Source organism: Chelmon rostratus, chromosome 19, assembly GCF_017976325.1.
Source record: "Chelmon rostratus isolate fCheRos1 chromosome 19, fCheRos1.pri, whole genome shotgun sequence".
NCBI classification, from domain to species: Eukaryota; Metazoa; Chordata; class Actinopteri; order Chaetodontiformes; family Chaetodontidae; genus Chelmon; species Chelmon rostratus.
In genome coordinates this window covers 18,441,073-18,585,251 of record NC_055676.1, presented here as the reverse complement: position 1 = coordinate 18,585,251, position 144,179 = coordinate 18,441,073, and the positions used below count along the sequence as shown (strand labels likewise).

At 42.0% G+C, this 144,179-nt stretch overlaps 1 protein-coding gene across 2 annotated transcripts; it reads left to right on the top strand.

The window, feature by feature from the left end:
- Positions 1–34,197: 34,197 nt before the first annotated feature.
- lamc3 (laminin, gamma 3) lies at positions 34,198–134,629 on the top strand. 2 transcript variants are annotated; one of them, XM_041960364.1, is made up of 28 exons: positions 34,198–34,618; positions 42,538–42,842; positions 58,962–59,092; positions 61,557–61,723; positions 75,259–75,447; positions 76,522–76,639; positions 81,095–81,193; positions 81,994–82,130; positions 82,927–83,046; positions 91,640–91,838; positions 102,776–102,885; positions 106,258–106,485; positions 118,562–118,750; positions 119,525–119,770; positions 120,786–120,939; positions 121,034–121,176; positions 121,357–121,535; positions 123,922–124,102; positions 125,183–125,427; positions 126,451–126,527; positions 126,865–126,999; positions 129,589–129,808; positions 130,263–130,409; positions 131,039–131,141; positions 131,767–131,969; positions 132,438–132,578; positions 132,692–132,791; positions 133,315–134,629. In XM_041960364.1, exons 1-28 carry the CDS (start codon positions 34,231–34,233, stop codon positions 133,575–133,577), a joined length of 4,917 nt encoding a protein of 1,638 aa, XP_041816298.1. In that variant the 5' UTR covers positions 34,198–34,230; the 3' UTR covers positions 133,578–134,629. The 2 variants fall into 2 exon arrangements, with proteins under 2 accessions (XP_041816298.1, XP_041816297.1); XM_041960363.1 differs by having other exon boundaries at positions 129,589–129,832.
- Positions 134,630–144,179: the final 9,550 nt, after the last annotated feature.

Here is a 144,179-nt window from a genome sequence, read left to right as displayed (position 1 = left end):
AGACTGAAGGAAAACATATCTAATATCAAACCTCAGTGAGAGGCTGGTAGCCTTCAGAAACATCGTAAATCCTAATATTTTCTGATGTTGCCGGCGAGGCTATGGGAGCCGTGTTGCCAAACTGCAGAAAGCGCCATCTATTGAATAGCTGGCGAGATGGATGATGAGAATTACGAACATGTGCTTAACTCCCAAGCTAGCTCTGTTAAGAAGTCTGCACCCAGACAATGTTCCAGCAGACATGCACACGTACAGTAGATAAGACAGTCCCCTCTGATGTGTTGTGCAGTTTTATGTAAAACACGAGCATTCAGCTGTCCTTCACACATCCCCTTATAATTGACTCAATTAGCAATCCTCACTGTCCCAATTCTCAAGCCCGGGGACTGGTGGGAAATATGTTCAAGTTATTCCATCTAAACCTTTGCCCGCCTACAAAGGCAGACTGCCTGAAAACTGCCAAGAAATTAGTCCCAGTGCTGCGATCAAACTACAGCTCAGCTGGAGAGAATAAGTGGAGATCCAACAGTCTTGTCATGTTCTATTTTATACTCCTCTACCCTCCTCTTCTCTCACTTGGTTTTAAAGTGCACCATGCCTGTAGCTGTCTCAAGCAATGCCTCATTATCAAGTGCGTCCCCAATCTCCATCTCCACTGTCAGTGTATTCATCACACAGCGGGTCCTATCGCCTGTTAGCAGGAATGCACGTTTGGAGAAACGTGGCTCAAATTCTGTTTTCCTGTTAAATAGCTTATTACTGAAGAGCAGAAAAGTAGACAAACTTGAACACCGTAGTAACAAACAGAGATGGGAGGAGCTCATAAAATCCACCCCAAAAATCAAATATTTAAAGGATATAATTATTGAGAGAATTTTAAGTGCGTGTGATATTTGCATTAAATACATACCAGGTAAATTTCGCCTACAGGCAAGCCAGTTCAGACTGCCTTGAAATAAAGCCCATCTGAGTAATGCTGAGTAAAAATGAACAGGGAAGTTTATTCTCATATCATTCTCCAGATGGGAAAATACGATAGAGCAGTAAGTACTGTTTAATCCCTTATACCAGCTACATTAGCTGCCTTTAGCCTGTGCATCAAGACATATGGCTTTTCTTAAGTCCCATACGAAGAATGTCATCCGTAATAACAAGTACCATCAACTCACAGAGCAAAGTATGTAATAGTGAACATATAGTAGAAAAACTTTCAATTAATTAAAAGTTTCAGTGAGGTTGTAGCTGAGTTGTGGGACTTCAAAAAGTAGTTTGTTTGGACACACTCCTTTGATCCTTCTCGCATTAAATAAAAAAAATGGTGCTCCAGTAATGCCAAAAGTAATTGTGAGGTATTCCTCAGTGAGTCACCCAGTTTTTATTAATCATATAGGCATGTCGTTTCAAAAGTGTCTTTTCTGGTGCAAATAAAGGAGTAATGAACTTGTTTCAGCACCATGGATAGCGACACGGAGGAGGACTGGGTTTCAGCACCATGGAGAGAGACAGAGAGCTGGTTTTAATGTGTTCATGCTGAATACGTGGGTTGAATGCAAGTAGCATGAAAGAAAAGAAGGAATCATTTATGTGGTAAGTTTTACTAGCAGTGGAAGAGGTCACAGAGGCTTTAGTTTTTGTGAATTTGATCACTCTGACAAAAGAGACGCAGGTATGCATGTGCTTTCGTGTAGTGCTTCATACTGTGTGTGTGTGTATATATAGCACTTATGTTCCGGGAAACGTATTTCTGGCCACATTTAGCCGACAGATAACTGTGGCCAGTATGACTGTCTAGATTATTGTTGATTTCAATGGCCTTTACTTTGTTTGTTTTGATGTATCGCAGCTTTGGCCATTAGCAGTGGCCATGGGGAGTCAGTGAGGGATGCAGTGTCATGTCTAAAAGTGACTTTAGTGCACACCCTCTCTAGAATCTGCCATATGATATTCATTCCTCACAATGGCTACTCAATAGTCCAGCGCTGCATCTTTTTAACATGTCCTGCAAATTAAATAGTCCATCGCTGGCCTTCAGAAAGAGACTTATAAGCACTTCAAGTCACTATTAACGGGGTGATGTTGCCGTTTCAAAAATAAGATCAGATCCTCCTCCTCAGAGCCTCCTGGACGTCTTCCTGGGAGGTGTTCCAGACATGCCCCACCGGGAAGAGGCCCCCGGCAAGACCCAGGACACGCTGGAGGGACTATGTCGCTCAGCTGGCCTGGGAACGCCTTCCGTCCTCCCGGAAGAGCTGGAGGAAGTATCTGGGGAGAGGGAGTCTGGGTGTCCCCAGCGGCTTAGACTGCTGCCCCCGCGACCCGGCCCCGGATAAGCGGAAGAAAATGGATGGATGGATGGATGTTTTATTTATGTTTTGTTGGTTGTAATTCCTATGTCCTGTTGAGTTCTTTATCATTTGGATGTAGACAAATGTCTGTTTTGGGGCATTTGCAGAAATGAGGGACGCTCTCTCTGTTCTTCAGAGGACAGTGTCACCTGTTTGACTGTGCCAGGTTAAAAAAAAGCCTTGAAAGACTGTTGTATTTGAATGCATCTAATTCATTTGGATTTAACTAATTAAAAGTGTTTGTGTAAACTCTCTAAAATGTGAAAAAAGAGCACTATGAAAAGCAGGCCTGTTGGTGCCTCGTGACAGGTGGGAGTTAACGCTACTTTCTAATGACAGTGTCCTTAAGTGCTGAAATGCACCGAGCATCACAAATTTGAATATAAATGAAAATGTAAGTGAAGTGATTGAAAACACCATTAGCAATTTAGCTGTGTTCATAGGGAGCTGGGGGTCAGGGCTCACTGTTAGAAACAAGTCATTTGTTCATCGCTCCATGGCAGAGGCTGAGCGAGAAGCAGCGGCAACCAAGCTCTCCCTTTCAACTTGTGAGCGATGGGCTGTTGACTCAGTGAGGGAGTGAGTCAGTTGGTTTAGTAGGCGTGTAATATTTAGCTGCAGGCTAACCTTTAGAGTGCACTAAAACTCAACTGTGGCTTGTGAACATGTTTCGAGAAGACTTAAATTACAACCAAACAAGCCGTCACATATGAGTAATTTTGCTCAAAAGCTGACTAATTCATTCTTTGCATTCATCCACCCAAGTCAATTATTTTGCTCAATCCAAAGACTTGTTCTATCTCACAGAAAATGATAATAGAAAGAAGAGTGATTTCGCCGGTTTGAGCTCACCTAACAATCCTGATCACATAAAGCTAATCGTAATCAAGCACATTCAATCAACGGGGCAGATTACATGTGTTTGCCATAAGTGGAGGAGAACAAAACTGCATGTAAGTATGTATGTTATTTTAAAGGATGGGAAAAAAGGTATATTATTGTGTTCTTTGTTCTAAGTTTTCATAATGAATGACTTTGTGACCAATTTGGTCAGTTTATCTCAAGCTAATGTTTGCACATACTGTATGTTCTTAGTTATGTGGGGGATTTTTGTGGTTTGAAGAATCCAAGACAGTTCTCTCCTATGGGAGCCAATAAAGTGACCTTAACTTTAACCTTTCAGATAATGAGGACCATCCACATAACTTTTTCCAAACACAGCGTTTCCTCCTGCTGCTGACGACTCTCAACTTACAGGAACTACTGTGTATGATGCGTTCGCCACATTTTGCACACAGAAGCTAACTAGCTTTGAAGTAGAGTCTGACTTAGCTTGACTTCCTCCAGTCCAAATCATTTCAGAATCTGATTTATGTTGCTCTGAAAAGCTTTCCACTGTCTACTTAAACTCTCTTAAACAGCATTTTTAAGAATCTAGCCTGCCTTTCAAACATATCACTTCCATAGCCCTGATTGTGATATGAAAACTAAATCCTAGTGCATAGTGTGACCGAACTGCAGGAGAATATAAACAATAGCGGATCTCTCAGGTATTGTTGTTAATTTGACTAAACCCTACATCATAGATCTCATTGTCTCCTTTAGGTTACTTTGTATTTTGTGTTTTTTACATATTACAGTATTTTGTCTAAATTTTAATAGGTACAGAAAGTTTTGGAATTGACCCAGCCGACAGCCAGAGCTGCAATGGCTGCAATGTAATTCCGCTGCAATTGTGCCCATCAAAGTACGTACACTAAAAGTGTTGTTTTGGCCACTCACAGGTTCAGATTGTTATTCTAAGTGTCTGACAATATTATGGAAAGGGTTAAAGAGTAAGATTCTTTTTTTTATTTAACCAGAAACAGCCACGATAGCACTCTCCTCAAAGCCACCAAACTCCATTGACAAAAATAGTACTTTTACCTCGCAGAACATGGGAATTGCTGGTCTGTCATTATCTTGCTTGATTATTTGGCTTCAGTGTTTTAAAGGTTGAGTTCAGACCCAAACGAGCATGTTCAAGACAGTAGTAGACCGTTGTGTTGATCCATCCTCATTTAAATTCCATTTAGTTTGTATAGTTGTGCACTGAAGTTCATCATCTGTAATCTTTAAAATCTGCCCTTATGCAGATGACACCCATTTATATGAGTGACAGTCTTCGTAACTGGATCTCTGGCATTAACTAATAAATGTTAAAATTTCCACTCGCTAAAAATTTATTTCATCATCACTGACATCATTTGGCTTTGACTTCGATGAACTATTAAACAGTGTTCACTGTGAACTGTTTATTTTTGTTTAATTCAGTAAAATGGTAAAGCTAAGGATCGCACAGAGCAAATTAAACCTGATTCAATACAACGTGAATTTATATTTTTAAAAATGGCTGTGAAAATTGCTTTTTTTGTCGCTTGTTTTATACTGCACCATAATGCATTTTGTAAAAACTATGCATCATCAAGCAGATTAATCAAGCATTTGTTTGAGACACATAATACAATAGTAAAATTAAATCACTAAAAGGCATTTGCTTCATTCATCTTTTAATGAATGGCATATTAGGCTTCTTTTTATGATACTTTAATGTCGCTCCTTTCCAGAAATCAATAGTCCTTTTATGATTCATGTGTGGTCATATCAAAGAATTGTATGATCTGCACAGAAAGTCAATGTGTCTTGCACGGCTGCCTTTGCAGCAATGCTCCTGAATGTGAATATGCTCAAATCAAAGGTTATAAACATGCATCACCACATGGCTCCTTATCTCTCAACAGGGAATAGCTTAAGCCTAAGATGAAACATTGCTCTTATGCATCAGGATCTGGGAGCAATATGATGTAAGTCCATAGTCACAGTCTTTTTGGCCTGTGTGTCACTCATCTTGTTTTTGTAGTTGAATTTGGTTGTTTAAAGAACTTGGTTTATTTCTTATTCAGCTGTCTCAGTATGCCACTGGCAGTGTTTTCAAAGACTAATAAACTTCCTTATCACACTCTTGTACCAGACTGTGTACAACTCATATTTAGTTGCTGCAGCCACCCTGCCTGACCTGCATGTTTATACTTTCAGTTGTAACTACTACTTTATGTCATATTCTTGTTTCAACCCTAGATTTGCAATGCAAATCATGATGAAGACATCGAAAAAAAAGAGCAAAGAGAGAGGAAGCACTGGAATCCACTGTAAAGGCTACTACATACCATACCAAGTTGAAGTGGCCAGGTTTAAGTTGAACAAAAGGTGATGTGATGTATGTCTGTAAACCAATTTGAATCCGAAAAAGACAATATTCCTACCAAACTGCTTACATGGGTAATGAAAATTATTATGCCACTACTATTCCCATTTACATGCAGCCATGCGTACACAGTTAACGAACATAGCCTCCCTCTTTTATTCATTCAACCACCTTCTTAAAAGGGTCAGCTGTATGTGTACAGATTCAAAAACCTGTTGATATCCAAGTCTTGCATGATGTTTACAGGGAGGTGTGTTTCTCCTGCGCATGGATCTCTACCCCAGCCTTGCAAACTGATGGCTAGACACAGCACAGAGCTGAGGGTAAACAGGCAGGAGGCTGTGTGTCACAACTGTGGTAAAAAAACCCCAAATGCAGATACATATTCAAATGCACAAAGAATGCTCCTAAAAACCAACGTCTTAATCAAAATACGCTCTATTCTGAACATATATCACAATATGCAGTTTACATGATCTGTATTAAATTCAGAATATTCATATCTGGAGTAATAGTGAAATATCAATGTGCCTGCAAACATGGTCACTGTCAATCAAATCCTATCAAGCCCCGATACAAATACTCACATATTCAATATCTGAATCATTTACAGCATTAGGTGTGGCTATATCAGAGAGTGGGAGGGTTTTGCAATTCTTACCTTGACTGTCGGCATGCAGCGCCGCTACCTCCGCTACTGTGTTGTGCTGTAGATCACATGAGTGTGTTTTAAAAGCTTTAAAGTCACTTGTAATTGGTTTTGTGCTCTACAGTTGTTTTAAAGGGGTGCTCCACTGATTTTACAGAAAAAGGTCTGTTTACTCATTTGGTTTGTCTGAAACACTTGTATGATGTTGTTTATGGCTCTGGGTGTAGCTTTCTCCATGACAAAATAACCCTGGTGTCATTCGGGTTATCTAATGTTGGGTTTGTGACAATCTGCATTACTGGGAATAAAGAGCTTGAAATATCAAAGCATTTACCTGTCTAATGATAAACATATTGGTGTTATATATATGGGAAATGTAGTATTTAATGTTTTGGGACTAAATATCAGAATATCTTGTCTCACAAGTTCACCAACCTTTTCTGCAAGTGTGATCCTAAATTGCTGGACTCTTTAAATATCCCTCTTCCAACACAGAGTCCAGTGAAAGTGATTTATTTCTGATGAATGGAAGTGAGAAATAGCTTTGACATGTTTATTGAAATTTGTCATCAGGGAGTCACAATGGTAGGCCTTAGTTCTTGTTTACCGTAGTTTAAGTAGCTGTCAGCATTTGCTTTCATTTCCATCATGATTTCTAAAACTCAAAGAAAATAAAGCACCAGGGAACATCATTTTGCATCCTGCTGCTATCCTTCGCCTTTTTGTTTATCCACCGATGATTTATAGGTCTTGATAATAGCAGGTATGAACACCGTTGTAGGAAGCGAAAAACAATGGGGGCAGTTGACTGCAGGTTTTTAATTAGATTCCATTAGCCAAGTAATTGCATCAGGAATGCTCATAATGAACTCTAATTACTTGTGGAGGTCTAAATGAGAAAATCAGTGGCGGGCAGTGGTGGGTAAGGGAGAGTTCAGGCATGCCGCAGGTGACTCTCCTTGGGGAAATTCATGTGACAAATGACTCAATATTCATGTTCACTTATCCGAACTCTAACAATGACAAGACTCTGCACAACCGTGTAGTATTGTTCTGCTATTCTCCTTGTTTAAATTACCTGTCTTTTCTGTGATTTTGCTTGGATCTCATTTGTTTGAAATAGCAATCCGCGGCGTTCTACTGTTTGCTCCCTTCATATATTGTCAATCATCTCGGCTTCCATGTATCTCTGCCTATAGCCCGAGGCTAAATGCCCTGCAGTGTTCCCAGGTTGGCCGGCTCCTTCCATCTCCTCAGGCTCTATGTCTTTGTGTACTTTCAGCCTTGTTATGCTGTCAGACCAGGAGATTAGTCATTCAGTCAGGCTGAAGAGGAGTCGCTGTGCAGATAAGGCCTGTGCTGAAGGAGCTCCTTCTCCACGCTGCTCCATATGTCGGCTGAGATTGGCTCCCTGCTTATCGACGCAGGACATTTGCATCTCTCCAACTGTTTTCCCCCGTTCTCTCTATCTCTTTGCACTCTCCCTCAAACTCGCCCTATCTCTTAGTTCCTCCCTCAACTATCAGACTGACATACGTATTTCCTTCCTCTCTCCAGCTGCTTCTCATTCTGCTCCCATCCGGCTATCTTCAACAATTGCTCTGTCAAATCCTGCTTTTATCTAGCATTAGGGGTTGCAGATATAAATGAATGTTCTCTTTATTTGCTGCCAGTGCAGCAAATTATATCTGTTTTATATTCAGAAATTCAAAAGACAGAGTGAAAATTGTTGAGCCTGCAGCCATGCTTGGCACCCCTCTGTGTATTATAGGCAGCCATTTTTGCCTAAGTGACTGCTCAGCATGCTTCAGTTATGGATGAGAGAGTAGACTGACAGATGAAAGTGACAGAAAACACATGTGCACCTTGCATGGAAACAAACATTTCAAACACTAGAAAACAGGAGGACATTTTGAAAGTATTGCTCGAAAGGCATTTTTCTGCTCCTCTGTTAGCGTCTGTACTCACACAGGCATGTGCCAGCATCTGCGCCCCGTCATCTTATCTGTAACAGAACAAAAGGGCTACAAGCTGCGCTCAGCGATTGAGGATTAAGCATAGAGTAACATCCGCTGATGTGCTACTATCAAACCACCATGATGGAGGTGGGAGCTTTCGCGCAATCACTTTTAGTTTTTTAGATTTTGTCAGCATCCACGTATGGGATGATAGTTTCCAGCAGCATGGGCGCGGGCGACTAGCTCATTTTGTTTGCTAATGAAAAAAAAAAAAAAAAGGTGGCTCCAGTCAGAGGAACATAAATTAGATGGCTTTTACTGTTGATCATAAATAGCCGGTTGATAGCAGACGTGTCTCTATGATCCCACACCAAATGAAGCCATCTTGCCAATGAAAGGGAGCGGAAGCCACAGCCAACAGTTATGTCTGTTCACATCTAATGCTCACCCACTCAAGGATATTCATTAAGCTTACATTCTGGCAAAGCGAGCATTACCTATAAATATGAAACAACAGTGACAGTGAAAATGTGCTTTTATTCTTTAAAACATCCATAATGGACGATTTTAATATGTGTATCAAGTACCTGTGGGATGTACATGGAAACAGGTTGGACTTCCTGGATTAGGATGGATGTCAAGCTGTAAGCAAATGACCCCCAGAGGCTACACTATACTTGGCTTTAACCCTAAAATTCTCACTCCAGGGACACAACAACACGTGTGAAGTCCATTCCGCTCCTTTCTTTTCCTTCTCACATTCCTCTTAGACCTCCTCCCTACGTTCTAGCCCTCCCTCTCTCTCCCTCCTGGGCCCTGTGGCATGAAATATGATGCGGTGTGCAGAGAAAGGCCCAAACAGCGCAATTTATCAGAGTTAGAGACGTGCAGGAGTAAGGCTCGGAGAGAGCAGCCTAAACAGCCTCCTGAATGGACCCAACTATGAAAGGTAATCAGTGGTAGCACCATATCATTTTTGTCTGTTATACTGCATCTCAAAATAACAAATAAAAAACATGCAGGGGTGCATGTAGAAAGAACACAGACACATGTGGGCATAAATCCAGACCTATTTACCATCAATTTCTCCCATTGACCACCGCTTTCTCTCTCACACACTCACTCCTTCTTTATCTCTTCATCTCCCTGTGATTCCTTCTTTACTGTCCCTGTCCTGTCTCCAGAACCATTTCTGTCTTCCCCTCTGAGTCCCTGTCCCTCTGATCTTTATTCCCCTAGCAGCATCCGTCTGTGCCACCAGTCCAGAATACACACACACAAAAAAAACACCAGTCTGCCGAAACAAATTTAAGTAGCCTAAAGACCAAGTGTTTTACCAAAACCCTGTGTGCTTTAATGCTCTTATGTAAGAAACGTATATGTTCTCTCCACTCTCACCAAAATAAGCCTCTAGCAAATATGAGTTGTTAGTTAAACTGGATTGTTTGTTTCAGTCCAGCCTCTTTGCATAACCCCTCTGTGCCTTTTATGACGAATACGATACAGAGTATTTGGGCGCAGTTGCCATGAATGACTGAAGGACAAAGGGGTGGAGACACAATGACACAATGAAGTATAAAAAAACTGAGAGTTTGCAGCCATTCTAGTGGCTGTGTGAGGCTGTATTATTGCACGGTGGTGCTTTGAGGTGACGCAAATGCCAGCATGATAGCATGCTCACAGTGATAATGCTAACATGCTTAGGTGCGGCAGGTAATATCACTGTCTCTATCTCTGTTTAGCATGTTAGCGTTAGTTCAATAGTAGACAAAGGTGGAGCACCGCGAAAGCAGGTCACATTTTATTGAAAGATCATTGCTGACGTGTTTCAGGCCTTGCTCAGAGAATAAATAGTGCGAATACGCCCGACTGGAACACACACTCGCTGCCTGTCACAGGCACGGCCGTGCCCCATCATATTCCCTTGTGTTTCCGTGTGTTTCCCTTTTCCCCTGTGTTCCCCTGTCTGTCTGTGGGTGCTTCCTCTCTAACACTCCTGGCTCCTGGCTCCTTGCTCAGCCTGCCATTAATCAGCTCATCACATTCTCTAGTATACCTGCCCCGGCTCTTCTCCCACTCGTCCGCAGATCGTTGTCACAGCTACAGTGGATCATCATTTATCCGCCTGCCTGTCCGCTAACTCCAGTCTGCCTACGCAATCTACCCTCGCTCCTCTGCCTTCACCAGCCATCTATCCTCTCCGTCCCTCCTTGTCCCTGCAAGTCCAGCAAGAAATTTAGCTAATCTCAGTTTGCCTCCTGTGTCTGCGTCCTGCACCTGGGTCCACCCAGTGACTCTGCCTTTGTTTGGGAATGTCATCCGTTTTGCAGTTATTTGGTCACAAACTGAAATTTGGACCTGATGTTGGCACTAGATGAAAAGACAGGAGATGACCAAAGTTATTGGGATTAAGCCTCGAACCACCATGAACATCTGCATCAAATGTCATGGCAATGCATCCAAAAAATGTTGAGAATATTCAGTCTGGACCAAAGTTGTGGGCCAACTGACCTATCAACACTGCCCTGGTAAATATAGTCATATTATCAAATCTCGACAGAGTTTTTTTTTTTTTTTTTTTTTCCGTGGACTTGAGTTTATAAACGTGTTTCAACTTGGAAGCTCAAATTCTGACACTGGTGTTAGCTGTGACGGTGGCGTGAAACATGGCTGCACCTCTTCTGCCTCTGATGTCGTGCAAGAGGACACATGTCCACACTTCTACTAGCCTGCGGCTCGCTTTTTTTCATTATGTGTTGGACACACCATGCATACATACATACGTACATACATACGTGTGTGCATGTTGTTACCACAGCAACAAACACAGATTCAGCTTGATTGCTTGCAAATTAAACTGCGGACAGGCAGTCCTAAAGGTCAAATTTGAAAAACAAATTGGATTTGCCAATAGCCAGTGGACATGGTAATTTGTCTAATATTCATGATACAACGTATAAATCACGTGACTACTGCAGTCAGCTGATGTAAAATGTTTATGTCATGTAAAGAAATTAGATCTCTTTGATCTCAAAATTGTACTTCACATCTAATTGTACCATTGCTTCGGTGCTGACATGCAATTAACGGCTAGCATGTGATTTTGAAGTGTTGCAGCAAGATCTTATAGTCTAGAATAGTGAGTCTGTGGTCTGGAGCGTTATATCTGCACCAAGTGATAAATTCCTCATCAGCAACACTCACAGCCTTGTTGTAAACAAGACAAATTACCTGGTAATCCAAAATATTATCACCCATTTAACTTAATGGTACATCCCTGTTAATTGTGTTGTATTTACCATAATATCTTATTCATGTCTGACTAATCATTTTGGGGCTCTCCTCACAATCAGTGCTGACAATATTAGAAAGTGTTCACTGGCCCTGCATTCCCTGCAACATGTCAGTGGGAAACGTTTCATGTGTGAACTCTATCCAAACATATTCATCCATCAAAGTCCTTTGAGGTGGAAAGGCACAATCACCAAAAGGGCACTTCTGTATGGATTTTGTGCTGTTGTGGAAGGAAACTGCCTAATGAATCTCAATGACTTGCAATTACAGCTTCTGTACTTACATGCCAGAATCCGCCGAGCATGACGGGGAGAGAGGCAAGCTGCTGTTACTGCAGTGGGACTCCTTCCCCAGGTGCTGCGCTGTGCTGTGTTGTGTAGAGAGGCTGTTATTGATTCCACTGGAAACAGCTTCTTTATTAAAACCCGCATCCCAACCATCTGCTGGAAGGATCCAAGAGGTATCTGTGCAAACTACATTAAAATGTAATCGCCAGCGTCGGTCCAAAGTGACTACACTTACCCTGTGAATACAACATGTATTATTCATGCATGCATGTTATAATGGCTGTCATGTTGACCTTTGGATTACTAGCTCCTTGATCACTTTATGTGACATTGAAAATATGATTCAGCTTTACACATTTCCCTTGACCTTATATAGCACTGAATGTATGAAGGATGTTTATGGCCAACACAAACAAATGTGGCATGCTGCTTTCATACACTCGACACCTTGTTTTTGTTGTGCTGTAGAAGCATGTCCGGGTGGAATATTCATGGCCTAACTACGTGGTGATTTAAACATCCAGGCAGAAAGTGTGTGTGACAGTATTCACACTATTTAATCTCTGAGCAAGGCCTGAAACGCACCAGCAGTGATCTTTCAATAAAATGTGATGCCCTACAGGCGCCGATTGCTTTCACGGTGCTCCACCTTTGTCTCCTATTGAACAAATGCTAACATGCTAAACTGAGATAGAGACAGTGGTATGACCTGCTGAACATAAGCATAACTTATGTTCAAAGATAAACCGGATATTGGATGGGTGTAAATAAGGTTTGGCGTTTATGGCACAGCTTCAGTCGGCACCTGGACTAACTACTTGTTGTGCCATCACTATCGAGAACACATGCTCTTACATCAAAGAACATCATCCTACTGATCCTACAGTTTTTTGCTCATTAATGGCCACCATGACTTGACATTAATAATGAGGTTATCATCTGACTGGGGCTTTCAGTGGGCCGACACTCCCTTGCAAAATCACAGCAACTGTATTTCACCTTAAAGATATATGGACCTATGATGAGGTAGACACATTAAATTGGTATGTTGCCATGGACACGAAGCCAAGTTGCCTTAAATGAAACAGCTGCAAGCAAAGCTGGGGGCACAGCAAGAATGCTTTAACCATACCTCAGTACAGAAGTAAGGAAAATTTGAATTTTGCATAATTTTCAAACACCTTTATACGTAATTAACTGTTTGCACAATGACCTCCACTGATTTAATTTAAGTTCAGTCACTGAAGTCAACATTATGAACTACTAAGTTTATGTCATTCATCTATTTGATTATATCAAAGAATCTCTCCTGTAGATTTCAGATTAAAAAATACAGGTGTGATGCATCTGATCAAAAACAAAAAGAAGATGTTGCTTCATCACAAGCGGCCTGTCTGTAGTGGAAACACTGCACTGTACAGTTTCATGATAGGCCTACAAAGCACTGTGGGAGTTTATATCATCATAGTGTAAGACTTAAACTTAAATGGCCTGTTCAAATCTCATCATATCAACATGTAGTTTGCTAAATGCCATTAAAATGGTGTTTAAAGTTGGAAAATGAAGGTCTGTTTTTCACATCTTGGTATTCGCTGCCTAGTTTAGTCACGACAGTGAGTCGATGCAGACTAGGGGGACAGCCGAGGATAACTTGCGCAGTCACAATGCACGGCTAATCATGATTCAAAACACACACTTGACAAATGGTCCAGCTGCTATGTTGGAGGTTTGGGGACGTATTTCCCATGCACACGGCATGTTATTCATCATATATTCCTAGCTGGTATGCCGCACTGCCAAATCACATTTTGCCATCTGCACTGTGTATAAGCAGAGTTGTGACAGACATGAATAAGCTCTGATGGGATACTTTGTACCCAGTACATGTCATTATCTTCCAACCGCCTCCTCCTTTCCTGACCTCCCTCTTTTCTTGTAACCCTGAAACAGAGTTGGCTCTGTGTATCTGACGTGTATCAATGCCATTCCACTCTCAGGTGTTTTCAGTTGGATAAGCTCTGCTGTGCAAATAAACCCACACCTGGGCATGTAAACTTGAAGTTGCTTGTGTTATTGAACAGTGGACCTGCTGCTACATCATTAGATTGGTGTTCCTGTCTGAAATTTCCCTGCTCTATAGTGCAAACTTGATCTAGCCTTCGTTCACACATGGAACACAGGATGAGTTATGAACATGGGGTTTCAAAACACTGAAGTCTGCACAGTTAGCACTGCTGCCTTAGAAAAAGAAAGGTTCTGTGTTTTAATGTGCCGGCCGGCTGGGACCTTTCTGTGTGGAGTTTGCATGACCTGCACCTGCACAGGTTTCCTCTCACAGTCCAAAGAAACGCAGGCGATTTTAAATTGTCCAAAGGTGTGAAGGTGAGCATGAATGGTTGTCTGTCTCCATGAGTCAGGCCTGTGATTGACTGGCAACCTGTCCAGTATGTGCCCCGCCTCTCATCCAACGTCGGCTGGGAATGGCTCCAGCTCCCCTGCAACCCTCAACAATCAGCGGGTATGGCTAATGGATGGATGGTTTCAAAACACAATTTTCTAAGGCATGTTTAGTTTAAAGTGGAATAAGTGATTATGGCATTCCTGTCAAAGCTATGCAGTTTGAGTTAAATAAGCTTAGAGGCGGGGATGAGTGGACCAGAGACATAGGAGGGGTTTAGTGGGATGGAAATACAGTGAAAGTTGGTGAAATGACTGTAAAGGTCAGAAGGAGAAGCACGGGGAATGAGAACAAAAGTGAATGAGAGAAAAAAAATAGAAGAAAGGGAAGAATGTTCACCAGGATCTGCACTGGCACAGCAGCAGCTGCCACTAGACTTGTGCCACCCCCCACAGCTCCGCAGCTGAGCCCAATGAGGAATAATGAGCTTTAGAAATCCACAAAGGTCACACGCTGCAAGGATCTCCCTCCTCAATCCGGCCCAATCAGAAATGCCACCACCAGAGCTCAAAAAGCAAATTCTATAGTTTGGAGACGGGGGTGAAAAAAAAAACCTAAAGAAGGAGATAAGCAGAGGCAAGCACTCCAAAGAAGATCCTCACCTTTATCTGACAACCTGGGAGCAGAGGAGCAGTGGGGGGGCTTCAGTGGGAAATGAGAGGAACGAATTGAAGAGGGAAGGAAGAAAGGAGGGGAGGAAAGGAAAACATTAAGGATGACACAGGGATGCTGTGTACAGAACTGAAGGCAGAGATTGGTGAACTGAGACAGGGAGACCTTGGTGGTGGAGCAGAAGGAGATGATAGTATGGGATCATTAGAGGGGGAGCAGAGCAAGAATGAAAATATGGTACAAAGCTTTCTTCTGTGAAAGAGACCAATATCAGTGACGACACATGGAGCTTTTTTAATCCTGGCGAAGTGCGCTGTCCTTCAAATGCTTTACCCACTTGAGATCGGGAGGGAGAAACAGAGCGGGAGGAGCGAATACATTATCTTTTTCCAGCAATATATCGTTCGGGAACATATGGCATTTAATTGTGTCACTTGAACTTTACAACAGTTGAACTATTCAGTACTGTAATAATGCACTACGTTCCAAAGCCCCAGCAAGCATTTAATGTAGGCTACAGTGCTGTTTCTGCCCAACTGTGAACGTCCATGTGACCCGCATTCAAATTGCATCTAATGTGCTTGAGTCCACATGGTCTGCATTTAAATACAGGATACCTTGGGTGCCATTGGAATGCAGACCACGTGGAAAAGTTGCACACGTTTTGCATGTTAAGGCCAATTTAAAGCTTTTAAGAGCTTGGATGTAAGAACATGAATAAAAAGTATGGAATGGAGGACAAATTCACTTAACACCACTCATGCTATCAGCTGAATTTAATCTTAAATTAATAGTTAGGCATTTTGGGAAGTCTGCTAGATGGGATCAATACCTAGAAGGCGGCATCTAGCTTGCCGTAAAGAGTGGAAACAGGGGAAGATGGCAGACCTGGCTCTGTCCAAAGCTGAAAAACATCTGCATTCCAGCGCATCAAGCTCAGTAATACTGCTAACTACTAACTTTTGATGGAGCAATGCTAACTGCATCCCAATGCTTCTAGTTTTCCTGCTAAGCTGAGCTAATTTCCTGCTGTTTCTGGCCTCATATTTACCATACAAGTATGAGAGTGTTGGTCTTCTCACCTAACACGCAATAAGAAAGCAAATGTGTGTCCCAAAAGAGCTAAAACAAATAATATGCTACCATTTCATTACCATGGGTTGGTAGCCATGTTCACCTGATTTAGCATGGGGACGTCATTAGGGTTATAAAGGGGCGCCAAATATTAAATGAATATGATGCCAAACCTTTTAAAAACTCATGAAGAGCTATAAACAGAGCAAAGAGAATACAGCTAGTGTAGATATCACCTGACGCATGATTCTACAATGGCATGACTTGATTTCTCACCTGGCATTTATTAGGAGGAAGAGTTAGGGAGAACTCCAAAACGTCTAGAACAGCCGCCATGTTTGAAAACTGGAGGCAAAGAGCAGTTACGGCCCAGTCAGCGGTGCATTTGTCCAGTGAAGTGTAGTAAGGGTCTATTGTTGATAACTGAACTGCAGGAGGAAGATGTCAATTATCTTATTGTGCTGCTTATATTTGAGATGTTTGTCTCAAGCTAAGCCATCCATGGCGCTGCCAAACCGCAGTGAGGGAAGGAAAAATTGTGGATGGTTTTCCCAGATTGCTTCTATACTCACTCACCAGGCCTCCAACACATCTTTATACTTCTTATACTACACAAGTAGATTAAGAAATGCACAATATAGGTGTTCCCCATTGTAGCGAGTTTATTTCTACATGCATAGGATAAGCCCATGTGTTACAAAAACAGAACAGATAATTGTTATTTTCCTTCAATAAACTTTGGCTAAAATTTCACTGAGTAAATTGCATTTCATTCAGTATGCTACATCTATGGGGAATCCAATGAAGTTCACCTATAATAGCTTGTTTGCATACGACTTTACATATGATTTTCAGCATAGGAAGCAGTATAACACAGACTCAACGAACAAACACTTGTTAAACTGGGGTTAACGGTTTCACAGTTGAACGTAAGTAACTTATCCTGCAATGCATGCCAATGACTTCTCCATCTTGTTCCGTGATGATCCACGTCTTTAGTGCCGTTTTGGCAGACCTTTGCGAGTGGTTAACCAAATAAGCAACAGTAATGTAAACATCAAAATTCAGCTGAACGTTTGTTGCGAGGTTAATCCACAGGAGAATAAAATCTACTCACCTTGGTGCCGAGGTCGTGGACCCAATCGCTAACAAAAAAGTTGTATGCCTCCATACTTGTGTATGATTTCATTTGGTTTCTAGAATAGAACGACGTCTGAATAGAACCAGATAGTTGTTTAAATTGCTCCTCTTCATAACATTACAGTCACACCCAACAAATGTTCAGATTTTCTCTTCATACCTTTCTCTTGTATTTTTACCTAAACTTGCACAGTGAAAACTTTCCTCCATCTCATCCAGTGGGGTTTTCACTTCCTGCCATCCATCTGAATTTAACGTGTCATCAGCATCATGTGACTGCAAACAACCTATTGCCACCAATGCCACATTACTTTCAAAATGTAATGTACTACTGGTTACTTTAATTTGAAAATAATGTCACTTAAAGTATTACTGCCTGTGTGGAGTAATGTGCTACTGATCACACTAACTTTGTGTTACTTTCACCAAAATGACCATTATATTTGGCTATATGTCAGTCGTATTGTACCCGTTTTTCCTACGTGCACATCTCACGTGACAGATGTTCACACACATTTGAATCATCTTAATCTATGCAGCTCTGCGTGTGGGTCTCACAGGCGTAACCGCGGCCTGAGGCGTTTATTTACGCTTCAAGTACACGTGAGGTTGATGCCCATTAAAAAGGAACTGAATAAATATATTTATCTACGTTTTGCAGCCTAGGTGGAGCAGAGTGTGCTGCACTCTGGACAGAGCCAGCCAGCCACACACACGTACACACACATAAACACACAAGCACCTCTTTTGCTCCAAGTGACAGCCCACGTTTCCCATCATGCTGTGCTGGACTGAGTACTTTGAACATCATTGTTGATATTGGTAATTGTCATTTCTGTGTTGGTTTATAGTTTTAACCATTGGTGATGTGGCTGTTGTGTTTCTTCAGCAATCTTGTTTAGGATCTTGCCTACTGAGTGGAATATTATTAAAGGGTTGACACAGATGGCTGCAGAGTGCTTTATGGCGTTTTGTGATATGGAAAATGTAATAATGTTACCAATATATTGTTAGAACGTCATTATATTACTTTGCTAGTGATGACCACAAATCTTACAAACAAATAAACCAGATGAAATTAAACAATATAATGCTCACATGTTGTTATATCGCCACAAAGAATTTCCATTGCTGGAATTTTCTAAGTACAATAAAAACAGTTGAAGCTGAGCGAGGTGGGATGAAGATGAGACCTGTTCTGTCTTTGTATCTGATGTCTAGCATGACGTCAGCATTAGATAAGTGTAAATTTGTCATCCTGTTCGCTGTGTCCATTTAAGCGGCTGCTTTACTCTTGAATTCTGATTCAGCTTGCTTCAAGTGCCTCTGCTCCTCTGCCACCTCCTGAGAATGATGTACCTGCTCATCAGCTGACTCATCATGTACGTAGTTTGAGCGAGTCGAAGTCGGCGTGACTATCCTAGTCTCATGGTGGGAATGTGCAGCAAGATGTTGAGAACAGCTGTTGAATTATCAAACAGCTCATTCTACAATAAATAAATGCATACACACATTCAGCATTTTTTGTTGTTTAATGAGACACCTTTCCAGACTTGTGCTCTTAAATTAAGGCAAAAATAAGTCGGCAAATAATACTGAAACAATGGCTAGAAATTAAATGGATGTTTACATCTTTACTGTTTAAAGCTTCACCCTCAGCCCTTGAAACGCAGCGGCGTCTCACTACGCAACAATCAGTAAAACAGTGATTTCTTAGCATTGTGTTTGGCATTGAGGGCTGCCTACAACACCTTGTGAAGTTGAGAGAACTTAAGTCAAGGCCTAAAGGCAAGGGCTGTCTCAGCAGGCATTTCTATACCAAAACAAACAATTCATTCAGTCAGCATGGAGAGGAGCCACTGACATTCAAATGCAAGTCAGATAAACAAAATATTTTTGACAATATAAGGACAAACTCTTCTTAACCTGCTTCTATAATTGCAAATAAGCAAAATGCAAACAACTTTTTTGGAGGGCTGTGCGATGATGGTTTTCCTCTTCATCATGTCATGGTAAATTCTCTGGTAAAGACTGATAAAGACTCTTGCTTCTCCCAAGTGAGGAAGATTCTCATCCTAACTTTCCATATCGTAATTTAGCTATTTTGGTTTATTCTGTACGCATGGCGTCTATTGCATGTCTTCCTTAAACCTGACTTGAGCTGACAAGAGGACAAGGGAAGGATTTCTGTCCAGAGGAGACATGAGAGTCATTAATGAAGGTTATGTCCATCTTTTGTAACAGCGGTGGTGGCGAGTGAGGACACTGTTGCTGAGAAGTGCAGCACTGACCAACACGTGAGAAACAGCGAGATGAGAGGCAGGCTCACCATTCATGAATATGGTACAATACCAGGAGGCATCCCTGGAGCATGCCATGAGCACCATTCCCCTTCACACTGTCCCTTTATTTCCTGTCATTTTTCTACTGTGGACTAGGCAGAAAAATGAAAATACCCCTCAGGATGTGGTACAGGACCACCTGATTGGGCCTCCAGTGCATCGTCCGTCCTGGATCCCTTGGGCGTAGAAAAATTAATCGATCAATCACAGTCTTTCCACAGAAACATTCGGGGTGTGTTAACCAGGGTCAGGGTTCTTAGCATGCAATATTTGGAGGCAAATATAATATACACACAAAATACATAATTTACATAGAGGTTACGCCCCAAATGATAGAAAAGGTGAGAGTGTACAACCTAAATAGTTAGAAAGAGACTGATGAAGTGAAGGAAAGGGGAGCACAGAGGGGCGGAATAATAATGAATTTCTGGAGATGGCCAAGTGTGAGGATGCACACTGATATATGCTGAGGCATGTACTGTCCTTAGCGCAGGATGACTTTTTCCTATGGTACACTGCAGCATCCCTAATGATTCAAACTCCAGAAGTGCTTAGATCATCACAAGTGTGCTTTTACACAACACACTCATCCAAAGTTTGCAACAGCTAAAATCACCCACAACACCCACAGACTACATGAGTCGACACAATACTGACATACAGGTTTAAAAAAAGCTTGAGTTCACCTCGGAAATGTCAGTATGTGTATACAGTGAAAGATCTCAGCAAAAAATCTGAGATATTGTTTTTATTTTTAACTTGTTTTACAAATTGCTTTACATTTACCTCCAGTATGTCTGAGGCAGAAAGAAGACAGTGAGGACTGGAAATATAATCTAAAAACTATATTTGGTAAAAGCTTTTAAAAAGTGTACTTCTAAGAGATGTCACTAAATTCTCCTTAAATGTATTAAAAATAAATATACTAGTGGTATTTCAAAGTAATAATAAAAAGGGTACTTTTAGATGGTCAACTAAATTACAAATACTTATAGTGGTAATAAAGTACATTTATGTAAAGCATGTTTATTTTCAAGTCCTTTGTTGTACACTGTTGATATGTTTAATGAAAATGTACTTTAATTTCACTTAATTCGAAGTATATTTAAGTATATTTCCAACACATTGGTCATTTAAAGCACTTTTACTGAAGTGTGTTTTGAATTCTCGTGAATCCTGATTTTCTCTGGTGGACTTCAGTACATTTGCAAAAAAGTTGTGCAAATTTGGCAACTATTTACACTCAAGTATTACTCAAGGACTTCAATACTTGAAGGTGACTATAATAGCACAAAGTGTACTTAGTATATTCTTTAAAAATGTTACACTTAGCTGTAGTGTAGTGTAGCTGCACCTGGCATCATTTTCTGAGCACACATAAAAACACACAAATGTTTGGGTTAGAGATAATTTCACCTCATTCAGACTGGAGTCAAATTATAAAACCACCACAGTGTGTCATTGTAAGAACACTATGTGCCACCAGAGCAGCTTCAATGGACCTTGACACAGATTCTGCGACTCTAAAGGCTGGATGAACACAGACCTTCAACTGGGGTGAGAAATGCTGACTATTAAACCAGCTCTTTGCCAGCGGGGCTGCACCAGAGAGTTTTTCTTAATCAAACAGTTTATTGTAATTCTGGGAGGCAGCTATGCTTGTTTAGAGATCTCAGAGGTCATCACAGAGCATTTGTGTATTATGTTTCAGTGTTGACTGCCAAGTTAAAGGTTCCTCTTGTCAATATATATATATATATATATATATATATATATATATATATATATATATATATATTTTTTTTTTTTTTTTTTTTTTTTTTTTTTTTTTTAAGCTTTGTGTATGCTGGTCTCCTTGAGATTAAGATCTATTTTGCATGAGAGACCTGAAAACAGATAACACATTTGTACTTTATGGGTAAGCTATTCATTATGACATTTTGTGGTTGCCAGCTTATCTGTTTATGGGGCTGAGCTGCATCAATCAGATCACCAGCGATGGCATAGAAAGGAGTCAGAGAATCAAAGGTTTGAGCTTTTTACACATTAAGTATTTCTGGGCTGTAGATCAAGTTTTGAGTTAATTAGGCCATCAAAGACAGACTGTAAGCCAGGAAAGGTCTGTTTTGCTGTTAAGTCCAAATCATTGAGGGTGGTATCATTGGCATAAAAATGAGTATTACAGTGCTAGATTGAAAAATAAAGATTAAATAGCAAAGGACCCAACTTTGATCCCTGAGGGACACCTGTGTCTTTTTTGGTCTTTGTCATCATAAGGAAATCTTGCTCATTACAGTTAAATAGAATTTGTTTTTATTATAGACTTTTATTTTTTCTGGCATTTCTGCATTTCTGACACAAACTCCAGTGGTGCGATTGCTGGACCACAGATTGGAATGACATCTGTTGTTTTGGATTCAGCAGCATGTTTCATATTCGGTCATCTTGGTTTCCATATCAGCTGCGATAGGTTTATTTATATAAAAACCGGCCTCTTTAATCTTGTATGAGATGCCAGAGAACCAATTAGGTTAAGGTCACCAGTGAAAAGCAGCTCAGAGATGCATATGTTACCATGCCATAAAATCCTAATCTCCTTCAGAGAATCACTAATTGCAGAGTTGCGAAGGGGTTAATTCCAACAGCAGCGATGTGAGCATCACATGCATCCACTTAAGTAGACATGCAATAAAGCTGTTCTTTGCATAAATCGATACACCACATGCTTTGCCTTTCCTGTCACATATGAACAGGGTATAGCTAGTTACATCTCGAGCTGGAACATGGCCATTTGACCAGATTTCCGTGGGAATTAAAATATCTTGGGCAGTTGCACTTGTGTACGCTTCTATTTTTTCAGGTTGTACATGCATTTAAAAGTCATGTTCAATCCCCTGGACTGCCTTAGTGTTGGTATTTATTTTTCTTTTAGCATCATCAACACCACCACAGATTGCAGGGTGAAGTCAAGTGCATTATACGGAAGAGGTGACTGCATAAAGTATGAACTCAATAACATAATAATAACATTTCTGCCATGAGTTCTCAAAGTCGAAGTACAACACATAAGCAACTCACAGAATCACTTAATTCTCACTGTGATCGTGTCATTTTATTTACTGTGCTGTCAAAATTACTTTAACAAGGGTGTAACAACTTCTATTTTTATGCACATAAAGGTTTGTGTTGCTGTACATTTCTGTCATGGAAATACAGTAAAGGTGGAAATATGCTCAAGCTAATGTGGGAACTGTGCAGGAGGGACTGATTATTGAAATTGATATAGTTTTATTTCAGTTAAATGCAGAGTGAGTTATTTGTCGCAAACAGAAAATTACACATTAAGTACGCATCTGCACGCTCCAATAAACATACACATTCGTTTGACTGCAAAATGAGAGAATAGACGTGTGTATTGTGATTACACCAGCATGCAGGAACATCTGCATGCATTATCACCTTGGAGCTATTCATCACGCCCGTGGCACTTCCAAAATACACTGTGTTTGTAACACAGCCGACGCAAACTCGCCGCACACATAAGCGCAAGCGCACATGCTCTCTCATTAAGCAGGGAGGGAAGAGAGGAGAGACTGGGGAGTTGCCCAAACCGAACCCTGTCAGGTCAACCATGCAGAACATATTTTCAGGAGGAAGGAGCAGGAAAAAATGGGACAGTTGTGCGAAGAAAAGAGGAAAATTAGCGAGCGGACGCCATGGCTCTTAGCCTCGGGAGTGATCACAGCCGCCACACTGAGATAAGCCTTGGAGAGGTCAATAAGGAAAACCATTAGCTGACAAATGACCACCACTATAATGCCATTATGAAGTAGGCCCACAGAAATCAGAGGGTGCAGATCAACACATGAAAAGGAATAACAACAGCCTGGACATTAAGACTAATGCTTCCCAGTGATAATCCCTTATTTCGAACTTTGAAGTGATCATTAAGTTGCACCACTCAGATGTAAATGGGACATTTCAGTCATTTCAGTACTTTATGCTTTAAGCTCTAATCCTGCATACTGTTCAGGCTCAGAGCTCAGGCAGTCTCACTTACAGGGGGGTTGGCCGTTTGGATAAGGCCAGTGCCGGGCAAAACTACCTCCTCCTCTCACTTTTTGTCTATTCATCTCTGGCTTGTGCCATAATGAAACCTGCAGAGACGCACAGAACGCTGAAAAAATAACCTAGGATAGGCCTGGAGAGATCTTCACATTATTCAGGGCACCTCTGTGGCCTTGTTTACACATACACACACCCCCCCCTCTTCCGTGATAGCCCTGATGTTGGATTAATGTTGTCATTTGGACCTATTGTTCACATCCCTTCCGCCCATTCTTCTCCATCCATACTGTCCCCTTGTGTTGCAGTTTCCTCTGTAGCCTCTAGCCTTTCGCCATCCCCATTGCCTCCCAGCCTGCTTCCTTTCCTCCCTCCACTGACTTGTAAATGAGCAGTGCACCCAATGGATATATCACTAACTCCATTAAGCAGAAACTGTTAGCCTTAAGGTGCAGCCTGGTGTGTGCGAGTATGTGTGTTTGTGCGCACATGTGTGTGCATGCGTGCTGCGTGTGCATACAGCGAGAGATGGGGGAAAAAAAGGGCAAAGAATGGAGGTATGGACTGTGCAGCGTTGTGTGTGGCTGCAGTCATGAACCACTGAGGTCAAATTTGCAAAGATTGAACATAAGCACCTGCATTCCCATTTTCCATCCATCTAAGGTGGAACAGCTATTAAATTAATGACCTGGTCTCACAGCCTGCATGTGCATGAGCCTGTATGTGCGTAAATAATGCATGCGGGTAGGTAGGAGGCCAAACAAGAACCTCAAATAATGTAAATTATCACATGAAAGATGAGCAGGGATAAAAGAAGACCAGACAGAGGTAAGCCCACTTGAACAAATCCGCAACATATGATCTATAGAACGCTTTAGAAAAGCCCTAGATGTAAATTTTTAAGCTTGAATGAATCATATTTGTTTGTCATAATAGACGCACTGCATTAGTTATGGGTGTGTGACTGGATGATAATCAGTTTCTGCTCTGTCTCCTTGGGATTCCTCGTACATATGGCCTGTAGACGCATCGACAATATGAATCCGCTGCAAGACTATGAAAGTTTCCACCATTCCCTCGTCTATTCCTCCATGCATCGCCGATCAATATTAGTGCCACCACCTTACTTGTTATCTCAGTGGTGGAGTCTGGGCTGATGGAGGAAGCGCTCCATCAAGTGTGCAACGTGGAAGTGTTACATTAATTGGATGAACTGGGATCATTGGATTTATATGCTTTAGAGAGATGGTGTGTGGGTTGTGTTCATGGACTGCAGTGTGACGTGATTGGCTGAATTGAATGCTGTAAGGAAAGTGGAGAGGAGTTGTAATAATCTGACATTATTATTGTGTTTGTGGCCGCACCTCCCGGCCCAGCCGAAGGGTCCCTCCTCTTCGCTGGGTGCATCCTTGCCAGAAAGACATCTGAAGTCTTGAACATCTCTGATTCTTTAAAAAATGGATGATCTTGAATGGAGCTTGTGTCCAGCAGTTAAACCTTGAACAATAATTTTGCACATACTATATTCTGGATTTTACAAATAAGGGAGAAAGAGGAGGCCTATTAGTTCCTTAACGAGGTGAATTAACTTTTTTTGTTGTTCCAATTATTATTCCAAGCAGAATGTTGTTATGTGGCATAAATAACGTCTGGAGGGGATCGTTAAACGATGGAATCGCAAATAAAGCACTTAACTATCATTTTCCCCTTCACCCCATCCTCTCTTTTGCTCTACTCCTCCCGTTTACCCCCTCCATGGTTGGCTACTTCGTTGGAAAGTAGCACAGTGGTCGAGAGGGAGCGGAGAAAATAAAGAAAATGGAAAATGAGCTTAGGGATGCCACATAAAAGTTGTTTGTCTCCTTCCCTAAACCTGTGGGGCCCCACTGTCAGTCACACGAATGGGAGGGCAGAACATCGCTTCCACTTACAAGCCAACTCAAGCACAAAGCAGCTATGTCCAATTATGGGAGGCACAAATTAAAAGTGCAAATTGCAGTGTAAAAATCTCAGAGTCAAATTTAAATGTAAAACTTGAAAGCAGGGTGCGTGGAGCATTCTAATGAAGCCATTGAAGGGGATTAATATGCTGGGTAATTGCTGGATCTATTCTTTCTCTCTAAAGCCCTTTTTTAATCAACAGTCAACTAATTACTAAACCCAGGAATGTTATGAGCAAAAAAATGTCGGTTTCAAGGAGGTGGGTGGACAGAGAAAATACGGCCCTCCCTGCTGTCCATTAAAAGAAAAAAGCATTTCAGATATTACAATAACAGAAGGAATCTCTGAAGGATTCAGGGGTGAGGCGGCAAATTCTGCGCCTTTGACAGCAGCTTAACAACGGCTCATACACAATAAATATCTACAATCCCCGGTTTGTTACAGGGGCTCTGTCCGGCTCTGGGCCCCATAAATCAGCGAACAGATTTCTCACCTCCATGGCACCCCTGTGCAAAAGTGTCATATAGCCATGTTTGCAGGTCTCCTGAAACTTTGCAACAGTTTTGGAGAGCAGTTCGATCTGTTTATTCTGCTGCTCAGCTCCCAGTGCGGTAATGGCAAATTCACGTTACATCAGCCGGGGGAAGCTGACAAATCACCCTGGATGGAAGATACAGTGTGAGCTAATATAGAGCAAAGTGGGGAGAGTTATATTGGGCATCTAGAGAGTTAAGGGGCATCATTTCACACTGACGATGCACTTTCCAACATTCGGATGGCTGCAACATGTTCCTGTTAATAACTTCTGTAATTAAAAGAAAAAAAATATCCCGCTTAATGAAAGAGTCAAAGGTAAAAGAAAAAATGAGTGAATCAAAACCTCAGTAAAGAAGTGAAATTCCCGATGAGCAGTGCATCCAGTGACCAGGCTTAAAATTCTGCCCACTGTTCCACTAATGGAGGGTTTGCAGTCAGAGGTTTAAGCTTTATACAGCTCATTAAATGCATTCAGCGGTAGACAAGCACTGCTCGAGTCAGAAAGGGCAGGAAATTTACAGACACACAAAATAAATACGACGTGTGTGCTCAAAACGACTTACAATTTATTTCGAAGGTTTTTTTCATTCGATAGAACAAGGACAGAGAAATATGGAACAGTGAAATACAAAAATATTCATTGTGGTCGTGGTTTCTGAACACTGCTTCTCCAGCTTTACCTCGCTGCCTGCTCAACGACTGTCCTCATTGTGTTTCTATCTACTTCAACCTATCACCTGGTCAGCCACCTGCCGACACACCTGCTCCCCATTACAAGTGTCGGGCAGGAAACCCACTCGGCGGTTAGCGCTGTACGTTTCTGCGAACCACGGATGTGTTAAAACTTTAGGTTTATTTTTGTTCGGGTTATTTTTTGGCACCAAAACCACTTGTCAGGGTTAGGAAAAGACGTTTTTCTTAATATACCCAATTTAGTCACCATGAACACGCTGCCACGCCACCATCGTCCACTAATCCTCCTGGCGAGAAAACTCGGCTCACGTAGCTCATGTAGCAGTAATCTGAACGCCATCACTTTGATACCTATTATAGAAACATTTATCACCATTTATCAAAATCCTGGCGCAAAAGCAGAGGAGTCAGGCTTCACGTTGTTGAAGAAGCAGAGTGTGAACGGGATTATTAACTGTAATGTGTGTGACTGCGCAGTGTTAGAAAACAAACTGGATTGAGTGACAGTTTATGAGGGGATCATCAGGAAAAGTTGTATTTGCGTCACAAATTGCTGAAGTCGCAAACGTAATGGGTGGAAAATGTTCATTATCCCAAGAGGGAAGCTTAGAGAGCATAATTATTCATTAGTGTATAGCGATCTTGTCTGAGCTCTGGATTTTAATAAGGCGCTGGATGGTTTTGCACTGAAACTGCAGGAGGAAATGCATGTTTTAAAGTGAACCAGCTCTCACTGCTACTGCATGTTTAAGGCCGCGTATTAACCGTCGCTAACATTCGTCAGCCTCCGCGGTCAACGCTTTGCTGTTTTGATGTGCATTTAGAGTTTCAGTATGAGTCTCCGTGACTGCTGACAGAGACGCCAAATGATGGCTCCAGATCAAAAATGCATCACATTATTATCATTTAAAGGGGGGGGGGGGGGGGGGGGGGGGGGGTCGAACAGGTGTGCAGAATCCATTTTCACGACCGTGTGTGGTTGGAGAATAATACTTAAATTCTCTCATTTAGCCGGTGTGAAACTTCGCATGTCATCTAAAGTATGGCTTTGCACTAATGTAACACAGCTGGCATGTAAGTGTGTGGCATATTTAGAGGGAACAGCGGGATTCTCATACATGCTGATGTCATGAATATAATATCCAGAATGAGCCGCTTTCGTTCTCTTCGTGTGCAGCAGGAAAGCAGCAGGGACTTGCTGACGTTTCTTTTGCCTGTTGACGGTTTGTGACACTCACAGTTCACTTCTCACCACTGTAGAGCTTTATGTAGTCTGTGTTGGCATTACTATTGCTACTATAGTTGCCTTTTCTCACTGGAATTCAATGTGTCGTGTTAGCAAGCCACGGCTGACTGTGTATCAGTGGCCTGTGGTGAAAAACTTTTGGAAATGCAAGGATGCGTGCCACATTTAATTTAAATAGTTATTTCCTGGTCTCCAACAGGCGGCTTTAAATACTGAAAGATATCATGACATTGTGGCGATGAGTTTTCTGCCCACCTGCTGCACATGCATCCTCGGCTGTGTCTACATGCAGGCTCCCCAGGCAGCCTTCTTCATTTTGATGTTGCTCTATGTATCTTTAATCCTGTTTTTCCTGCATATGCTTGCGACTCATCCCGCTGCCTGTACATTACAGACTTCCTGGTTTAATCATTGGCCGAGATGGATTGTTTTTACACCTCTCTCTCTCCCTCATGAGTGTCGAGCTCGGCACTTTTCCTGGTATACGTAACAACGGCGGTGTGAAACCTTTTCACTTAAATCAGCGCAGAGCTTTGAGTAGCACCACTCTGTAAGCTGATCCAAGCGCCGCTCATCCCAACACACCCGGAGGATCACCAGCATCACCACCTGTCACATCCAAAAAGCAAATAAAACATGTCATGTCAACACTTTAAGACTCGCGCTGCAGTCGCAGCTCTTTAAATAGCAGTGACTGCACCGTTATCAAGTCTCAGTGATAATCGTCCATTTTTAGCATTTCTTAGCTTTGCCCACACTTGTTTACTTGGCTCGCAGCTGGGCTTTTTCAAAGTCACATCATATCACAAGCAGCAGCAGTGGCGTGGACTTCTCATTGTGACAGCTTGAAAGCTTTCCTGTGTTTTACTCACTGGAACGCCCACATCAAAAATCATTTTTACACACAAATTTCTCCGTATGAAATGAAATCTAACTGAACCAGATTTCTTTTTTTTTATTATTATTATTTGGCTGAGCGTGAACATGACAGATTAAGGTGACTGTGTTTTTTGATTCCCTGTACTCATAGACATCCATTATTCTTTATGCCAAAACAACATCTTTCTTATAATTAATGCCCATTCATCCATCGGCTTTAGCCATTAACTTATTAGTTCTTCTCTGACACCCTTGTGTGAACAGGTGGTTTTAGGTGTTGGACATACACTTCCCTGCTAATGATGTAATGCTTCATTTGGCAAGCTGTGCTGGAAGAGGGTCTAGACCCGTAGTTACAGATGATTAGTCATTTTTAATCTGAATAAACATCAGGTCATTGTTGAAAGTTGGTGACTCTAGACTCCTGCTATCATCACACTTGGTCATGTCATGAAATGACAGGCCTGATGGTGCTGTATATTCATGCTTGTGGTAATAGATAATCAGCATGGTAGCTGCAATGAGACCCTCTTTTTAGCCCATTATCACATTTCCTTTTAACTACACCCATCGCCCAGTAGTGGGTTGCACTCACCAAGGTGCCCCATTAAGCAGCCCATAACTTTAAACCCCTCTGCATTCTGCGAGGCAGAATTAGAAACCAGATCATGCATCTGCTGTTCTCCTGTACCTCTCCATTCTGATGGCACTATGGTGTTCCTCCAGTGTGGTTGTCTGCTACCCCTTGGTGGGCCCCCCTGACCTTGGTTTTGCTGTTTTGGTGGATTTGGTACTCTGTTGAATTAAGAAAAGATGTTTCTCTAATGGTAAATAGTTGAGTGTGTTGGATTTGCTGCAGACTGCTCTGCCGGTCTGAGTTTAAAGGATAACCGGCAATTCCGCTGATTTTATTCATCCTGTCTTCAAATGTTGACAGCGGAGATATTTTTTGTTGCTCGTCTTACTGAGTAAAATCTTGTTTCCTGACAAATTCAGACCCGTGGCGTGAGCTCTCCTTGGTGCCGGAGCGATGATGTTGTTGCCATTTTGCAGATTACTGTGTGGATTATTGCCTCGCATGTCCTCAAGGTTCCCTGTGGTAAACTAGTCATAAAGGCCAGGGCTGAGTGTGGTGATCTTGATGTGGGTGTTTTATGAATATTCTGCCTACCCTGTTCAGCCTCTGCAGCAGCACCTCTGACTGGCAGACAAACCTCTTTCCCATTATCTGGAGAGACTGACACGTCCATATTGCATAATACTGCACTGATATCATTATTGAGTAGCTACAAAAGAACATGTGTTTTTATACATATATGACTAGCAGTGTAGTGCTGGGTGTGACCAAAACATCATACAGTATAAACGCAGTTGTTATACATGAATGTAATACAGTTTTGTCAGGCCAGAGAAGACTTTCATAAAGGTGTGTGATGCCAGGAAATTTTTGTGACGATGTGGCGGTTGTGCAGCGCTCATTAGTTTGTCAGATAACGCGTTCCCTGCGGGGATATGGCAGCCGCCTCCTGCATTGCTAAGTGAAGCGCTGACAGCTGTGACATCAAATCACTGTTTGAGAGCGTAACTCATCGCTGCGACATTGTGTCATCATAAAAAGGAGGCCATACCTGCTAGTCTCTGCGCAACGCGCTTCACATCGTGACAGCCAGATGCACCAATCTGCAGCATGAAAGGGGTAGGTGGCAGGTGGAGGCTAAAGGATCTGTGGCGTTGAGAGAAGAGGAGACGAGAGTGAGAGGCAAGAAGCACAGGGAAAAGGGGAAGAGTGTGGGAGGGCAGAGTGGCATTTGAGGTATTACATGGTGCTGGTGGAGAAAGACATGAGTGGAAAGGGAAAATAAAGGGCCTAAAAGTGCACTGGCACAAGCGGGAGGGGTTAAAGCAGAGAAAACAGATGGATGAGAGAAAATCTGCCTGACGTTTGAACAGACTGATAATAATCTCATTTAAAACAAGCACTTCTAGTCACTTTCGGTTGCAAAAAGGGTGGAACCAGCATATCGTGACAGTCAAACACTTTGTCTTCTTGCCGGCTGAGGAGCTGGCTTTACTCTGGTGAACACACATTTTATTTCCTTAAATGCCCTAAACAGAGACGCATCAGTTTACATTGCGGTGTTCTAAAGCCATGAACTTCTTGGCAATGCAACTTATTCAGAAAAAGTGCAACCACATGTACACAAGATGCATGTTCCTGCATTCATGCCCTACAGCCTGAATCTGACATTTAACTTTCAAAGAGAAGCAGTTTGTATGAAGCCAGCAGAGGGATTCTGACAAGCTGAGTCTCATGCTCCGTGTGTGTGGTCCATCTTCTTTCCCTGCGTCACAGGAGGAAGGCGTGTGGTTGACTTGTCTGGATGGCAACAACACAGCAGGGGGTCCCAGGCAATAGTATACCCTTGGGTGCTTTGCAGACTTTCCCCCCAGTTTCAGTGGGCCCCACGCTGAGCTCATTCAGCCGTCTCAAATACTGGCCAAAGTTTTGAAGTCAAGAATATGACTCCTTCTATCGACTGAATGGTGTTTTTTTTTTTTTTTTTGGCTCCCCAGCTTGCTGGATGTGTCGCAGGTAAAGTCAAAATCATTATTCTCCGCAGATGAATTTGCAGTATCATCCTGATTCCACAGACCCGGGCAGGCAAACTCATCTGCAGTTGCCCTCCGGAAAAACTGCCTTTCTGGTTTCTTCTTTATAATAACATTTCCCCACATCTTCCTTCCTTGCTCGATGCATGCGGTTCTCTATTTCCACGCCGTTCAAGCGTGTTGCTGTCTCATGCAACAGTTTTGTGCTCACATTAGAGGTGGTGCAATAATGAACCTGCTTGATGAATAATGTTTGCAGAGGCATTAGATTCTTCATCATAATGGCTGATCCACATACAGCCAAACAGATTTGAAGCCAGGCCTGCTCTCATCCAAAGCCAGCAGAGGATTTCACTGCAAATTGATGCAGTCCCTTTTACAATGTCCCTGCCTGAGTACTGATAGAGCCTTAATAAATCAAGGCAATCACAAGGAGATATGGGGAAGACTTTGCCGTAAATCCCACTGGGATCATAAACGTACAGCATCTAAATGCGTCTGTCCACAGTACCTGTCTCTCTCGGCTTCACGCTATCTGTCTATTACTTTCTTTTGTTGTTCTTCCTTTTCTCCGTCTACTTCATTTCAAACACCCCCGTGTCGACATAGATTCTGTCATTATTTAAATTGTACAAGTGCTGATTTGCGCTGTCACTTTAAATGTTGGTTTGACGATCGTGACAATTTTTTAATGAAATTCGACAACAGAGAAATCACTCATAGAAAGAAGAGCAGAATGCAAAGCAAGCTCTCAACAGCCACTTGTCGGACTTGTCACTTGTCGGACTCGTCATTCCACTTTGACACTGTAGTTGGCGCTACACTCGGCTTGCAGAGCAAGCACACAGCAGGAAGCCCCCTGGAAAATTTAATCAAGTTGACCCAAAACCCAATCAAGTTGAAATAAACAGGGTGCATACCTTGTTTTGACTCTGCACAGCGCTAAGTGTTCAAATAAACATGGATATAAAAATGGATGATCACCAGGTGAATCACAGTGTTACACAGACCAGGACTCCGTCATCAGCGAGGAGCTGTGACGAGGAGCAGTGGCCACGGTCACATTGCCCTTTTCACAAAAGCCTCACAAAAGTAATTGTGGAGGCTTGCACTGGTGCCCATGAGAGCATCAGCTGGCACTAAAAACACGAAGTGGCTGAACTCCACTCGGTTTCTCAGGCTCAGGACTACTTTCCACTGAAATCTGCTGGAATATTTAACACGCTTGCATGCCCACCTGTGAAATATGTGTTCGAGAGTAGTAAATGTTCTGGACACTGTATCAAACCTCACATGGAATCAAGAAAGTAATGGAGGGTATGCACGTCATCCTATTCTTTATTTGAAAAATGGAGACTGCACTAATTTTGTCGAAGGCACAGATGCTTCAATACTTTTTTGATGCCACATGTTTAAAATGATTAGTTATGCACTGATAGTATCTAAAGTACCGAAGCTCTGAAAAGAACAGATCTACAATCAGATTTTCAGCCCAAGGCTGCACGAAGGGAAGAGCGAGGAAGAAAATCAACTGGTCCTCAACCGTGACTATTAATGTTATTACGCGTGTGTTGGCATGTGTTGGACTTGTTCTGTACCACCTATGTTTGTGCGTAGAACATTCTGCATATATATTTAATATACCGGTAAATGGAAAGATAGCAAGACGTGACAGCATCATTATCAAAGCCACAATACACATAGAAACAACAAATGAAAAAAAATGAGAAAAGAAAAAAGAAAGTAAAGACAAAGGTAACGGTAGCACATGATATCATATGATGGACAGCCTTAAATGAAATTAGAGCCAATGCAATTACTAATGCAAAGCGAAGACGACAAAGTTCCAGCCCCCAAATCTGCATAATACATTTTCATTATTTAACATATGCATATACATTTTAATTAAGTCTTGCACACTAATTCTGTACATATAAAGTAGTTTTTAAGACAAAATGTAAGAAAAAAATGTTGTGTTGGTGACTTGTAATAGTTTCCCTGCTTTTTAAGGACGCGATGATGGTTAAGTGGAATCAAGCGCTGGTGGATGGCTTACAGGACCCCAAGCAGTCACGATGAACTACAAACCACTTCTCACTTATCATGATAGCTGAGCCTTGAGCGAATCCATCTGAAAAGGCTGCGCAGCTCTTTCACTCTGTTCACACTATTTTTATAAATAAATTGTCCCTTTAGGTCACAGAACTCCCCCCGAGCAACATCCCTTTATGGAGATGACCCGAGCCTGCTGAAATATTCCCGACAGCTTTAGCACCTCTTGTCTTCTACTGTGAATCACTCGAGTCAGCATGTTCCAGAGCATCCTGCCAAGTACATTTATCACCACGTATTGATGATATTGTGTGTTCCTGTAAGGAGTGAACGCAGGTGCTTTGGTACTCACCATCTTGATAGCCAGAGGCGTAGCAACGTCACTCTGCGTCGCTGAAAAATATTACACATTGTGTGTCTCCTGTCAAATTACAATCTTTTACCCGAGTCTGCCTTCCATCTACAGCTGAAGGTGGTGCCGTTCTTGGGTTGACCAGCAGGTGGAGAAGTTTTCATGGACTTCTTCTACCCTCCAGCCCCCACCCCTGTCCCTCCTCTGCCTGTCTCATGCTGCCCCTGATGAGAGGAGTTCCTGCACAAACTTCATTCCACTCCACTGAGAGAGAACATATGTTCAGAGAGACACAGAGAGTCAAACAAAGCTCTCAGCCTGGACTCCCTTTTTTTTGGTGTTGGATTACTTCTCTCAAGTCGGGGTCTTCATGCCTTTTTCATGCGCCTTTGTGTCAGAGTATATACGTGTTTGTGTCTGAAGTGTGAATGTGATTGCAACAGCTTGTAGACATGGATGCATCCTTTCCTGTGAGCTCTCCTCTCCTGGCCCTTCTGCTCTCTCTGCACCTCCACTGCCGCCTCTTCGTTTGGGCCGCAATGGACTCCTGCTATGACGAGGAGGGCGCCCCAAGCCGTTGCATGCCCAAGTTTGAGAACGTTGCCTTCAATCGCACCGTGGTGGCATCAAATTCGTGCGGGTCCCCGCCTGAGGACTACTGCATGCAGACGGGCTCCACGCGCTCATGCCACCACTGTGACGCGTCAGACCCAGACCTGAGCCACAACGCCAGCCTCCTGACAGACTTCCACAGGAGTGAGGAGAACACGTGGTGGCAGAGCCAGTCCATGTATTATGGTATCCAGCACCCCAATTCTGTCAACCTCACCCTCCACCTGGGTAAGAGCACAGCAGCACATCCTCAGCTCAGTCTGACCCCAGAATTCTTTGGTTCGACTTTCCTCGACTCGTGTGGAGGAGGGTGGAGGGATCTAGGTCAAGCATGCATGTGCTCACAGTTCATTTACTCTCTCTGTTCTTATAACGTTGTGCGTAATGTCCCGTTTTATTTCAAAGTGCTTGAAAGCCTACGTGAGCTGCGTTTGTTGTGTCCAGAAATAGAAAATGAATATCAGAAACAGATTGCATGCAGATGGTTTCCTGTGTTAAGAGGCTTGTAATGGGACTTCATATTAGTTTCCCTCGCACCAGTTGAGTTTAAGAGTCGTTCCTTTCCTGCCCAACAAACTCTCCTGACTTTGTGTACTGGCAGTCTGTTGATGTGCAAATCTTTAACACAAACCAGCTGTGCTCAACAACACGTGATTTGTATTATTCAGCCGCAGCTCTGAGCTGTCTTAATAAAACACACTTTTGGCTCAGACACGGCTTAGACTTGGAGTGTCTGCGAGCGCGTAGCCACAAGGGCATGTCTGAGAATTCTGGACGGATTTAAAGTGGATGAGGAGGACACGCAGTTGCATCTGACGTGCCTGGATAGCAACTGAGTGATGGCCCAGTGCTGGCCCACGTTCGCTCTCATTCAACCCACATACCGCCATGGAGTATTGGTGATGAACCTGAATCTGGCTGTCAAAATGCAGTCACAACTCAAGCTGATGAGGCTTTTTGTTTTGTTTTGTTTTTTGTAGGGTACGATTTTGGCTAGAATTCAGCCACAACACACAGCCTTCACAGGCACACATCTGTAGTATGATTTAGGCTTAGAGCAACAATCTTTACTGAACCATTTTAGCTTGAAATTAACATTTTCACATTATATCACATTACAATTCAGACACGATTGTACTTGTGCTACAACAAACACAATCCATTTAATATGTTAATAGAATTTCCAGGTAATAAGCAGCTGATAACCTGCAGAAAAGCCCCAAGTTTGGCAGGAATAAGAGGACTAACTGAAGTTAGCCAGCCATTTACATAAAATGCATTTGGAATTCAAAAGATACACTTGCTTTTCAGGGAGGTAGCTTCCATTAACCCCCCAGCCAGAGTCATTTTTGCATGGCCAGGAACTTGGTCAGGAGGTCTACTGTCACTTGAAATCATGCAAATTTTCCCTTCATGAAAGTTTTCACAAAACTTTTGAAGAGAATTCCCACAGAAGTGCATTTTAAGTTAAATGTAGCCTTGTATTTTTTTTAAATGTGGTAAAACACGTATAGTTAACACAGCTACTCGAAATATCTAAACATCCTGTCGTGGCTGTATAAGTTTAAACCGGAAACGTTTCAGAAAAAGTGCACCAACTGAGAAAGCTGTGTTTGCCTTTTGTATCTGCAGTTGTTTTGATTGATGCCTCTGACGACACAACAGAAAGCACAAGTGCATTGCTGAGAAAATTAAGATTTTGATGGTGCAAGTGTGTGAGAAGGAGCGTGTTATGATTTGGGGAGAAGAAGTGGATTCATAATAACAGAATCTTGGGGCTTTTTGTGAAAGGAGCCAGACTCTTTAAAACAGATTATTGTTGTTTGCAGAAATTATGCAAACGTCATGTTCCTCCAGCGTGAAGTGGATTATTTCACAGTAGTTCAGTTTGGATGCTTTTGGATTCTTTTGTTTGACACTTGAAAAGCTTGACAAACAATTTTTTTTTGTGTGCAAGTTAAACATGTGGGTCAGCTGTCCTTTAGTTAGGATAAGGATGGATTTAAGATGGGTTAAAGGCTGGTTATAGTAAGATCAGGTAAGATAACTGTTTTGGGTTGTGGTTTAGCTTCAGTAAAATGTGAAAACCATCAACGTAATTGACTGTTTTAACGGATTCAATTTGTGCTGGACTTGGAATTGAACCTGGCTTTTCAGGATTACCTCCTTCACGCACTCTTTTCCTTTGGGAAAAATGCATTTGACTCGCTCTTTGTACACTGTGTGCATATTTGCATTTGCAGACGTTCCTCATTTCACAAAATTTTATGAGACCAGCTCGAGCCATTAGCATCATTATCCCATTACCATGCTATGGAAAGCTGCTGAAATAAGTAACAGACCACATTTGTCACTTTAACTGAATTAAACTGTGACGATTAATGTTACAAAGCATTAATACAAATCTTTGTATGAAATTACCTTTCCGGCTTCCATTTATTTCAGGAGCTGTGTTTGAATGTGTGTGTGTGTGTGTGTGTGTGTGTGTGTGTGTGTGCTGGTGTATTACTCACGTTGTGGAGACATAAATCTGTTTGCACGGTCACATTTCGGGGACTCACCTTCCTTATTGGGACAAAATACAAGTCCCCATTATGTAAATCATTAAATTTTAGGTTGAAGACTTGAGTTAGGGATGAATGTGATGTGATGAATTTCCTGTCTTGTTTAATCAGTCCTCTCTTTGGCTTTGCTCCCCTCTGGTTCTGCAAATGACAGACAGCACAATATCCATATAGTGAATACACTGCCAACTCAAGAGAAGTCACCAGTGACTTTCCTTTAATGTGGTTGAGGCGGGGTGCTAACAACCCAAAACAAGTTGATTACACAGCCAACAATTACTCCTCCATTTAATTTTGAAGGCAGAAGCAAAATACACTTAAATGAGAAGAGCGATGTCACTCTTCTATCTGTCCGTTGAATATGAAGCTGTTTTGTTTTGCATAAAGGCTAGAAAGGGTTTATTTGCTTTGTCTTCTGAAGTCTTGACACCATCATATGGTCGTCAGGTACAGCTGAGCTTCCAGGAAGTCACTGCTCCTGATCAAGACACTTTTTTTTGTCCTGATTTAACAGGCAGTAGTGATTACTACCAATATAATTCTAACTCTTTCCAAAAAAAAAGTGCATTTCCCGAAATGTTATATTCCTAAGTCTTAAAAAATAAATTGAACTGTGTGTATTCAAAATAAAGCTGTGCCAAGCTGTGTTTTGAGAAATTTTTACCCACAGTAATGGTAAAATTTGTATGCTAAATAGTTCAGGTAATCCATCACACAATACGTTCACACACCGGAGGAAAACTTAAATTTTCCCACAGGTGTGAACATGAGTGAGAATCTGTTACCCTAGGTTAGAACGGTGATCTGTCTGCGTTGTGTTCTCATTTTCTCCGCTGTGTGCTGCCGCAGACACCTGCCTTCACTGCTCTGTACAGGACGAGTGGATAAAAATGGGTGGATAGAATTTCTGTGGACTCTCTCCAGCTACAACTAGTAAGAGTGCAAGACGCAGGTCTCATATACAGCTAAATTTTAGACTTGAATCGTTCATTAGGCTGATTTACTGCTTGTCTAATTGCAGTGCAATAACTATTTATGGCCACTTGGTGGCAGTCAAAACAAACTGTAGACACAACTGTTAACTTGATACAGCTTGTTAGCAACTTCTTAGCAAACATTTGCCTATGTATACATCCAGCAGCCACACAGCAACATTATCACTCATTTGGAGTTGTGTCTCAGGCCACCTGTGAAATGTAAGTCCAATATTCACCCTCCTTGTAGCTCTGGTTTAGGTCCCCAACAACTTTTGAGGGAAATATCTGGCACTTTAGCTGCTAAATGCTAACGCTAGTTGCTAGCTCACGCGTTTAGCCGTTTTCAGGGCTTTTAGCTGGAGCAGCTGACTAAAAACAACATGTTTTAAAGATTGTAGCAAGCACAGCAGCGCTTAGGGGAACTTCAGAGCTGAGTGACAATTCTCTGTGGGTTTGTCACTATGAGTTATTCAATCCATAGTTATCATGAAAATATTGATTACAGCCGCTCCAGCTAGAATTACCTTCACTATATCTGCGTGTGTTTGGACTTTCTGCAATCAGTCCGTGAAGATCTGTTCAAAACTAGAAATTTCCTTGACAGGTCAGATTCCCTCCCTCCTCCTCCTGTAGGTGGAGAAGTGGGTGCCCCCCCCCCCCCATCAAAAAGCTTTGCTTCAAAGGAACAAGATGCAGGGACAAAACGATGACAGGAGTTGAAAATGCCAGCGCTTTGACAGTTGCATCTCGTGCTCTGAAAGCAAGAAGCGCCTCCGTCAAATGGACGATATCGATTTCCAATATCAAGTAGATGTCTGGCTGTGTTTTGAGGCTTTGTTGTTTTTAATCTCCGGCTATTTCGTTTCCTTGGCAAAGTTGCCAGCGCTGCTCCTGCTGCAGAGGCATGCGCTGTGTTGTCTGGAGGGTTTGTTATTCTTCAAACAAACCCAACACCCACAAGTCTGTCTCCGACAGACTAAATTGACCTTTGCCCCCCCTTCTGCACGTCTGCCAAACATGTGTGTTTCGATATCAGATGCCTTTAGATTATTCCAGCATTATTAAAAGATGTGATTTCATTTTCATCATGCAGAATTGATGTGGATATTCCTACATTTTGCATGAGTGGCGTCTTTTTGTTCCATATGAAAGCTCTGTGATCCATCTGGGCTGCTGGTGGGGGGTGTCCTCCACGTCACTGTTTTCTTTTGCCTCTCCAAACAAAACAAGCTCTCTCTGAAGGAAGTACAGGCAAATGCTTGGATGATAAACACAGCGGTAGGCTGCAGGGGCGCATACTGCAGCCAGGTCAGAGTGGGTCTGCGGAAGAGTAGAGAGAAATGGGGGAGTTGGGCTGCTTCAAGGGGAGTAAACAAAACATAATGAGGAAGAAGAAGAGGGGAGAAAGAAAAAAAAAAACGCTCAGCGGTTTGCTGGTAAGGAATTGGGGTCAGGTTTTTCCCACAAGAAACACACAAACACACACATTGTAGCAGCACACATTGATGTCTGCAGCTGGTTCTCATTCAGAGCCGTCAAAGAAAAGCAACATCCTGTCTAAGATGTAAAACAATTCTAAAAGTCTGTCGCAGTTGGCGTGGCGCTCTCACAGCCAGATTATTGGCGCGCATATGAGACACAATTCCCTTCTTCCATTCTGTCTCATTTGTAAACTTTGAGACTCAGCATGAACAGAAGATAAATCCACTCATCTGTGTATTTGCTGATCACAAAAATCTCAGCTTGGAGTAAATAGATTGTAAATATTGAGTCTTCGGTACTTGTCGTGAGTTTAGCCTCAGCCTGTCTCAGTCCGGGCGGACGAGGGCAGCTGTGTTAAGTTGAAACAAATGGCAGAGAGCAGGTCAGACGGCGTTCGTCTGCGGCTCCCAGCCTTTACTCTTTAAGTGGTCCAAATAGCCATTTTAATGGTGTCTGTACACAACATGAACAGCTGTGGTTGGATTTGTGATGCCACACGATTCTGTATCAGCCATTCACACCACGCTGTTTTACTGGGTTTCAGAGCTTGTCTTTATTTTCAGTGCTCGAAGACGTGGGAACAAGAGGAGGCGTCTGCTTCAGACGGTTCTGTGAAATAAAATAAATGTGTGAATTCTGTCATAAGGAGGAAAACTCCTTCCAACGTGAAGAGGTTAGGAAAATCTGTTTCCAGTGTTGACATGTGTGCACCATTGTTTCCTTTGTTTATATCTGGTGATTGTGTGCAATGGTGGACATAAGCAAAATAGTGCCGGTGCAAACCTTGCAAACAGCGCTTTTTGCATGCTTGCACATAAATGGACTCTTCCATTTTATTTAGTCAGAATGCATTATGGAGGTCAAGTAGGTGTTGCCAACGTGCCTAGTTTTGCATGAGACCTGGTTGCAAATTAGCAGTCAGACCTCTAGTGGCAATAATACCTTTTTTCAGGCTTCTGATTGACTGCCTGTTGATTTGACATGCTCTGCACAGCACATCAGTCGTGGGTTTGCATTTCCATATGGACGAAGTTTTAAAAAAATATCTGCGTAAGTGTGGATTAGGCATGGGCCTTTCCAGGATGCCCCTTTCATACCCAGTCATGATACTATCACCTGCTACCAATCAATCTGTTTACCTGTGTTCCAAGCAGGTGTTTCTGGAGCATTACACAACTTTCCCAGTCTTTTGTTGCTCCTGTTCGGAATAAGCAGATATTTACAAAAATCTATGAAGCTGATGAGGTCAAACATTAAATAAATTGTTGTACTCTTTTAGATGAGTGTGTGTCAGAGAAGATTAGTAAACTCTCACATTCTGTTTTGTTTATGTTTTCCACAGCGTCCCAGCTTTTTTGGAGTCAGGGTTGGATAAAGTACACGCTCCTGAATCACGAATCATTAAACATTATGCATAAAAGCATACAAATATCGTTCGCAATTAGTCTGCACTTCATCACAGGGGATACACAACAAATGTTTCATCTTCTACCTCTTTTATTCTCATGCCTCAGTCCCCACAGGGCTGAGCTCACCTCATGCAGGGAGTAAATGAAAAGCTAAATGATCTTACTTCTCCTAAAGGAAAGATACCATTAGAGATTGCTGCAGAGACAAGAGACAGAGATGCTTAGTTCTGACTTGGCAGGGGAAAGCAACAGATGTCATTATTCCTGTACCAGTGGATGGCATCTCTCTATGAATGTGCAGAGCGGCTGAGACTTAGCATCTAATGATGTAGAAAAAAATCCCCATGAGTGCAATGAAGAGGCCTGTTAAGAGAGTTTCTCCATGTTGCTTCTCACTCTGGTCTCAATGTGACTTCAGTTTGTGTCTGCCCAGTTAATCCCCCGTAAAGCTGCACAACATTTGGCAGATTCTTAATGTGTATTCAGGAAGTATGACTCTGCAAGTGTCCCAGATATGTCTCCAAGATTATTGTTTGAAGTGTCCACGCTGAGTAAACAATGGAAGGAAGTGACACCACTCAATCAAAAAGAAACGCTGATTCTCTGTTTGCGTTGAGATTGGGGGAGATGTCAGCTTTCTTACAAAACCAAATAAGAACAAGGACTGTGTTGTAAATTAATGACTTCCTCTCTCCAGTTTTCCTCTCTGGAAGCGTTGTGAAGAATGTCTATTAATTCAAGTCATCCGACCGCATGCAAAAAAGATGCCCAGATGCATTCTTTCCTAAGTTTCCGTCCCGTTTTATTAAACATGTACCTGAGAGACTCATCCCTGCGCTTATTATGCACCTTCAGAAATTACTTTTCAGACATTTCCTCAGTTACAATGCAACACCAATTACAGCGCGACCTAGTCAAATCTGCTAAATCCCCCAACACCAACTCAAATGGAAATCTGGGTATATCTCAGAGATGTCGAGATTCAGCTCTGAAACTCGTTTTCCTTTTTCACAGATTGAAGTGGAATCACTGCTTTAGGGGGAAAAAAAGACTGTCTTCTCTTTTTCTCTGTTCCTCCCCATACCCCCAAATAACCGATGTAGCACTTATACTTCACCTCAATATACCATTCACTCAATGACATGTTAAATTCTGTGCCATACTCATCCCCCGTGACGCTCGTTAGTGTTTTGCATGTGTGACCTATCACTTCTCCATTGATTAGATTGGTTGCTTTCTTGTCACACCTGAAATGTTGCATCAGACTATCACCAGTCATTCATTAATGTAAGCACTTTTCCCTTCCCTTCTGAGATTTTGCACTCATTGCACCATTCTGTCCTACAGTTAATATGGGAAAAAATACATTTTTGTCTCTTTCCCTCTGACCTATGTTTCACTTCTGGGGCCCATTATGATCTGGATAATGAGAAAATAATCCTGGGTATTCTTCTACTCCTGCAGGAATGACATTCATTTACCCTGCGTGGAGGCGCAGGAAATTAAGCCTATCCCACATTGTTTTCCTTCTTTCTATAATGCAATTATGTGCATTCTTTTTTTCTTTGCTCCTGGGCCCTAAACTATCACCCCCCAGTATTTGTCTCTTACATAACCACCCCTGATCTAGCTGTGTAACTTCAATGGAACCAGTTCTAATGGAAGCAGTTCTTTCAGTGATTCTATTCAAAGCTAATCATACTTATTTTCCACAGGGAAGGCGTTCGAGATAACCTATATACGGCTGAAATTCTACACCAGCCGGCCGGAGAGCTTCGCCATCTACAAGCGCACGGAGCAAGACGGGCCGTGGTTGCCCTACCAGTATTACAGCGCCTCTTGCCGGAAGACCTATGGGAAGGATGCTAAGGCTTTCATTCGCCCAGGAGATGACGAGAGGGCTGCTCTATGTACAGATGAGTTCAGTGATATCTCTCCCCTCACCGGAGGAAACGTGGCTTTCTCCACCCTGGAGGGACGGCCCAGTGCATACAACTTTGACCAAAGCGTGGTGTTGCAGGTGAGGCCATTTTTCAGAGTGTATTCTGTATATATATTATGGCTATGATTCTTTTTTTTTCACATGTTTTGGTCGATATAGCTAGCATTGGCTGCACTTTCATCTGTTACCACTCCTTGACATGTCTTCTAATAATAACATTTTACAGATTGACTGTAGCGAAGTAAAAAAAACAAGAAAAACATTTAACAGTTTGATTTTTTTAATGCATTAAATTTTTGAAATCCTGATGATCATCCATAATGGATGTTAGATCCTGCTCGTGTTCACCTTTCCAATAGTTTTTTCCAACAACTTTGTGGAAGAGGAATGTGTCTCAGTTTGCGGACAACTAAAAGGGTTATCATTTACCTCTAGACACAACAGCTGCTCTCATCATACAGATCACATGATGTGATCTGTGCCTTGAATCAAACGTTTTTACTGCACATGTTGCTCCTGGACACCTCAAGCGTAGACTGGATCATCAAACACTTTCAGTCAACACTTTTACCCAAACAAACAAACCGCAGCTGCGCACATCTACATGCATGCCTTCAAGTCTTTTCGACGGCATGCTGAAGGGAACCTAATGTTATGTTTAGCTCTGATTAGCATTGATGAAGATGTGAGAGAGGGCTGTGTTGAATTAATGGCAGCCTCTTGAGAGGGAGGCTGGGAGGGGTGGGCACAGTAAAGCGTGTCTAAAAATGAGTAAATAAAGCACGTAATGCAGCCTGTCCCTTTTCTGTGACAGAGTATGCATCCGTGCATCTGTCCATGCATGTGCTCTGCATTGCTACTTCCGTGAAACACTTCTCTCATTATTTATTACTGCAAATCTTAGCAGTCGTGTATGTAGATCAGTGGCTATGTCTGCCATAAGGGAAATTCTATGCAATAGTATTTCCAGGTCTAAGCGTTGTTTATGTATTTTATAGACATATACAATAGAAATGACCTTTAAAGAAGATATTACAGGACCTTCTACTGAAGCAGGATATATCATGATGATACAATAATATTTCAGTTTCTAAAGAGATTAAACATGTGTACATGCAGCCAGAAATATGTAGTAGATCAGGAAATGAATTGTCCAACTTCAAACAGAAGTGGTGTGCGAATCAGGCAAATCTCTATCCAAAATGGCAATTTGCACTGAATACAGCTGTCCGGCACACTCTCAATCAGATGCAGAAATCTGCAGCAGCATTTATTCTGAGATCGTTGCTGATATTTGATTTTCTTTGGTTCAAGCCTAAAATCGGCGTGTTCAGACAGAATGTGAATTCTAGAGGCAGTATGATTGCATACAAAGTCGGCGGAAAAGTCACCCGGGTCGGCACGAATTGATTGAGTCGGATCTGCTTGAGCTGAAAATGTTTCAAATGGATCTGCCTCACGAATGTACAGAGATGAGAGGAAAATGGAGAGAGACTGAAGGGCAATGAGAGAGACCTGGAGCTTCTGGTGAGTTCTGAGGTCAATCAGAGGCTAAGCTCAACACAAACACACGGGCAAAAATGCACTTTGCTCTCTGTCTGAATGTACCATGTGGTGGCGTCATCATCCAACCACATGTCTTAGAAATTATATTTACACGCTACTAATTTGCCAAATACATTTCGAAGGAAAGGTTATTGCTACTTGGATTAGGTAAGGAACTTGCAGCCTTCTTGTGCCACACAAACTCTTCTAGGGATGTGGTTCAGGAGGATAGTGGGCTTACTAAGTGCCAGACTTGTGCCAGATGCAAACCCTGTCTGTGTTGTCAGATACTGAGTCCTGCATGTGATTAGGTTTGGGCAACAAAGGCATGTTGGGTAAGATGAGAGAAAGATCCTGATTTCAGTTAACTATTGATGAAGTAAAGACATCCTGTCGTGCTTCAAGTCACTGTGGAGTTTCTCAGTATTTAACCTGGAGCACGATCCTCACGAACCTCAACCATATGCTTTGAGTGCTTAAACATTACAAGCAGATATTGTTTTGCTATTATAATGTAGGAAAAATAAATAAAATATGTGTTAAATTAACGTTTTTGTACTCTAATTAAAAAAAAATCCTCATTGTGCTTTTGAAATATGTATTTCAAATGACGTTTTGTTTCTCACAAAAGTATTTGCTTTTGCAAAGAAGTAGCAAAAATATAAAAGTATTTTCCAGCAGACAGGGTCGCATTATTCCATTATTGCCTGCTTATTGGAAGAACTAAACTGTTGCCATGTTGCCATCACTAAAAGCAGAGGACATAGCAATAATACAGTAAAACTATGTAAATGACCCCAGCAGGAGCACTATGAATAAACCTCATTTAAAGTCTGAATTATCGTTTCTTATTAAAAGTCCCACCACCTCCCCAGTAGCCTGATTCACAGGATGTGGACAACATATACGTAGACCATCCACTGTTTGTTTGTATCTAGCATTTTGCTGCACTGTCCTTACACCATGTGCATGTTGCTATTTTTATTCTATCTCTGCAACAACAGTGGAGAACATTCCTGCCATGTAGGGGACATACATCTTCAATAATAATCTCCAGGGACTATATGCCGCAATGATCAGTCCACAGTCATCGCCCCTCATGCCGTGAGCAAAATGCTCCTCAAGACAATAATAATGATAACGCACTCATCTGTCGGACCTCTCTCCTGAAATGTGAAGAAAAGAGTTATGGCAGTGCAAGACTACCACCCCTCTAAAGGAGGCTGTCCTCCTCCACATCATTAAATAAAAAGAGTAAGGGTGTCTTTATGTGGAGGCTATGCAGTGTAACCCTGCATAACCATAACCCGCTCCCAAAGAAAGAAGCCACCTTCCAAAATGTAATAAAGTAACGATGAGGGAATTTTTGGAGGATGTGTGTTGCTCAGCCTGACAGTACATTTGCAGTTTACTGTATATAACTGTTATAAATCAATTTAAAGATGATTTAGCCATAGCACCCGAATCCCAGCATTTCTCTCTCCTGACGTTTTGAAACTCAGCTGTGAAATATGGTGTGCTTCAAATCTCCGAATGCAGCGTTCAGTGGAAAGCTGCTGAAGCAAACTGGAGCCTGACTCTGGGATGAGAAATTGCTGGTGTATTTGAATGTTGTTTTTTTTTTATTCATTCCCTTAAACAAATTAGATTTGCTATATGAATAAAAGCTGTAGCATTTACAGGTTTGATTTGAAATAGAATTATGACATTAAGACTAAACACTACTTGAATTTTACAGAAATATGTAGCGTTTGCTGAGTCTAATAGTTGATGTAGCTGATGAGGATGTTTAATTTGTACTCTTGAACCCACCTAAGGTGTGTGAATTTCAAAACGAAAAAAACAACTCAGCTAAGAAACCCTCAGGGCTACATATGGAATCTCTGCCGGCACACATACCTTAACCCCCCCCCCCCCCCCCCCCCCCTCACCCCAACACACATGCCTTCTATGCCGGATGCTGTCTCCTCATAAAACCTCCCCTCTCATCACCCCCTTTGAACGTGTGACATCTCTGCAACCTCCTACCGAGTAGAAAGAGGCTTGCCTTCCTCAAGAGTGATCCCATTTTAAACAGGGAGAAGACGGAGGACGGACAGCAGCGGTGAAGTTGCGTCAGCTCTCAAGCATATGCTAAGCTTCACTGAGCAGCAGGATAAAGACATTTTCCCCTCATCTCTGCTGTGTGCGTCTACAACAAGTGAAAAAAAAAAGTGCATTTCATTTCTATTGGATTATCTTTAGCGTTGCTATGGGTTGGGCACATTGTGTGGCAGGCTGCTGTCAGAGAGGCGACATACGGCTGCATGAAAGAGGAATCAGCACGCAGGATTTGACTCCTGACCTGAAAGCCCAGAAATTCTATTCTTATCGGTCTTGCTAGGACAATAAGGAAAGGAGAATGAATAATAAGAACACATTTCTGTGGCTTAGCAGTAGCCACTTAACACACAGGCAAAAAAAAAAAAAAAAAAAAAAACTCTCTGGAAGTTTCCACAGGCACAAGGATCTGTTAGTGCTGCTTTTTTTTTTTTTTTTTTGCATGAGAGCAGTTTTAAAATGCTAACAAGAAAAGGTAGCTGCAGCCTGGTTTTCTAGTTCAGAGATTATTCAACTGTCCTCTCTTGATTAATCCCTTCACCCTCTAACACTGTACTATTTTGGCCTCTCTATCTATCTCTTATATAATTCTGGACTCTGGCAAGCTGGGACAATAGCAAGATGAAGTCTAGGTTTGTAGGACATGCAGGATTGAGCCTGGTCTCCTTAAATTTTGTGAAGTAAGCATTATGTTTTCAGTCGGAAATACAGGCTCCATGCATGAACAGAGCGAGAAATACTTCTTCTCACCATGAAAGGATTATGTGGGATTAAGGAATTAAGGGACTAAGGATTATACGAAGGAGGCATTGGTAGAAACAGGTAGTTTGAGAGTCAACAATAGCGTGATAGGAAGGAAAAAGCATCGTCGTCAGGGTGGTGGACACTTGCCTTAATCTCTCATGACCAGGGTTCAGTTACAAGTCATGGAATAAAAAGACAAAAATATTTTACCTTTTACTTTTTTGAAATTTTAGTTAAACCTAACCCTTTTTTTTCTTTCGGTCAGAAATGTTGCCCGACCCTAGACTTGGTTGCCTATTAACCCCAACTCAAAGTGAAATTGGGTCGGGCGCATTGTGTGGCAGGCTGAGAACGAACAAACGGACAAACAGCTCCAGTTTGTTCATTTTTCCACAGGCAAAATGTTCAATTTGTGCTGCTGTCACATAATTCAGTGGAGGTGGCGTATAATTCGTGTGTGTCCACAACACGTTGAATTCATCCAATTACATTCTGTACACAGGAAGGTGTGAAACAAGAAAAGGACATTTTTAGTTTTAGGCATCTTGAGCAGTTAGTTAAACAGTCTCATTATGAGGTTAAATCACTTTGTGAGTTGCAGGGTTTTTTGCTGTAACGTTTCACCATGCCATGAAACAAAGCAAAAAGCACCTTGTTATTGACTATAATACAATATAATATAATGTAATTTATTAGTATTATTATAGTATATACTAATAGCTGTTAAATCAAATGAGCAAATAATGAAAATATTTTAGCCATACTGTGTTTCTTCCAGGGATGGCAGTGTCAGTTGGTCAATCTGCCATTTTGCTCCAGGCTGAAATATTTCAACAACTAGTGAAAGGATTGGTGCAGCATTTCAGTGCACAGTCATAAAATTTAGTTCAGACATACATGTCCTACTAAGGAAGAACTGTATTCAGTGAACTTTTCCTCTAGCGCCATCATCAGGTTAAGAGTTAAGTCATATACTTTTGGTTTTGACCAAATACCTTCAACATTGCCATCATCCTCAGCGGTGCTTCTGTGTAGTCAGTCAAGTCAGAGTCTCGAGGATTTTAATCCTGGTTGATTTGGCGACACCTGTAGTTACTGGTGTATGGCAGCAACTATGGTTTATACTACAGGTCCCAGAATTGTGGGGGCAGCAAAGCAAACTATTGTGGTATTAACAAAGAACTGAGGCAATCATTGGCCTTTTTCCAACATTGTTTGAGCACCTGTGATCTGATTTTATGGTGCACACTGCATGAGTCTGCAGACAGCAGGGCACAGTGGAGCTGAAAGGAGTGTGTTACCTTGCTGAGAAGTTGAAGTTGGTTTGCAGCCTGTCGCCTGCAGCTCTTCATTTAACAGCTCACTGTGCCTGCTCCTTCTTGTTCCATTACTCCTGCAATATTTCAAACTGAACCGCTGTCAAAAAATGCCTAAAATGACGAATGTCTTGTTTCGTAGATGCATTTTTGATGAGCGATTGAATTTCTCCGACTGCATAATAAAAGTCAACTCGTACCTTGCCACTTAAAGTTGTCCAGTTTACATTAGCAGTAACTTAATGTAGCATTTTTGCTGCGAATGTTGAGGCCAACATCCAGTTGATAATACTGCAAATATATAAATATTGCAATACCTTTATGGATGGGTCATAGGCTCAATCCCCATTGTGTTAACTCATTCAGCAATAGATAGTGACAGACATTTATTTTGATGAGTTTGTAATGGTGAGCATGTAAGCATGTTGATGTTAGCATTTAGCTCAAAGACTCACTGTGCCTCCGTACAGCCTTGTGCATGGGACACATAGATCCTGCAAATATTATATATTATTTTCATAGGAATACGGTTCATGTTGACTCCAGCACTGCATATAATGGAGCAAAAAACAATTATTTCACTAAAATCATGTTTGAGTTCCGATTTGAATCACACAAAAAGCTTGTTCATGACAATCAAATGATTTCTATAATATTTCTGTCTCATCTTAAAGGCAGAGTGAGTAGGATTTTCCTTTAAAAAAACAATGTATGGACTCAAACAAAAAGATTCCTCTCAGTCATCGCTTATGCCCCAGGTGTGTGGCAGTGTCTGTATCAGCCTGTATTTTCTTATTGTGCTGTGCTCCAGATGTAAAAATGTAGCAACCAGTTTCCAGATCGTAAGCATGCATCGTTGAGCTGGCGAGGAGGGGCCAACTTTGAATGTACTGTTTACAACCGAGCAATCCTTCTCACTCTGCCTTTAAAACCCGTTGAACCTTTGATAGACTTCAGTGACTTCAGATAGGAGTTTTCAGTGGATCTAAAAACACGTCCCTTATTGAAACACACCACCTCTCCTTGTTCTGGCAGAGGCGCAATGGTGTTCCAGTAAACACCCCTATGACTCAGTCTATTGAACTGGCCTTGTTTTTTACACTTCAAAGGACTCATCCAAAGAGTCTTCATTCAGTTTGTTTATCTAGGAGAGTTTGATTCCCAGATGTGTCCATCCACAGCTCCAGCTCCAGCTCTCTCCTTGTCCAGGTCAGCAGCATCACAGCTTTCACTCTGAATGGGGAACAGCAACAGGTGCTTTTGATTTTAGCGGCTGTTCGTCCGTCAGCATATCTGTGATAACTCCTGGTGTTCTGTGTATGTGGGACCACTGTGACCAGCTGGATGGAAAAATCAATCAATTAATGCATTAGTCAGTGTGTGGGAAAAGCCCAGCAGTATTCAGTCTTGGCAAAAAAGAGAACTAGTTTGCATGCACATGTCAGTCAGCAGCTAATTCAATCTCCTTCTATAGGCATTAGTTCTTTGAAAGACTTAATTTAGCATTAATCATCACGTAATATTTTCTCTCCCAGGACATCAAATCTTTCCTGAGGTAAAAGTTTAAATTACTACCATAAAGTGTTGAATAATTTATTTTCTGCGCACAAAGTAATTAAGATCACTATCAAAAGTCCCTTTCAGATTTTATATATTCGGAAGTGAAAGCTGCTGTTACACATAAAATAACCATGTGGAGAAAAAAAATGCTTCCAGTTTTCAACATCATTCAATTATATTACTCGCACATGAAGGAATGTATTATCGCATGAATCCTTGATGTATCCACCGCAATTGCAACCAACTCTCACCTCGCCCCATGCTTTCCAAGCGTGTAGTAGAAGCTTCGGTGGCTGCGAAAGGCGCTCTCCAGAGTCAGTGTTCGGTTTGTCTGTTTTGGCCTACTGTAGGATGCAACATGGCGGACTCAGTGGACTCAGTCTCAGTCTCCCTCTGTAGATATAAAGAGCTCATTCTGGGGCAGGGGTGGAAAAACTTTTTCCCTTTCAAGGGCCATTTGAATTCTTATAACGTCCTTTAACTTTTGTCCTTGTCACAATGTGGAAGAAATCTTAAATTATTTTTCGTAACAGCAGGAATTATTGTAATTTCTCTTAACCTGTTAAACGTTTACATGTTGGTGAGGCCACATAAAGAAAGGCACAAGGGAGGACATGTGATCAGTATGGAAGCCTTAGTTACATTAAAACCTGACTACTAATGGTGTTGCTGGCTGTACTTCAGTATGCTTTGGATCGACCCACTGATTATAAAGCTGTGGGGGATCAATATAAGCCAAGAATACATAGATTGCGAGGCAAATCTCTCCACAGACCTGCCAAACACCCTCTCTCCTTCACTCCACCTCTCTCTCTCTCTCTCTCTGTCTCTCTCTGTCTGTGCCTTTCTCTTAAACAACAAGATGAGACGACCCGTAATTGACTGTGATCTGTGTCCCATTAGAATAAAAAGGCGGATCAATTGCACCATTTCTTTCATTAAATCTCTCATTCCCCCTCCGTTTTAAAGGTTGATGGGACAGATGGGTGTAGCGAGCGAAGACAAAAACACATCAGCCATCCTCTTTGATGCAAAAACAAAGCTGGTGGATTGCAAGAGAGTAGTCTTTTCCACACAGTGAATCATCAAAAATGATGGTGAGGCATGCTCTTCTTTAATGGCGACAGACTGGTTCCCGTTTGAGCTACAAATACTCTAAAAATAAGAAAAGAGGCAACTCAGTAGAAGGGTCAGGCTTGAGGGCAGCACACAAAAGTGTAATTCCCACAACAGTGCTGTTTATTGAATGCAAGACAAAGGAGAGGGCAACAGGGAGGGAGGTACATGCAAGGATATAATAGCACCTTGTTATAAACAATAAAAACAACCCCTTACACAAATCCCTCTGTAGTGCAAATAGTGAATACTTTATTTCACTAGCATAATCATACCAGTGTCAATACTGCTTTCCAGGCAGACATGGTTACATATTTTAGAAATAATGAACCAGTTAAAACATATCAAACAGTTGGTAGTCTGTTGATCGAGTGCACTGGTGTCCAGATTTTCGTTTCCATTCGAAAGCCCCTAGGCTAGTTTGTTCCCTTGAAGTTCTGTCCAGTTGAGTCTAGATAGTGTCATCATAACCCTGCAGGCTGCTCTGGGATGCAGCATTTTTAGCTGCAGGGATTCCCTGCAGGTGCCACCCCTCCAGAGTCTTTGCTGAGAACATTAGTGGCCTGGTGGGAAAGCCCACCGAAACGATTCTGTCAGGCAGGGGGGGCCGATGTGACACACAGATTTAAAGACCACTGTCAGTAGTGCTACTCTAATTCTGTCCACTATGGTGTCAACACCAGCTGTTTGCAGACGTTTGTAATTCTCTTTTTCTGCAGCACCACCTGCAGGTCAAATTTTCCCTTTTTAACATCTAGATGGAAATTAGCACAACATTTAACACAAGCATTAGCGGCTCTGTGACTTCCTCCAGTGCTGCCATTCATTCAGCCTCAGCTGTATTTAGTGTTAATGAGACTTAGTGACCAGGCTCAGCTGTAAATGTTACCTGCTTCACATCAGCATGTTAGCATTGTCATTGTCAAAATGTTAGTATGCAGTATGTTTACGCACTTTTGTACAGCCTCACAGAGCGGCTAGCATGGCTGTGGACTCTTAGCCTTGTTAAATTTGTATGTATGCATGTATAAATAATGCCAAGAAAACGCAGCGTGCTACTTTAATTATGTCACATTCTCAATAGTTTTTCTAAATCCTGTTATTATGTTTGAACACATATCAAGTGCACATCTGTTGCCATCTATGAGTCTGGCAGTCTTGCTTAATAGCACTTTGGCAGCAAACATGCTCCCTGAAGAAGTCCTTCATCTTCAGATGCCTCTTCATTAAGTCAAACCTTCTGTGAATATGATTATATGGCCATATACTGGTTACATTGGCCAACAGGGAGGTTTTGGCTTGGCTAATAAGATGTGAGGGAAACAAATGGACCTTTTTGAGCCAATGAGCCACATTTGATGACCTCAACGTGTTGCTGTTATCAGTCGACCTTTTCTCATGTCGTATTGATGTAAACAGAGCAGCCAATAATATCCTGCGGTTAGGTGTCTCAGATGGAATGCTTTAATTCCCCAGAATGCAAACCCTTGAAAAGCCAATGCACAAGCGGAGAAATTGGAAGGAAAAATCAGTATAGTGATTGTAATCACCGACCAGCTTCAGTGCATACACATCTATGAAACAAGCCTCAGTCTCTGAACTGGTGAATGCCATTGCTCAGGCAGAATGTGTTTTTCATAAAGTTGATGTTATCAGAGTAAATCCCCCAAGCAGCTTTTTTTTCAGCATTGTTTGTAGCAATATTGCATTTATGTAGACATGAGCAGTGATCCAGCTAATGCAGTAAAATCAAACCCCAGAGGTACAAAGGAGGCCATAGCATAACATATTTTGTCCGTCTGACTGACTAACGGACTGTTTTTATGCCAGACCATCGGAACGCTTTGACCAGTTTACAGGGGATGCATTTTCAGTTCAAACATCAGCATCAGCAAATAGTCTTGAATAAGCGTTGTAGTTGCACATACAGTTTATTAAATCTGGACTGTAAAAAAGCCACGTCTCTGACAAACATATGTTTTCTAAATGCTTCAGTAGCAGATAACAGTGTGAGCGTATCACTTAAGGAATTTTTAATCAAATCATTTTTCAAGTGGCTTTTCATGCAGGGATGTGACGGCTGGGCATTTGCGTCAGGGGTTAAAGCCGCGCTCTCTCAACAGAGCGTAAAATGATGCCTGTTCCTCTCCGTGGCATGTCAGTGTGCCATTCTCTCTGCATATGGCTCATAGAGAGCCATGCATATTTCATGAGACTTAAAACAGGAATTGCATCCTGCCTGTTTTATTAGCATTTTAATCCCTTTGCAGATTCGCCGGTTGTGCCTCATGCATGTGAGGAGCAAGTACTTTCAATATAGACACTTCACATGCTTCATCTGCTGCTTTTAAAAAATATCTCCTTGTCATATTGAGAGGTCACAGCAAAATTGCGCTGAAAAAAAGTAGTGACAGCTAAGTGCGCAGGTGTTTTGTCATGTATATGTCATCTGCATAAATATAGTGTTCTGTGTTCTAGCAATCTAATGTGTTGGTTTTTTTTCATTTGCTAAATTATCTTCATTTGGAATAAACAACACTCACCTTGTAACACGCCATTTAGATGTTTTCTCCAAAGTAATGGCTTACTTCAAAGGGGGCTCTGTTGTCAAGTTTGTAAAGCGCTCTTTTTTCAATAATCACGCAGAAGATGAAAGCTGCCGCATGAATTCAAATTTAATTTGTTCAGTCATCTACTAAAACGGGTTGTCTGTCTCCCCTGCCACCAGTCCATCCTCTCTCTCTCCCCCTCTCTCTCTAAAAAGCTGTGTGGCAAATTGGGAGCTCCAGCATTGAATGACAATGAGTAAAAGGGGAAAAATACATATTGAGGGCACAGTGAACTTAAGCAATTAAATTAAAAAGTTATTAACTTTGGAATGAGGGACACTGCTCTCTTTCCCGTCAGTGCCTGCAGCCAGGGGCCTCAGAGTTCAAGGAAACACTCTGAAACAGAGAGGAGAGGGGGCGAAGTGGAGGAGACAGACATGCAGAGGGAAAAAACGCTGGAGAAAGAGAGATTTTAGAGGTGAGGGTGAAGGTTATAAGCACCTGAGTAGAGATGTTCTCTAAAACTGTGTTTGATATCGCTAAAAAAAGTTGCTGTGCGGCCTGATGCATGTTAATGTGCATGTGTATTGTCTTATTGTCCTAAGCAAAAGACTGGCTCATTGCCACTCTGGCCTATCCCTAAGTCAGCATCATTGTAGCACTTTCAGCCCAAATTCCAAGGGAGTGAGAATCAAAGTTAATTAAGCTTTTGCTGTGGTTTGCACAAATAATAAGTAATGGGCTGACTACTAATTAACCCTAAGAAACTGCTTCCTTTCAGCGCAGTAAGTGATATTTGAAACTATGTCTGCTTTTCCTTATACAATTAGCACTGTTTTGCCAAGCATAACTAATAACTCTTCCATATGATGATGGTCTCATACTCTGTGATGAATGGAAGAGAGTATTTGCTTTGCTTTGGTGGGTAAGAATTTTGAAATGCTAACAATGCATTTAAAAACATGTTAGCGTCAGTGTGTGCGTTAAAGCACGAGAGCTGGATGGTGGACCCAACAGCAATGCAGTGCCACTGTCCAGAATGGCCCCTCTTTAGTAAAAAAGAACAACTACATAACAACTAAAAGGCAACTTGTAAGAGATTCAGAGTTTTATGTCTCTAACTAGTACACAGTTGCACTTGTGATGTAATAAATATGAATTTATGAAAAATATTGAGATGATTCTCTCAGTGTGCAAGGCAAAACCCGGCAAATCATGCTGATATCTCAACAACTTTTTGATGGATTGGCATGAAATATAAATATCTCCACATCTACATAAAACACATTTGCGCATTCATATTCCCCGAAGGATGAATCGCAACAATTCCAGTTTGTTCAATACTTCGGCTTATGACTAAGTACTTGAAAAACGAAGGACATTCCCATCAGTTTTCATTTCAGTTAGCATGCTAATGGTAGCATTTAGCTCACAGCACTGCTGCATCTGAGTACAACCTCACAGAGCCAGTAGCATGGCTGTAGGCGCTAATTCTTGTTCCTATTACTAAAAAGAAGTGATTCTAGTATTGAGCCTGTCATGTCGTCATGCAACACTTTGTGGAGCCATTCCTTCATCACAGTGTTTAAATCTTTAGTCCACTGGCATTAATCTTTTAGGTGCAAACTTGTTAGAAAGAAATCTATTACATTTATGTAGCCTTTGTGTAATTCCTTCACTGATTGAACACCTCACTTCTTGTGCTTGGGGCATTTATTATCATTATGGGGCCATTAGAGGGTTCATTTCTCTATATTTCAAGTGATAATCTGCCACTAGACAAGCACAGACTGGATGAAAGGTAGAAATGGTGTTCTGACCACTTGTTTCTAAGTTAAACCATAATCTATTTTCTCTCCATTCTCTCAACCTCACTGCCCCTCATTTCACCATGTGTTACCTTGCAGCCAAGTTTCCGATCTCCAACGCCACAGCCCCTCTCATAAACAGTGGGTGAATATCATGGCATTTCCAGGTAGTGTAAAATTCTGTTGTCTGTTTTTCCTGGCAACTGCAGTGCATCAGGGTCAGCGTCGTCCCAACCCCATTAGCCAGCAGAGCCATGTCAAGTAGGGGCAAAGTCGATAAGCGAGGGCCGGAACAATAGTGTGCCAGCCAACTGCACTCAATTCTGCAACACTGTACGTTTACTACAAAATAGCAGCTGCATAGCAGCTCTTCAATAGGCTTCTAAAGATACAGAACTGTCTGGAAATCCTGAAGTGCACTCCAACTTGCAGGAGTGCAGAGATAGAGCTAGCACTGGGAGACAAAGGACAATGGAGAGACAAGGTATCAGGTGAAGTGAGGGTGCATTTTAGGTAAGAACACTTAAGGTGGGATGAGTTAGAATTGCAGAAAAGACACAATTTCACTGAAAGGGAGTCACCAGTCAGTCTAATAAAAGTTTTGCCTTCTCTCTTTTAAAAGACCTGTTAATTGGAGATTTTTATGGGCTGTGCAGCTAATTGCACCTGCTGAGTACACCGCGCTCCGCTCGGGAAGGTCTTATTTGAATTTATTGACTGAGCTAACCCTGGGGTGGCACTGAAGTCCAGTAGTCGTGCTGTCACCACCCATGCAAGGGTTAAAACCAATCAGGAACACATGTGTAGCTTATTCACACCAGATGTTCCAATAAGGGGCTGTGACCTCTTGACATGTCTCTTCGAACTGCAGGCACGGACCACGCAGGTGGTCTAGATCCCAAGACCCTCTCCTTTGAAACAAGGGGATGGCGGTCACACTGACAGAGCAAGAAAGCCCCTCAGAAGCAGCTCCTTTACAGATAACTTAGTTCTAAACTTTTACTGCAGTGCCCAGGCTATTCTAAGCTGACAGAGGTCACATTAGGTACCTGTGAGGAGAGCCTCAGAGGGCTCGGTGGTGTCATTTCATGCTACTAACCAATTAAGCCACTTTCTTCACATGCTGAACAGAGACTAATGCTTAACTGCATTGTTTTAAATGTTAACAACTATAAAGCTGAAGAATAGGAATGATTTTGCAATGCTAATTAGATTCAGATTCATTGTGGTGAGGTACTATAGCTCACAGGACTATACCAGCTGCTTTCATGCTTTTTAGTCTGTGACATAAAAATCCTGTAAACTTTTTTTTTTGTTTTTAGACTGACTTGAGAGCTGCTGTTCAGTTGTTTATGTTCCTTTCTCTGCAGTATGTAAATCAACTTGCAGACATTTATAACTTATAGATAATGAAAGTAGACTGCTTCAGATGTTAGCATTGCACAATAATGCAGTTGTCAGCTGGGACTGTTTTGAAAATGTCCTGTATTGTTGTGTTCTGTTATGCTGCGACGATGTCACGACGAGGATGTCAGAGTAGGCTGCGAAACCTTATTATGGATAGAAACAACTAAATTTACGTCAGCCATGTTTGTTTATTGCAATGGCGTATCCCTCAGTGCTCTGTTCATTTTCAGAATGATCCCTGCTTTCAGCTGCATGTTAACAGCTATGACCTTTACATAAACAAAACTATTTGTATTTGTTGATATGATCTATTGTCTTTTTTTTTTTTTACATCTTTACAAGCTGACCTCCACCATATAGTGACGTGAAGCCAATGGCTGCCTGCAGATAGAAAACTAAAACAAGACTATTGTTGAAAGGAAAGGAAAGGAAGCACGTTTTGGCCTTGTTAAGTTTGACCGGGGGATCATATTCGTGTTACTGCGAATAAGCAAGATCAAACTGCATGTTTATTCGCCCCAAACAGCCACAACCCCTGTGCATTAACTGTTTTCTATTTCTCTCCAGTCCCTCTTCTACCCTTACCCTTCTCCTCTGTGTACGTTCATGGGGTAAAGTACATTTCCCACCCAGTCAGCCATCAACATGGACAGAGAGACTGATTACAAGCACCCAACAGTGGAGATCGAAACGTAGGCGGCTCGCTGCTGCCGACAGGTTGAGAAACGAGTGCGAAGATGAATCCACTTTTTAATCCTAAAAGTTTAAAAAGATCAACTTTGGGCTTAACAGTGGTGCTTTTAGCTAAATATCAATGTCGGTATGCCAACCTTTTCACAATGCAACGCTAATGTGCTGATGTTAAGTAAGTATAATGTTCACCATGTCAAGGGAAAAGTCAAGGGTCACCAAAATCATGAGGATCAAGGTATCTGTCAGGGGATCATCCTCTGTGGAACATGAAATTTCCACCATCTAGAGCTACAACACTAGATAGATATGGAATGGTATATATAGTTTGTTTTACACAACAATAAAAGGATTCAAGGGTAAAATATACATGATTTGTACTAAACAAGCTGAAATAGGGTAAACTCACATCCAGTCCAGTGCTATTTGATGGGCTTTAGCACTACAAAGACAAACTGGAGCACTTGAGAAAAACATGAATGAATGAACTCATCCCACGTTTTCAGTCTGGGGCCCATCCGCTCCAATCGTCTTCTCTCCCATTGCCACACTTCAAAGACACCTCTGGGGAGAAGCTTCAAAACATACAGCATTACAGGCTTTTTCAGGACTGCCACAGAGTCCCAGCCAAGAAACAGACAGAAACTTTTTCTCCAGCTATTTGTTCTAAAGTTGGCCCTGTTCACTGTTAAGAGATTCCTCATGTCATTTGTACTCGCTTTACCTGGCCTCGCTTTTATCTTCCACCCCACTATTGCACTTCCCGTTTACTTTTCCTCTGTCTGTGTTATCCCTCTTCGCTTTTTTCTCCCACTCTTGCTTCATCCTGTCTTTACCTTTGCAGTGGGCTCAAACAGAGGAGCTTAAATCATATCAGGGATGGGAGCTTTACCACGTCCCATCCATTATACTGAAGTAGTGCTCCAGTGTTGTCTCTTTCCTCATGTTTTTTTTCATATTTTAGCTTTTGTCTCCATTAATCCCCTTCTTTCTTCACCACTCTTTCTGACCTTAACTCACTTTCCTACACCGTACTCATTATCTCCGCATTACATCTGCTTTCTCCCCTGCCGTTACACCATCATCCTTGTCCCCAAACCCAACTCTCCATTCAAACTTCTTTATTTCTTTTCTGTCTTGTGTACCCTTGCTCCTCTTGCCTCTCTTAACTAAAGTTCTTCTTCTTCTCACTCCCCGTCTGCTTCATTGTGCCTCAAAAGAATGACACCAGCCGACACACTGCCCCCCTCTGGTTCTCTTTCATTCCACTTTTATTGAAGTGGGTAGCCTCAAAAGGTGTTTTCTAACATCTCTCTCACCCTGTTGGTCCTTTCTTCTCCCCTGCCTTTTTCTCTTTTCCAGGAATGGGTGACAGCCACTGACCTGCTCATCTCTTTGGACAGGCTTAACACCTTTGGAGACGAGTTCTTCAAGGACACTAAAGTGTTGCGCTCATACTTCTATGCCATCTCGGATTTCTCTGTGGGTGGCAGGTAAGAGACACCTGAAAATGTGCCATGCAGGACACCCTGCTTAGCCTTATTTATTTTTTTTTTTTCTGAAGTGTTGAGAATTAGTCACTTTAGAGTTTAGCCTTGAGCTTTGTCCTGTGAAACTCTGAATAAAATCTCAAAGACACTTAAATAATTTCCAGCTTCCAGCCATCTCAAACATAATGCAACACAAACCCTGTTTCCTACAAAATGCATTTATATAATGCTAATTATAATACTAATACTTTGCCAAATATTTTTTTTGATGAAAGACAATTGCTGCCTGAGGAGGTAGGGGTGGGTGGTTCGGCATCCAGAGCACAGATTTTGGCACATGAGCCCGGAGTTCAAGTGCTACATCTCACATATTGGTGGAAATAGGCTTGTAAAATAATTGGTTAAGGTCAGGGGAAGATCATGGTTCTGGTTAAATATTGAAAATTCAGCATGTACCCTCTGATGCTTCAAGGTAGCTTTGACGTTTTCAGTATTTCAGCAGTGCCTCAATCTTTTTCAGATACATTCAGTATGAATTTGGAGACATGCTTAAAATAAAATTTCCTGCTTGTGAGGTTGAAAAATAATTTTCCTGGCAGTACAACCTTTCCTTCGTAATCGTAATTGAATATGCAAACATGTCATATATGAACATAATTTTTAGGAGGCAAGACCTAATAGTAACAGGGAAACAGTTTGTGTGCAAAGCAAGACAGGCAAGCTGAATCTTAATCTGGACAGCTGTTTGCAAAACGGATGAAGAAACACCTTGCTGGCTGTCAAGTTGCCATCAGATGAGAATAAACCGAGATAATCCTACATCCTCCCTCCACTTCTTTTGGTTTATTACTCAAAGTAATGAGAGAGGACATGGCGCCACAGACCAGGCTGCACCTTGGCACTGCAGATAGAAGTGGACGATTAAGTAGTTGGGATGAAGCCTTCAGAAGGAATATAAATTTGATCTGACACCTGTCATAAACACTTAGGATCACTGCAGCGGCATGACAAATTACCCACCAATGCCACAGCACTTGGGGGAAGAGACCCGCATGACAACATGTTAGCCTTGTACCAGTGCTCTCTGTACACATGCCTTTACACCTCAGTGCTACACCTCACCTCACGCCAGTCCTGCTCGCAGATGCCTTAAAAGATGCGTCGTGATTCATACAGAATATCACTGCAAGCATAACCAAATGTGGACTGCAAGTAAAACGAATGCGCTGGTAACAATTCACATACATGAAAAAGTTCTGTTTCGTCAAGTCAGGTTTATTAAGATAGCACGTTTCATATGTCAGGCTTAGACTCAATCCGTTTCAAAATAAAAGCATAAAAACAACATAGGAATAAATGCCAAAAATGCTTGCTGCATTTGCTGTTCATGTGGTAGAGAATAATAATTAGTAAGACCATAAAGGCTAAAGGCACCATCATCTAATTTATAATTTATTCTCTGTATAGTGAGGAGATCTTTACTTGATGAAATCAGGGATGTGTCCGGTTCAGTGAGCGTGTCATCGACGTAGGAAGGCCATTCATAGATTTAAATAAGAAGTATTTTAAAATCAGTTCTTTGTTTTACTGGGAGTCAGTGAATAAAAGTCTGGAGAGTTTATGCATCGACATACGCTGCCTGCACAGCTCAGGTGTTCTCCCTCATAACACATTCAGTTAGAATTATCACCGAGCAGCTCGGGTCTTCTCTAGCAGGAAGATGTGGTGTGCGGATTGGAGGCACTTTGGACTCACTGGGTTGTTGTTGTCTCAGCGACAACTGAAATAAGTGGGTCTGAGCCTCAGGCAAGCATGCGTCTGGATCCGGGACAGCTGGCTAAATTTGACAGAGCCTGCCACTCAGCGACAAGTCCCTGTCCCCTATCACAGCCACTCGACAAAACCCGACAACACTGCCAGGAAACATTACACACAGCAAGCCGTAGCTGCCACTGCGCTTCAGAGGAAATTATATGTTTTCCGAATGCAGGGAGAAAGGAAATTAGTAGATATTAACTTGTTGTGAAAATGGGCTTAATAATTCCCGTTTATCTCATGATTACTTGCTTATCTAGTTTTTAGAAGTTACACAACATACAATATTTTGAAGACGGTGTGCACACAAAAAGGTAGAAAGCAAATATAGGCTTGGATGTAGGTAAACACCAGACAGAGTGAGTGTATTAGCACTGAGTGCACAGTTGAATAGTGCACTTGCTGAAGGGGAATGAAAACCCAACATCATCTCAAGCCGTGTTTATACCCGTGACAGATAATAGGAAGTGACAGCTCCTTACGGTGGAAACACCTTCTCACTTTCCTCTCTCCTCTGCCTTCTCCTCCATTCACAGTGTGCATACGTATGTCTCCGCTTGAGTCAGCAAGGAGAAGCCGAAAGAGAGAGAGAGTGTGTAGAAAAACTTGTACGTGCATCTTTTACATAGCTATCTGTCTGTGTTCCCCTCAGATGTAAGTGTAACGGTCACGCCAGCGAGTGCTTTGAGGGGGATCGCGGGAGTTTGGTTTGTGCCTGCCAACATCACACAGTGGGAGATGACTGCCAGAGATGTCACCCTTTTTACCAAGATAGACCCTGGGCCAGGGCCACCTGGGACTCCGCCAATGAGTGTTTAAGTGAGTAGCCTGCGTCTGGGCCCCTGTCACAAACCCACGGGGTGCAGCCTACTGCAAAATCCACAGGGCGGTGTTGAATCCAAGTGACAAGCTCAGGTCATCGGTGAACCTTGCATCAATCTCCGATATATCTCGAGGTTTTGATTTCCTCTCGTGCAGTGTTGGCATTTGCCGCGTGAGCAAGCAGATGCTACACTCCATCACCTCGAGAAAAAAAGGGTACAGTCTGACAATCAGTATGGCAATCAAGTGTTCATAGAAATAGAACTTCATTGAGTCTCATTATGATGTAAATGGTGTGGTATTTTATTATGTTGAGCCCAGCTTCATACAGCTTTTGACTATTTGTCTGCCACTATATCTCCGTTATCGCATTTCCAGCAAGAACAAACACTAATGAAATTAATTTTGAGACTGCATTACAGCGAATCATGATTTAAAAATGGCTGCATTGCGAGTCTATAAGATGTGGCTCCTTGGAAGATATGTGCATATTTAAATCAGCTTCTGTTTTATATGGATATTTGCATTGTTCGTTTGCACGTATGTTTGCAGGCGCCCCCCAACCATCAGAGTTTCTGTATGTATGAATAGGCATGAGTATTTTGGCTCATCGCAGTGTGCACTTTTACTGAATGCTGTCGAGGATGAATTGTAATTGGCTGAGGGATAAGAACATAAAGGAGAGTGGCTCACAAATTGTATTTGTTTTTGCTGAATTCTATTAAGCAGCAAACTTGTTTTAATTACTCTTACTCTTGGTTCCAAGCAGATGGCTCCTTAAATAGAGTACTGCACCCAACTTAATCAATGCAGTATATTAATAAATAAACACGGCATATAAAAGAGACGCAGAATGTGGCAGCATAATAATGAATGCTCAGTGTAATTGCACATCTCTATCGGGCAGAAAACTCATTTTGCCTCAGTTAGCCCCACCAACCTTTAATATTTCTGTGTCAAGCTACCGTCGTATTCTTTCCATGTTTGGGCAAAACATTTTAACAAAGGACGCGGTTTTATCAGCCGGTGATTATGATCAGAAAATTTGCATCGAGGAAATTAAATATTGCAAATATACCAAGTGGTAAAATCTAAACTAAATGAAAACCTTGTCATAAATGTGTCAGAATTAAACAGTAGAAATCAAGCTGTTTTTTTGTTTCAATACAAAATAAGTTCATAATAAGTCTTGTTTTATTACAAGTCGATTTCAACATGAGGGGTCAAATCCCAAGGAGATTTAGCATTACTGATGTGTTTTAGACAGTTTGCTAAATCGGCTAACATGAAAGGCTAGTAGTAAACCACAAAACAAATGAAAAAACAAATATAAAATGATTTACTATACAACAAAAGAGGTAGGGAAAAATGTGTCTTCAGGTTTTTTTCCTGAGAGGTGAAACAATGTCAACATGGTCCCACCCCTCCACGTGGTAGGTATAGGAGACACATCTTCATTCTAACGAATACAAGCTGAGCTATCACAGATCTAAGGTGTGCAACATTTGTGGCTTGAGAGGGCTGACACCCTTACTTACACCAGATAACACGTTGGGGGAGCAGCTGCAGCAGCATCATTTGCAGCGTGCGACTGCTTTGGCTGCGTGTAATTTTAGACTACTCTGGAATAAGGTGAAAGGGATGAGGTGCATTTTCAGAATATATAAAGCAGGCCTAATCGGACAGAAGTAGCACGACCTTCGGCTTTGCAGGAACTGAGAGAAAAAACAAACACAAACTCATGTATGAGGTTGTTTTTAGAGCATGCATTCCCTTGCTGAACTTCAACAGCTTTGATATGCTAGTTAATACTCTAGCTACCTGTTTGGACATAGAATGATGTGCATGTTTGTGATGATTTAGTTGTGACCTGGAAAAATCCATAAAAAGCATAAAGAATTACCAGCAGGCAGGTCTCGTGTTTCACATGCCTTGTGTATTAGATCTGCAACCAAGCAGCTGAAGACCATTCTTTTTTTGTTTGTTTGCACCTGCATTCACTGGGGAAATATCAGTGTTACAAGACTGCCCCCCCCCCCCCAAGAAAAATGACGCCATCAGTCTTTTCAGCAAGTGCCCCAAAACGTTTACGTCCAAGTGGGAAAGCTCTCTAGTAACTATGATGAAGCGTAACCACAATCGTTCCATAACCTTAACGACTTGATTGTCAGTCCATATCATAAGGCTGATTGCTGTAATTGCTATATTTATGTATGTATTTATGTATATTTGGTCATTGAATGTCACTGACATAATGGTAGCACAGTCATATGAAGAACATGTCTTGTAAAATATCTTCACGCCATAAAAACATCAGTATCATACCATAATTGTCTATTAACACACACATGCTCACACACAAAGACACCCATCTTCTTCACCTTGGAATGGATATTCCCTGCATGTAATAGCAGTAATATAATAGCATGTCTATCGTGATTATCTAGGCTGGTGCTTAGCTGGGACCAATAACCTCCTGGAGTCTCTGCTGGTTGCCCGTCAACTGGTCTGGATTAAGAATTAATCCATAATACATAGCTCCCGCTCAACTGGCAATTTATTGTTTTAGCATTTCAGTTTTTGTGTTGATTAAAGAAACCAGAAACATGTTAGTAAATGAGCTTTCGGGGTGCTGGTAGGCACTTTTTGTTACTTCTGGACAGAACTAGTTAATTACTTCCCCTCATTTCCAGTCTTTGTGCCAAGGTAAATTACTGCGGGCGATAGCTTCATATTTAGCATCCATACCTGAGAGTCGATCAATATTCTCATCTAACCCCCAGCAAGGAAGCAAATGATGTTCCCAAAAGGTTGATGTTTCCTTTTAATAAATGGGTATGTAAAGCTAATTTGCATATTTTTACACCTTGAGTAGTTTGGATATATTTTTTCTCTCACATACCAATGCAATGCACAGAAAAGGTCAAATGATACATTATGGTATATGTCATATACCAGAGTCATATTAGTTATATTGGCAGGTCTTGATGTACTCAAGCACAGTACATCAGCAACAAGCTGACACAAAACAACAGCAGAACCTGACCTGCAATGATTCACTCATGCAAATAAGAGGAAGCACCTAATTCACAAACACTTTGCAACATCAACTCTAATTATTGTGGCAGGAAAAAAGACGTCTTGAAAGGTGGCGGAGTGAAAACACGTTGGCTATTTACAATGAATGCTATCACTGCTGATAGAAGCCGGCAATTTCCAACACATCTGGCAAAAATGTCAAGTGTCTTCTTCAGGCAATATTTTAGCAAATAATCTTTTAGCGGGGAGAATAAACTATAACAGACTCATGACCTTTTGGGGCTTAGAAAACCATAGAACCAGAGAATAAGACAATAATTAAGATAAAATGTGAACTTCACAAAATAAACACAAAGTGACATAGAGTTAATAAACTACTTGTTTTCTGCATTGGTGTCTTTTGCCTCTTTACCTCTTCAACTATAAATCCTCTTTATCATGCTCTTTTGGCACCCCGTGCAGTAAATCTGACTGCGAGCATTTGAAACGTACTACTCAAATTTGTTGTTATCTCTCCATTTCGAATAATTAACTTGCACCCTCACACATACAGGCATCCTGGAAAATCCAATTACACTGCACAGTTCTCAAAATGTGTGTTTATCTCAGTCAGTGCAGTGCGAGTGTTATGTGCACATGTATGCAAATTGTATGAATCAAGCATCACATTTCTCAAAAGCTCTGAATGTCAGGAAACGATAAAATAAAGCAGTGTTTGGTGAATGACTACATCATCAACAATGCCTGAAATAGCAGTGAACAAGTACACTAATTCAAACATGTTAAAGTAGCCCCACTGGTGACCCATGATGGAGTGTGTCAGTATAATGTTGTGGTCAATTAGGCAAATTTGCATAGTACTCCCACATACAATGACACAGTAGCAACCTGCTTCAAAGATACAGTATGGTTCCATATTCATGTGCTAAATACCACCTGGCAGCAACAGTTCCTTACTATTTTCTAACATTAATATATTTGCCATAGCATGAGGGTCTTTGATTACTAGACTGTCTCTAGATAAGCTTATGAGTGGCTGTTGGATAACAAAACAGGAAGTGCTTGTGTTTTTCAGATAAAGTGTCCCTAATATTTTACTCGCAATTGCTCTTGTTGTTATTTAAGATATTTATTAGGAGGACCGCTGCCAATTTAGAGCTTCTTTCAAGGAGCAAAAGGCAGAAAAGCAGTGACAATCATGTGTGATTATTGGAGCGATCTTTGCTATGGCTATTGTGTGAACAGCCGCAGTAGGTGGTAAATGGAATCTTTTGGGGGACTTGTTATGCGAGCGTTTCAGTGTTTTGTGAGCATGTTCCCTGTTTTTATTTGTAATTTCACCATCAGTCCAGATTGTTTATCAAAGCTTGATATTGGACTGCTGATTTTTTTTTTTTTTTTGCTCCCTGTGCTGTTTGCTTTTTGCTTTTAAAATAGGTGCAGCAAAATGTGCGAAGGGTTGTGTGTTGTGTGTATGTATCGGGGGTGCAATGAGATGTCATCCTCATTAAGATTCTCCCCCTCTGAGAATGAAATCATTTAAAGCCCGAGCAGGTTCCTGTGGGTCTTCATAATTTCCTTTGTTTGTTTGATGTAGTCCCCGGCGTCGCCTGAGGCTGTTCCAGTAGGTAGACTCTCTAAATCCTTTCTTGGCACTGATTTAAGGTCGAAGGCTGCGGTTGGGTGACTGTGATCATTGTCATTGACGATCATTGTGATCATCTTGAATATCAATGATACGGTTCATAATACTGTGGACACATCAGATACTTATCATCTAACCCTCTTGATAGTACTTCTGCTCAGAAATATTATGGACAGATAAGTTAATCTAAGCCTAAAATTGAATTTCCTCATATATTTTTCTTGCACTTACTTTGTGAACTCATACTCTACATAGGAATTTAGGACCATGGTTGGCCATTGTCAGCTCGGACATGACATGGAAAATCCTAATTTGGAGTTTCATTCCTTTTACATATTTGCTGAAAATGTACAAAATAAGTGTGGCAACATTCACATACAAGTAGTAAGAAGTACAAAGAATCTAGAATACTAGCTGAATTGCAGAGGAAGCGCTTTTAATGATTCTGAACAGAAATGTTATGCTGGATAAGAAAAAGGAAAGAAAATTTAAAGAATAAACCTCACAATGAGAGTTGAAGGAGTTATCGAATTCAGGGGAAAATGTTTTAAAATAGCATGCAACCTGCTTTTATTCTTTTTATTAGTTTCAAAGATTTTAAGTACAATTTGAATTTATTAAGAAAAAACTAATTTTGCTAGATGTAAAATGACATCACAACAGAGTTCATGGTTTTTGTGTTGCAGGATCATCAGTGAATATCAGTGAAACTGATCACCTCAGCACTGATCATAGAGCCTGACAAACTTTTGGAATAGTCAGTTGTGATGCAAGACTATTTACCACTTTATTGCTATAACCAGATCAGTACGCACAATTAGCTAATTATGCACTTTGAACTAACAAGGGCCTTTCATTCTTTTTCAATGAAAAAGAGAGGTTTTTTTTTCTTTAACATTTTCCTCCTGTTGCTTTTACAGTTGGTGCAGTTTCAGGCTCCTTACTCCTTTACTCCTCATGTTGATCTTCCTGGAATGTGCTGCCTATGACATATGAAATTTCCTGTTTCCTTCCCAAAGTGTAAATTGCCACCTGTCGACATCTTTCCACTTAATTTCCTGCTGAGTCCTTTCCGCATCAGCGGCCACATGCTCGCATCCACACGATATGCAATACAGCTGCACCCCACAGTAGTGGACTGTAGTCAAGTGTCATGTAAAACTCAACTACCTGTAGGCCACAGGAAGTCAGGACAGTAAGTGCACTGTCGGGGATAAGGGCTCTATCTATTGAGTAGGGTCAATCGCCCAATTCGATACTATGCCGATACTTGGCAATTGCCGATTGTATTGCGATTCTTCAAGTATTGCGGTTCAATATTAGTTTATTGAGATTATTGTTGTTCGCTTTTTTAACACTGGACCACAGGAGAAAGTTGAATCCATGCACTTCTAGAGACTGTATATTGTGAGTCATATTTCAAAAAACAATACACATCACGTCAGTCAGTCAGTCTTTGTGGGTTTTACTTCAGCAGCATCGTTGCTATATTGCACTTCAAAATGGTAAATAAAATCCCTTTTCTGCTAAATTTAGCTCCATCAATAATAATGAAATAAGATGTTCGGCCAAAATTAACGGAGCCCCTGTAAAGGAAGTGAATCTTTTATTGTGCATAATCAATGATACAAATGCTAAATGGACAGCAATTACCTGAGCAGACAAAGCATTCTGTAATTTATCTCTCATTCACCAGGCCACCAAGGGAACCGCCAGTCCTATGATCAATGAACAACCCACTGTACACCCTGTGCCACAGCTAGCCTTCTGTCTTTTAATGTGAACATATAACAGGCATTTTGGTGAATGACGTAGCTAAATGTGTGTTGGAGTTTCTATAATACACAGTGGCAACTGCAGGGAGTTGTGTTTGGTAGAGGAAAGTGACAAATTGGGCAAAAGCATAAAAAAAAGGTTTATACTCTATAAAAAGTCCTAGTTAAAGTAACGCTCAGTGTGACTAACACATTGTTCCTAGATACAGTAAGAGCAGCAGCTAATGATCAGACTCAACAAACCACTCTCTTACTTTTCACTCTGTCAACTCACAGCAGTGAAACATCTGAAAAATCTTCCGGTACATGTGGCCTTAAATGAATTGACAGAACGATTACTGTATCGTGACCTACACCATAACTGTGATATGGAAATACATGTACCGTGACAGAAGATTTTGGCCATATTGCCCACCCCCAGGTGTGTCAATCGTGCACTGTGTGGCCAGATCTCCTGCTCACCATAGAAAATGAATAGGATCCATTGACTTGACATAGGTCAATGGATCTACTGTGTCTGCCCCTTTACTGTTGTGCACAGTCTACAGTATGGAGGACCATAACTGCTAAAATAATTAAATGCACAAGTGTAGGCATTAATTTGTGTGACAGAGCTGAGATTTTTCATAAGAGTCTCAAGTCTGTATGATGAGTAGTAAGGTAGATCCAGCAGCCAGTTAGCTTAGCTTAAGCAAAGGGCAACAACTAGCCTGGCTTTGCCCAATGCAATAGCACCTCTAAAACAAAGTAATTAACACATTACTATGTATATTTCTTTGTTTAACTCCTACACAAATTGAAATATAAAACAACAAATTGTGGTTGGTTATGTGCCGGTGTGGAGTCATGCTAGCCTTCCCCCTGCTTTCAGTACTAATGCTAAGCTAGCTGTCCTGTGGCTCTAGCTTCATATTTCCAAAAATGTCAAACTATTCCTTTAGGGGAAGTCAACAACAAAATGAATTTAATATAAATCTCACGTATGATTCTTTGCTGTATTAAAGCTAATATATATATATCCCAATTTGTGTGCAGCACAGGCTCTCATTATGCACAATTTTGGCAGCACAGAGGCAGTTATAGAAGATATAGGAAGAATCACAACATTTTGAGGGTTAAACACTTATTCTGGTGTGGTAAACAGTGCCGATGCACAATGAACAGTGCTGCTTTTATCAGAATTTCTCATCACAGCCTAAGCACAACGGTAACAGGCAGAGTAGTGTGTGGGTTAGGTAGAGGTCTGATTTGTTTCTAACAGTACACTAAAGGTCGTACAGATATGTATGAAGCATGATCCCTCATGGACTGGGTTCTTATCACTGCTGGTGTTCTCCTCTCTTGGCTCGTCCGACATCTCATTTGTCCAGCAAATTAGATGTAAAAATGAGAGATTACTGTGCCTGCAGGGATTGCGGTCCCTCTCTGCAATGCATTCTGCAACAATGCAAAGAAATTATTCATATAAAGGGCAAAAGACAATAGGGTGGTGAATTGCATCACCTCTCATGCAGGTGAGGTGAGGGGCCAAACCTCTTTTAACCTCTCAAAACCATGCCTTTCTACTGAAAGACAGCTGAGTCACCGTGCACTAAATGTCATAATGCAATCAGGAAAAGCTTGTGTGTCGCAGACATTTTTTTTTTTCATTCTAACTAGTTTCATTGAAAACTAAATTTCCATGATTCCAATCTTAGCAAAATAAAACATTTATTGTCTGGTCTCAATATTCCATATGGCTTCCATTTTGTTGTTAATTCATCCTTTCACTATTTTACATATTCTTTTCATGTATGACATGTTATTTGGTGCAAAGTAAAATCTTTAATCCAACATCTTATAACACTCAGATTGATGCTGATGGGAGCTAACCACCATTTTGATCATCAAATAGATGATGCCAATAATAAGTTTGAAACCAACCTTGATATTACTACTGCTTCTATACCTTATTGCAAAGACAGTTTATTCTGGGCTGTGAGGGGCTGAGTGCTGTTAAAAGCACTAGAGATCCAGGAGAACATCCATGCATATATGGGAGTGATATAATATTATAGAGTCCGAGGAAGCCCTCAGCAGGAGTCTGAAGTGCTGCAGGACCAGCGTTGGGTTAGTGCCCTGAAGACACTTCGCATTCACTTACATTAACATTGTACAGCATCTGTAGAGACGAGTGCTTCAGATTTCTAGTTCATGATGGAGGCCTTTCTTTGCCTTCGGTTTCCTGACTCACTGACTACTGTCGAACAAACCTCATTTATTGCACAATACAATATAAAATATATTTTTGAGCGTTTGTACCAGACTGCTGTCACAGCTTGTCACCAATAGCACCAACCACACCTACAAGAAATGACATAACTAATGCCAAAAATGTTATGAGAGAAATGTAATTGCTTCCTGCATTATGTCCTTTGGCAACAGTAGTTCGAGTGGAGGAAGTGGCACCTTTTTGTACCACACAGGAGTAGGTCTGTGGGGATTGAGGGCATACAAGGCACAGGACTTTGATGTGCTTCAAAAGTGACTTCAGTGACTTTTTCTATATGTAACCCACACTACAATATTTCCTTTAGCCAAGTGCTGTGGGTGCCTAAACACAATCATGAAAACTTTTAATCATGCTTTAGCTGCTGCAAGCAGATATTGTACTGCAAGAACTGATATCATTGGAATAAAAAATGGAATACACTGTCAGTGAACATTGTGCTGCTGCATTCAGCATTAACATTTCGCATCTTGGCAGTTATGTTCGTTTAAAATGATTCCTTATGTTAAATTGGGGGGAAAAAAAGCATGATTCCGGTGGCATTGTGTTTCTCTCCAAATGTATTTGCTGTTGCAAATTAGCAGGATATAAACATAATTTCTTGGAGACAGGGTTGTTAACACAACTACTGGAAATAAAACTGCAGTTCCATACAGATCCCACTTAAGCCATACCAGACCTTGTGTAAAGCTCTGTGCTTACGTCACATTTCAGTTTTTCTTTACTTGTTTACTTGAGCATATAATGCATCTACAAAAGCATGTCCCTGTGTAATTCAGACCGAACCCTGCAGTGTTATATTCTAAAGCAGGGGTCGGCAACCTTTTTGATATTAAGGGACGTTTTTTAGTTTTCCTGTTGATTAACGTGCCATATCAACATTAATTTTATATATGGCTCCAGATCAAAATTTAATCTCCAGTGGATCTGTAAAATATTCATCCACATCGGCAACATGCATAGCAACATTTTAAAAAAGAACTTTTTTCTCCCATAATTATATATGAGAGCATTATACAAGAAGGCTGCCATCCTTATGAAAACATCCACATCTGAGCTTCAGCAATAAAGTTAACAAATAGCTTTGTCCCCCACCACCGCCACCATCAACCCCCCCCCCCCCCCCCCCCCCCCCCCCACACACTTCCCACTTCATCATACCGCTTTCAATGACATTCAGTCATTTACAGAGTGTTGCAGTGTCAAAAAGGGAGAATTAAGTGTACAAACAGAAATATGAGCACAGTCCAAGAATTCTGCATTCCTAATGAAATCCACATCAACATCTGAAATGAAAACAAACAAAGAGGACAGAGAGCTGCAGTATGCAAAGCCATGTTTGCTGTTCTCTAACTTTTTCTGCCATTTCTTTGATGCGTTGTTCAACATTTCCGGCTGAGATGGAAATAACTTTCATTTTCTTTCATTCTTCATTTTATTGTCTCTTTTTTGGTAAGTTAATGAACAAAACCTCTGAGCTACAGAGGAAAGCCCCCTTAGTATATTCTCCATCAGTGGATGGCTTTCCATGTTTCACACTGCAGTGAGTGACTTTGAGGGTGTTTGCTTGCTTCTCGTACCTGGACACAACATGTTTGATGGGTTCAACCTCGTCTGCCTCATACTTGTTGTTTGGTCTCAAAATGGCGCTTGGAAATAACATTTTCAATACATAAAATGCACATAGCACGATCCCTCTGCAACGCAAAACCCCGTTCTGTTGTCCATTAGGGCTGGAATGCCTGAACATTTACTTCAGCCTTCTTAGCTCGCAGGCCTGAAGTCGCCTGCCGAGCCCGCTCTGGCAGCATTACGTTTTCCCAGTCTGCAAATAAGGACACGAGTACTATCCAATCAAAAGCAGACGACAGCGGGTGTTGGCGGAATTCAAACTGCACACTGATCTAAAGTGTTTCTTTATAATCCTGTAGATCTTTCGTCCAGAAATGTATGAGGCAAAGAGTTTGATGAAGTGGCTCCATCAGACACAGGAAGAAGTCCTTTGTGCCCTATTGTGTTCATAATGAGTGTAGAGCTGCCCCCTTACTTGTATGGAGCCTCCTCATGCTCACACACACAGGCTCATGGTCCCCGGGACAGAATTTGAAAAAAGAGGAGGTTGTGGGCGGGCAGACCTAAATGTGGTCAAGATGGTCAAACTGTGCAAAGCTGTGTAGAGGTCTTTGTGTTAAACCTGCTGAAAAACAGCTTGAAGTGATTTGCTCTGCCATCCTGTATGTGTGCACTGCTTGTAGCGATCTTCATCCCACAAACACCACCTTCAAGCTGTAATGCTACACTCACTGTTCACTGCTTATTATTACGGATTTAAATTATTTGATGACTTTTCATTCAACATAGGAAGGTGGAGGTTGAGGTCGACAAGGCCGGTATGGCATCAGCATTTTAAAGGTATTTAATGTTCATTACTACAGTCTATTTTTCAGTGCAGATAACCATCCGAAATACCCTACCCCACAAAAAAAAGAGTAAAAACAAAAGCTGAGTGAAAAACAGGTAGCGGAAAAGGAGCAGCAAGTAATTAAATCATTAACAAATATACTTTTGAACTTGCTGGGAGGGATGGGAAGCCAGATGTTCACTTTGCCCTGAAGCTCATCACAGGATGGAGAACCATAATTAAACAAACAAATTTTCCTCACTTCAGTTCACACATGAAGTTGCTCTTGATATGACTTATTGATAGACCTGATGATGAACGGATAGTAAACCTAGTATGATAATAATAAAACGGTGTGCTAGCATTAATAAAAAGGATGTTTGAGGATAGTCTGGGAGTATCAAACATCCTCCCAGCATGCAAACATAAATTATGGATTGCATCGCATTTTATTAAATGTTGTCAGAGTCGATATGAATTCGTACCGCTACAGGAAATGCAACAGAGGCTCAGGCTGTCGTTGACATCACTGCCACCCGGCTATCTGCTAGCCTGGCCAGCAGTGGCAGCACCACTGGCTTGTATGATGAAGATAGAGTAGATGGGAGCTGACAAGTAGAGCCGGCTAGACGTATTTGTGCTCTACTTGTCCACCGGTGCCAGTCGGCACTGAGTCACGTTGCGGCGTCTTTCTATGTGGAGTGTCAGTTTTTGTCAGATTCTGTTGCCCCATGAGCAGAGGGATTGCAGATGTAATAACAAGGGAGTCAGCATGTAACAAACGATACATGTTGTGATTAAAAGGCCACTCCCGGCAGTGCAACAGCGACTGGTTCCTACAGTGTCTTTTCATTCCTCCCATGAAGGCGCACCAATCAATTTTTTTATCTTAATAATGGGTCAAATTCCCATGTACGATGAGAAAAGAGTAGCTCCACAGAGACTCCACAGTTCCCCTCAGCTCAAGGGAGCAGATCTCAATACAACTTAAAAGGGGACCACAGACAGGGTTAACAGGGTTAAAAAAAAAAGGCCAGGCGTGCTACAGTGTTCAAACAAATACACTCTCGGGATATTACTGGACGCTTTTCAGGTATGATCAATGTAACACACTACATGCGTTAATATACCTGGGAGGCTAGATGTAACATCTAAACACAGTGTTGTGAGAGAGATCGGTCTAGAAATCCGCAAATAAATTAATGTAAGGGAAACACGGACTTAAAAAATCAGTGATGACTTGAGACGTGACTTGAAACAGTAAAAACGTGATCAACTGGGAAAAATTGAATGCTCAGCCCAATTTATGGAAAACTCTTTATCCATCAGGGAGAGAGACGAAGCCCATCGTTACCTCCATGCATAGCCGCTGAAGCAGTCCACTGTAAAATGCCTTGTGCACGATGTGGCCCACCACTCTTCTCAAAGTGAATGAATTTAGCCAGTAACCACGGTGTTTTGAGGAAACTGAATGAGGTTTGTGGTGGCAGACACCTGAAGATGCACTAACGTAACATGCTGTTGCTAGCTGGCTAATGAATCTCAGCTCTGTGCCACCATAAGCAGGGCTTGACAGATGACCGGGAATGTGATCTAAGGGTTAAAAAGGCGGTTTTCATTCCATTTCGACTTCAGTGCGGGTTAACCAGGAAAAGTTGACCAGCTTGACAACATTATTTGTCACAAATATGAGAGGAGCCTTGGATTGAACGTGGGCTTTGCTGAGATTGTGTGAACCCTCATTCATTCATAATAATTCCATGAAGGTAACATGAGTTAAAGCCAAATGAAACATGGAGCTCCATTAAAATCTCTTTCAAGTTTATCACCTCCAATCTCAGATTTGTACCATGTTAGGTTTCAAAGCAACTGGTGATCATTTTTTATCTTTGAAATAACACTGCTGAGACTCCTTATTAACAGGAAGGAATAATCATATGGTTATTGCCAGCACCACGGAGAGCTTGATTCATAATAAAATGGGCAATTTCACCTAAATCCCCCCTCAGGGTAACTGGTAAACTAAGGAGGGATTTGATGTGAGGGGTATGAGAGCTGTGATGGTGCGTTATCAGTTGAGTAATTTGCTCTTGTATAAACATGAATTACTGTTATCTAAGTGCCCCCTGACAGCCGATTGGCTCCTCATTAGGCCTGTGTGAAATGAGATTAGCAACGAGCCTCTAAATTATGATCCAATCCCAGAACACATAATCTCTCACACATGTATCCCCTCTGTCTCTTTGCTCCATCTATTTCTGTCGTCTCTCTTTTTACCTTCTTGCCTCCTCTGCCTATTGCTACCCCTGTGGCTGCTGTTTCCTCGTTCTTCACGTCTCGCCTCACTTGACCCCTTGCTCTTTCTCTTTTTCTTTTTTTTGCATTCTTCCCCCTCGCTCGCAGAGTGTAATTGCAGTGGGAGGTCGGATGACTGCGTGTTTGACATGGAGCAGTACCGGAGCACTGGCAGTGGGGGGCGCTGTGTGAGCTGCAGAGACAACACTGACGGGCCCCATTGTGAGCGCTGCAGAGAGAACCACCACAGGAAATCTGCTGAGGAGCCCTGCCTACCCTGCAACTGCAATATTAATGGTGAACTGCAGATACAGAACCCTTAATTGTTTTGATAATAAGTTAAAAATCCTAATTATAATCCATGCCAATATCTTTACTCACGACTTTTGTTCTCTCTAGCAAGAGAAAATTTAATTATGGTTGAATTGGATTGCTGCATTGGCACAATACGGCACCATGAGTAAGATTCAGCTGCAGACAGAAAGGACTCAAAGGATTAATTGTTGCAAATTTTTATGGCCAAATGTTTTTAAATCATTAATAACACAACATTAATATTTACTCTTGCCCATCGACCACTCAGCTGCCAGACCTTGCCTGAGAGTGGAATCTTTTCTGATTCATAATTCATACTGTCTTGTTCATCTCATGTCTTGCACATCTCATCAGATTTATCCTCGCCCCAGCCTCCCAAATGACCTTTAAAAGAAATCTATGACGTTACTCAGCTGCTGTAAATTGATCCGGCTGACTCACTGAACGTTATCAATGAAGAGACTCTGTGATCGTTAAACACAGTCTAATTTTAGGCGGAGGGACATTAAATGTTTGGGCTCTTAATTACGCCATCATCAGGGCAAAGCGGGAGAACCAGAGGGAGAAATGAACAAATACATCAGCTATCTTTTCCTCTGTGTTTCCTGAATAGTGTAAGGTGATTGCACAGGGCTGTTTGAGTCCATTACATTGATAAAAGGTTATAGCAGACTCCAAAAGGCTTCTTTTTCTCTCATGTCCACAATGTCCCAGCCGGTCTTTTTTCTCCATTAACTAAAGCTACAGTATGTCAGCTACATTGTGGCTGTGAGGTTATATCCTGCTCTTCCAGGCTCATCTCTGGGGTTTTTGAACAGGAATTCAATAACAGGTATTCAGTTATCCCTGTTATGACAAATCAGTAACTATCGGTACGATATATTGATCCATTTCATGTAATTTACCAATAGCCTTCATGGATTCTGCAGGTATTTTGCTGTCATTTTCTTGGAAATACTCCTACCTGTTTCCTCTTTGTCCTTCTTCTCTGTCTACCTTGTACATTCTTTCTTGTTTTTTTTTCCTCTTGCACAATCCATCTGCTGTCCTTCCCAGGTTCAGTGAGTTTGCAGTGCGATGCAGAGGGAAGATGTGCGTGTCGAGCTGGCGTGACAGGAGGGAAGTGTGACACTTGTCGGGCCGGATTTCACTCGCTCGGCCCCGGTGGCTGCAGGTGAGCAACATGCATAGTCAAAAACACAGATGCAGAGACATGCTGAGAGACAAGACCCACAAAAGCACAGCAAATGTTACAAGGAAAAGCCTTTAAAAGAGGGAAGGGGTTAAAAGAATTAAACAGGTACAAAACAGACACAGACTTAATAAATCTTCCCTGTTTTGCATTTATACCATCTAACCTCCCCAAGCCTGAATTTATCAAACTACAAAGCAGCCGTAAACAAGAGGATTCTCATTTCTCTATGTGACACCACTGTGAATTAGTGACCTTCTTATCAGCGAGTACCACATTGTGCCAAATACAGTATCAAACTGCTAACAACCGTTCTAACAGGCAAACCAACCTAAAACGCTCATGAGCTGGGGAAGTCAAGATTTCAACAAATTTTTCAGTCAAACTCAAGGGTAGTTCAGGGTCATTTCATCTCTAAAAGTCCTGCATGTCGCTGTCTTCTGCCTCTTTTGGTCCATTTAGTCCACATATATTTGCCGAGTTGTCTAATCAACATTATCAAGTCAATAAAACAAATGTCAATTTCACCCATTTTATCTGACAAGACAGTAGGATGATGTTGATGTCTATCACAAACTTTGGCGAAACAAAATTCTTCTTATTAGTCTTAGATTACATAAAACAATGCATTAACATTTAATCTCTATTGCGGTCTACAAGTGCATGTGTTTAACCACAAGATGACAGGAAGTGGTTGGTAAAGTGAAGTACATCGTTCATTACAACCAAACCTTGCTGCTCTGGTCAATATTTATATATTAATGCTGGTTCAATAACTATTTGTAATGTGAAAGAGGTTGCTTGTAGTAAAAAACCTACACAGAATTATCACCCACCTCTGCTGTTCTTCTTTTTAAGCTCATTGTTTCAGTTTTGTAGCTCTTCTGTTGTGATTCATTCAACCACTCTCATATGATTCCAAGTGAACTGCTTTCAGTAAAAAAAAGCTCTGATCAAGCCACCGAATGTCAGAGTTTGCAACTACCTGGTGAACATTCTTGAACATTTAGTGAGCCACATATTTCTCTAAGAGTCGGTGGAGATAAAAATGGACTGAATATTGGCCATTCGGCAAGATGCCTGAAACGTGACTCCACATGAATGCTAATGCTGCATGTCAGGTGGATATCTAAAGAAGCAACTGGTGGCTTACAAGCTTGTTGTGTTTACAGCTTACCAAATATAGGGGCATGTAAATTAGGTTAAGTATGTGTTATTTATATTGATTATGATCTGTGTGTGTATGGTTGAAGTTGTATGGTGTATGTTAAAGTATATGAAGTGGTTCTACTTGGATGTCAGAGAGAATGAATAACTTGTGCCTGTTGTCAGAAGAGGTGCTGTAGTCACCTGCATCATGTGTGGTACAGACTCCTGCTGATGGGAGGGACTATTTAAGCAGTTGCTTTTAGGTTGTTGCAGGTTGTTGTTGGCTCGGTTGTCAGAGCGTGGCTGTGTTAAATAAGGGACCTATGTTAAATCTGGACATAGTTTCTCAAGTCTGCCTCCTCTGGTCAGGCTTCCCCATATTCCCATTGCCTCTAAGTGGCAAAAAAATCAGCTTTTGAGATTTAAGACACACAAAATCATAAGTAATTTGAGAACAACTCAATACTTTTTGTCTTGCCATTAATTCCTCACCGCTGCACATGGTCAGTGTTTTGGATGGACAGCCAGCAATCCAGACCAGGAGAAAAAGACCTGGGGTTTAAAAATCCCTCAGAATTAAGCCAGAGAGCATGTGGTCTCCTCCGTCTGTTACCATGGTGACAGGATCCAGCCTCGCTGCCTTCAGAAAACTTCAGAGAGCAGCTTTAGCTGCAGCCAACCCCAAGGAGAAACTTCCCTGCTTTCCTCCAAAGACAGTTGAAGGCATAATGCTTTGTAGTATCTAGTCAGACAAGGTCAGTGTAGTTTTGCATTACATTATATTAATCTCAATCCCTTTCTCCTGTCCCTACCTATTCATCAGGAGGATATTTATGGTTCGTTCATAGTTCAACTTTGTAATACTCACAAATTTCGGTGCTTCACTTCATTTATGACGTTGAATTATTAAGCATGCAGTCAATAAATGCTTCCATTTCTTTATTTAAAGAGATACTGTTTGGTGTTTTGTTGCAAAGACAAACTAATGGCTTATTAATTGAGGTGGCGCCCTGAAAAAGAACAAAATTTAATTTAAATCTCTTGAAATATTGTTTTTCCGTATTTGTACTGTGCTGTGTTTTTGATTGATTTAGTATGCTACAAGAATGAGCCCAGTGGGTTATAATTTATTTCAAGAGAGTCGGAGTTGCTTTCATTCCTGAGATATGAGCCTGATTTACCTCCGAGGCTTTGCTCGCTGTGTCCTTTGTTGCAGCTTCAAGATGCACTGACCTGCTGCATACATTTTGATGATGAAAAGCACAGTCCAACTTTCTCTGACCTGAGAGCTGGCAAACTAAGTGTGCATGCATATGAGCCAGTGTATGTGATGGTACATATGTGTATGTCCGTGCGTGTGAGTATGTTGCAGTATTTATATTCATAAGACGTCTATCCTAGCTCTTCCTGACCCCCTCTACGTGCCAAGGGAATGCTAAGTTGTGATGGTGTTGAATCGCATATCAATGACTGTTTGGTGTTAATATTATTTCTACCACCTAACTGTGGATACTGTGATAACAGACAGCGGACTAACTGTTTAACAGAAAATAAAATCTGTTTTAGCTTTTGACAAACATTTTTTGTTTTAATATTTATTCTTGTGACTTTAAAGCTGCTACAATCAATATTTCTGTTTAAACATTGGATCAAATGACTGTTTTGTAATATAAAGGGGTCGCTCATGGTGACGGATCCACAGATAATTAGCCAGTGGTCATAGCTCTACTGTTAAGATTTAGTCTCACAGCAACATCAGCAACATGCATCTGTTTTCAGCAAAAAGCTCCAAGAAAATCATTGTATGCAAGTTAGCAGTTAGCTGGTGACCATAGTGGAACATTGAGCAGCAAAACAAGACATCAGCTTAAGATAAAGAGCAAGATATCTTTCTCAGAAGCTGGTTGAGACCTTACTAGAGTTAAAATGGGAGTAAATACTGCATTTGCATCAGCCAGGAAGCAGCTCCAGATGAATGCTAATGTTGCTCCATACCTGGTGGATGTGAAGGGAAATACAATCCCAAATCCAAAAAAGCTAGAATGCTATGTGAAAATAGTGTTCCCATTCCTGAGCCCCCCATGTAGTAACATCCTTTATCCAATCATGTGTTCACAAAGTGGTGAACCTCGCTCCATTCTTGCTTGTGAAGGACTGAGTCTTTCATGCCCAACCATGATACTATCACCTGTTACCAATCAACCTGTTCACCTGTGGACTGTTCCAAACAGGTGTTTTTGGATCGTTCCACAACTTTCACACTCTTTTGTTGCTCCTGTCCCAACTTGTTTGAAACATGTCGCCGCATTAAAATCATACATATTCATATATGTCGAAAAGGATAAGCAAGGTGTTGCACTCTGTTTTATCCTTGTTTTACACAGTGTCCCAGTTCTTTCAGCATAAGAGTTAATAACACTTAACACATCCACTGCCTCAAATGGCCAAAAAACATCAGTTACTGCAGGTTTAAAGTAAGGCTCAAGATGAACGATGCTTTATTGAAAACCATTATTATTTCATTATATCCACTGAATATCACAAGTTTTGGCAGTAACAAATTTATAATTAAAAGTGTATAATAACATTTGAGCTGATCCTCAGTTTTTCCAAGGATTATTCTCACAGCCAGAATTCTATTAATACAAACATGCATGCATACTCATGCCAACATACGTGCACACACATGCTCGTGCACACGCTCACATGCCGTCTCATTCATGCTGCAAAATCAGGCTGTTGAGTTGAGGTGTGAATTACGCAGACCACTGGAGCAGAAACAAGTAGAGACGGCTTGCCTCGGGATAATTGAATTATGTGTAATGGCGCCCCATTAAAAATAGATTCTGTGTTGCAGTTTCAAACAAAAGTAATCAATCAGTGAAGGTGATCAAACAAATTTTGACATAATCCGAGTCTCTGCTGACCCATACACCTGCTTTTATCAAGGTTGTTTGCACAGCCTTTTAATTCTTTTGATAGTGTACTAAATCAAGCCTCTCGGTGCTCATGGTTTCCCACACGAACACTTTTTGTGCTTTTTTTGAATGAGTGTAGCAACGATAAAACACTCCCACAGGGTCGACTAATTATTAGGGAGACTCGGGTTTGAGCCCCAAGACGAGCACCCATGTTGAAGTGTCCTCCTTGAGCAAGACACGCCACTGCTTCCAGGGCTGCTGTTGTGTAGCTGACCATCTGTGATCCGGAAGGGGACAAGTTCGAATTCTTGCTCAGTAACTCGTTTACTCCCACACGGATTTAAATCCTGTGTCTTGTTGTCTGTAGGCCGTGCGAGTGCGACGCCAGCGGGAGTGTGGACGACTGCTCTCCTCTGGATGGACGTTGTCACTGTAAGCCAAACGTGGAGGGACAGAGCTGTGACAGGTGTGTGCTATGAGGTTGTTGCTTACGCCCGTGCGCGCATGACCTCACGGTTACCGCGGCAACTGTCACAACAGAGCAGCTGAAGCGGTTCATCAGTTTATGTGCGCTATTTTGGATCATATCTTCATTTTAAGGACAAAACATTTGCATTATTACTCCTAGATGTACTTTGATTAATTTGTTTTAATGTGAAACATATATTTTGATGTGCATTACACCCAGCAGACGGCTCAGCATGTCTTAAACGTGCAGCAGAAGGCTAAAAAGAAGTCATTTTGACTACTTGGACAGTGAAATGACTCTTACAACATGTCAATAACCAAGTCTGCCCGTCTGTTTCTGTCTCTCTTCCTCCAGGGTACAGATCACACTGATAAACTTACTGTGACATTAGCAATACACACTGCCCCAGCTCCTGAACTATTGAATAAATCTGTGCTCCCAGTGTGTTGACTTTTTTTCTGATTCCACGGCTCGTTGAGCAGGCCCCCCTCCTGTGTAATGTGACTAGTGTAGTGGCTGATTTTTAGCTGTGTTGCTGTCCCACCCATATGCCCTCTAGTGACTGCAGGTCAGTGCTCAGGGTCCTTGCAGCTGAGCCTCATTTGGTCCCTTCTTTCTTAACATTGGTCTGCAGAGACCAGCACTCAGAGAACAACTTAAAGAGATCCGAGAGAATAACAGTACGGCAAGGCTGTGGTAAATAGCGGCAATGAGGCGTGTGTGCAGCATGTGCATATTAATAACTTTTTATGGATGAGGGTGTGTGTCTGTGTGTGTGTGTGTGTGTGTGCCTCCAGATGTAAGCCAGGTTCTTTCAACATACAACAAGAAAACCCCGCAGGCTGCCAGCCGTGTTTCTGCCATGGCCACTCGCTGGCCTGCTCCTCGTCCAATCACTATGCTGCTGTCAACATCACTTCTGACTTCATGGAAGGTATTGTCTCAGGCTCATCAGCCATTAATAAGGTTCCCATGTTACTATGGGATTGCTATTACCCAGCTAGAACTAACAAGACCCACAGTGCTTACTTTGTTCTCTGCATTTGCACCCTCTTCATTTTCCCTAACTATCATATTTTATGGTGCCATTATTTATTATTATTATTTGTTGCTGTGTGTTTTTCTGTTTATCAGCTTCACTGGATCCTTTTTTTGAATTATTTTTTTGAGGAGGACTCAAAAACCCATGCACATGTCATGAGGACTTAACATGTGGTCAGGGACGTGCAGCATAAGGAAATGAGCTGCAAACTCACAAAAAAAAAAAAAAACACAACAAAAAACAGGAATGCAATGCAAAAAATATTTCCTATAGAACTTGTGTATACTAAGTGTGTAGTGGACAGGCTGACATCGCCTGTTTCATGTAAAGCCGCAGCCAAAGAAAAAACCTTCAGTGACCTCTAGAATCAGTTTTTTCAATGCAACTTGCAGAGGTTTCTGAATTTTCTTGTGTTATGTCTCCTTGGTTGTGTTTCTTGTATTTGCTGCATGCTTTCTGTATTTGCATGTGTTTTCTCAAGTTGCAGAGTGTTGAGTTCTCAAGTTCACTATACATACATTTTCCTCTGTTGGTCACAGATAAAATAACACCAATAGGAAAATAATCTGAACACATCTCCTGTAAGAACTCAAACGTTAAATTCTTTGTGAACACCAGTATTGGTATGACTGCCTGTGATGCACAGGCGACTAGCTATGATTCATCCTTTGGCTTCGTTTACCTCCAGATCACGATGGCTGGTCGGGACAGTTCTTTGGAGGGCAGGAGTATCCCCTGCTGTGGAAGGAAGGTGAAGTCTACCTGCTGCCTCTGACCGAGGAAGACATCGGCTTCTATAAAGCTCCTGGTGAGTCAGAACACAAAATAATAGAAATTTGAGCTCATCCATGAGGAAAGACCTCAGGTTGTGTCAGAATGGGTGGGTTAAAACCCCCAGTAAGCTATTTAATATTGTTGACAGTTATGTTATTAGATAATAAATCCTCCAGTTGTTGCTCTTCTAACAAATATGCAAATTATATTAGCGCTTGTGGAGTATCTGTAATAGCCATAGCTTGTTCCTGTTGTTCTTTAGTGAGATTAATCAGGGTCTTTGGCAGCGGGTCATACGGCAGTTATTCTGACACCATTTCCTCCAATCCGCTATCAGAGCCATTAGAAGATAAGGGAATAAGCTGGCCCAGCTACAGGACTTAGGGCCCATTTCTATCAGCCGCCCCAGCAGGAAAGGCCTGATGGAATTGGATGTCTTGGCCATGCTGGAGAAGCAACAAAGTGAAAATTGGCTTGGTTTCTTCTTGTCTCCACTAAGTCGGTTCCAGCCATCAACTCGCAGCCCCTCCAGCCACCGTGCAGTCCGCAGCCAGAAGCGAAACAGGAGCAATCCCATTAACTCCGCATCCTGGAGGTTTAATGCCCAATACGCGCAATCGCAGGCAACAACTCCATTTGGATGCGTCTTATTTTAGAAAGATGAAATGCTTACAGCGGGATGCGACCGAGCCTGGTGGTCAGGCATAATTTGTAGAATGTCATTATGAATGCGTTAATAAGTCATGGATGTGCAAATTTTACTGCTTTGTGTGTCTGTGTACACATGACATGTGCATGGGTCCATAATGAATGCTTGCACGCTTTTCCATATAACATTCGTGTAATTATAAATGTATACAGTCAAAAGTGGGTTTTTTTTTAAAGTTGCTTTCTTCTTCACACGTTCTGTAGTAACGTCTCTGTAGACCACAACATGCAGATTAGTGGCCCAACTGGCCGAGAGCAGCTTTGTGGCAGCCTGCTTATCAACTTCGCGCAGTGCTTGTTTATGTTGTTCCTCCACATAATAAATGCACAAATCTATTGCCTTGACATCCCTATTAATGATCTCATTTTCTCTCGCCTTTTTTCCTAGTGGTGCATGCGTACAGTTACTTTAAAGATTAGACCAGAGTGGCAGCGGCTTTGGAAGCAGCTCTGGAATTCTCTCTCACCGACACTGTCTCTGCTCTTTTTACTTTTAATTTGTATTTGTGCTGAAATCCCTCCACTGTGTTCTTCGCCAAAGTAAGAGATCATTCTGAGTGACAACCACACATCGAACATCATACAAAATGCATTTTCTGTGATCCCCATGAATGTATTTATCACCGTAGTTTGTCTTGGACTTTAGCTGTCACATGAGGGGCAGGATTCAATCACTGGCTCTTTTTTTATTATTGAATTAGCGGAGAGAGAGCCCTGTTTGGGATCTGCGTAGCTCATCCAGCTCCAGAAATATCAGCCGATGCTACAGAGGGCAAAACATCACAAATATCCTCTTAATGATGCCTGACAGGGAGTTGTTGGGCCAGACAGGGAGCGTTCGAGATAACGTGGAGGAAAAAGAGAGGGATGAAGAATTTCAGAAGTTTCCTGAATTCCCAGTGACAATCAGGCCAACATGGCACTCACTCTTTTCACCTCTTCATCCTTTCACCCAGATTGTCAAATGACCACCCAATCAGGACATCTGAATTGCTCTGTTTTTTTCGCTGCATGAAAACATCTCACTCCTGTAAGCACTTTGATTTGTCCTCTTCCCAGTGTTCCTTTCCTACTTGTGCGTCAATTACCCAAGACATACACGTATGTAGGTGCACGTGTGAATGTGTGAGTGCACTTGGGTACGCAGTCTTCATCTGAAGCATGTGCACTGCCACTTGTCCTCCCCCTGATCTTGGACATCTGCTTGACGGTTGACACAGGCGGAGTTCAAATCCCTGTGGTGACTCAACAGACTGAACACTTGAGCGCAGCTGCCAGGAACCATCATAGACAAACATGAAGTACCTCCCTAAACAGTTGCTTTGACCTGCCTCCAACAACTGTGGTCACCACTTGAATCTGCTGGACAGTAACTGTGGCTCTCTTGGCTGAGCAGCTTTCATGCTGAAGGGGACATCATCTAGCATAAGTCCTTACAGCCATCTGTTGAGAAGCTTGCAATGTTGATCCTTTTCATATCTGCAGTGCAGGCCAACCTGCTAAGCCTAAAGCAGCCGGGAGACTGAAAGGAATGGGGAAAGACAGAAAGGAAAAAAAAATGGCTGAATTTTAATGAAACAACCCAGTGGTAGAAGGCAAGAAAGCAGCATATGGCTGCTCTTGTGTTCAGGTGAGGAGTGGCAGAGAGGGCTAGAAGAGCAAAGATCCATGAGAGCAGCTCCAGGCTACCTGTCACTCCGATTCAAGCTGCAAAATTGCAGGTAAGAGCCTCACGCAACCTGAGTGCTACCTGCACCCAGGCCTGCATGTAATCCAGTCTGGTGGCCTTGTCATCTGGAAAACGTAAGCGAAACAGAAAGGAGACGTGGCAAAGGGAAATGAGAGACCTGAGTGGAGAGAAAGAAAGGGGAAGGGGCGAGAAACAAAAACAGGGAGTAAAGTAAAGAGCGTGGAGAAAAAGAAGCAGAGGGTAAGTCAACTAACTTAGAAGGTGAAGGAGAGCTCGAGTGAGGCTCGAGGGGGAGTTAAGATTTCAGTATGCTTGAAACAAACTCAGTTGTAGGACGCTTTGTCTGACCACATTTAAAGGTGAAAGTGTTGATACCCATTCCAAACGGCCACACTCACAGGCCTGGTGAAAAGCCTGTCATCAAAGCCTCCTCGTGGCTGCCTCCCCCTGCCCCCCACAGCCCTCTCCAGGAGCTGCTTGTCTTCAGCGTGTTCTGTTTGTCTTGACGCGGTGAATCTTTCGGGCAGTCTCTTCATTCTCATTCATGATGTTGCAGTTGGTTGCACACTCAAAAAGTGACAGATGTAGTTGTGTGAAGAATGAAACGAGAGAGTTTCAGAGAGAGATTCAGACCCTGCCTCCACACACCTGATCAATCGCTGTGTGGATGTGATCGTTAGATTGTTTCAAAAAATTGCTCACGCGCAGTCCCACCAATTCCTATGCAGAGAAGCTGTGTGATGAGGGGATTTCAGACACTGTCAGACTTGCTTTGTTTGAAGCATAGTGAGGCCTTAAGGCTGTTCAGACTGATGGCACTTTGTCAAAGCCGTACACTATTGTCATTAATTTCAGAACACAGCACTGAAACAGCAGTGCAAACGCTGAAGGCTCAGGAAAGCCGATGCAGTATCAGCCCACAACAAACCACTTATCAAATACGAGCGCACATTCCCCGTAAATAACTTTGTAACATGAACAGTATGTTTCTGCTTGCTAGAATAATTTCTGTCGTATAAAAAAACATAAATAAAACAGAATGTGGTTGCTTTCTGACATCAATTGCATTGTTATACCTCAACTTCACTGATTTTTGTAAATATATGCTGATTCTGAATTTGATGCCAGCAACATGTTTCAACAACACATTCTCACTCATGACTCAGGACCCCTTGGCTTCAGTTTTGAAGGCAAGTTTGCAATAATAGGTATATGCAACACCTGGTTAGACTCTCATAATAAAGCGTACAATAATAAATAAATAAGTCGTGAAATGGTCACGCTTTGTTTAGGTTTCGGAAAATATCATGGTTTGGCTTAAAATAAGTACGGAAATTAAATATATTACATGTTACTGAGTTACGTATGTTATATTACGGCAACTTTCCAATGTGATGCAGAACAGTATGACTCGTTCATTGACATTTGTGCCAAATCTCTGCGACTAACTTTTGTGTGGGTTGAACAAGAACCCTCAGAGCTGACACCAGTTCTCTGAGTCCACACTCGACTATGTCCCCTGTTCACTTCCCAGCAGGATAGATAGACTTGTTTCTCAAAATAGTGCTCTTTATTTCAATTATATTAGATTTTTGTCCAAGATATGTCATTGCTATCTGCTGAACACGTGTATTCAGTGTATGTGTGTGCCAGTCTGTACATGCATATGTTTTGTATACTGCTGCAAGAGTCCCCTTGAATATGAACAAAACTCTCCTTTCATGTAGTTAGGTTTCAGGTCACGTACATAGTGCCTGCAGGCAGTGCAGTTTAGTGTTAGACTGTGTGTCCTGACAGTATTGGACCTGTTTAAAAGTTTAAAGTTTGTCCATCCAGCCTTTGCCCTCAGACCGTCTGCATGGTGGTCGATGTTAAAGCCTCATTGGGACCGGTGTTTGTGCAAGGCGGCTGCGGTTTAATTGAAATTGAGTTGATTTAATTTGGTTGGAGCAAAGTCTAAACCCCCTGATTGATTGTTAGCTCCTCCGCCGTTCCCCAAAAGTTATATGGACATCTATCACTTGTTGTGATGGCGGCTTTATGTGTTCCTGGCAGAGCGTCAATGGCAGCACAGTCAGTGGACCCCAGATCATTCTGACAGACTCATAGAAACAAAATGGCAATAGAGTGGCACAGGTTAAAGCTTTGCTTTTTTCGTTCCATTCTACTTTTTTAAGCTTAGCATTCATATACATGCATCCTTCATTTGAAGTGATCACTGTTTGAACTGCAACTATTATTTATGTTAGCAGTTTAACTGTTGATATGTTGTGTAAATTTCCAGAGCCCAAACTGTCATTTTATAAAGCTGATTTTGTCTGGCAAAGGTCCAGAACCCCAAAATATTCCATTTGCAATGATACACAGATAAAAATAAAATGATCTTCATATTGCAGAAGCTCAAACCAGACAATGTTTGGTATTTTCGCTTCAAGAAATTTTGACATTTTGGGAAATACGCTTATTTACTTTCTTGTACAGAATTGGATGATTAGATTGAAAGGCTACTAAACTTTCCTGGGCTGGAGCAGAGATTGTTGACGTCTCCTTTGTTGCCTGGCAAAACCCCATAAAACCACAACTTATTTTTACACTTTGTTTTCAATGCTTTAAACAAACAAGACATAACGTGTTTATAAGGTTTAGACATACTGGTAAGCAGAGTTTTCCTTTTTCTTTTTTACTGTCAATTTATCGCAGTCAATTTATTGCATCTAATGTTTTAAGTAGGCTCATTTGTTGTTAGAAGAGAAACATTCTCACGTACGTGCAGGCGGCAGGCTGTGGTATTTAAAGATTGCTAAACTTTTTAATTCCCTCCAATTTGTCATGTGAGATAAAATAATGAATATAAATCCATGGCCATGCACAGACAGAAGATCACACTTACACATGAATAATCCTTTCATTGTTTTTTTATAGTGATTCATTACTTAGGAGAAGGGCTGCCAGTGGGGCCAGTCCTAGATGGTCTATTAGGGTTGTGAGTAATTATGCTTTGGTACCCCTGTCCTCACAGACAGAGAACGAACACAGAGGAACCACACTGTCACAGATCAGACGCCAGGAGAATAATGGCCAGCAAGCTACATCTGAAACATAAGCACTTACAACCATAAGGGAGCACTTTAGGAGAGAATATTAGCATGATCAAACAACAGTATTACTGGGCTCATTACCCACCGTTGTGCAAGGAATGTGCAGTATATATTTCTTATTAATCATTTCAGAAGTAATATCTGTTGACTTTTATTTTCTCTGAACATGAGTTTCTTGCATTACTCATTATTACAGTGCACCCCTTCCAAATATGGGTAATTGCCTCTTCTCCGTTCCCCCAAAATAGTGACTCCGCTGAGACTGATCTCATTTTTAAACTTAATGCAACAATGAGCATCTGCTGGCGGATGCTGCTCTGTTGAGTGCAGCTTGAATGTGATGTGTCTGAATGACTTACTGGAGAGGCCAAATTTTATTATGGCAAATATGCAGCACCTCGTAGAGGAAGGGGCAGAGACTATGCTTGATGAAAATGTCCATAGGTATTTTGCGGGCTCTGTGTTCAGAAACTGACAAAAGGCAATTAGATTTTTACAGACAAGCAGAAACACAGCTGAATATATCAATAAATAATTCAGATTCAGTAACAGTAACAATAAAATGGAAAAAGAAATGCATTCCCTGTTATCCTGAAGCAACATTTGACAAACTCCACGCCACATTTCTTGAGCGGGAGTATTTTTTGCTAGCTACCTAGCTGCAGCGACATTCTTTAAACAACTACCCCAGCCAGTTCAGTCAATGTTAATCATCCTCCTTAATCACTAGCCGGGTTTCTATCAAGGTGTTTTTATGCACATTTTGAAATATTGCATTCGAAAAAGCTTGATTTTTGTCTGTCTCTCTGATGAAGCTATGCTTTGTGTAGCCTGCTTCATTCACTCTGAACCAGTTTATGGACACGCACTGAATTCACATTTTCTTTGTTTTTTTCGTTGTTGCAACATCTCAAAATTTCACTTAAAATTCGCTTCACAGTCGATGGAAACATGGCTGTTGTCTGCCAAATGAATGGAAGTCACTGGAATCCATTATGCTGTGCATTGCTGAGGGGACTCTGTTTAAACTCTTGTAACACTAAGGTTAACTTAAGTGTTTAAGCAGGCAAGTGAACGCTGACAGATTAGCAGGCTGTTGCGCTGCATAATCCACAAATCTACATGTCAGCAGTTTTAACTGGAACAACTTTGACAGAATGTCTATGGAAACTGCAGACAGCAAGTTACAGGAGAGAAAAAATATATGTTTTTGGGCATTTGAGCAAACAGATCAACTAGCCTATGCTATCGGCTACTTGAGTTGTGCATGTGTTTGGGTCTAAATGTGTTCTGGTATGAGTGGTGGCTTGTCTGGCTCAGGAGTGAGTATTGATTGGTTATTTCATTTAGACCTCTCACTCATATCGGATGTTTTTTCCACTGGTTAAGATGTTCAGATGTGAGAGGGCTCATTCCTGTCTAATTGGTGATGGATTCAATCTAAGCCTGTTTTCTTTCCGGACTGACTGATTTTTTTTTTCTTTTAGTCCCTGTCATCAATATGTATTGATTCTGAAACTACACTGAGATGTGTGGCACCTCATCTCACTTGAGAAGTCGTTTGTCTTCACTATTGATGATTGGTGGGTGTTAAGCCGCTCCCCCTGCTTCTGATTGGCTGTAATTATCTATTTCTATCGATTCTGAAGTCACATTGACGTGAATGATGCCTTATTGGAGAGAGAACAGAAAGTGCTATTGATTACTCATGTAATTGAAGGCTTCCCCCTTTCATCACTGTCTGTTTTTTATTTCCGACAAAAATGCTTCCACAGCTGACTGATAAATAACATAGTGAGTTGCGCTTCATTCACTCATGTACCCTCTTGCTAAAACTGAACTGTTTAAAAGCTAGCATGTGCAGTATGATGATCGAAGGATGTGTGGTTGAATTAAAAAAAAAAAAAAACTTTGTTTTTTATATATATATTTAACTCCTTTAAATTGGAGCTGAGCAATAAAGTAAGCAAGTACCACTGCAGCTGTGGTAGTAGCTGAAGAGATACAGCAAAAATACTAATATAATAATATAATTTGAAATAAACTAAATTAGGTGATTGTTAAGCAAATAGCATTATTTATTGGACCACGAAATGCACTAAATAATGAAAGCAGAAAAAACAGTTTAGACTTAATTGGAATAATAATTACATTGCTTTTTACGTGAAAAAGCAATAAGTTAAACTAATTACTTTAACACATCACTGAGTAATACATCAAGAAAAAGCTGCCAAGGTGTCAAAAAGTGGGGCCTTATGAACGTGTTGCGGGTCAAATAAAAACACTGATTAATCTGGCCAGAGATGTCACAGCCAGAGTGGGCTGCAGATGTACAGAAGGGCCCGGCAGAGATGATAAAAGGGGGCTGTTGGTTGAGCAGATATTAAGCGATCAGACAGCTGAATTGCTCCGAATGACGCCAGAGGCCCCTCGCAAGCGAAATCACCCACTCAAGTCCTTAGCCCTCCCAACCCCCAGAGGAGCTCAGGATGTACTTCACACACGATTACACTCAAAAACAAGGTGGCAACCAAGCGTGCAACCTGTCAGTTTTGTCCATTTGCTCACCCAGAGCTGGCAGAGAATGGCAGCACAGTTGTTGTTGTTTTTTTCTAAAAATTATGATTCTTTCATTTTTAGAGCATAACTGGTGCAAGACTCTCCACAATAGCACGTGTTGTTTATTTCCCTATTGATTGAGGGCAATTTTTGCCTATTTTTATTAAAAGTACAACTTGTGCATGTTTTGGGGGTTGGTATCAGAGTGGAGGGGGGGTGGGGGGAGTCTAGTGGTGGCTAAGATCTTTGAAGTCCTGTTAATGTGCTGTAATGAGCCAGAGATGAGAGGGTGGGTAATTACAGACTCCTGCAGGGCTTCATGTGGGCTCAAAAAGCCTGCACCCCTCTGGCCCCCCGTATGCACTCACACAGACTGAAAGGGAATCGAACAGGCAGGATATTTTTGAATGTACACAAAATAAATACTAATCCAGCTTCCACCACAACATGCTTGCATGCACGCAGCTCCCTCTCTGTGTTTTACCACATTGATGGCAGAGAGTTGGCTAAGACTCCAATAATAAAGCTGACTCCACTCACCTCTCTATCATCTAACCTCTACCTCCCACTAGAGAAATTCCTGGGTCACCAAGTCTACAGCTACAGCCAGCTCCTCTCCATCACCTTCACCTCTGAGACCGCCGAGCTGCTCCCCGACCACGTCGCCCTGCTCCTCGAAGGCTCTGGAATCACCCTGTCTGCTGACCTTTCACCCCAACCAGTGCTTGACCACGACCCCGGCCTCACACCGCGGCACTCCTTCGTTGTCAGGTACAAGGATTCAGGCATGCTGCTGTCAGTTTGTGAGTCTGTGCACAGGCTTTTTTTTTCTATTGTTGAACTTGAGTCTCTGGAAAATACCAAAGTGTTTGCTTGGATGTGTGCATAAGAATGGATGTCAGCATGTTTGTTTTTCTCTGCATCTATGCGTCTCCCTGTTGTCTGATTTGTTCCTTGTTAAAATATATATAGCATGCAGACTATTCAGGACACCCATGTGTTGATTGCATCTCACCCACATCGTCTGTGCTGTCATGGTCCCAGCTGAATGTTGGGATGTGCATGTAGCGATGAGCCAGCTCCCCCCTGTGCCTGGCTGTCACGTAGATCTGGCAGGTGCAGAGCAGCAGCATTACATTGCCATTTCTACATTTTATACATACATTTAGCAAATGGTCTCACCCGTAGTGAGTTGAAACGTGGGCAGCAGTGGAATGACACAAAAGTCACCAAAACTGCAAAACAAAAAGGAAAATAAGCATGAACAGCAGTCAAAGTTTAATGTAGCTGACAAAAATTTCATGATCATAGAAAATAGTGCCAGATGTGCTGTAGCTAAATGCTAAAGGGAGGAGGCTTTATGTTAAGCAGGTATAACTTTAAACATTTTAGTTTAGCATGCTAACACATGCTAATTAGCAATAAACACAGATTATAGCTGAGACTGATGGGAATGTCACCAGTTCAACAAAAATATTGAACAAATTTAAATTTTGACCTGATATAATAAATGTAAAGGAAAATTAATGGATCACCAAAAAATAGCCATCTTTTGGTTTCCTCCTCTGGGGACCATGAATGTCTCGACCGGACACTGTGTTTCACTGGATAAGTGGAAAATTCGACCTTGTGGTGGCGGAAAAGGTCAGCTTGCTTTTGCTAGATATAAAATCAAGGGATCGCCAAAGCCTCTAGGACTCATCCTCTGAATGCCAGCACCTAATTTCATGGTAAACCATCAGATGGTTTTTCGTATATTTCTGTCTGGACTGATTAATACTATCATCCCCAGAGCCATGGTGCTAGTGTAGCAGAAAACAGGTAAATATAAGATAATGACGATTCTTGTTTGACAGATCACCTCAGGCCACAAATATATGAAAGCTTCTGCAATATAACACGCGGAGAGAGGGGGATATGTGGTAGTTCTTCAACAGCTGAAGTGTGTAGGAGTCTGATGTTCGCTGTAGTGGGGGTGGTCACGCCACTCCAGGAGGCAGTGGAAGTGGGGTCCGGATGGAAGGATGACCAGGTCGTACGAGGGGAAAAAAGAGCTAAGTGGAATATAGCAGCAGCATTTAGGGCAGTTGGTGGGGTGTAGAGTGGGCCCATGGTCTGGAGAGCCTGATATGCCAACACCAGAGCTTCAGTTTTGATCGAAGCAGCCACAGCCAGCCAGTGGATGAAATGAAACATCATTATTATTGCTCTCTCAATGAGGAAAACTGGGGCATTGAAAGAGCAAAGAATATGAAGAAATATGAAAACACTATTCAGATAAAAAAAATAATAATCTGGTCATAATATGATTATTATAACAGCTGCTGGGTAGTGCAGGATAAAGCTTAACTGATGTTTCATAGGTGTGATTTTTACTTTATGACCTGATATTGAAACCTGTTACCTTGGTGACTTGACAGTAGATGGGAAACTTTTTAAAAAATATATTTTTAAGGTGGTTCATGGTTAAAATATTGTGTATTTTTCTATACTTTATTGGCAGCTTACCTATACATATATGTATGAGGAGAATAAAACACTATTTAGCACAGAAAATAAAGCAATACATCATTTCTGCATAGGGCCAAAAATGTCAGAAATGTTGGAGAGCAATGCATGAGTGAAACTAATGAAATATCAGTGCAGTATATGTATAAAAATCCAGGTATTATCTTGGTATATATGCAGGATATGTCTTAATATGATATTGCACTTCATATTAAAATATGTTCCCCTTATGAAATCCAACAGTGCAGGTTTGAGTGTGCACATTGCCTCAGAAAAAGTCACAGTTCTATTCTCGTCATTAGAAACTGTAGGGTTTGTCATGGGATGATTTTGGGGAATTACAGTGTGTGTGCGTGTGTCTGCAGAAACATACACTGCATGTGTATGGCACGGGTACTTGCGGCCGACATGCCTCAGGGATTTTCGACTTTAATTTAAAAGTTTGAATTAAATATTTTTGTCCATATTTTTTTTATCCACGTGCCTTTGAGTAAAAACATCGACCCACCACAGCTCGTTGCAGAGTTGTTTCACTCACTCGGGTATAGTGCACACTGTAGCCGCCCACACCTACATGTTGAAGAGCATTTGTCCTCTAATCAGACCACATTTATACACCTCCAGTCACAAACATATAGAAAAATATACAGATGACTATAAACTCAGAGCAATTTCATATGAATGTGCGTTGTTGATTTTTCACCAGCACCTTGTGGCTTAATATTATTCGACGATGCACGTGGGTGTAGATTTTATTATAATTTGAGGGCAACAGCACCTCTTTGAATCCTGCAGCAATCAGAGGTTGAATACTGCGATAAAGATAGCAGCAATCAAAATCAAGCTGCGACACAGTTCCTGTCACACAGAGCTGATGGTGTTTACATTACCCGTGGCTGGCAGTCTGCTGTTTTTGTTTTCTCTGTGATTACATTAAGTTGTGTGTCAGTTGTAATAGTTTGTGTTGTAGACAGCTGATTAGCATCTCTATTTGGAGACTGAGACTAAAGCGCTGATTGAGTCGTCTTTTGCCATCCTGCATTTTGTTTTGATTGCATCATGACCCTGAGTTTATTCGTCTAAACAAGCCCGTGTTGAGACATTTCCTTATTTTTTTTCGTTTGTTTCGTTTATTTGCTAACCTAAGATGCAGTTAGGCTAAACGATTTGCATTTCGCATTTGCCTAAAAGTAATACTCACATCCCTTTATATAGTGAAGGTGGTAATTATGTCCTCTTTCTGTACTGGCCATGAAGGGATCCATTCAATGTATGTTGTGAGGCAAAAATGTACAGTCCACATTCTGTATCCTAGAAGTTAAGCTAAAGCTAATGTGAAACTTCAGCTGTGATACACTGTTATAGTCTATTAAGTGTGAAATGTCTTCTTTTTGCTTCCACAGAAAAATATTCTCCTTTTGAGCAACAGTGGAGGGATAGTAGCAGGACGAGGGAATAGCTGTCCATTACTTAAATTGGATTCATGTTACAGTATGATGCAATCTCCCCACCACCAGTAGGGACGGGAGGAGCAACTGGCATCCGCCAGTAACTCTATCAGTATACATGTGGGCATGTGACTCAAAAACATGTGAACCTATCCTGAGCTATTGTCTCCAGCCCAGTGGCAAAATCAGCCTTTTCCTTGGAGATGTTCAGTCTGCCTCACCAGCATACCAAAGAGGCAGACTGTGCTAGAACATCCTACTCTCATCTCTCATGATCCTCTGTGTTCTGAGACTGGTCCAATTTCTTGCTGATATTAACCCTCAACTATTTGTAGGACTGTGCCACAAACAGCGTCTCTGCTGGAAATCCTCTAGCGGAGTTTTCATCTCAAATTAGACTTCCGCTTGGTTCTACTTGCCCCAATTTGCTCTGTACCAAGACTCCTGCTGGGCTCCTTCCTTCTTGCCCTTCACGGTGAAGTGGTCAATCCAGAGTGAGGAGGAGGAGGAAGGGGGTGAAGACGTGAACCCTGATGTGACGGCCTGTGGAGTCGCGGCAGTGTAATCAGTCACATTGTGGTGAGATCTCATCAGGTCCGTCAACCTGGCGGAGCGGGTGCAGCTGGCCTCGTCTCCATGTTGAACCTGTTAAAAAACAGGCTTCAGACAGTCACTCTATTTTTGTCCTCTTCCCCCACTTGGCCTGGCGTCTTGTAGCCAGTAATCCTTCTCATCCCACTCAGCACCTCCTTCACACTGGTTTGTTGCAATTTGTCTTCAATTCTGCCCCTGTGTTTCTATCTTTAATTCTCCTCCTCAGCAGCCGCAGAACAACTTAACTTCCTCCCTGTAGCCAGCCCTGGAAGCCCTCTTCTTCCCTAAGAAGGGATTTAATTTTCTTTGTTTTCCAGGGTTTGTTTAAATTGAACCGCAGAAAAACAGCAGACTGTTTAATGGAATTGAAGGGTCCACGTGGAAAATGACATGCTGCGCAGCCGGGGAGCCCTGCATTCTCTCAGTGTGTGCTCCACAGGGCATGTTCCAGTCCATTAGCTCAAAACAGTCCTGTCGAGCCTGCACATACTTCTGGGATCACACTCTTACGGTCTTGATAACAATGGACAGCTGGCTGTTGGCTGCTGCTGAAAGCAATACATTTTTTTTTTAAAAAGCCATACGTTAAATTTTGAAGAAGCTGAAGGAAAGGTACAGTAGGTTACAGCATTCTGAGTGAGTTGTACTTTGCTCGGAGTTGAGCTGCACCAGTTCAGATGGGAAATGATTAAAGCATGAGCACAGAGCTGGCCAGAATCCTCAGCGAGGGAAGGTCTGATTTGATGGATGTTGTGAAGTGTACACCTGCAGGTTTGGGTAGTGGTCGCAACGAGGGGCTCGCACAGCAGTCGGTTGTCTAGAATCGCACTACAATTGTTGGCAGTTTGGGCAGGAGTCAATACACTTGTACTGTTATTTGTGGTTGTGGAAAACTGAATTTGACAAACGACAGGTCAGTCTTGTTGAAATTGTTTTTAGTGAAGAGGGTAAAAGAAGAGCTGGTCACTTCAACTGGAGCATCAGGTGATGAGAATGATAGTGAGAGGCAGAATCTGTCACAAGCAATATGATGATATGGTGGAATAAACCTGCCTCTGTATCAGTGTGCAAAGTACCACTTGGACGTTGTACTCTGCTATATTAGATATTTATGTAGATGTTTGCTGTGTGTAATCTGGCTCTGGAAATCTCGGTCTGACCCTCAGTCTGTCGGCCTGCAACTATTTAGTCAAGATGATGTATTGGTATGAATTGTTGTAGAGACATTCATGGTCCCCAGAAGATGACTCCTAATAACTTTGGTAATCCCTTGCCATTTCCTCTAGCACCCCCATGAGGTTCCCTCTTGTGGATTTGAGTGAAATGTCTCAACAACTATTTGCTGTATTGACATTCATGTTCCCCACATGTTTAATTGTAAAAAATCTGGTGATCCTCGCACTTTAGAGCTAGCGCCATCTGAATTTGTGGACCTGCACAGTACAAACGACTGAGTGAACATTTTAACAGCAGCTTTCGGTGGCAGCTCTAAGGGGGGGTCTCTTCGACAACATCAAATTGGTTAATTTACTGTATTTCATGTCAAAAGTGTTTAAAGAAATAGGAAAAAAGACAATGAAGAAAAACGTCCGCACAGATTTTAATGTAGCTTCTGTGTGGAGCTTCTGGTAATATGTGTCAGACTGTGGAGTGCATTAAAATTATAATTTCACTGTCGACTGTTAAACTGTCAGCAGCCTTTGTAAAGCTGGATCTTTTAATATGAGCTTCATTATAAGTACAGAGGTGGTTTTCCTTTGTGCACTTTATGACCGAATATTTGCTAAACTAATGACCATTCCATTAGCCTCAGCTGTTGCGTTGTGGTTACAGCTAATTAGTGTGCTAACATGTTAAACTGACTTAAACCTGTGACCTGATTAACATCTAAATGTTAGCATTGCCACTGTGGACAAGTTAGCCTGCTGATAGCATTCATCTCAAAGCACTGCTTTACCTGAACGCAGCCTCGTAGCTCCAGATTCCTGTTAATTGATATCTTTACAATAACATTCACTCAAACGTGAAAACAATGTGACACGGGTGCTCCCTCGTAGTGATGAACTCACAGAGAATTGTCACCCGAGAAGTCAGTTTCAGCTCATTGATTAGCTGTCCAGCCGTAAATTTACTGGCTTGGTTCTTTCTCGCCGTAGCTTCACCGACGGCCACAGCAGGCAGCCTTTTCCTGCAAGACATGCTGTAAAACCTCACTGTTCACTATCTACTCAGCACGTAGCTGCTAAATGCTCCACTATCTTCATCAGCTATTTTCCTCCTTTTCCTCCTTATTTTCCTATTTTTCTCTTGGCCTGACAGTCCTCAGGTGATCAGACACACAACTCCAAATGAATTACAATGTTGCTCCATGACTGCTTGATGTGTAAGTAATCAACTGTTGGTTAACAACCACGCCACAATAACTTAAGAGGTGATGAGTGTTACATTTACAAGTAGCCAAAAAAAATCTGTTAATTTGGCCAGAATTCCCCCAAAATGAAAAATATCAACACCGACAGAAGTATTCTAATGCAACACGGCTCTTATTCATACAATTTCTGGTTTTAGGGGAGGTTTGGTGCAACGTATTGGCTTCAGTTAGTGTTTGCAGCATTCTACAGTCTTTTTGTCGCAGTTGCTGGTAGCACAAAGGTCAAAATCAAAACCTGTGCTCATCGATGTATCTGGCAACCCGTGCTGCACAGAAGTACAGGCCAGATGGATAAACAAATTGTTGTTCGTGAAGTATATCTCTAACAAGTAAATCCTCCTAAAATCACGAATGATAACTATCTGTCAGGTTTTATCTTTAATGGTGATGGCCCGTTTGTAGGTTTTGGAGGCGGCTCAGCTACTGGGCTTCGCAAAATGTTGCATAAAATTGTAGTTTGAATTCAGAGGACATTCTTGTCTCTCAGCCTGATGATCTGATGACCTTTTTTACTTTATTATTAAAGTTAAATATCTGACTTTGCAAGTTTGATGAGGAGCTCCTGGATGCACCATTAGTTTTCCTCCTGTGAGTGATCTTAGTATGGCGCAGAGGCACAGGTTCTTGAACTGGGCCACAGCTTGTGTCTTTCTGTCCCCTCTGATACCTCCATGCCTCTCTTTGGTGTCTGCACACTAGTAATGAGTTTCCCCGTAGCACCAAGAGTCCTGCCCAAAGAAGCTCTTTGGTTCCCTTTCTGAAATGCACTGGAGCTTGGGGGCAAAGGGACTGTCATTAAGTCTTCCTCTCTGGAGAGGTTCTCCACAGATCTCATTACACTTCTCAGGTACATGCACAGATGCACTCCGCTACATAGTCTATATCATTCCCTCACACTCCCTCTGACTCTTTCTGCACAAACTCACACATGCAAACATGTCAAGAATTTGTGCAAGTCTGGGCTTTCACACAAACACATTAATCCACACGGCCATCTGGCAGGGTTACTTGCAAGCCGACGTAACATATGCACAAAAAATGAACACGTTTCGAAAACAGGAATATACGTGTCGCTGAAGGTATGTGAAAGTGTAAATAAACATAGTAGAAACACACACGTCACACTCGACAGACAGCATCTGCATTCCTAGCTGGTAGATGTATTAACCTGTTAAGTGGCTGCTAGCTCCCTCCTGGTGCAAAGATCATCACAAAATCAGATGGAGTATAAATATATAGAAGCACAGGGATGGGAGCAGAGGGAATTGATGAAAAGAAGGGGTGAATGACTTATATAAGGTAGCATCCAGTCTTCTCTCTGATGTTCTCTCTATCCACTTTCTGTTCCCTTGAAACCAGTAGGCGGGGAGGTTTTATTGCCTTGCTTGTAGGTCTATGTGTACGTCTGCGGCATGTAAGCATAATATTTATGCCAAAACGAGGCCCTCAGATGCTCAGCTACCCTTTACGATCAACTGACAAACATTCTGCATACAGTTAGTCACTGGTGATCAGCTGTTCACTCTTTTAGCTGCCAAACGCGTTTCAGGAAACTGGTTAGATAAATGTGTTTTAAAGGTGTGAGCCAATTTGCAGCAGTCAGCAGAGTTGTGGTAGTAGTGCGGGCATGAGGTCCACCTGGCACTGAGCTCATTTCTGTCATGTTTTGAAAATTCACTGACTTTGATCGTAGATCAGGGTCAGCTGAAAATATTGAACAGAAAGCAGACTTCCCTGGCAAAGTGAAGAACAACTTTTGCTATAGGTGACTGAGCAAAGCAAGAAGAAGCATGGGACTATGTGCCAGGGTAAATTATGAATTATTTGTGATTTATGAACCCCTACAGTCTCAGGAAAAAGTCAATTCTTGTCCTACTTGCATTTACCTCTTTTGACCTTTAGGATAACCAGGACTGACTCAGATACTGGATGTGAATAATCAGATGTATGGACTGTATCTTTGTAGACTTCTGGTTCGCCTGGAAAATTTCTCTTTCAAGATGCATTTTATTAGAATTCTGAAGGTGTCAAAGGTGATTGCTCTTTCTAAAACAGTAACCCAACTCCTCATTGAAATCTGTGAAGTTTCAGTATAACTTAAGAGATCAAAACCCTACTTATTAGCAGTATGAAACTTCACCATGACAAGATATTTGTTCTGCAGCAAGAATGGGCTCACAACAACCTTTGAACTAATATATAAAAGAGGTGAAAATTGAGATGTCACTAATCTTTCCGACTTTATAAGGGTTGAGAGTCAAAATCTGGAAGGTGAATGAAGTCTGCTCCGCCCTTGAAAAGAACGAGTCACAACCCAACTTTGATCCATGCAATTTGCTTGGAAAATGAGAGCAACATGTTAAAAGGGGTTACAACCAAGCATGATAGTTAATTTTGCTTAATCAGTATTTTTTTTATTTTTAATTGATATTAATGGACAATCAAATTAAAACGTGTTTATTCATAGGCAGACTGGCACAATTCTAGTGTTTGGATGTGTTAATAATGTGCCCCTGTATGTTTTACCTGTGTAACTCATTTGTATTTTTTAGCTTTACAGTCACTTAGCTGCTTACTTATCCTTCCAGTACTTCATCATCATCTCTCTTTTTCATGTCTTGCTCACCTTGTATCTCTATCTCTGCTCTCTCTCTGAGGGTACTCGTGGTGTGTGTTTGTGTGCGTCCGTCCAGTTTTCTTTTGGGCTTTTCTCTCCTGATGATCTCCTCTCATCCTCAGCGGAGCAGGCTTAATTACAGCGTGGCTCTCTGCGCTCTGCTTGGTGCTGATTAAAAGGGACACTGACGCTCCATAGGGAAAGCCTGACTGGGAGTTTGTTCACTTTCATGCACACTCTGCTTATCGCTGTCTGACCAGCTCCATTACCATGGCTTTGAGGCCCAGTTTGTAATTGCCTCTCTTTATTACTGTGCCTACATGTCAGGCCAGGGAACAAGGACCCGCCGCATCAGTGGAGAGAGTATGTGTGGCGAGCCAGGAATGCACAACCACACACACGCACATTTGCTCCATGTGCAGAGTATAAATATGCATGCTAAGACAGAGGCCATGGTAAAATAAAGCATTTTGAAAGCGAGTTAGTGTCGGGCTGAGAACAGTTGACCCTAATAAAATGGAGGCCATCGAACACTCGCAGATGAAAGGCCTGACTTAGGCTGATGTGGTCAGCAAACTAAAGGTTTTGCACTTTATTCTTTTATTATTCTTGCCTGCAATTACAAGGTTCATGTATTATAATTAAGTACCACTTTCAAATAAGGTGCCCTTCATAAATGTTGTTTTATAAGTTTTAACAAATGCATTTATTAATAGTTAAACAAGCCTTAGGAGTCTGCAGCCAAGCTCTATGGGGCTTTGTTTAAGGGGCCAGTATATTCCTTCAAATGGTTTGGAAATCCTCTTCCCACAACACATTTCTGACGTTGCATTGGGGCGGAGGGCTATGTCCAACCATTTCTCTAACTTCAACATTCACAATATTGCCCCAGATGAAAGGTTAAGAGATCACCAAAGTTATTACAATTCATCCTGAGGGGAAGATGATTACCTGTGCCAGATTTCATGGCAAATTTCCGTCCAATAGTGATGGTGATGTTTCACTCAAAAGAGCAAATGTCAATCTAATGAAAAGTCATGGGTTCATCCTCTGGGGACTTTGATCCTCTGTACATGAATTTCATGGCAGTCCATCCCACATTTGTTGGGATATGTCGGTCGGGACCACAGCGGTGCACCAGTGTTGCTGTCCATGGAGCCACATGAGCTATGTGGCTTAGAATAATACACAAATACCTTAGAGATACAGCAGGTTATAAGGCTTCGATGAGAATACGTTTTGGACTGCCAAAGATTTTTGGCAGTCCCTGGTTATGAAAAATCCCTTTGGCTGGTTTGCTTCTTTTTACTCCTTCAGCAGGAGACAAGTGCTTTGTCTTTTCAGCTCGCTCTTTAATTTGTTCGGAAGATCCCGACGGGCATCTCAACCCCAAATCTTTGGAAAACAGCTGTCAAGCATCTGAACCAAAATCCATCTATTTAACATTTTATCAACATTTGCAACTGTGGACTAAATGGCTTACTTAAACATGAGAGACATATTAATTGTTTGACACCACTTGTTAGAAAGTGTTACGTGTTTCTTACACCTGTACATGGAGATTACAGGGTATGAATATGTTCCTTCACGCTGCTGCAGCTCACCTTTGGGACCTTCACCAGATCCTGGGAGAAAATTGCGTAACACAACACTGCCCGTGTGGAGCTGACACAGCACCTCTCATCAAGATGGGAAGAGTGCACGATACCTGGAGTAAAACAGGCAGATGTCAGCTGTGCAGCTTGGCTTTGCAGAACATCCTTCAGCAGATGGCAAAGCTCAATGATCAAGACCCTGAATATGTGTTGAAGTCAGCACATTTAAATTTTTCTTCACGCTGTGTGTGTGTGTGTGTGTGTGTGTATCTGCTGGTAGTGCAGAAGATAGCCTGCCATAAAATGTCAAGCTGTGACAGGGTATTTCATATCTTCGTAGTTGTAGAGAGTAATTAAGTCGCTATTAAAAAAACACTACAGTTGCTCATAAATCACCCACACAAACACATTTACTCCTCTTTGGTGTGTAAGATGTGATGATTCTGGTGTTAGCATATGAATGCATTGCATAAACATACTGTAAATTCTGTGTTTTCTGTCTTCTCATTTCGCAGGCTGCATGAAAATGAGGCGAGATTTAAACCTGCATTGTCTGCCTTTGATTTCCAACATCTCCTTTACAACCTGACGGCTCTCAGAATCAGCAACGCTGGAGGTCACAACTGTAAGTGTGCTTGTGTGTATTAGAGAGCGTAAAGACTCTGCGCCGACTTTAATGTACGGTATGTAACACAGTTAGTTTCCATGTCTGGACGGCTACCCAGAAAGTGTAGTGAACTAAGCTGCCAGTTACTCTACATTAAATGAAGCTTCACCAACCGACTTCAAGTGTAGATCAATAAAACTGTCAGTCAAACAGAGCTGTGCTTTCTGCTCTCACTGCTCAAAAACCAATCTGGCAACACAAAAAGAAAAAAAAAGTGCAGAAAGTTGCTCCTCGTAATAACAAAAAGCAGGTGTTGTGAGTGTGTGTGTGTTCATCTATGTTTCTTTATGTGTGTGTAGCTTCTTCTTGGGGTTGCACAATAAGCACCACATCATTTTTCTCTGTTCTTTCACCTCTACTCATGTATTTCTTGAGGTACGGCCACAACGACTCCTTTGGGATCAATTCCCGCAGCAGAGACATTGTAGGCATCAGCCCAAGGATTGGGGCTTGTTGGTTACACATATACTGTATGCCCGTGTGTGGCGGTGGCGTCTCTTACCGATCCTTAGCAGTTTTATGTCAGGCAGCAACAGAAAGCTCTGCTGTGTGCACGCGACAGCACAACTTGATTAGTAAAAGAGCTAAGCTACCGAAAAGCTTTCTGACTTAGAAAACAGCGACTACCATCATACTACTGAGAAATATATTTAAAGTAGTAGCGTTGCTTGTTATAGTGCTGCTCCTACCCAACACTGGTTAGTTTAGGTTTATTTTTTATTTCAAGGATGTATGTCTTTTACCTAGACCACTGTGTCATTCCTATGTTGCGCAATGTGCAATGACAGTTTGCAAACATACTAAATTATTATTATTATGATTAACTTTTTCAAGGCACTCTTATTGACTTTTTCACAATGCATTGTGGCATACCTAAGGAGCAGGACTGTGTGTATGTCTGTGAGAGCATTTAGAGATTATATGACTTCTGAATGCGTTGCAATTTGCAAATAATACCAGCAAACTTTGAAATGCCACAGAAAGATTCCAGAACCTTCACATTTTAGTAATAAAAAATACATTTTCATCACACAGTAGTGCAAATTATTAAAGCTGCACCAAAGATAGTTACTAAAACAGTGTCAGTGTTTGTATTCAGGGAATAGTTTAACTGTTCCAAAACTGGCTCAGCAAAAAACAGGACATTTATTCCCAGATGTTAGGAACTAGTTCTTGAAATCCTCCTCTTATTTTTATCATGTCCTTCCTCCCTTTCTATCTGATAGTCAGCATTGTAAAGTACAGGCTGGATCTGAGAGGCATTATGGCGGATTAGAGAGCCAAGAAGACAGAACAGCTGGCCAAAATCGCCAGCTCCCTCACACTTATTTACACCATTTTAATTAGTTGCTCAGTGCAGGCGTTGTGACACGCACTCTTGTGTAGTTCCGCATGCACTTGGCACATGCAAAAAGTTTGTGCATGTGGAAACAGCGACACAATCATGCATATTCCATCAGACTGTTTCCTGCAACCAACCACCCACATGAACGTGCAAACAAAGTCAAGCACACAGTTTACACTCCATCTACTGCACATCACAGGGGAGAAACTCTGCTAATGATTTGTGTTAGGTCTCAAACTCTTTCTCAAACAGTCTTAGAAGTGCCTTATCGCCGCAGGCTGCGCAACAAACTTTAATTTCAAAATCCCATAAAGCTGTCCTCTCATCTCTCTCCTCTCTCCCTCTCACATTCTCCTTTACTCGTTCAAGGCGACACATTATACCCCCCTCTTCCACAAGTTAACAAAGTTCCCCAGGGTTTTAATGAAATGTCTGTGTCATGCTTCGGTCAAAATATCGCAAGGATCAAGCACCACAGCAGCCTTCTCGCCCTGTCTAAACGGCGCTGCTCAAAACAGCCTGCACTCTCTGCACCACACAGACTCTCTTAAAGCAGAAATGTATTATCCTAATGACAGTATTGTCTTTTGACTTTTAAGGCAGGCTTTGACAGCTGCAGTCACCTTAAAGGCTTTTCATTTTCTCTGCCACAAAAGTTGAGTTCTGAACAGAGAGCATTGGAATATTAGAGTTTATGAGCAGTCAATGGCTTAATGGCTTAATGTACAGGTACCTAAGGAGACCTAAATTGTCATAGTCTGCAGGGCTGCAGCGAGCGACGGGAATTAAAATCTCAGCTGCTCTGACAAGGTGTCTTGCAGAAAGGATTGATGGTAAGAACTTGCACAGCGTGACTTAAAATGAAAGGTTTTTAATTAACTAAAATATGCGGTACAGTGTCTAAAAACGGGTCTAATTGCACATTTCCCAGCGCTGAACGAGCTAAAAGAATTCAGGAGGCAGAGGAGAGTAAAGGGTAGTGGCTAAGGCGAGCCATGGAGAGGAAAGGGGGGAGGCTTGCCTACTGATTATCCCTCAGAGGTGCAAATGAACTGGGTTTCATCACGGCTGACGGACTGGCTGGATCATGACTTGTTAGAAGTCAAGGTCCATCCTCTCCTCTGGTTCTTCCACTTTCTCACCCCTCACTGTTTCTTGCAGTCAAATTTCCCTCGTTATGCCGCTCATTCACACTGGGTTTACGACTTATCTGACAAAGCTGCATGCTCATATGTGTGCAGCATATTCTATCTATCTATCTTCTCATCTATCTATCTATGTATCTATCTATCGGCCTGTCTATCTCGTGGGTCTTCAGCAAGAGCGGACGTGGCGGTGGACTCAGCAGTTGAGCAGAAACAAAAGTAATTTCATGTTCTGTGGCTGTGGTTTACAGAGCGCAGGGTGAAAGGGGTTCGGTTCAGGATGGCCTACCACCATCACTATTCATGAGGCGAGAGAGGGATCTTGAAACCCCACAGGAACTGCACGTCTGACATACCTCCACCGAGTCTCCTGTCTCCTTTTCTTCTCGTCTTGCTCTGCTGCAGTGATTTATTCATTTGCTATATCAAAGATTCCCCGGGTGATGAGCATACGTGTGTGGGCGCGCATGTGCGTGTGCAGGCGAGCATTAAGTGTGGCATTTACGGGCGTGTGGGTGGATGAATCTGTTATTGTGTGTGTGTGCATGTGTGTGTGTGTCAGACTGTAAACTGTAAACACAGGGCAGAACCTGTAATGAGACAGGGAGGGAGGGACAGCACTGCAACAAATGCTAATAACCTACTGCTTAACGAGATGCAGAGACCCACAAACACGCACACGCATGCACACACACACACCACCAATTCCAGAGAAAAGCAGCTGCCCCAAACACTTCAACAGGCCTCTGAGGCAGCAATTATCAGTTTACTACTGACCTTTGTAAGCATCAGTTTTATGACAAAGCGTTCTTCCCGTCTTTCCTCTTGCTTCCTCTCCAGACACATCGCAGCTCGCAGGGGTGACCCTGACCTCAGCCTCCCTCTCCTCTGGTCCAGCCGTCCCTCCTGCCCCATGGGTGGAATCTTGCTCCTGTCCCCCGGGTTTTGCCGGCCAGTTTTGTGAGCGGTGCGCCCCAGGATTCACCCGGGAAGACCCTGGCAGGGGGGCTCTCTCAACGTGCGTGCCGTGCAACTGCCACCAGCATGGAACCTGTCACCCAGAGACAGGTAATAAGTGACACGTTTACAGTGTATTTGGCACAAGGACGCAGCTGTATTCAAATGATGACGCTGGAAAAATGTCAGGAAGGCGCAGCGACTTTGGTGCCGCTTCGCTGACAACCAACCAGCAGTGTTTCTGTTTCAGTGACTCCTGCACAAGCCTAAAAAAAAAAGCCTGAAAAGTGAAATCATACATCAGGTGCAAAACATTTTATATTTAAAGGAGAGCTCTACTAGTTTAACTTGTCAAAGTCAATTTACTAGTCTCAGGGTGTGCTCCGCAGCCCGTGAAAGCAACTGTATAATGTGTTTTAAGACTTTGGAGGACCTTTGTCAAGTTTAAGAAAATATATTGACATACTTAAGAAAGTGTATCGGCTCGAGCTCGAGACTGCAAACACTCAACAGAAAGTTAGGTTTGAAATACGTGCACTGTGTCTGAAATCACTGCCTGTTTACTGTATGGCACATTATTTTAATGCTCTCAAAAAAGTAGTGTTCAAGACATACGTTACTTCCCACTGACAATCCCACAATGCAATGCTGTGAAAAATGGTGTTGCGACTCTACAGCTGCGACGACACGAAAATAATGATGATAAATATGTGTTGGAAATCTCAATTTACTTCCCACTATTGAATGTCTTTTATATAGGGGATGGTATGATTGAGCGAGGGAGCGGTTTTGGAAGCGGGCATGATCATTTACCCGCCCAGGAGGGCATAATGCTGCGTTCATGTCACAATTTAAATGGGTATACTGTGCTGTTGTGCTGTCAGTGAACAGCAGTAGTAGTAACCCTCACAAGACACACTCGCTGAGGCTTACAAGTCATAAACAAACGAATCCATCCCATATGTCAGGACATCTGCATCAACTCTGACCATCCTGTTTGTAGTCAGTCTCTTGGAAGTCCCCCCGCCTCCATGTAAGTACAATACGACATCAACAGAGTGCTATTTTTAACCCCTTGACGCCTGAATTTATTTAGAATTATATTAAAAAATTAATTATTTGTGTTTTTGCTTTCAAATTGATCCTAAATTAAGAGGAGTTTGTTATTTTTTCTGTAGCACATACAATAGATATAAATTTAGGTATGATGCAAATTAGCGACAACAGGCGTTAAAGTATCTCGTAATCATAAAGTATCTATCTATCTATCTAAAAGCCACAAAATTGTTTACAACTATTTACATTATAGCACCAACTACAATAGGGTTCAAACAAACAGTATAAGTCCACTTTTTTCAATGTTTAAATGCAGTAAAAACATCTTTTTTGTGTATTCAAAATTCATTTATTTCATCAAAACAGCCACAAAATTATATTGTAACAACAACACAACAGATGTAGTTTTCACTTTGACCGGTCCAACGAGAAACCAGTGCTTGCAAAAAGTTCCTAGGTGTGTGTTGAATATGCACAAAACGGCATTAGAGGAATGCATGCGCGATTCGGCTGCAATGTGGATGAAGCAGTAGGATGCAAATTCGCGACAACCGGCGTTAAGGGGTTAAGACAGAAGGTTTATCACTTCCATTATTATGTTTCTTCTTCTTCTTCTCTATGTTTAAATTAACTTTATTGCGTTTAAAGTCATAGCATCAAACAGGTTGTAAAAAAAGCTGTTAAGAGTTTTCAGGTAACGTAGGTTGAGTGAAGTTACTCAAAAGTCCACGATTGGTATCGACCATGGCAGCAAGATTTGCTCAGTGTTAAACAAAACAGTAAGACGCTAGCTCGGCGATGAAGACATCCCTCTGAAGCATTCAGCCAGCGTTACATGAGATGAAGGATCATCAGAGGTTGTTTAGACAGTATTTTCTGTCACTGTGCCTCTGAGAGAGCAGAGGGAACAGAAAGAGATGCAGGCTGTTCGACTGAAGCATTTTTCTGTGTCTTTCCAGAACTGACATTCAGTCATCATCGCTTCAAGGGAATGTAGCTCAGTCATCCCTCAGGAGCATTGGCAAGCTATCACTCAAGCCGAGAAGTGGATGGCTGTACTAATACAGTTCACACAACGAATCTTTACAATACCAGCTAAACTAGGAGTGTGTGTTTAATGCACCTGTCATTTTATGGGAGATAATAACAGCAGCTGCAGTGTTCTTACAGATTCATATCGTAAACGCAGCGTTCCTGTAAGTGACAGAAGAAAAACAGCAGCTGTTGGGTGTGTAAACAAGTCGACCTCTTTGCAGTTATTTATATGTCTATGTCTTTGAGCGTGTACTATACAGTACTCACTCTTTCTTTCTCTCCCTGAGTCTTTTCCACGCTATCTCACTCTCGCAGCTTTTAAACAAGCCTCTCCATCTCACCAGGAGCAGACGACTCTCCCAGCCAAGGTCCCACCCTCCATCTTTTATCTTTCCTCAATCTCTTTCTTCCTCTCTATCTCTCCCCTCTACCCTCAGCCTTAAAGTATCAGAGATCTGACCTAGTTAGGAGACGCCTCAAGCTTTGGCTGTGACTGTGTGTTATGTTTGTGACTGTGTGTGTGTGTTTAATGCGAGTGTGTGCGTGTGTGTGTGTGTGTACATCTGAGGTCCGGAAGCAAGTCTGGTATCACTGCCTGCCTGCCTGCCTCCCTCCTAATTAGACTTGTTAACCGCCTCTTGGCTAATGATGTCTAATTTGCTTGCAGATTTTCTGTGTCACTTATGTCTCTTCTCAATCTGGATCTCTCGCTCTCTCTCTCTCACACACACAGACACACACACGCACACATACAGTTGTGTTTTCACCACTTTCAGGGACATTATATAAACTCACATTCATTCCTTGGACACTCTATGACCAATGCTTGCCGAACCCTAATTTCTTCTTCTTCTTCTTCACCCTAAAATTTAAGATTTACCTTATGGGGACTTGTGTTTGGTCCCCTCAATGTGACCGCGTAAACAGATTGATGCCCCCACAGTGTGAGTAATACACGTCCACACACGCTCACACACTTGTTCTCTCTGCCTCTTCTTGTTCCCCAGACTCCTTAGTCATCCTCTTGCTGTCTTCTGCTTCCTCCCTCCTCTCGGCTAGGATTGCACCTGCCCTCCCCACTCACCTTGACTTTGTTTTTGGTGTCCTTGACTCCCGCCTGTGCACGCTCCTCTTCAATTTCCTCTCCCTGCCTTCCTCCCCGTCTTTCGCAGGCATACGGCTTTTCATTTGTATTAATCTAGCATCCAACATTCCGTTCTTTCGTGCGAGGTGTAATTTGTAAGTGCCGTTATGTAGAGCAGGATTTAGTGCCAACAATGAAATGAGAGAGCAGGTGTGAGAGAAAAACAGAAAAATCTGTTCATTTCTTCCTTCCTTTTCAGGGCGGACTGAACACAAATGTGTTTTTGTTCAGAGCTGTTGGAAGGAAACCCCCTTTATTTATTGATGAACCTGTTTGAAGGAACAGCATGTAGGATTGTGGGGGCTCCATTGGCAGAAATGGAATGTGATATTCATAATTGTGTTTTCATTTGTGTACAATCATCAGAAACCACAAATCGTTGTTAGATTAGAATGAGCTCCTTTTATCTATAGAAGGAGCAGGTCCTCTTGCCTGCCATGTTCCTACAGTAGCCCAGAAAAGTGGACACTTTAATGAGGGAGGTGTGAGGTGAGGGGTATTCAGCTGGCAGTCTGCAATCTTACCACTAGATGGCACTAAATCCAACACACTGGTCCTTTAACTGTTGAACATCAAAGCAGATTCGGTTTATACTTAGCAGGTCGCACTTAGCAGCATTTAGCATATTAATAGAGTTCAGCCATGACAAGTCCATACAGGCTGTTTAGACACACACACGCATGCAAATACACACACACGCATGCATGCACACAGATACACACACACGTGCACACACGAACACACAGAGACACGCACGCGTCTCATTGTTTTAAAAATATTTACATGGCACAAGTGCATGCAAATGATGAATGAGTTTTAAATATGGAGCATGCTGTGTCCTCTGAGTCATGGATCAAAAATCCCCCGTGTTTTGTCCTTTGGCACGGAGCTCTCGGGTTGAATAGCATTAGCTGACTATCTAGGAAAGGAAGGTGGTTAAAATTAGCCTTTCTTTTTCAAATGGATGATAGTGGCACATCATCTTCTGAAGGCCTGCTGGCTTGTCTTTAATAAGAAAAAGGAAGCAAGCAAACAGCAGAAGGCAGCTCTCCATAAATCTATAAGTTCAGGTCAAGGGGAGCTATCAAAGTAAGTCGATTAGAGAAACCCTGTTCATCATTTGTCACCACGAGGGCGGACCAACCTGCTGTTTCTCCTATCAGAATCTTAATTGCTGTATAATTACCTAACGACTTGTATCATCATGCAGGGTGTGCCCACAGACAGAATTGGGATGGAGTTTATTCGCTGGCTGCCGAGGGAAGCTGCAGCCAATGGTGCATCATAATCATGATTTATTAACACTCTCTAAGTTGTGCCGGTTCTATTTGGTGTAGCGCAACACAACAGATTGGAAATGATAATATTTGCGGTGGAACGAGCAAACTGCAATTTCTGCCGAGCGCTGATGCTGCAGGGCTGACGAAGTCAAACACGCGTCCTTCAGATACAAAAAACTGTGCGTGCGGCGCATGTCTTCCCACAGTTTTGGACATGCTTTAATTTCCGTGTATCCCTGGAGTGCACATGCTTCCATACCAAATTGGGCAGATGCCATAATTTATAAGCCTGAGGCAGAGCGTTGAGGAAGGAGAGAGAGGATTGTAATGTATAGATAAGGTGGAGACACTCAATTTTCTCTGCAGCCCACAATGTAAGGGAGCGCTCATTAATCACCTAAACAAATGAAACACATGACGCGCTCGACCCTGTAGCTGCTGATGGGTATTGAGCATTAGGGCGCTGTATAAAAGCTCCTCTGTTATCCCTGCTCCCTCGCAGACCTGTGTTAGTCCTCCATGGTGAACTACACTTGTACTTACATCTTCAGAGAACAATGGCTTTTGAGGATGTTTTCTGTGTCTGAACAAAAATGACTGATCGCCGAGAGTCATTAAAGGGAAAAAGTCAACGTTTGTCAAATATCTTGTGTGGATCTAGAGGCAGCTCTTTAAGTCTGACAGACTGAAACAAGAGGAGGGACACGTTTTTGGCTTTTCAGCTGCTGATCAATCGGGAAGCGGTGAAATGATAACGATTTGTTAGATTCAGTGCGTCTGTACAACTTGCAGTATGACATCATCCTCTTGATAACAGCACTTGAGCTGCCCACCCTGAGCGGACCATCAGAGGAAAATGGCCGCCATATGAATACGGCTTGTTATGTCCTCGGGAGGTGGACGAGCAGCGATAGGTCGATTCCCATGTCAGCAGTAGCCTGGCTGTTCACAGCAGAAGCGCCGGTCAGCAAGCAATTCTGCTCCTCTGCTCTTTTCTAATCACACGTAGAGCTGATCTTTACAATCACCTCATGAATTTATAATGTAAAAGCTTTTTTCGTGGTCCTGGATAAGCGTGCAGTCGCTTCTTCTGCAACAGTGAGGATGAAAGAAGCCTTGGTTTGTGTGATGGTCTGCAGGAGGAGCTTCTCTCCTGTAGACCCCGAGTCCCCGAGTCCAAAAACAGAGTAATGAGCTGTGTTCACCGACGAAGTGTTCCTGAGCTCATGTATTAATCCGCTTTATCCAATCACGTGTTCAGAAAGTGGTGAACCTCGCACCATCCTCGCTGTGAGCGACTGAGTCTTTCCAGGATGCTCCTTTCATACCCAATCATGACACTATCACCTGTCTCCAATCAACCTGTTTACCTGTGGAATGCTCCAAACAGGTGTTTTACTGTCAGATTCTCTAGCGGCGCGTGAAACGATCATGAACCAATTTCCATTACACTGGACATAAAAGACTAAACACGCCATACACAATCAATCAACATCTTGACTTTGTTTACCTAAACTGGTTTACATGTCTTTCTGGCACTTGGTAGCTTTTTTCTTCCTCCTTCACAACTCACAGGTGGATTACCATAGGCTACAGGAACCTCTGAAACAGTAATATATTATCATAAACATGTTGAAAAGAGTTACACCTTTGTGCTCTGTGTGATCTGCACACCTTAAAAACCCAGCGACATCCTCTGTAGTCTCTGTCATTAACCTACATCGTTATTAATCATCCCACTATTTACAGTATATATGTAATGTATGTTGCAGACCAGTTATATCATGTATTCTTTCAACACACATGCTATACGTACTGTATGTCATGCTAATGCTTTTATATACTGTACAATATACTGACTAATTAATAAACTCATTTACTATTGCTGAGTGTCATTTGCTTCATCAGGAGGTCATATTATATCTTATCTTAGATATGAATGGAAAGTAATGTTCTTGCAACTGCATTAATAATTTTGTTTTTGTAGACTCAAACGTAGCTTAGCCATGTTAGTTGATATGCTACTTTAATGCACTTTACGAACAAATATTAACGGGAGCAAGACAGATGATTGCAGATAAACATTTAAAGTCCAGGAATTGGCATTATAGACACTTGACTGATGTGACAGTTAGGCTACAATTAAGCACTTTTCAACCTAGTCTTGATAACAGGAAGTCTGTATTACAAACCAGAGGCCTGGGGTGTGAAAGACATGGGTGTGTACCAAGCTGGGAGGGTCTTGTTGCATTACGGTAAGTATGATGATTGAGTGTGGAGCTAAAGGCGATGATATCTCTGCCTTAAAACCTGTCTGTGCGTCCTTATAATGCACATGAAAGCATTAAAGGTTTGAAGACATGGATTCATGTGGATCAAAGTGATTTGTGTCTGTGGATGCACATTGTGGATCCACAGACACGCTGCAGTGGGATCATTCGCCCCATGCGTCAACTTCGACCACGATTTCGCCACTTCCTTTGGATCTAGCTATGATCTCGCGGCTATAAAGAAGGCCAGTTGTAGTTAGCTTCATTCTGCTGACCACCTGGATGCAGTGTGTGTATCTGCTCCACAAACCCCAGAATAAATAAGGTCTTTCTGCTCTTTGTTCTCTTTCAGAACAGCATATGCTTGTTTCTCACGTTGACATTTGTGCGGAGCCAAATTTTTTGAATAATGCACGGCGGTTTTGCATAGCTAAATGTCACGCCCACTGCAGTCTGGTGGAGGAGGTCGGGTAACTGAAGCTTTTTTTTGGCCTCGGTCCGTGAAGGGGAACGGACCACCAGCGGCTCCTGTGGCGAAATACATTGAAGTTGGCCTAATAAAGGCCATCACACAGAGTACCTGTCTCATTGCATCAGTCAGGGTACAGATGAAAAAATCACCAAACATGCCGCCCATTGCAATTCTCATTAGAATGCTGGGTTAAAATGGAGGATGCTGTGAGTCGGTGTTACCAACAATGGGCCACTTTAGAATGAGACAGAGGAAGCCAAGGCATGCGTTTCCCAAATGCCTGCTTAAATGCCATCTTCAGCTCTCTAAGGTCATTAGTTAGAAAAATCTATGAGCAAAAGTTTAGGCAGACATACTGACAGAGAGTGAAGCTGGCTCTCGCGCCGGCTTATTCAGCCCCCTAATCTCTCTGGTGGGCTGCATTTGTTGCAGGCTAAGCCCTGAGATGCCTCGCCTGTATCAACGTGATGGAATATGAGGAGCGACAGTGAGGGCAAAAGGAACTGAGAATGTGCAAAAAAGACAGATGTAGTCAGTTAGAATGAATCTCACCATGTAATTTCTCCTGCTGATCCCATTCAGCACGCTTTACTTATCTCCTCGCGAGCAGCGCATTTATTTTACACAAAATAAACAGAAAAATCAACAATGTGCACACTCTGTCTGCCAGCCTTGGTTTCCAGTCACACTGTCAGAGGCTGGTGGTTTGAGAAGGGTTCAACCTTTCCCTTGATTAAATTAGTTTAGACAAGGACAACTTCGCACAACCAGCCCGGTGCATCGTCAAAATGAATGAAGAAAGAGCAGATATGAAAAGAAAACCTCTAGAAAAGAACCAAACACCACACTCTATCATACAGAGTTACAAAAAGCAGAGTACTCTTCCATTTTGTTGCTGATTTTTTAGCAGGTATAAAAAGAATATAGTAGTTCTTCAGCTCAGTTTAGCATGTTAGCATGCTAACACTACATCCGATGCTGACTGGAATGTCATTAACCTGCAAGTATTTTGCTGTGAACCATAGATTTGGTAGTTTGAGAATCCAGGAGAGCAGAATTCACAGTGTGGGGATCATCCACGTCTGTGCAAATTTTCATGGCATCATTGTTTAAACGTTTCACTCAAAACCCACGAGTGTCAACCTCAAGGTGGCGCTGTAGGAAAAGTCAGAGGATCACCAAAGACAAAGGTGCATCATCCAACGATCAAAGATGTCCAATCCATCCAGTAGATGTTCAGATGTTTCGCAGGATGAGTGGCAACTTTAACCTGCTGGTGGCGCTACATGAAAGGTCAATACAACGTACTTTTGTCCGCACCTAATCACAAGCGCTTGTTTAAGGCGTGTAAGGTTCTTACATCTACTGAATGAAGTTACAAGACATTCAAACAATTATTTAGAAGCTTATTGCATCAATTTCACAAGTGAAATGACATTTGATGCACAGTCAGTCGTTTGTCCAGCTCCTCTACGACAACTCGGTGACCAACAACATGAGTTACAGCCACTGCCGTCAGAGTTCCCATCCCTGATACTCGAGGGCCTTGGCCACAGCAATTTGGCTGACAGCCCCTGTACAAAACAAGAATTGATGCATTTATTTTCCACAGTCACAGTGTGACAAAACATATTTCCCCAGTCATCCGTATTGTGCACATTATGTATGGGGGTGGACAGAATATACAATCCCTCCTCCTTTCCTTCAACGTCCTCCCGCTCTCCTCTGCAGCAGTCCGCTCACTCAGGCCACACTGACAAGCCACATCTGCAGCAGCAGCAGGCGCTGGCAGCATGGCTGCGTTAAATTAGAGAGCAACATCACCATCAAATAGTCCTGCAGCAGATTTACCCCAATTTCTACCCCAAGGCCTTAGAGCTGCAGACAAAATCTTCCCTCTCTGTCTCTCTTTTTGTTTTGTTTCCTTCTCTCCTTCATTAAAACAGCGTGTTCACATGCATTAGTAAATAGATTTCCTTTGCCCGAAGCTTTTTAATGTTCCATTGGGCAAAGTAGACAAGCCTCCTGGAAAATGTGGAGGTCTTGAAAAGCTCGCGTATTCGACATAGCATCCACACTGTGCTTATGTAAAGCAGGAAAAAGGGTTTCGGATTCTTGCGTGAACACTCGAAAGGCATTCGTCGCCGCGGAGCAAAGCGAAAAGCAGCGTAAACAGTCACATGCCTCACGCAGCCACATGTCGCTTTGAACTCGTGTGACTTGTTTTACTTGCATTTCTGGCCTCACACGTCATCAGAGACCCCACACATTGCCCTTCTCCTTCAGAGAGACCTCCCAAGGTGGTCCAGAATGACATGCAGTGATCTTTAGAAACTCAATTTGGTCAGTAAATAAATCAGATTTCGAGGGCAAGAATGTAATAACAGGAGAGAGGCGCACTCTGATCTTCTCCCAAACAAAAACATACTTATTTTAAATCCATTTCTCCGTGGATTTTCTCCACCACTCTTCTATCTCCATCTGGTGTTAAAGCTATTACAAGCCACTGCAAACAACGATAACCACTATCTTTAGAGGAGCTACTCATCGCACTTTGTTTGAGAGGAACACTGAATGACGCACAAGCACAAACACACTGAGGGAAAGACATTTGGAAGCAGGCAGATGACAAAGCCAGTGGGCTTTCAATCGTTCCCTGTCCGTGGCCGTGCAGCTATCACACAGTGATGTATTCCAATGTATTCCTATTCTCCACAAGTGGCTTCCTTAATGAAGTGCATTAGTCCTGGATGTGTGTGTGTATTTCTGCAGAGAGTACAACGAGGAGGGATGAGGTGCAGGTAGAACGAGCGCTGGTAGAGTATGATGTGCGCATATGATGGAGCACTCCACGCCGCTTGATTTGCCATACAAACACATCACAGAACAGACGAGCAGGGTTCAGGCGGCGAGCGGAGCGCTGAAGTGGCGTCCTCCATAGCTGAAAGGGGAGGAGTACGAGAGGGCGATTCGTCACGGGATTGAAAGTGCCGCAGCTCCACGGGGAGCCTCACAGAAATCCCAATTCATTACGGCTGAATGACCGCTCATTGATTCATTGATAAAAATCATCCTGTAGGGATGTTACGAAGTGACGGCGATTAGGAGCGTCGTGCGAGGAGAGGTCCTGCCGCGCCGCCGCAGTTTGTGATGCATGGCGTTAGCTTTTCCGAGGAGCCGATGGAATGATAATAGTGTCGAGCAGGCCCTCAGTGGCTGGACCGCCTCATATCGCGCTCAGTCATCTTCACACTCAGTAAAGTCAGCACATTTCTGCTGCCATTAAATTTACTATGGCTCATTGGGGATTGACACTGCACGCCATCAGTGTCATTGTAATGCTTTGTGAAATTCAAGAAAGATTCACTTCTTTAAGCTAGGAACAATCATTATTACTAAATACTCTGTTTAAATGACTGGCATTACGTGCTTGGAAGTCATGCATTATTCACCTCACCTCACCGAAGAACTAATGATTTTTACCCAGAAGTCTACACTTCATCAGGCAACGGGATAATTGTTCCCCCTAATGGCTATGTGATCAATTTAGCTTTGCAGCCGTTATCTCATATACTTGACTTACAGGTCTGAAGTTAACAGGGCTTTATTTAGTGATGGGAGACATTGGTTGCAGTGACCCCAGGCAAGAATTTCTTTACTCCAGTATTCAGTGGTGTGAGCTGATTTAAAAATGCGCCGCAAAGAACTTCTCACTGAATCACACCGTAGGCTATGAGGGAGTGATGGGAAATTTTAATGAGGACTCTGTAAAATCGCACGCCCGTGGATTATTTGCTATGCATCGAGATCTTATTGGCGTTCTCTAGAAAATCAGCGCAATTATTGTTACCAACCCAGGCTGGAGTCATCTGAGAAACTTTGAAATTTTGAAAAATGATTCAAATTATTGTAACTTCTGTGATATCCACGCGCTCAGTGAATGCTAAGAGCCGAACGTCATGCTGTGCAGCAGGAATGCTGAATATCTTCTCGTGGCTGCACACAGCAGAATAAAAGCAGCTACAGTGTTGTTACATTTTAAAATGCATAAGTGGTGATTAAAATTTAACGAATGTCTGCTCATTATGATCTTATTTAACTTTGTAAGCATCCCAGCAGTTGTTTTTTTCTTTGTGGTTTTCCAAGAATGTTGGCACTTATTCATTCGTGGTCCGCTGTAAGCTTTTGTCTGTCAGTGAATTAGAAGGACTCGTTGTATTATGTCGAATCCTCAGTGTTTCGTTTCAGGAGCTGCTTGAAGAACTTGCTTTCAGGGCAATGTGCTTCCCATCATGTCAGTCTGTGAGGTGCAGGTCAGTGAACTGCAGCAGGACTCGGGGTTGTTTTACAGTCACGTAGATCACAGTGTGCATCTTACTGGATTTGAAATGTGGCAATAACGAGGACTGAAAATCTGCACGAGAAACTGAGGAGAATTCACCAGAGATTTGGTGTACGTACGCGTCTATCAATACATGTTGCACGTGAACAAATCCCTTAAAGTCGTGTAAGGCTGTGAGTTGTTTTTCGAAGGCTTTTGAGACAAGAGTTTGTTTTAAGGACATCATAGAATTGGTAATCTCTCCCACTTGGAGGGGGAATTGCTTTACTTCTTGAAGGTCTTTCGGACTGCATTTGGCTCTTATATTTCCCAAAGCAATTATAGCCAGGGTGAATTTAGTTGTCTTCTGCTCTCTGCGGTGGGCTACGGGGAATGTTTTCTTACCGGATTGGGCTGTGGAGGGGAGTATTTGTGTGGAGTGGCAGCAGTTATGACCAGAGACACAGCGCACTCTGCTGGCGATGGGGGAAACATCACTGTCTTTGGTGTATCTGTGCTCAACCCAGTGTGTGGAAACACACTGCCGAATACAAGCAGGTGTGTGCATCGCAGGAGCGCGTAATTGTTGCCCTCCTCTCTTTGTTTCAGGTGTGTGTGAGTGCTCAGACTTCACCACAGGGATGACCTGTGAGCACTGCCTGGACGGTTACTATGGCAACGCTTTGATTGGCACGCCTGGTGATTGCCAGCCTTGCCCTTGCCCGGACCGTACCAGCTGTGCCCAAATTGCAGAGACAGGACAGGTGGTCTGTACCAACTGCCCTACAGGACAGACAGGTGAGGCGAACCACCAGCAATGGGAAATCCTTTTTGTGGCAGAGCACAGAAAATAAAGGGCTTTATGTACATATTATACATACTACTGTTTATGATGTTATATACATATATACATTACATATTATTCCTATTTATACTGTGTAATTATACATATATACACACACACACATCAGTCTGTCTACATGTCCTTATATATCCTTTAAAGTATGCAACTATCCTGTGCAATTCCTGCTTGTATCCCATGAAATCCAATTTCTGTGCAATTGTATCCATATTTTTTTCTTATACAATATTATTATACTACTAAACACTGTTGTGTACTACTATTATACTATTACTATTATCAGTGCAATTACCCATCATGGTGGTATCTAGTCTTATCTAGAGTATATGGTCTTACATTTATTTTACTTTCATGTTGTTTTTACCTTGTTTCCCTTTTATTTATCACTCAATTCATGTTTTTCCTTCTGCTTTTTGACTCTTGAGCTGCTACAACAAATGACTTTTCCCACTGTGGGATCAATAAAGTTTATCTCATCTTATGTCAAGAACAAAATGATAAGAACATTTCTACAAGACAGCTTGATAATGGAAAGGCTGGCGCTTTAAAACAGCTCATTTTCAGGGACTGTCAGTGCGCAATGCACCCTGTGAGTTTTTAATGTAATTACAGCAGACTCTGGGGTGACATGGGGGTGACATATCAACCGTGTTCTGGCTCAGTCCTCCATCTAATTCCTGCCAACCTCTTTCACCTTTCCCCCCGTGAAGGGACGCGCTGTCAGATGTGTGAAGACGCTTACTACGGTGACCCCCTGGGACAATCTGGGGCAGCTCGACCGTGTGCGAGATGCGACTGCAACGGCAACGTGGACTTCAACGCGGTGGGGATTTGTGACCACATCACTGGCCGATGTCTGAAATGTCTTGCTCACACAGAGGGCGACCACTGCCAGCGCTGCCAGCGGGGTTTCTATGGCGATGCCCTGAACCAGACAGCTGGCCAGAAGTGCAAGCGTGAGTGGCTGAGAGGGGACTGTGATGCAATATTAGTGGATTCATTCATTTTTTTATGATTTATTGAGAGATGGAGAGAGAAATTTCAAGGTAAAGCCGTCCTCTACTCAAAAGACGTTTTGCTTGTTGTTACTTCACCTGGATGTTTTCACATTCATCTGATGGAGGCGGAAACTCTCTCTGTGCTCATCCTAAATCTGACTTTAAAGGTAAAATAAGGAATATTTCCACATTAAAATGTCTAAAAACGACTAGGCCCATTTTACATGTTGTATTCAGTTGAGTAACTGCATTTCCAACAATGTTCTAACACAGAAAAATTTAAATTTATTCAAGGTAACAATGTCAATGGAAAACCCAGCAAACACCACACGGTACTTCAGAGAGTGAGGAAAGAACGTGACTAAATGTAGCTTGAATTGAACTTGAGGATGAGGATGAGGATGATAGATTTTCATTGGCAATTGTGGTCATCAACAACATTAAGGACAACAACTCCCATGATCCCACGCAACTTCATATGTTGCAATCAAACTAGGACTGCATGGCCTTGGCTTCAGCTTTTAAAGGAGCACAGAAAATAGCACATCCGAATCGACCTGACTAATTAGCTCAGGAGTTCCGGCTCGACAGTTGTAGCACTCTTGAGTCATGAAAGGTGAAAGCTGAAAAAGGGGCGAACAAATGGCTGTGAGTCAAAAAAAAGTGAATTGAATTGGGAGAATTAAAAAATGGTCTGAGTGAATGAAACGGTGAACCAAAGATTAACAACTGTGATGTGTTCATCCTCTCCAAGCCCCGGGTTGAACTCCTGTACAGAACAATGTCAGAAAGAGATGCATGAGTCTCCCTGGTAACGCTTGTCATTTCCTTCCACTTTTCCCTCAAGCATTCTGGGATCAAATCAATAAAAAAATGCTGCACACTAGCGTGATGCATTGCCACAATTTGAGCCGTTAACAATGTTATATTATCATTGTTTTAATAATGAAATTGTTTTATCTGCTTCCTCTAGCGTGCAGCTGCAATCCTGCTGGAACCTCTGGGCATGCAGATGAATGCCACCCTCAGACAGGAAATTGTCAGTGCCTCAGTCACGTGACCGGACGGGACTGCAGTTATTGTGAAGTTGGGTTCTTCAGCCTCCAACCAGGTGTAGGATGTGAGAGGTACAGACATCACCTGTGCAATTCTAGGGTGATTTGTTGAACAGATATAATCACCGAGGTTACGAACTCAATCCGTCACTCCTGCCTTCCTTAGGTGCAAGTGCAATCCAATTGGCTCGTCGTCCGCCGCGTGTCAGCCAATCACAGGGCAGTGTGTGTGTCGTGCAGGAGTGGAGGGGAGACTGTGTGATTCTTGCCGTGTGGGCTTCTTTGGATTCTCGTCACGAGGCTGCAGAGGTACAGGACTTTACTTCAGGCATCGCAAATGCACTATGTACCATCCTCTAATCCTCTAATAAATCTCTAACACACATCACACATGAAGGCATTTCTGACTCTTCAAATGTTTACCTCCATTCCACTGCTGCTCTCTCGCCTCCTTGTGGTCCCATCCTGCCGCCCTGTGTGCTCTCCCAGCCTGTAACTGTGACCCGATGGGCTCCATTTCCATGCAGTGTCACGGTAACGGTACCTGCCACTGTCGCCAGGGCTTCGTGGGTTATAAGTGTGACAAATGTGAGCTGAACTATTTCCACAACAGAGCCACACACCAGTGTGAGGAATGCCCAGTGTGCTATGGCCTTGTCAAGAAACAGGTGGGTTTATGGTTGTTTGTGACTGTGTGTGTTTGTGTGAGAACCACCAACATCTGGAATTTTCAAATTGTACACATCTTTAAACCGTCTTTGGGGAACAGGGCATCGAAATATCATCATTTTGGCTGATATGACAAACTATGGCCTATTTACACATGCAGCAGATGTGCACAGCTGTGGGCAAGTTACTTAAAAACTGAAAAAGAAATAACTCCACAGCAAAAATAACAAGTTAGATTACTTTCATTACTTACTTAGCTTCGCAGACCCACATTTTCTGTATTCAAGAGGTGAAGAATTTTAAAAAAGGAGACATTGGTTTGGAGGTATTTACTGCAGCGACATCTAGCTTAACGTTAGCCCTGGGCTGTGCTCACAGTGACATGGCAGAGATTACACACCCTTCAACTATCACCAAGGTGATGTGTCAGTGTAGCATCAATGTTAGCGATTCAGCTAAATCGACACCGGATATCAGCAACTTTGGAGTCACATTTTTCTCGGTAGAGGCTAACTGCTGCAACACAAGCTTTGTCCGTCTGCCGTTTGGTGCCGGGCATGTAGCTAACAATCAGGTTTTTTAGAGCTTTTGCTGAAAACAGTCACCTGATTTGCCCAAAAACGGTGCTGTGGTTGGACAGTTAAACAATGAGCTGAAAGAGGTTGAAGTTTACTGCAAAAAGTACTGCAGAAAAATGGTCCCTGTCAGTGTCCCAATCCTTATCAGAAACTTTCAAAAAATGGCCCAGCGAATGTTTGATACATTTTCTGTTGATCAACTAATCAATTAATTAGTCTCAGCATTAATGTTTTCTATATGCAAAACCACAGTTAACTACAGCTGTCTGAGTAAAAGCACAGCAATTCCCTCGGAGGTGTAATGGGAGAAAAGTGCACCGTTTTACAAAATGCTCCATTCAAGTTGGTGTCAGTGTCTCAAATCACTCCCTGAGTAAATGTGCTCACGCGTGCCCCCGCTTTAAATCATTATTTTCTTTATTGTCTTCTCACATTCATCACTGCGTGTTTGCTGCACATATTCATAAAAACATTCTTTGCACACCGATTGTGCCTTGGCTCTCGCTATTATACGAGGTGCAATTTGTTCTTGAAATAGCACAGTCCCTGAGCACATCCCGCCTTTGTAGACCCTCATGACAGCCATATGGCTCTTTTGTATTTGTAGATTGCAAGTAAACAGTAGATGCGCAGTGAAACAGAAAGAGACATTTGCCTTAATGATCTCCTGTGCTGCTACTTTCTGTCCCTTTAGATTTGTTGAAGCCCACGTCTGTATGCTAAGGTGCTGCGTCCCTGGATTTGGCTTCTGTGGCCAATCCAATACCAGCGACATGTTCTGTCTTTTCTCTGAACATATTCTTGTTCCAGCTAAAGTGGCTCTGTGTTCTCTCCGGACCGGCTTGTACCTGTGCGAGTGCATGCTGTGATTTCCATGGTGTTAGCAATTCAGTGAACATCCCAAGCCTTGTCTGCTCTGAACACCTGCAATTACTCTCCCTATCCTCAGTCTACCCCAGCTCTCCCTCCCTGCCTCTCCCACTCTCTGTCTTTCTGCTCACATTTTCCTCTGGCTTACACGCGGGAAGGAAAAGACTAACAAGCACAAAGACAGGAAGGTTGAAAAAGACAGAGATGTGTGATCGATGATCAAGAAAGATATTAAAAAGGAACTGGGAAAACAGCGAAATGGAGAATGGGATGAAATAATGAGAAGGATATATGGTACTGTTTCAAAGACGGGGAGAAAATCACTGCAGAGGAACACAGTATAAGCACATGTTTTACATGCTGTTAAAATGACTGGACTGAAGAAGCGAGCTCATTAACACCTCCTGGGCTCAGTAGCGCAATCAGAGAGACGACATACGTGCAACACGTGTTGCATGCTTCCCAGTGTGATCGCGGCGAGATGGCATGCTCTCTTAATAGGGCATTTAACTTCCAGGGTCAACAAATTGGTGCCAATCGCAACGCCTTCTTTCCATTCTCAGACTCCCGCTTCCATTTTCTAAGAAGTCTAATCTTGTTATCTCCTGAAATGCTTTCTCCGGTCACACGCTATGCAGAGAATAGTGTGAGCGGACGCCGATATGAAAACCGTATTCTGTCCTGATCCTGTCGTTGATATTCATTTATTCATTGCTTTTGTTGAAATACTACATTTTGATGTTATGGCGCACGAAGAATCAGAGTCCCGTCTCAATCTCTGCGTCTGAATAAATAAATACAGATCCAGATGGATTGATATGTTGCTGCGGTATTTGTTGTCGCAGCCCTGTGTGGGTTTTTTTTTTTTTTTTTTTTTTGGTTGCAAAATCTGTATCCTCATTGACGCCGTCAGTGATAAATCTCGGTGCTATTACAGGCAGAAAAGCTGAGGACTCGCCTGCAGGATTTGGAGAAGCTCTTGGCTCACTTTGATTGCCGAGGTAGATTTGGGAAGCAGCACCACCTGCTGAAGTATCACATGGCCAGGCTTTACGAGCATGAGCACCAGAGGGAGGATACTCTACCCAATGCTCTGGAGGATTTTCTGGCCTTCCAAGGTAACAGCAGCCAGAAGCCAAGATAATTCCACTCGGGCTGTCACTCTTTTTAATGTTTCCTGCATGGTCATGTAAGAGACACTTTGTGAAATGTGAGTGCGCCACTCCAACCATTGTGTCACGTTTTGGCTGCGAGATGATAACATGCCATATCAATACATACAAGACCAGCAAGCATGGCGAAGAAATCTGACGTGAAACCGCCCCCGGCTGTTGCTCTGTCTGTGTCTCCGTGTCTCCGCAGTGTGACACTGCTGCAAATACAACACAACAAAGCGATTAAATCAGGATGCAGGCAACAATACAAACCTCTCCCAATTACTTTAACACAATGCTGATATATCCTCATTATCTTTGGGGGGGAAAGGGCTTACAGGCTCAGCTGCACAGGCCAAATGGAGACAAATCATAACAATATAGAACAAGGCGCTGTGTGACCAACTTAATCCCTATTTATATGACAGGCGGTGCATCTCTAATCCCTGGTTTATTATGATTATAGTTGCAATCACGATAACAGTTGTCTAACAATCCCCCTCCCAACACCCACATACTTGCACACACACACACACACACACACACATACACGGCTATCAGCCATGCACTTGAAGACATTGGGTGGCCCAATAATAATTTAATGAGTATGTGGGAGCAAGTATGTGTTGGCACACAGCGGCAAAATGAGTACACACTGGGGCGCGCACACACTTGTTATCTCTCGTTTTATAAGACCCAAAGACAAAGAGACGAGCAGAGTGAAGCAACAAACATCCAGACGCCTTGTGCTAATTGTACCCCAGACTGGTTATGTGGCCAGTTAGACTGGAGACACCGCAGAATACAGAGTGAGGCCATGACTGAAGTGCTAACATCTGGGCAGATTTGTGTGTGGATTTGGTTAGTCTGACTACAAACAGAGAGACGGGAAGGATGAGAGTCTCAATTCACACAGTAAATTATGGTCATGTGTTGAAAAATAGCGTTCCAGCCACAAAGACTTGGAAGAATAAGATTCCAGACGAAACAATTCGTGTTGGACTTGCTGTGGTTTTATTTGCTTTGTCCTCGTTGTTCTTCCAGAGGCGCGAGAGGCCTTCATCAAACAGTTTTCCTTGCTGGAAGCTTCTACGGGCAGACTCTTAGGCCAGCTGCATGGCATCACATCTGCTTTGAACTGCAGCGTCAGCATGGCGGAGGAAGAGAGGAAGGAGAGCAGGAAGGATGAAGGGAGCAGGGGTGTGTGTCGAACCTTCACTCGGACCACTTCCGTGATCAGAGCGTCCCAGGAGCAGCTAAAGCAGGCAACGGCGGACCTGGACAACATGGTAGGCGACCCAAACACACTATTTCATGGCATAAAATGATCACGCAAGCGCTCGCCCAGTCCACAAGCATTTTGATATTGCTTGTAAAGCAATGGATTTCTTGTCCGTACGATGGGATGCTGCAGTTAACAGCTCTTGGTGGAGCTCCTCTATATAGATCCCCAAACAGTATTTCTCACCCCCCCGCCCCTCACACCTCCACCACCTTCCTCCCTCTGAGCGGCAAATTCATGCCTCCTAAGAAAAATCCAAAGAATGTTTGTTGGACGCTAAAATTAACAACTTGTTCTTCACCCCCACCGCCAGGCTTTTCACTGTCTCTCCGTGACGCTTGCAGGAATCTATTATGGATACCGCTGCTGTGTTATTTAGGTTCGGGGAGATGTGAGAGCTAGTTTTGCCAATATATAGCTCCCTATTTCTGATTATGAGCGAGCACACTGTACCTCCGTACAACCTTATCACTTGGGTAAGCCTGAAGCAGCAGCAATTTAATTTCATATTAATAAGCCGAGCGGCGCCCCAAAATGAAGAACAAAATGCTAGAGTGTCAATTGTTGATTAAGTTTTCCCATTTTATTTGCATTTTCTCAAATTAAATGTCACTCGGGGAAGGATTCTGCATTTGACTGTGTACGCATTGCATTTATCAGGACAAAACTTCAGGGGATTTATTTGGAGGGAGGTTTTTCCCTTTGCCGCTGCTTTGAATCATTTTGAATACTGAAGTATAGAGGTTCATCAGAAGAGCTTCATTATTTGCTAAATTAAAACAAACCCCAGACCATTATTTTGAGGCAGGCCCCTGACCCTGCAACCAGATCTTTGTAACAGCCTTTCACACTCATAATTCTGCATGCAAACATGGCTGAGTGTGAAAGTAAACCTCCCCATCAGCTACAGTGTGATGATCAGATCGAGACCTGAGCTCACATGATCCAATTAAACGTGTCAAAACACTCTGAAGCCTCTTCAAGGACAAACCTATATTTTTTTCATTTCTCTCTCCCGTCTTTGTCATAGATCATTCCCTTTGAGGTGGTTTCAGGACCTAACAAGTGGAACATCATGGTCAATGACACCCAGGTCCTGATGAAAAGGTAAGTCAGGTCGATGGACTCGCACTGGTGAATTGTAAGAACTGACCCCTGTAGTTGTGCGTGGAACTCCATCCCTGCCTGCTTCCTTCTTTTAGATTGTCACTTACATTGTTGCTAGGCCGCTGTGAATCGATGCTCTCTGGTCAGAGTATGCAGCACTATTATGTGGTAGTCGCAGAAATCTGGACTGGAGAGCCGGTGAGGGGGAAGTCATCGATGCTGAAATCCATTTCATCTCTCCTCGGGCAGTTGTAACGGTCTGTTATTCCCTGTTACTCGCTTTCTCGTGCCCCCCCACCCTGCTTTCACTTTGTCTTCCCTTTTTCCCCCCTCGTAGTCACGAGGAAGCGGCGGACCACATTGAGGCCGTAGCCAGCAGGGCGGTAAGAGCCTCAAAGCAGACCTTCGGCTTCCTGATGGATCTACTGCAGGACAACTCCACAGAGGAGTACATCAGGAACCTAACGGAGCGGTGAGCACAACAACGAATCCGAACACACACACCCACGCAGACGAGCACAAGCAGGAAAAAATGCCCCCCATTCACATAAAGCATCTTGTATTGCAAAATCCCAATAAGCTGCATGACTCCCTGGATTATTGTGCTTTCGCAGTATATTTCTAACAAAATGCACCTATCCCTGTATTACAGCTCAAGGTCCTCCTCCTCGCAGAGGCCTTTTAAAGCACATTGGAGTTCAGGAGTAAGACATTTAGCCACAGGGGGACAGCTTCTCTCCACTGTAAGCCTATTGCTTTCTTGGATTTGCCGCACGCTCGCTGCATCTCCTAGCGTGTGATTGCTCTGAGGATTATCCTGAATGCTAGACAGAATGATGCAAAAAGCCCTCCGGTGGCCATGATGAGAGCAAGAAGCGAGCAACTCAAAATTGATTACCCCCTTCTAACAGTAGTCAGCTCGGTTCAGGAGAGTTCTGTTAATCTTTGGAGCGCTGCTGTACGACTGTGTGTGTCTGTGTGCGTATACGTGTCTGTGTGTGTGTGTGTCGCTTTATAGGGTGTGAAGTGAGCGGTTTATGCACAGATGGGCAGCATAAAATTGCATTTCCTGTACATATTTCCCTGTGTTAGGAACTTAAGCAAATCAGATGCACTTTATTGGCAGGACAGCTATTCAATCAGAAAAGTATTCAACCTGTCAATAACAATAGACGCGCATTAAGTCAAGTCAGCTTCATTTATACAGCCCATTATCATAAATCACAAATGTGCCTCAAGGGGCTTTACAATATGTACAGCAAACCCCTCTCCCACCCAAGAACATAAAATATTTCAACATGTAAAAAAAAAAAAGATAAGACCAGTATCTCTAACAGTAGTTGAGGCTTTTCCTGTGCCCACGTGTTCCAACAGCCAACCTCCAGGTTTATATTCAGTAGAAGCAGCAAAAGCAAAAGTAGTGTGATATTATACCACCACATAAGTGTACATTTACTCAAGCGCTGTTCTTAAGTACAGATTTGAGGTGTTTTATATGTCTGCTCCACTACATTTCAGAGGCAAACTTGTTCTTCACCTACAGCGAGGCTTTTCATTGTGTCTCCATGATGCTTGCTGGAGTCTAATATGGACAGCTGCCATGTTAGTTAGGTCGTATATTTAGTTAGGTTGATTGGATGTGTGTATATACTTTCATTGATTTTTGTAAATATCTGCTTATTCTGAATGTGATGCAGCAACATGTTTCAAACAAGTTGGGACAGGAACAACAAAAGACTGGGAAAGTTGTGGAACGCTCCAAAAACACCTGTTTGAATATTACACAGGTAATCAGGTTGATTGGTAACAGGTGATCGTATCATAATTGGGTATGAAAGGAGCATCCTGGAAAGGCTCAGTCATTCACGAGCGGGGATGGAGCGAGGTTCACCACTTTGTGAACACATGATTGTTGGTGAACACAGTTTGTTTGCAAGTGATTTCAAATGCTTTACATTTCACACACTGTCCTCACTTTTCCAGAAACAGGGTTGTAGAAAGAGTAGCTTAAGTGTTTCACTGCCCTCTCTGGTTTCCCTCTAAACTTCACACAAGGTCTCTGTTCAGAATATAAAGAGGTGAAACTATCCAAAGTTTAACAAACAGCAGAAACTTAAGAAAAACCTAAAGAATATATGTTTATAGACATATTTCACTTTCCCAGCCCATCAATCATCTCATGACCCTCTAATTTTATCTTGTGCCACTCTAGTGGGGGCTTTGGTTGACAACCTCTGGACAAAATTACCTGATTGTATATAAAGTACTTAAACTAACTCCACCTCAGCCAGCTTCAGCTGTAAAATACTGCATCAAATCACAGAGTATATCAGTCAGAGAGCCCATTTTTCAGTGCTTTTCCAACAATACTTCTTTGACTGCTCATAAAGTATTTTTACATTGTTCTGCGGATACTTTTAACTTAAACAAAGGATGTGAGAGCTTCTTCAGTTGGTTTCTTTTAATGTGTGGGCAGTCCTTCCTCAAGCTGAACCAAGGAGCCGCCTTTACTTAAGCAGACCTTTATCATATGGTCTGTCCTCCAGTATTCCCGTGGTCTACCAAACCTGTGAAAATTAATTATTGTGAAATTCTTTTTAGCGACAGCAGAAGTGACACACACACACAGGGCGATTTTTGTGTTTCTGCTCTGTTGAGGCAAAACAGATTGGATGTCATTACAGCTGAGTAGGTGATAAAAATGGCACTTTAACATCTACTGCGCCGTCTAACACCTCTCCTGCATTCATCATGCTTTCTTTGCAAAAACGTCGCCTTCTCTTTACTCCCCTTATAACAAGATGCATTGTCTCGTTCACAGAGTTGTATTGATTTAAAGATGGCACAGCATGATCATCTTCAAATAAGCCAAGATATGAAACTGAATGAGCTGAAGGATGTGGATTATATGTGAGACTCCGATGAGTCTGCAGTCTCCATTATTTTAACACGAACAAATCAAATGAACATCATGATATGAATAGAAACAGTATTTTTTTTTTAATTGCTTATTACAGTTCTGCATGTTTTCTGCTTTCTGTCTCTGCTTCTTTCATCTCAGAATCACACACATGCAGCAGCAGAAAGGGAACCTGACAGCGCAGGTGGATGATACTGTAGCCAAACAGCTGGTCCTGGAGGAGGAGGCTGCTGGCTTAAAGCTCGCCCTGGGTAACATCACATCATCCTTACATCAGCTGGCTCAGACAGATGCCAGCCCATCACCAGAGCCTGACCAAACACCGCTCAACCAAACCCATCCAACCAACCACACAACAGCGGTCAGTTTGCACAGCACCTGCAGGGTACAAATGGAATTTCAAGCATTATTACATTACATTATAGACCCATGAGTGACTAATTTAGTCTAGTTAGAGCTGGTTTAATAGCTGCACATGCATGAGAAACCATTCCAGCCCATTTAACTAGACTCATATAAGTATCTCTCAGTTTTTGAGGAGTGGGCAGTTAACTCCAATACATTTTTTTCTCAATTTAACGTTTGGCAAGCAGAGGGGGACACTGAGTGGGCACAGAAGAGGAGATTCTGGCAGGATCTGCTGATTATGGGGGTACATGTTGTTCCAGAGGAGGGTGATGAGCAGACAAAACACTGTGAAATAGGCTAATGTGCCCTGTGCAAATGGCTGCATAGAGGCGGTATCTTTTGCATAGGTGATAGAGGAAGGTTCTTAATGAAAGCATTAAATGTGTGTGTTTCTGCTTCCTGTTCAGTGGGGTGAGGACCTGCTAAAACAGACCGAAGAGCTGGACCGGCAAATTCAGACCAAAGATAATGTCATCAGCAAGCTCAGAGAGGAGATGGAGCCTCTACAACAGACTGCCAATAAGAAACTGGAGATGGCTGATGCAGTCAGTGAGGTGACTACATTTACTGCAGCGTGTGGCTTTATGTGTCGATATTTTGAATGTTTATCGAATTTTCTTTAGTGCTTAAATCAAAGGGTTTCATTAGTGACGCTAGCAGTCTGTCGGCTGGTTTAACCGCTTTGTACCAAGAGGATGAATCCTGATGTTTCCTCTTGTGCCACCATTTATGTCGTTTAATGGAATGTCTCAACAACTACTGGGTGGATGATATTCGGTGCATAAGATTATGTTCCCTTCAAAAAGAACAGTGAAAACTGTGGTGATCCATTAACTTTCCATCTAGCGCCATCGTCAGGCCAAGCACTGTGGTTTACCTGCAAAAATAAGGGCATTCCCATCAGCCTTAGCTTGTGTTTATTGCTAATTTCCTCGTATGCTAACACAATAAACTAAGATTGTCCACATGGTATACATTATAGCATGTAAACTGTTAGGCACATATTAGCATGCTGATTTTAGCATTGACCTTAAAGCATCACGAAGCTGCTAGCATGGCTGTAAGCATTTTTAAATTGACTGTTCGCTGCTGTCCTTAAAGCATTTGATGCCTGTTGTCTCAAGCTTTGAGCACACGAGGCTCCGCTGAGATCATGTTTTATCCGACGTGTCTGTTTCTCAAGCTGCAAGCTCGCGCCCAAGGGGCAAAGGTCATGGCTTTGTCGTCCGTGGTGACGGGGAAAGAGGTGGAATCAGACGCCATCGCCCTGCACAGAAAACTGGAACGTGAGTCTCTTTCTAACGCGTTTTTCTTTTTCACTCTCTTTCGCTGACGGTGAAAACAAACATAAGAGCTACAGCCTAAGTATTTCTAGAATAAATATGTCATCACCATTGTAATGGAGTGACCCACTTGGCATGTATTGAATGCAGCAGCAGCTTACATCAAAAATGTAATGAAGCGGAATGTTTTGAGGATTTTTGCAGCTTCAGCTTCATGAATGACATGTTGGCTGAATCTGAAGTGATTACGTCTCCTCAGACTTATATTAATACAGTGAAGTGGGACAGAGGAACTTTTTTAATTCAATACAACCTTGAATCCATCTTAAAGGCCATGAAAACCTATTTTCTTAATAATCTTTTTACTATAAATGATGGGGTCCAACCTAAAGTTCGACCAGTTTTGGTTATTGTTCTTCTCACCTTGTTGACGTGGGCAATCAGCTGCTGGGTTGTTATAAAGTAAAGTTATACTAATACCATTGCATGGCTTTTTCCTAACTTAATATTTGTTGTTGCATATTTGTCATGACTTTAATTTAACAAAAAAAAAAAAACATGTTGCTTTAAATCAAACTCTTCAAGGCCTTTAATCCAAACACCTGCCTCTTTCGCTATCTCCATTCAGACATGGCGAGGGACTGGCCCCGCCGGCAGGCCCAGACGCTGGCTGCAATGAAGAAGGAAAGACCCCTGGAGGACAAGGTTCTAGCTGATGTCAGGAAAAGGGTCTCACAGATTGAGAAGATGCTGCAGCCAGCTCTGGAAAACTCCAGCCTCTCCAGCAACACCACGAAGGAGGCGGAGCAGGCGGCGCATGCTGTGGCAAAGGTGTGTGTGTGCGGTCGGTCCAGCACTTTGGTGCAGATTGGTCCAGGCGGGATTGTTTGGTTTTTTGTGAAATGTCTCAAGAACTATTGGCCACAAAATTGTTCCCCCTCAGGATGAATTGTAATAACCTTGATGATCCCTTATCTTTTCATCAAGCGCCATCGTCAGGTTAAATTTGTGATTTAACTTGCTTTATAACCAAATAGGTGTTGAACTAATGACATTCCCATCAGTCTAACCTGCTATCGCACTAAACTAAGACGGTGAGCATAGTAAACATCATACCTGCTGAACATCAGCATGTCATTGTGAGCATATTTGCGTGCTCACATTTATGCTGACAATTAGCTACAGCCTCACAGAGCTGCTTACAGGGCTGCAGACTGTGTAACTAATCAAAATATCTTTAATAGTCTGTTGCCTTTTGTCTTTCCTTGGTTCCATATTTCCTCCTTTCTTTACATGCAGGAATCCAAAGCCATTCTGACCCAAGCCAAGCATACCAGGACTGCATCTGCACACCTTAGTTCCGATATAGATTCGGCTTTGCAACAGCTGGCCGAGCAGGAGATTCAAACCAACACAGCAAACTCCCACATCACCTCAGAGGTACCTTAACACAGATATATACACATTTGAACAGCAGAATCTATGCATATCGATCTGCGCTTCCTGTGCGCTGCTTGAAAGACTGTTTCTAGACTACGTCTTCCTTTTTCCAGCCCGAGCTGTCCCTGACCAGCGTGAAGGAGGACATGGAAGCAGCCAAGCTCCAGTTAAAGGCCTATTCTGTTGCACTGACCGAGCTAATCAGCAAGATTGGTAACTCACTCTCTTACAGATGATTTTCACTGTGGCTACCTTTTAGTCTTCCATATCTATAAAACTCATAAATCTTCATTGCTTAAATGTCAGATCACTAAAGAGCTCTGTGCCTTTTAATGCCTCATTTACCATGGAGATATTTCCCAGATTTTTATCCCCATGTTAAGGACATAATAACTGCTGTTCATTGGGCTCAGCCGTATTTTCTTTGTGGGTAAATTTCAGTTTGTAAAAATAATTCAGCTGTTTATTTCTGACCCCATTAATTCAAATCCGTTTCCTGTGTAATGTATTTTACAATTTGTAGAATTAACCAAATAAGCTGGGATCTGGCACTTAGTGGTCAGTATGTTAACATGCCTCTGAGAATATGACAAAATCACTGTAATGAGGTCATCCTGTAGGCTGATCCTCCATTTGAATCGCTCATTTACGAACCATGTGATGATCCACAAAACAAAAACACACCCCTGTCTGTGGTCTCTCTCCATCCGTCCTCTCTCTCGCACGTCTGGACCAGATGGGAACGTGCCGCTGGAGAGATTTGACCGGATCTTGAACGAGACGGCCCGCCGCCTGAACGTGCTTCGCTTGAGCGTTGAGAGCCCGACGCTGGGCTTGAAAATCCAGAAGCTGCATTCGGCCGCTAGGGAACAGCAGAGCCGGATGTCCCTCATCGAGCAGGACCTGCAGGAGATCAGGGAGGAGAGGGACAGTCTCAGGGACATTGCCTTAAACCTGCCCCAGTCCTGCCCCCAGGCCACAGGAGCAGGCAAAGGCTAGATGCTGCAGATGGCAGTGATTAAATCATTGATTAGTCAGCCGAACATCACAAAAGTCTGGGAGGATTTTGTTAATAAAAGGGGCTGTGGTCATTTGTTATTCTACTTCAAAAAGTCAGTGATATCCTTTCATATTCCTCCCTCCTTCCACCTTTCACCCCAAGGTACAATTTATTTTACCACCTCAATACAGTGACACACACATTTCCACCAGGAGGACTTATCCACTGTCTCTCATGATTTATACCTAATCTTCCTCTTTCTTCTTTTTGTTTTTTTATCCCCCCTTCATTTTTGTCTCCCACTCTCCTTTTTCACCAACAACATCGGAACTTTAATTTCACCATGAATAATAACCAGCCGCTCTGAACCGCTGGAGTGCACTGTCAGGTTTAAAATAATGCTGATTTTCCTTTGTGGGGGTAAAAGGTGTGTCTGAGTGCTCCTCCAGACTGACACATTCATTTACACTTGAGCTCTTTTTCATCAGCCAGGCTTAATTAACAATTAGTCCTCTTGGCCTCGGTGGGGTTCAGGTCAGGCTTCAACAGCACACAACCTGTGTTCGGGATTCTTACCGTGCCTACCTCTCTGTTTTTGTGGCTTCTCCAGTTTTCTGTCTCTCTGTGCCGCTATCAGATGGTCCCACATCCCTGGTCACACTGTCTGGCTCCTGGGGGCCAAATTGCAAAAGCTAGCGATCTTTATATTGATGATTTCATATTGATAAGACACATGACACATTTTTCTATCTTCACGAATGCTGAATAACTAATCAGGGATCATAATTAGACAGAGGGTCATATTCATGTGTCTCAGTCACACATCTACATCCATTTAAAGTAATTGTAACCATATTTTTAGTATGTAAGGCCTTCGTATGGAAACCAGTACACAATAAAGTATACTTGAAAGGGTCTTTTTGCACCCTGAAATGTCTAATTTTTAGTGGACATTATTATAAAACAGTGAAATGCGTGATGGGCATGGAGGAGCCGCTCTCACCTGATAAAGAGCTTAAATTTGTGGGCGGTGGTTCAAGGAATTCTGAGAAAACAAAACCAATAAAATAATTATTCAGTCTTTGGAAAACACTCCTGCAGTAGCATCGTCATTCAGTACATTCATTTCTTACTCGTATGCTGGTGAAGTGACTCCCTGGATTCTCGGTGTGTGAACACTTTGCTTAAAGTTATATCACGAGCTGTCCCAGTCTTTATGCTAAGATAAGTTAATCACTTGCTGACTGTACATTCGAACTTAACAGACAGATATGAGCTTCAACTATCTCTCCCATCTATTTGTCAAAATGTCGACTCTCCTTTAACTCCACTGTGCAGCGAAATCATTATGAAGTCAATACGCTCTGTTCTAATGTGCTGCCTTTGTTGTCAAACTTAATTCCAACAGCACAATATATAATTGCTTTAAACACAACCATTGGCTGTGCCAGATAGTGGTTCACTCACTGACTGTGCAGCCTTATTCAAATTAAATATTTTATAACATTTGCAGTCAGCTTTTTACTCTTGACACACCAGCAAGGAAATATGCACGCCCTGTATACAGTATGTGCTTTTTTCACATCCATTGCTGATACTGTATGTTGCACAAGGTCAAAGAAGTCTCGACTGAGATAATGAATTTTTACATTCGGAGAGCAAAACTCTGGCAAATTCCGCAAATAAAAAAGTAGACCAATATCCAAAGTTTGATGACACAGAGGGGAACATTCATGAAAATCCATCATGTGGATAAATGCAGCTCTAACTTTTAGGAATTAAGAGTAGTCAGTTTAGCGGCAAAGAAGAGATGAGTGTCATTACCATATGAAAATGAAATCTAAATTCATGACTGTTGAGAGGTAGCATGGAGATGGAGAATAGCACAGAGTCCTTAAAGTCATTACTTTACTGCAATATTCATGCTTCATATTGCAGTGAATATTGCATCTTTCTTCCTGATGGGGTCTACACCATTAAAGCCAAGACAATGTGACACTGTATTGGTGCATATTAACTGATATTGTCTAGATTTTTGGTAATTTCATGCCCGCAGGCAGTGGTCCAACAAAGGTGGCCTCAAAACACACAGACACCAGCAGCTCTCGTTCACTTTAAAAGCAGCTGGGGACACCTTGTGACAATGTTTTCTGCATGTAGTAATGTGCACCAGCAGTTTTGTGTTGGCCAACCATGGCATTTACTCAGGATGGCTGTCATTTCGCAGTTCATTCCTCCGCTCGGGCATCAACGTTTCTTTATATAACCGAGTGGGTGCACCACCTGCTGGACCGCCATTGATCTGTGGTTTCGATTTTTTTAGAGTTAGTCAGTAGTCAGCAATGCTATGACTAACAGCGTTTGTGCTCCCAGACATTTTAAATGCATCAAAATAGCAGAAAGCACATTAAGGACAGGCTTTCGGCATAACCACTGCAGCTGTGTAGTTGGAAGAAGTCTTCAGAGCATTGCTGTCACACTGTGAAATAGTCCACTCGAAGTAAGTAAATGTATGTAAGTATTATCAGCAAAACACTTAGTATCCAGATCTGAAACCTAATGGTGGGGCAAAAATAAAGTGAGTTATATGTATATTTATATATTCTTTTTATGTTCTTCTCTACAAACATCTGGCGGGCCAAATTCAGCCTTCTGGGCCCCAGCTTGAGCAGCCCTGGACTATACAATGCTTCTCGATTAATATTCCTGCTGAATTAATGTGTATGTTGCATTGTACTGCTGTAGATGTTCATGGTTTTAAGTGCGGTAAATACTGTTGTGTAGTTTAATCTACAGCAGTGCATCATATTCTATAAGATCACCATTTGTTGTGTCGATGTTCTGTGAGAACCAAGTGCCTCTAAAAAGTCGACTTTTCCCCAGAAATTAGCCCTGTTTTTCATCTTTGTGATGATGCTTTTTCCAGCTAATCCAAGAGTTTATTTAGTTTATTTAGTGCATAAAATGGAAATACAAAATAGTAAAGTACAAGTACCTCAGACATGTGCTTAACTACAGTACATGAGTAAATGTATTCACTAACATTCCACCACTGATTGTTGCAGTACAGTGAAAAGGAGTCAGAAAATGTCTTTGAACACAGGAATGGATGGGTTTTGTCTCCTCAGTGAAATCTCATATATGTGTGTGTGTGTGTGTTTGTGTGTAAAGATCTCTCGGAAAAAAAGGGTTTTTCACAGAGAAACAAATTTGACAAAAGAGTTCATTGCTGTCAACTGAAAGTGAAGCGGAGAAATCAGAGGAACGCTCACTTCAGTTTGATCTCACTTGTTTCAGCAGTTACAGAAGAGCTCGACGCCCTCAGACCTTCTTGTGTGTTTCGGCGTGGCTTTCAAACCTTTTCTTTCCTCCTTGATGAGCTCAGTTCCATCATTTACTGCAAACTCAGGCATTTAGACTTAGAAGTTATTGTAGACGCTAACAAGAAACGTTTGCTTTATCTTTGTAATTGTTTAGTAAGAATTAGTAAGAATTCAATGTTGACAATATGCATGCAAATTTTTTCTATATAGCATATTTTCCATGCTCCCATTGACTGTCGACTGTCATTGTTTCAGATAAAAGAAAGGGAATAGTCATTGTCAAGTCAATTTTATTTATATAGCCCGACATCATAAGTCACAAATTTGCCTCAAGCAGCTTCACAATATTCATTATTTAGCTTTAGAAATATTTTGTAATTCTATTAGGATTTTTAAGTCCATATTATTTAATATTTTTACAATTGACGGTTTGCTAAGCCTCTTATTAACTTGCTGATAATAGGGCTGATTAACTGCTCAACACTCGCAAAAATAATTTTGAAAACAACTCTTAGTTTCAGACAAAGGTGGACAATGGCAAACATTTCTCAGTGTGACCATTAGCTTTCACAGATTTTATCAGTTTTAGCTAGCTAGCTAATAAAGCTAATGTCTCATGGAGCATTATATCCTTCAAAACTTAAAATCTTAGTTTTGTGACTTAATACATGTATTTACTTTAACGAGCTGTGAGGCAAAAACTCTTATTAAGTTTATTAAAAGGTCAAGTTGCAACTAAAGTGTCACAAGGAAGCACATAGTCTGTAAGAAGGAGAGGCGGGGCATTCAACTTCTGACCAATCAGTGATCTTGGAACCACGGCATTGTTCAGTCAATCATGTGACAGTCGACAGTTAGCTGCTAGCTTGGCTAGCCCAGCCGGACCACAGTCTTCACGCCGAAGGCTAGAAAGAATTTGGTAAAATAGTTACTTCAAGGTTAAAGGCTGAACAAGCTTACTTTTGCAACTCTGCAATGTTAGCAAACATGACATTACGGTTAGCTTGCTATCGCTGACTTCAGCTAATCGTATGACTTGGAAAATAAGATTAGGCTGTTGTACTGTGCTAATATAAGTATGTGGCTGTTTAGCTTACATGCTGGTTCAGGTTTTTTTTTTTGGGGGGGGGGGCAGGGTTATGTTACAAGAGAAAACAGTCAAAGTTTTCCTGCTTGCACAAATCTAACTAAAGTCTGGTCCTGCCAAAAAAAAAAAAAAAATTCCCACAGAGAAAACCCGTGTCCATTAAAGGGAATCACGATGAGCAGCAAAGCAACATGCTGTGGGCAGATAATGTTAAATTAGCTGCATTTCGTTAAGAAGTTTGGTCTAATCCAAGAAGAACTGCTGCTCCATGTTGGAGCTGGTTCAGTGATAACAAGCCAAAAACCAGACAGAAGCTGGCAGCGAATCATAGATGCTGTTTGGCGACTGGTGGGGGGGTAATTAGCAGCCCCTCCCTGACATCTATAGGATGCATCTAACTCCACATTCCCCTCCGAGCGTGTCAAGATGCACGCTGGCAGTGAGACTTATCATTCATGCACCAATCATGTCCTGAGGATGCATTATTATAATGAAAAATATTAGTACTCAATTTATTCCTTCTCGAAAAAAAAACACATCAATGTCAAATTAGCTGTTTTAAAACCCACAAAATCAGCACATATTGTAAATGCCTGCCTAACGTGTCCTGAGCAAGCAAGTCCAAATCCTGAACATCAAAGATAGTTGCTGACACACCCCCCGCTGTGCCGCTCGTCCCACTTCACAGCCAGCCATGAAAGGAGTTCAGGAAAGGAAACTAAAAATGTTTGTGCCCCACCAAAATATCTTTGCTTCTCCACCCCAAACCCTGCCATGCCCCATATACTGCCAGAAAAATAGAACCCAAGAGCGGCCGTCTTCCTCATCCGCTTTATTTGCTTTGGTATCAAGTGAATGTGAGTGTGCTGTATGTACAGTGTGGATTATAGGCTCACAACAAGCGGAAAAATAAATGTCAGATGGCTCTTAAATATGTCAGAGACTGCAGGCTCAAAGAATCCCTCCACAAACAACTGCTGGGGGATTTCTATTGTATCTGTGACTCGCCTTTTGAAATCATGTAAACATATGCAAATAGGTGCTTTTCAGTTGTCATCAGTGCATTGTGATTTGTATTTAAATGCAGAAATGTATTTTAAACATGGTGTCAGGTATATTGCAGATTCTTGCAGCACCACCCTCTGCCACATAAGACTGTTTCATTGGCGTGATCCTAAAAATACAACAACACGCTTCATTTTTCTGTTGTGCAGCAGAGCATCTGTTCTCACACATGTTACAGTAAATCACCCGCGTTTAATTGTCACCTGCTGCGCAAAGTCGAATCCAAAGTGTTTCTATACGTGTGCTCTTCAAACCGATAAAAGTTGCATGAAGACAGATGTGCCAAGAACATGATCATCGTTCCTTTTAATATGATAATTTGGTGTGTTTGAGTTCCTCCATTAATGACTGCGTTAATGAAGGAGAAGTCAGACGTGACATGATTGGAAACAGATCTGCTTGCTGCATTGCAACAAGTGGAATCATTCATGTTAAAACTATAAAGAAAAGGGTTTTGCATGATGAAATTATTGTAACCTCATTTACAGTCACACCTCGTGCCTCGAGTCCTCTTGCATTTCCCATTAAAGGAGAACATACTGTGGGTCCTGTTGGGAATTGTTAAGCCTTAACGGTGCCCAAATGAGCTATGAAAGCCATGGTGTGCGTGTCTTCAGTGGAGAGCGAACATTTTTAAAAAGAATTGGCTGACGAAAGAGGATAGAAATTAGCATATTACAAACAAACATGAAATCTTTTGTGGTAAGCAAGTTAAGCATATGGTAATTCCACAGGGAAGTCAAAGGAAACAGAAGCAACACAAATTAAACATGGATGGCTGATGTGACAGATGACCAACAAGCCGCCTTGTTTGACACTTTTTAGCATGTGAACCTGCATGAATTTGGCCACATGAGGGCAGCACAACAAGTTATAAACACAACACACTGTCACCTTATAAAATTCCTGACATGTTAATATACATGACAACATCCAGTAGCGTGTTTCTGGTCAACAGTTACTCCCATTCGCTCTGTTTTGGCTCTTTAGCCGCTAAATGCTACACTATGTTCACCTGTGAGTCTTGTCCGCCTGGTGCTACGCTGGTATCATACAATGAGATTATTGGAGGTTTTTTCAGTAAAAACATCAACATCACTACGAGGGACACCTTTCAGTCACTCACAGCCATTTCATCCATTGTTAGCTTGAAAGTATTTATTAGTGCAGCTAGAAGATAAGCTCTTCAAAACAAATCTACAAACAATAAATAAGAGACAGAAGTTCCATCAAGGCACTAATGGTACGAGCAATAACCGTTATCAGGGAGAAGGTATTTTAAGAATAAAGTATTTTCTTCTTACCTTTCCAACGATTACAAAGCAGTGTTTTGAATGGATCAAAAATTTGAATATGAAACGCTAAAAGTCTTCAAAGCACAACAATGGGGATGAGGAACTCAAATTCAATGAATGAATGATGCACTTATGAGGCAATTACATGACACTTTCTCCATCTGTTCTGGCCTGAGAGCGTTTTTAGGGCCTAGAATTGTCTTAGGGAGCTGTCAAGTTGTCATCTGTATCTGCTTCATGCTTTTGTTTTATTCTTGGCTTGAGCTCACTTGGAAAATAGATGCGCTTCAAATTTAAGTTTGAAGAAAAAGGCTCAGGCCGGCAGTTAAAAATGACCCCCTTTACAGGCAGGCTGATGGTAAAGACATTTGCATCACTGCTTTTTGTCTCTTATCACATATTTTCTCATTTATTTTTTATCAGTTTAAACATAATACTTTTTCCCTTTTATTTTTTTAGCTCTGTAGGGTTACTTCACTAAACGTAGGAAATATCATGGATGTTTTTTGTAAAAGCAGTCATGCATCTATAATTGTGCACATGCTCAGAGGTGGCACAGCTTTTTTTAGTCATGCTTCAGCCCTCTCTGTTGGACTTTCTGTGCTCTAGAATAAATCTGACGTCTTAGAAACATGAGCACCTGCTGAGGATAGATGACTCATAGTCGCTGGCTAATTACAACATTCATTATATGTGGGCTAATGTTTTTATGGATATGATCATTCCGTAAGTAAGACACTTTTTAGGTTGAAAGGTAATGAGTCCAAAGCTAATTACAAACGTTGGCAACAGATATGAATCCACTGATATTAAATGTTGTAATTGTTGTGAGAGAGCTGCTTTATTTTCTTTTCACTGGGTCCTGCTACCAAACATTATCAGGTTTTAAATTCAGCCTTTACTTTTGGTGTTCACATACTTCAAAAGTGAATATATTTGTATGGCACAGATTTTTGATCTGTTTAAAAGGTGACAATCAATGTGGTGAGGAATGATGATTGAAAACAGGTGTGTATCAGTATGTCCTTAGAGTAAGTGACCAGGCGCTGTCAAATAATGAAGAAAAACTGTTTTACACTAGATGATATTCTGTTAAAGTCTGCGCACTTATATGCCTGTGTGTGTTTATAGCTGGATTTAGATGCCTTCAGTAATTTAATACCTTAAATGTCTGTTGTGTGGTTTTGTATATTCTGTGAAAGCTTACCCCATGTTCACCTGAGCAGATGGTACAATCCAGTCTAGGGGATGCTGTTAAGTCACTGGTTTGTAGTTGAGGAGAAAGAGGTGTGCTTGTTTTTACTTCACTTCTGTGTTGTTTTTGTTGAACTGTCTGGGGTTTGTTTTAGACATCTGTTTCTTTAGGTTTTTTGTGGAGAAAACTCCATGAGAGATTGCCTACCATTGTATTTCTCATCATCCCTCTTCAACTTGTGTTGCACCAAATAACACCTACTGCCTTTTATTTGGGGTGTCAAAACGAAGAAAAGGTCTCTCCCTGAATCCTGATGTGCTTTTACATGATATTCTATATTTCTTACAACATTTAGTAAAATATGTCTTCAAGAATAATGGAGAGACACGGGAACTTTATAATCAAATAAATCCAGACTGCAGGGGAGAGAAGTTGGTGGTGGAATAAGGGCTGATGAGGTCAGAGGTGTAAACATGAAGATCCAAAAATGATTTTCTGAAAAAAAAATCTTGAAAATTACGTATGTATTTCACTGGTAACCACTGATGGGAGACGACTGTCAGAGATGCACTCCATCTTTTTAGTGCCAGTCAGGAGCATGGTGGTTATTAAATTGGACTGCAGGAAGGACCGGGCTAACTAACTGACTCCTGTGTGAAGAGATGTGCAAGAATTGAGAAGGGAATACATGAAAGTTTGTAGAACTGTCTCCAGATCTCTAACCAAGAGAAATCATTTTAATTTTGCAATGGATCTGACATAAAACCTGCTGCTTCCAATCTTGGTCATTGTCTGTCAAGTGTTTAGATGAGTACGTCAAGATTTCAGGCAATTTCAGGGTACATTTCAGGACAGAGGCTCAGCGGTGTAGTCGATAATTCATTAGGTTATGCACAGCCCTGAGCGCCATGCCTCTCTTCCGCCGTCCTACAGTGATAACAGTGTGCAACACTAGCTAAAATGAGTTTAGATATGGAGTCCGCTAACGTCAACAAACAGATGGCATCCACCACCACTGAGAGTCAACTCAAAGTCCAAAGTCAAAGCTAACATTACTGCAAACCATGTGAAACATATTGTACTAGGCAGCAAATGTTTGCTTATGGATGAATTGCTAGCTGGCTAACATAGCAAAATACTGTCTTGAGAGGACAGCTAATCCAGACTCCCAGGGCTGATCTGGCTGGTAAATTGAGTGTCTTACCATTTGCAAATTACGTTAACAGCCATGAAGGAACCATCACCAGATCCATGCGGCATAGCTAAATTACAGCTAGCTCCATAGCATAAGCTTGCTGCTTGCTCACTTACAATACTGCTACAGCTCTGAGTGGATATGTTTCTTAGCTAGCTTTCCAAATTACTTCAAGAGCTCAAGTGAGCTATGATACTAGCTAATGACAAATGGTGTTGATTTAGTAAATTATGTAACAGTACAAGGAAAAGGTGTATAGCTAAAGATTGCTTTCTATGCTAGCTAAGACTGATGCAAGGCAGGGACAGCTAGCTAGCTAACTGTAACCTAAAGCTAAGGTTAGCCAGTAAGCTAAGTGGCATGGATTTGGCTGATAATTTGCCAACAGGAACCCAGTTAGTATGGAGCAAATGGTCCGCATAAATTACAGGAAAATACAGAACGATTACAGATAGTAATGCTAACCCTGCTAGAAAAACCAGCATAGACCAGCATCATTTCCATGCTGGTCTATGCTGGTCTATGCTGGATTGATGCTGGTTTAGCTGGTGAGCCAACATAACTATGCTGGTGGACCAGCATGCTGTTGCTAATGATGCTGGTGGACCAGCTTATGATGCTGGTGGACCAGCATGCTGTTGCTAATGATGCTGGTGGACCAGCTTATGATGCTGCTGGACCAGCATGCTGTTGCTAATGATGCTGGTGGACCAGCTTATGATGCTGGTGGACCAGCATGCTGTTGCTAATGATGCTGGTGGACCAGCTTATGATGCTGCTGGACCAGCATGGTGTTGTTAATGATGCTGGTGGACCAGCTTATGATGCTGCTGGACCAGCATGGTGTTGTTACTGATGCTGGTGGACCATCTTATGATGCTGCTGGACCAGCATGGTGTTGTTAATGATGCTGGTGGACCAGCTTGGTGTTGCTAATCATGCTGGGAGGATGAGCATCATTACCAACACTACCAGCATGCTGGTCTACCATTACCACAAGTATAGTATAGTTGCATGCTGGTCCACCAGCATGGTCTTTCTCGTGAAACTGGTTATAAAAGTGACTGACATTTAATGAAGGCTAGCTGTCTTACTGCAGTAAAGTAATCTAACCTCTCACTCTGCATTTTATAGCTGTAAAAAAAGCTGTAAAAGTATAGCCTTCACAGGCAGTCTACAAAGTCAACACTATGCAGCAGAATAACAATAAGTGTTTCTATTCAAATGATGGTCTTGAAATAGACCACTGGTTGCTACTATTTGATACATTGGGCATGTGAATTAAATGGCTCATATTTGTTGACAATCAAATAAAGTACAGTCCAACAATAGCCAACCTATGTTATTTTATGACAAAAACAACATTAAACATTGTGATCTCTGACATTTATTTATCTGACAGTATAGCAAACATTCATATGAGGTAGGAGAATCAAATGCA

Bases quoted from the DNA above. Each gene is read 5' to 3' on its own strand.
- lamc3 (XM_041960363.1), top strand. From the start codon at position 34,231: ATGGATGCATCCTTTCCTGTGAGCTCTCCTCTCCTGGCCCTTCTGCTC. The intron at 42,843-58,961 runs GTGAGGCCATTT...TCTCTTTTCCAG, and splicing joins ACCAAAGCGTGGTGTTGCAG to GAATGGGTGACAGCCACTGA. The intron at 59,093-61,556 runs GTAAGAGACACC...TGTTCCCCTCAG, and splicing joins GATTTCTCTGTGGGTGGCAG to ATGTAAGTGTAACGGTCACG.